The sequence below is a fragment of the Patella vulgata genome, chromosome 9 (genome assembly GCF_932274485.2).
Source record: "Patella vulgata chromosome 9, xgPatVulg1.2, whole genome shotgun sequence".
NCBI lineage: Eukaryota > Metazoa > Mollusca > Gastropoda > Patellidae > Patella > Patella vulgata.
The window spans coordinates 25,121,048-25,265,226 of NC_065887.2; the positions used below are offsets into that span (position 1 = coordinate 25,121,048).

Genomic DNA, 144,179 nt, shown 5'->3' on the forward strand with positions numbered 1-144,179 from the left:
AATTGTGGAGTGATTGAATATACTTATACGTAATTTATACAATTCCGAGGAAAGCGCAACTGTATGTCGATCGATCAATCAAAGATTAAAAAAGAATTAACTTGTAAAATTTCGTTTCCTCGACACGGCGTCTCCGTTGGCCACAATTAATCATTGCATTCGACTGAATGCATGCCTAACCTAACTTGTTACGAAGTGGTGCAAGCAGAAATGTATAATATGGGAAATTACATTACGAAATGTTATGTTCAAGATGTCAGTTTAACTTTATTGTTTATTACGAAATAGTACGGATATGATGCAGATTTAACATAATTTCTCACGAAATGGTGTTACAACATGTTGATATACTTCCAGTGTTACGACATGTTGTGGAAATAATTTCGGTCTCATTTAACTTGTTATGAAGATATGTGCACAGGTCGAATGTCTGCTTGCACCAATTTAAATAAACCTATAAGATAAATTGAAAATTTAGTGATGGAAGGACGGTTTCCTATTTTACACGGTCAGAGCCCAACTCCTAGAGCATCCTACCCCTATTAGAAATGTTCTGGTCGGCTAACTAGTGTATTTTCAAATGTTCTTTCTTCAAACATATATCTGAGTTCACTCAGTTTATTACTAATATTTTTTTACAAAGGAACATTGTCAAATTTTAAATTAGAGTCATTCTTACGTTAGTGTTTTTTGAGTGTAGCAGAACAGAGAACTAGTGTTTGTACGTTATGATTTGTGTTGTAAAAAGGTTTCAATCTTGTTTTGTTTGAAGACAGAAAAATACATTTAAATCTATTTTTGAGGTGTTCTATATTTATTCAAGGAAATTACTTGACTGTAAAGTTAAATAAAGTGACCTATATTACTAAGCCTCTGCTCAAATAGTAATGAATCTTTTTCTCGTCCGCTTATAAATACTATTTAAATCGTGAGTAACGATTTTGCTTTCAAAGTTGATAAATATAAATCCAATCAAATAGGTTTATGATTACTTCCCGATATGACATAATAACTACGATTTTAAAATTATTTTCTTAAACATGCATTATCATATTCAACAAGAAAATAAATTTAACTAATTTTTATCTTCAAAACAATAGATAGCTTTAGGACAACTTCGTCGGTTATCTCCCAAAACTTAGACACCCAAATCCCAGACTGTAAAGTAGGGCATTATTTACCACAACACCCATAGCTATCATTTGGAACAGTTCTAATTAGCGCACCACACTCGGTGAATTATATTTACTTAAACGCAATATAAATGGAAATGTATCGCAATGTTTCATACATAGTTAAACCCAACACTGACCTTTCCGAACAAACAAATCTATAAATTGGCATCAAACAGCGTTGCGTGTTGAGCCCAACACTGTTTAAAATTTGCAAGTGTATGTCGATGATACATCGGCTCCTTGATATTTCTTCTACATGAAAATCAAAGCTACTAGGCAGTTAACCTTGTGGGATCCAGACTTGAAAGATTCTAGTTGCGAATTATGTACAATTCACACGATGGAAATACGTCCTGAGATTGTACACATTTATGGCAAAGTTTGGGGACTTCGGACTACTTACACACCCCGTATCTCTCTTGTTTTAATCGGTGGTGTTTTCGCCACAGAGTTCCACAACTTATTGAACTTCGGAAAAAGAACCCCAAAATCCCCTCCCCCATCAAAAAATATCCTCTCACAGCCCTTATCTTTCTGTGTGGTACCACAATCCGCAATTTGTTTAAAAATCGGTTTTGATTGTGTAGCTGACAAACACACTGACGACGAATTATACTTAAAAAAGAGGGAAACAAAATATGCTTAAAGCTTCATGCGGATGTCAAGATGAATGCAAGGGTGTTAACTGCGTGAGTTTAATAACAAGAGAACAATGGGGCTGGGTGACAAATGGTTGGATCATAAGGGCTGTCATTGATACAAGTGACATAGTTTCGATTACCCGCTTGTGCGTGACAAGGCGAGGGTCCTCCGGTTTCCTTTCATTGCTAAAGATCCCTAAACGCAAGCGAATTATTGAAATAGAATTGCAACATAATGTTGGCCCCGAAATGACCAAGTTGGTGTTAAGTGGACGTTAAACCCTATCCCCCCCCTCTCTCTCTCCCGTTTGTTCTCTTTCGGGTGTTCTGGTTAAATAAGCACTTCGTAACTTTTAGCAACACGTTGGCCCAATAACCTTGTCGTTGGTCATCAAAGTTAAGTAGGATTTTCTGGCGTGGTTCTCCCTTTTCAGTAGTGAGACGAAAATCCTGGGTCAAGTCTATTTGCGTGCACATAAAAGAATCATTTACAGTTGGAATTCTAAATAAGAGTAGGCCATAGTGCCGCTGTCTGAGCAAAGTTTCCCCCATACCGTATGGCGTTTGCCTGTCTTCATTAGCCCAGTCGGTGTAGAATAGTAGGACGTTAAACCCCATTTCGTTTCATTTTTGCAGTCTGTAGGACATAATCTACATATCCGGGACAAATTCTTCAAATTTTTTTCTTTCAAAATACTAGTAACCATTTCAAATATGATTGACACCCCAGCATTTTTTATTGTTTAATAATGCTATGGTATACCGTGTTTTTACGCACAGACTTCTCTCATGCTTATATATGACGCCCTTGTACTTTTGTTTACATACTAAAATAAGTATAAAACCGACTCTTTACTCATACTCTCTTAAATCGTCCACAGATCAAGTAGGATTTTAATATTACGTAAAGAAGGATTGTCAGTACTCAAGACACTAGGTCTTATAAAAGAATTCACTGAGAGAACAAATCAAGGGAAATGCAAGTGTAAGCCTATATTCTCATAAATACGAAATTATAGTACCATTGGTATTCATTTATTCGGTGCAGAAAAGGAAGGCGTTAAACCCCATTTCAGTGTTTTTCATTTGCTTTTTGTTTTATTTTGTTTTTGTTTTTATATACTGTGGATATCGCCCTTCAATCTCACATTTACATTTTTAAATTAAATAAAGAGTCTATTAGCTACATGGACGCTACTTATTTGTGCACATGGCGTTGGAAACACGATCTTTAAAACCATATTAGCTGCTGAAAGCCGGCATCACATTCTGGGAATTGCAGTGAATTACTGGAACAAGACCGCGGAACAACTGTTGCTCAATTACCAATCTTGTAAACCCTCTCTCTACTTGTTGCTCGCTAAATTCAATAAGGTACGGCTTTATTGATATTATGTGTTGTTGACAAGACCACGTGTGTCGACACGAAAGTCGGCCGTTAAAGCAAGGATCGATACCCAGTTGTGATTGAAACGATCAGCGCCTGTGAGGAGCTGAGAGGATATAGGATACCGTAATAGTGAAAACCTCTTGCCAACATGCTCATCGTTTAGATAGAGCGAGACAGGGTAAGCTACTTGTCTTGGCAATTTATTTTAAAAACTATTCTTTCAGATTAGATAGCTGAAATAAATTAATAGCACTTGAAAACACACTTCACCATCTTTGACTATTGTGTCGTAATTGTTTTGACACTGGGATATTACTACCAACGAACTTTAAACGGTAAGTAAAATATTGTTTCGAAATCTTACACGCATTCGCCTGATACAAAGAAGCCGTAAAGTGTAAAAAATCAAACAAAGTCATTAATTATTGTTTCCCAAGAAAGAAAAAAATATTAACAAATTCATTTTTGTTACGTGACAATTATTTTGTTATAGTGAATATTCCTTGTCGGTACTAATTCCACGTGGCACACCATTTGTTTTTAGTTGACTAACAAATTGTTTTACTTTTATGGAACCCTACACGAATTATTGAAATGATATTAAACCATATTATGTTAAATCCGAGTTGATATCAAACCTTATTTCTCTCTATCTTACAACTTTTTTGTGTATGTTATTGAATTAAGAATATTTAAGAATGGCTCATTGCATATGGATGTGAAAACGTTAACATTTTTGTTAACATGATTACAAATGAAATTAAATTGACAAAATTGACAAACAATGTCCTATTTTTCTGACCCGACTGGGCTAATCAAGACTGACAGACGCCATACAGTTTGCTATGTGGGAAATTTGGCCCGGGCCACGGGACGTACACGGGACATAGGTTTTTCGTCCCGCCCGAACGACTAGACACTGACCTTACCAGGCCCTTCGCCCAGCACCACTGGTAAGATGAGACCACGCTGAAAAATCCCGGCAAACTTTCTCGGCAAACACCGGGATCGAAAGCCGGTTAATGAGCCACCGGCGCCTTACTCATGATGGGTATCATGGCGTGATTACCCATTCTAGAAAACAAATACCATTCATCGGTTAATGAATTCGTGTTTTGGTTATTTAAACAAATACCATTTATCGGTTAATGAATTCGTGTTTTGGTTATTTAAACAAATACCATTCATCGGTTAATGAAATCGTGTTTTGGTTATTTAAACCACGGTTTTTCGTCTATCTAGAAGTCTAGAACGCCTGATACCACATATTATTGGTGACAGATTTTTACCACTGTATTTTGATTTTAGTTCACATGTGAACTTCTTAGTTCACATGTGAACATCCTTCTCGTCATCACTATTTCCTTAATTTGTGGTAAAGAGACGTTTTGTTTACAACAGTAAATTGACAGCTCCAACTTCTACGTTGAAGAAATAAGTGACACAGGCTCTTTCTCTAACCTAGAATGAAAGAATAAAATGGTGTTTACCGTCCTACTTATCGGCACCAACCGTGGCTAATGAAGACGGACACACACCGTACAGTGTGTTCTTTTACGTGTACGCGAATGTGTACGCGGGAACTCAGTTTTTCGACGATCCGAAAAACTAGACACGTTTCATTGCTCGGTCCTCTGTCCTGCATCACTGACAAGTGGAAATAACTCTGGAAAATTTCGGCGAACTTTATCGGCCAGCACCAAATTCTATTTTGAAGAAATAAGTGAGTAAGACGCTGATTGGCTAGCCTGGAGGTCTAGGGTCCCCTCCTGGTGTTGGCCGAGAAAATTCCTCTAGATTTTCCAGAGCGGTTTCACCTTGTCAGTAATGTAAGTGGTGCAAAGACTGACAGCCTGACAAGGAAGCTTTCTGGTCGTTCGAACAGGACGAAAAACCGAGGTCCCGTGTACACATTGGCGTGCACGTAAAAGAACCTTGACATTTGGAATTCGATATAAGAGTAGGCTACAGTGCCGCTGTCCGGGCAGAATTTCCCTCATAGCACAGTGCATGGCGTATGCCCGTTTTCATTAGCCCAGTCGGCGCAGAAAAGTACGACGTTAAACCCAATATTTTCATTCTGCTAACTTAGATTTTGTAACTTACAAATGTAAACCACAAACCTTTCAATTAACTAAATCTTGATCACTCATTATCATTATTGACAAACTATATTCCTTATTTCTAACATGGGTTACATTAATAGCATAGGTGAATTATTAATTATGACTAGACTCTTTTTTTACAATTGAGACGTTATCTCTTATCAGAACCATTTTATCCTGATCCTAGAGCTATATCTGTGAACATTTTACTTAGATTAAAGGCTTGAGAACGAAATGTATATTACACATCTTTCCAGTATCAATCTAGCAAAAAAGGTTTATACCATATAATGTTACACACATCTTGCATGAATGGCGAACGAGTTCAATAAACTATAAATAGTTAATATTCTAGAAAAAACAAATTCGATCAAATTAATATTTTTTTCTTTAGTTTAGAATCGTTTCTGATTAACTGAATAATAAAAAGCAAAACTAAGTTCGGCATTCGGTCTACAGTTTAGTTTAATAACATGTTGTATGTTGCTTTTTACATTCCGAAGATCTCGGGTAAGTTAAAATTCCTGTGCAATTCGTTACTTCATGGTAATAAATGGTTAGGTTGGATTTACATAGCTCAATGAATGGTACAAGAGGTTATATACCCCGGGGAAAGAATCACCGGTATCAAGCAGATTGTACAATATGTGCTCTGTTTATATTATTATATCTGAAATTTATGCTCTCATCGGGGCCTTGGTGTAGTTTTTGGGTCAAAAACGATCAAATGTTAATTGTTTTCCCCGGTGAATCATAAAGTAGCTTCGAATCAATTAGATCTGAGAAGTCAGACGCCCGCCCCGACTTCATGTAGCAGATATCTATAGTCCATGAGCAATTGCTGGCATAGTGATAGCAAGGTACACCATGAGTCGATTTCTATTCACGTAAATAAGAAGATGTGGTTATAACATAGACGTTACTCCTGAACATATCCTAATAGAATGTAACTGGAGCAGAGCTTGCAATCTGGACCGGTCAGCACTGGAAAGAGGTTAGAATGGATGACATTTCCATGTGACAAGGCGACGCAATAGTTTCCATCTAATCGGATCAGTCTGGATCTAGATATCTAATTTGTTATTCGGGATCCCTTTCATATTGCCCCTTTGGTCTGGGAGTGTCTACTTATTGATTGGCTTTTTCTGGCAAGTTTCCTTGCGACGGCTTTTCTGCGATATGACCTATGGTGGAAGTTGACGTAAACCCTATTATTATAGTAATAATAGCAGTGGTATTAACAAAGGTAATCGTGGTAACATTAATAGCAACCACGGTGGCTCAGTGATTAAGATGTTGGCTTGTTAAACTGGAGATCCCGTTTTCGATCCCTGCGTTGGCCGAGAAGGTTCATGAAGATTGTCTTGGTGCAGCACCGTCTGGTGTCCTTTTATGTGCCAACGTTCGCTTTAATACAGAGGGAGAAACCACAAAATAGGTCAGTTTGGGACTAACTTATGGTTCAATTTTATATAATTCGCTTGAGTTTAGGGTCGACAACAATTGGTGGAAACCAGGTAACCCGGAAAAACCCCAAGAGGTTGGCAGGCGACCATACCCATTGTCACCTACAAGGTGAGAATCAAACACGCCACTTGACTCATTGGCAGGTCTTATGATCTGCCGCGTCGGTTTAATATGTTGTTACTGTATTGTAAAGCAAACGTTAGGAACATTAAAAAAAACCCAAAAAACAGAAAGTGCTCAAACAAGGCCAGGTGCTTTTAATTTTCAAACTTAAATCGTATTAAGAACAACACTAAAGCGATGGTAGATATGCAGATAAGAGCAAACCGACTGTTTTATTATCCTCGTTACACCTTAATAATAAAAGGAATAATTGACAGTCAATGAAAATGATGGACAGGTGTTTGGATCATAGTTGATATTGGACTTGATATAAGGTAATTCTCTCTTTCGTTACCCAAATACCATATGGGGGTCCAGAGTACAAAGTATGTCCCTTAACTGTTTACAACTGGCTGACTGGTTCGTGTTTAATGTTTCCGAACATAACCAGTAGTGGACGTCACTGACCTTGTTTGGCGACGTTATTTTTTGAGGAGGTCTATATTTACGACTTTGAGTGAATATTCCTCAATTAATTATGAATGGAGTTTAATTAAAGTACTGTAAGTGTATGTAATAAAAACTGTCTTAATTAAAGTACATACCACCTTGATATGCTCATTTTAGGTGCTCTTTAAGAATAGTTTCTTCTATTTTTTCTTTCTCTCCCATTCCCATGTCGATGTTGGTTAACTTTGCAAGAATATGAAAATGAATGGCAATAAAACTATTGTTATCTGTAAATGTCAACAGAAAAAAGACATTTGTATATATATTTCTCTTAAATACAATTGTTGCCCTGCTTGTATTTAAGTAGCTGATGGTAAGTTAACTTAAGGATATACAAAATTGTAGATTTTGAAAATTATTAATCAATTATATTGCAATTTTGTGAAAAAAATGACAAGAATTATAAAATTGTTAAATTGTAAGCATTATTCCTAATTTCTAATTATAGTCCTCTAATGTCCTCCTTACCGATGGCCGATCAAGGCCCCTGGACCCATTGTTCAATCGTCTTTTAGTTTTCTGTCTATTGCGGACTTTTAGAGCACTAGTTTACGCTTCAAGGCAAACTAGTTTCAATACTTTGCTTATAATGAACAGCGTGTGGTAAGAACTTCTTCCAATTCTAAATAATACAATTAAAATTGACAGTAGGTAATACGTGTGTGTTTAAGCTTGGTCGCTACAAGATTTCTAAGAGTTCAACTGAGTAGGTCATTATCAATTGTTTGTTAGAACAGATGGACCATAATGAGAGTTAAAATTATATATCAATTCTATAACAAACTTGTGTGAATATACTATTTATGATTTCCAGGTTGAGAAATACGGAATATGTCAATCATAAAATATATAGGTTTAAAGATAATATGGCGCAAATGTTTGGTCTTACTTCTGAACAACCTGGTGGAGATGACTGTTTGGCGAGGACGTTATCGGCTGTTGTTAAGCTTCGGACAAATGAAATGTTTTTATACGATAAAATACAAGGTAATTGGTTAATTGTTAGCCACAGGTGTGTCCATTTTAACAGCTGATTTTCATTTCCTTGCGATACCATTTCCTTATTTCATTGTGGTAAATAAATAGAACGCAAAGAGATACGAACTAAGACTTATTCCGCCCACATATTTAATGATGCAGTTCGTCAATTTATATCGTTTATTTCTCTTCCTCTTTTCCGCGTAGCAATTTTTGTTGACTTATAGGTCAAGAATCGAAGAAAAGTATTTGAACGTATATTTCCTGTCAGGTTTCGGTGAATATTTAAGTTTTTAATGCTGAAATATCAGTTAGTAAAGAAACAATTTTTTTTGGGAAATCACGTATGAAAATAATATGAATATTCTTACCAGACACAGAAAAAAAATCGGGATGCACCCCCTCCATCACCCTTTAATAGTTATGGGCTCTTTGGGTTTATAAAGATTAAGATCATCATGGAATTATCACTGAATCCAATGGGGAGAGAAATAAGGTCCTAGTCACTTTTCTAACATAAACTCACCACAATCTACAATGTCAATAATTGGTAGAGGAGGAACATAGGCGTTATTGGTTCTCTTGTTAGGAATACGGTCTTAATATTGATAAGAATAGAGATAATGAAGTGAACGAACCCAGCTGAATGATTTAAAAAATTGCTTGATTACTTTCTTTATGACATTAGTCGAGACGCATAATTAATGTACATGTCTTACAACAAGTAAGTCTTGCCATATTGTTGGTTTCAGGTTCATTTACACGACCAGCCTCATTAGTCCAGTCGTAAGAGAACTGTGCGACGTTAAAGCACATTTCATTTGTATGGTGCTTTGGTCATATAGTTTGCAACCTCGTCATCTTAAGGAACCGTGACTAGATCGCGAGTTAGGTATAGCTATAAATATTTGTTGACCGTTTCATTAAATGTTCCCCTAACATAATGATGCAGATAATGGAAATAAACATAGTACCCAGTAAAGCTACACCTCTGTGTACACATTCGTTTCATTATTTTCTAGAAGACAAAAGATATTGAAAAACTTGTCATGGTCACATTCAATCATCATTACTATGCGAATGATCCCCAAATGTATTGGTTTTGTTTATTACATCATTATTTCTGGAACACATAGTAGAGCTCATTACAGTAATAACTAGTCGTGAAGTAATTTTAAGCACCAAAACTTGACATTTTATTTAGGAAAAGAAACATTTTACTATATTTAGTATATACATGTAGATTAGTTTCCTTTTAGCACCAGCTTTCGGATTTGATTAGAAATGAATAATTGTTAATCTATGTTTTTGATTTTACAGTTTAATTAGGTGGATGCGGTGTGGGGGTTAATGTAGGTAGTTGGCCTTGTCAAGGGGGCAAAATTCACTATGTCCAACTGATTTGTTGCTAAATTCCAAATGGCGGAGCTAAGATTTTCAAGAAGGGGGTGCTTCTCCGTCAGAAAGTTTTTAAAAATTCTCATCTAACTACGCGATGTCCTAGATAAAGAACACAATACAGAGAAATTATTTGCACCGTGGCTTCGATCAGAAAGGGGAAAATTGGCTAGCGTCGAAAAAACAGTACACAAGTGGACGTAACATTCTGTGTATGCCATTCTCAAAGAAGATGTAACTTTATCCTTTTAGTCAAACTCGACCATATTATGTTACTTAATTATATTATGATTTTATAGAGGCATAATACCGAATATCATACTAAAAACGTTAAATCCACATGCACATGAAAATTCTTCAAATACTTGGAGGAATTTGGTCGATAATTTCTGATTGATACCAGCCATAACATAAAAATTTATTACTGTCACATTTCACGCATAAGGAGTCAATACCATTGATAATATCCTAAGAAGGTTATTATTCGACGTAGTCATATAGAGAGGTAAGGCTATAACCGCAACCGTAGGACAACATCTCAATCGTGTTGATATCGGCAATCAAACTATTGTAAAAGGGATCGACAAATCATTAGTAGCTGTTGATAATAAAAGTGTTTATAAAGCTCACACCACCTGTGTCCTAATTTATAGAAAATATTATCTATATAGAACTTGGGTTATACACACACACACAGCTAGATTTTATAATTATTATCACCATATGGTATTTTCTTACACTTATTATTTATATACTGATACATTAAAATGTAGTATAATAAGTGATGTTTTTTATAATGAAAAGATCAAATGTTTATTTCTGTAAAAAATCAAAGTTTCTAATTCTATAAGTTGAATTGGTACAATTGTATTGAACACGAATTGAATACACTGTTTACATGCAATAATCAGGGTGGTTCATAATTCACAATTTTCATATAATATTATTGAATATAAAATTGGGAATATATTAGTTTATTTCCCAACAACATTAATTAATCCACGAAACCGTGTTTGATAAATCGAAGATTTCGGCGCAACTTGAAATACAAGCTCTTCGTGAACTACAATGCCGTGTTAGATAAATTATGATTTGAGATATTTCATGACGAAGATGGACAGTTCCAAACTAGCATAAACTAGCATTTAAAAACAAAAGTCAATATATAGCAGTGCTCATTAATTATTTTATATTTAAAGTTCTACAGTTTTTATCCATTCTTGATACATTTTGAGTATGAAGAAACCCTTAAATAAGGCACCTGCCTATCAGGCCACACAATCAGGCTTTTTCGGGCACCACCGCTCTGGTGTCTGTCTTTTTTTCTGGCACTGATTTGCCTTTTTCTATGCCCAAAACACAGTTCAAAATGTCAGGTCCGATATGTCAAATATGTAATCTATCCGAATCAAACACGTGGTGTAATAGTATGAATACCTTTGTGAAAGAGTTTAATTTACCTTTAACTGTACGGACATCCATAACTACCAAAATTATGCGCATGTATTATTCTATAAAATAATAATAATAGAATTTGTCGGGTACATTATGCCGTAATATATGTTAGCGCACTAACTGTCGATGTCCTATGGGAAATACCCAACATTTTCAACGTTATTGCTTTGAAATTACAGAAAGCTAGACTATTCTTTGACAAGTCTTTCTAGCTATATTAACCCAAGTTCGCTTAATACTAGCGATGTCATTGGTGGTCATATTCTCGTATCCATTGACATTTAAGAAAGTAAGATCCGAAGAGCAAAAAACGGTCAGGGCCGAACAGTAAATGCGGCCTTGATACCATGTGTAATAAATGTTGCTTCCAAGATTTACTATAATATCGTGAAATGACATTATACCCTCTAGTAGTGACTGCTTTATAAAGTTCTTTCTCTCTGTCATGTACATGGTAGCCCAGATGATTAATGTGTGTTTTGACAGTCTTATTCATCTACGTATTTGTTATTGTCAAATAACTTACATACCTTCGCGGTGAAAAATCAAACTATGTGACATGGAGTGATCTCTTGCAACCACAACATTAAGCTTATATTCAATACAAAGATAGAAAAAAAGAAACCGTAGTTGCACTCTTTTGTCAGCTGATGACACATTTCTAGATGTTACTGCCTATCACCAAAATAAAATATGTGTAAATGTAACCTTAATTTTGAGAAAAATATTAAATATACCGAATTTCTTCAGCTAAGTAAACTTCTTACATGAACAAAAATCTGTGTCATCTAGGTAACAAATATGATATAAACGGTTGAGCAAGCTGCACCTATTATTCATTATTCCAATTACTAGACCTTTAGGCATGTCTTAAGAATTATGAGGGAGAATCTTAAAGAAATATGACTTTTCATTTGTGTATTAACTCGGTAGTTAACGAATGACAAACCATTAGAAATTTGCATTAGGTGTACGCCGTCTATTTATAAATGGTATCAGGTGTTCTAACAAGTCCAAACAGAGTAAAGATTAATGTAGTTCCATGGGTTTGAAATCAGAGACATTATTAAGCTGGGTATTCTAGGAAGAATCGGACTTGTAGACTGAAAGTAAACAGGAAATGAAATAATTGAATAAAGTTTGAAGGCATGTGGAATCTTTAAGGATGACTTGACGTGTGATATAATTAGTGTTATTTTATTTTGTTAAAGCTAGCCAGTCTTCCTTCTCATCTCTATATGTTTACCAATGTTATAAACACAATTAGTGTAATTTCCTCATTTATTAGCATCTGAATTATCGCATTAACATAATGTGGACGGTCGGATGAACATATGATAGACAGACGAGTGCCGATATTATACGTCCACAATAAATGTGAATATGTCAAAACAACATCTGTTTTTCAAAACTATTAGATATTGTTATATCTTAATATGTACGTATTTGGAATTATATCCAAATGGTTGGACCCAGCCTATTACGACAGGAAATTTGTCTTTGCGAACGAAAGGATCATTTTGCTGGGTTCGGAAACAAAGCGTCCGTGGGAGTCCAGTCGGCATCGACGGCTCTATTCAGTGGCTTAACAAACGGGTGGACAGTGACGTGGTCTCAAAGGATACGTTATAAAGGACACCCGAGGGTCTTGACTTCATTACTAATCTCCCTAGAAGTCACTTTTTACAAACCATTAAAAATAGCTATGCCTTTCGACGATACAACTAATTAAGCTAAGATGACAAAGTGGCTATGTTTTCGGATTATCTCTGAACATGTTGACATGTGTAATCCTGATGATGATGAGTATTAAAGCTGTACACTAGATAAACAGCTTAATAACTTAGAAGAATAATCAGGGCATTTCTTAAAAGAATCTAAAGCACTGACTGGATACGAGATTTTGGTTAATTTCAGCAAACCATTGTGGAGTTTTGGGTTGCGCACTACCTGTGCTTTGTACGTGTGATGTTTATCTAATTATGCGACTTGGGACATTTGCCCTACAACTAACAGTACTAAAAATGACAATCTGTGAACAGCACTTTTAAGGATTTGACTATATGGATAGATTGGAACCTTGCTTATCTAAGACCATTTTAATATCTAAAGTCATGTGAAATAAGCATTGGTCTCTAATATTAAAATCCAGATTAGATATTTTGCCCTGGGATGTTCTTCGTACTATTAGCTTTTCCAGTTAGTTGTTTTCACTACTCACCAGAAGTCTTTGAGATAACCCAGACCACTAACTTCATTTAATTTTCAAAACTATAAAGTGTTAGAACTTATTTTTTTAAAATTTAATCTATTACAGTATTTACGAATTTTCTGTTGGATTATTTAAGATTGCAAAACCTTTATTTAAATTTTATTGTATTTAAAGAACATTACTTTTGGTATTTGGTTTACGACGATTATGCTTGTATTTAAAGAATATAAGAACTTTATTTTTTGCATTTAATTAATTAAGGATTATAAGAATGGAATCCTGAAAATCCCCAGGATAACAAAACTTGAGGCGCTGCAGTTCATCATTCTGACAACTCATTAGTCCTTAGTTGACGTAATTGTGATGTTAGGTTTAAATCTCAAATATTAAAGGGGATAAACAGAAGCGGCAATTTGATTAAGTTTCATATGTTCAAGAAATCTAGACAGAGCAAGCTAAAATTGGTCTTAGTTTAAAGATGGATTATGTAAGAGCTAAATCTGCCCGTTGCCGTTTATTTTCGGGCTTCAAATATATGTTTTTATTTATACATTCATTAACATGACGAGTCAATCATCAACTCCCTGGGCCATCGGATGACCCCGATTTTAAGTAGATTTAGATAATAGATAAAACAGATAGTTTCGATTGTCAAGTACCGTTGCTACTATAATAAACAATATAGCCTACGCAACATTTTGTCTAAACTTCAAACACGCTTACCTCGCACAGAATCAAGTAACTTGTCTGAAATTTTCAATATGTTCATTTTCAGTAATCTATTTTTGAACCAGTATAATGTAATCTTTAAAGGTGAAATCTGAATTAAAGGCTCTTAAAACTCTTTATGTTAGTATCCAGCAGTCTATCTGAAGGACACTTGATTTGAGAATAGAGAAATACAGGTCTATGTCCGTTGTCGGATAGAGTGGGGTGAGTTTCTTGTCTAGCAGAGAGAGAGAGAGAGAGAGAGACAGAGAGAGCGACAGAGAGAGAGACAGAGAGAATTTAACGTCCACTCGACACAAACCATGTCATTTCGGGACCAACACATGCGTGTAGTGTCTTTAGCAGTGTGAGGACAGGCGACCCTACTCCTTGCCACGTACAAGCGGGGAATCGAAACCACGTCACTTGACTCAATCGCCCCGTTTACACTTGGCCGCGGTACCAGGCCGCGATAAATTTCAAGAAATTGACCCGTTTACAATACTCTAAAATAACCGGTCTCGGAACGGTGCCAGGTACGCCAAGTGTGGAACTCGTCACAGAAAAGTTAATTTCAGTCCCTATGCAAATTACCCAGATGAAAACAATTATGACGGTTGATTTAGTTTGTGCAGCCATTTTGACAGAACTGATGACAAAACTGTCGAAGTTTGCGGGGAAAAATGTCAAAGTCCATTTGGCGCATGCGCAGTAATCCGTACAGAGAACCGTTCTCAGACGAGATAGCGTTTATACTACGAATATTTAACTGTGCCGTTCCTGGCACCGTGCCGAGACCACCTCACTTCAGTGGGCCATATTGGCACGGTACTCAGTACGGTACGCTTAATGTTTGACCCGTTTACAACACAAAAAAATTAACCGTGCCGTGGCTGGCACGCTTAAAATTTGTAATGTAAACGGGGTAAATGACAGACCTTATGATGCAACGCGCAAGCGTTAACCATTCGCCCCCCCCCCCCTTATCTAGCAGTAAATGCGTCGATACCTTAAGCGATCGCAAGTGACAACTTACCGCTGTGCTTTAGTTCTTGTTGTTTTCCATTAAGTAATAGAACTGTGCAGGTTGTGGATGCGTTCTGCTCTATGGGGAACATTTTGCCCGGACAGCCAGGCAACGACCTGCTCTTACTTCGAATTCTAATTGTCAAGGGTTCTTTAATGTGTACGTCAATGTATACAAGGGACCTCGATTTATGAACCCTCCCGATCAACTAGGCATCCATCATTGATAAATTGGAGGCGAGAGCTCAAAAAGTGACATTGTGGCGACCATTATTCAAACGATTTAATACTTTGAGCTGAACCTTTAAGACACGGTAAACGCGGCCATTTGCAAACTCAAGCGAAGTCTGTGTTTTGGAGAACCAATTAAACTACAGGAGATCTTTATAAAGAACTAATAACCATCGGTAATCTATTTTATTAAGCATGTAATTCTGTTTTTCAGATAGAAGTAATAAGCCTATGGATATCTGTGTCAAAAATCTAGATTACGTGATATCATCATATTATACACTTGAACGGCATCATTTATATTAACAGTAACTTTAATCATAATTCATCAATAAACAAGATTAATGAATGGACGGAGGACAACTATAAACTAACAGATATAAGAGAACAGAACTTAACTCGGTGTTATGTGAACTTTCAGGAATAATCGTGTAAATTTGGGGTTTGAAAATAACTCTGAAATATGAATTTGGGTAATCTCAACCTTAACTTATCTCAGGGTGGCATTCTGGGTTTCAAGCTACCTGGACATTTTGAACCTTCCGAGGAAACAAACGGTGAGTACAACTTGTTTTGTAGACTAATATCCGGCTCGCATGTACCCTTATACATGTTATGCAAATTTACATAGGTGTATTAATTATGTGCGGGTCACTATTTTCAGATTTAAAGAGGTTGTTTAGATTGTTTTGAATATCTTTATCGGAATTCAGAATATTTATATTGGAAGGGGTTATGACAGAAATGGAAAATGATGAAATGGGGTTTAACGTCCTACTTGTCTTCAGCGACTGGGCAAATGAAGGCAGGCATGTGCTATGTAGTGTGCTGTGATGGCATTTATGCCCGGACAAGGTGTTGCGGCCTAATCTTATTTCGAATTCCAACCGTAAATGGTTCTTTTACGTACACGCCAATATGTACACTGGACCTCGTTTTCTTGTTCCATCCGAACGACTATACGAGCCACGCCTTGACTGAAATATTTTGATCGTATATTTAGGGTTTCCTGGCAATGCTTAAGATTGAATTTGATATACAGTGAACCGTCAGAACAGAAGACATGGTTCATATTTTTAGATTAAAGGGACAATAACACTCTTGCCGGCTTGACAGCTCCAGAAAATAAAAAAAAATAGCCTTATTCTAAGTACTAGATGTGTTATTGTCTTACCTGTTGTGTAAATTATCCATTAAATCCTATTTTACTAGTCCAGAGGGTTCAAAAATATTTTAAAATCCAATTCACATTTGAAAAGCTTTACGTCAGGCTTTTCAAATCATTTAGTTGAATTTTTCCAATTTTTTAAATTAGGTGTGTTAAGATGAAATTTGTATCATCAATTAATTGGAATATTGTAAAATAGTACAATTTGTTGACCAGAGTAAAGATTGGGACATATTATTCAGTTACAACAAGAGTGGTATTGAGCCTTTAAGCTTGCACGACATTCTCCCCAATAAGAATTCATGTTCATATAATATGTTGTCCAATTAAAAATTGTGAGAAATACAATCATCATAGATATATAACTTATCACCAAGACGTCTAGTTCATTATAGCATAAATGCCTCCATAAGATTAAATTCCAAATTATCCTCCGTCAGCGTTAATTGTTTAGGCTGGGGCGGGGGAGGGGGGGCGAGACAACCAAAAAGCAAACAACGTGATAAGCACAGAACATATCTACAATTTATAAAATACGGTAATAATAGGTGGTCCGTCGGCCATATTATCTTTACCATTGTTGACAGACTATCGACAAATACTAAACAATAATGAGACATAGAGATCTAATTAGCTACGTCTGCCATCTTAGACACAAGACTGCTTCATTAAACAAGTACGATTTACTGAGTTTGATGCCATAAGAAACGAATGCTGGACACAGTGACGGATTTACCCATCATAGGCTTGGCAGGCTGAAGACTGGGGTTTAAAGATCTTGAGGGCCTTCGAACAAGGTGTAAAATATTTTTGACACTGTCATAAATAGGCCAGTAGCTGACACCAAATAATGTTATCAGAAAAAAAACATTTTGCTCCAGGGCCAGGAAATGTAAAAGATCTTTGCGTTGACTAATATGTATTCTGAATAAAAATATCGATAGTTCTGAGGTTCTAACACAGCAGTATTTTTGTTTTGAGCTCACAGTTGGCGGATTATTTTACCGTGGAAGCTTACTCTTTAAACCATATTTGGACATAGGTACTGGTCACGTGTCTTAATTAGCCAATCGTTGATATGTAAACAAACGATAACAAGGGAGTTCAATTAGTCTGAAGAGTAAAATATGAACGAAACTAGTCACAATTTATCTCTTATAAATGCATAGAACTATAATATAATATGTATGCTGGTGGTTTAGCTGATGTGGCCAAATTTTTTAACTCGTGAGATCTGTCGTAGGCCTATGTTATATTTACTTGTGATCAGTAGCGGATCCATGTGGGGTACCTAGCCCCATCCCATCACCAATAACAGCATAAAATTCACAAATTATTGTGTTTCAACGAAATAAGTAAATTTGAAATTTTTGCTGCTTGAGGTGATGTAAGATGCCCCACACCTGACAAAATATTATGTGCTCACCACTCAGGCAGTATGATGTCTAGCCCCACCCCCACATCAAAAACCGTATGAAATTCACTTATTATTGTGTTTCTGCGAAACATGTAAATTTGATTTTTTTGTTGCTTGGGGTGACGTGGGGATCCCCCACCCTACCCCCAACAAAATATTCTGCATCCCGCCACTCAGGCAGTAAGGTGCTGCCTTACTAACCAGGAGATCCGTTGGTATTCAAAATAATAAGGGTAGGTCGTAGGCAAAAGGCAAAAATTAATCAGTCACTTCTCTGCTTCGCCTTCTTTATTTCTTGCGAATAGCTTTGATATGCGTTAACAGCACAAAGGACAGAAATGAACAAGGCGAAATTAAGAAGTTTCTTGAATCGTACCAATTATTCAATGCCTTTGCGCTGAACCTCATAGGGAAGTGAACCCACAATAGAACGCAGCTTCTCGGCTTAGCATGTGAAGTTCAGAAGGAACTAAGAGTACCTATCGGCTTCCATACGTATGCCTGTCTTCATCAGCCTGGTTAGTACAGAAATCAGGAGCCATGATGGTTCAATTAGGAAGATGCTGGTCCACTAACCGGGAGGTCGTGGGTAATTAGATCCTACCTAATGTTGGCCAAGCAAATACCCCAGGATTTTCTAGCATTTGTTCTTGTTGTCACTGGTACAAGACAGGAACCGTGTATTTTTCGGACAGGCCTGAAAACTAGGGAAATCCCCCCCCCCCTCCTGATAATTTGGCCGCAAGTACCCTTTTCTCCAGGTTTACTGACCAGTCGAATATTTTATTCCATCTCATTGGCTAATTAAATGAAATGGGGTTTAACGTCCTTCTGTTCTGCTCCGAACTGGGCTAATGAAGACGGGCATACGCCATACAGTGTGTTATGAGGGAAATTTGGCCCGGACAGCGGCACAACGGCCTACTCTTATACCGAATTCCAACTGTCATGGGATCTTTACGTGCACACCAATGTGTACACGAGACCTCGGTTTTTGGTCCCATCTGAACGACTAGACAGCTTTCTTTGTCAGACCCACCAACCGGCATCATTAACAAGGGGGGAACCACGCGGGAAAATATAGATATACTTTCTGGGTCAATGCAGGGATCGAACACCCGACCTCCAGGCTAGCAATTAAGCGTCTTACTCACTTAGCCACCGTGACCCCCCCCCTCCCCGGTTAATTAAAACACGACGGGATAGAGTTTTATAACATTCTATTGCAGGGGCTAAAGCTCTACAATGAATGGTTTCATGCGTATCAAAGTGAAACTCATCTAAGAACTTTTGATCCTCAATACATAGTTCAATTTTTATCTCATGAATCGGACAAAAATTGTCGCCTCTGGGAGGTCCACAAAGTTCATTCATATTTCACATTTTGCGTAAAAGGCATTTGGCATAACTCTAGAACGGAAGGTCCGATGCGCACCAAACGTGAACTCACTCAACACTCGTTTTAAGTTTCATGGAAATCGGATAAAAAGTGTTACAACCTTGGTATTACATATTTTTACACTATTTGCGTACAGAAGAACGGCCATTTGATGGGAAGTTTCGGTCCGATTTTCAGGAAATTCGGACGCAACCATAATTATGGTGTAACGCTGATATATTTGAACGATTTTACAAATAAGATAAAAATTGCTACCTTTTTGAGGATCCACAAGTTACAAACGAGATTTTTCGTACAATCACAGTTCATAATCCAGAAAATTGGAAATAAATTGTGCCCCTCTAGATGGTCCAGAACAAGGTGACCTTCGGTTGCCCGGATATCCGAACTCTAGTCGGAACTATCTTCATGCGAATGACATTTAGTTCAACCTCTGGCACGGTCGGGATAGATCAAGGATGGCTGAAAAGGATGATACGTGTGTAGATTTATCTAAAAAATATAAAATTGCCGATTGCCAATGCGTTATTTACACCATGGACCGTATTTCAGGGTCCATGGTAACACCCGGAAGTTAGAGAACGGGAGTTAGGGTATAGATATTAACAACTTTGATTTTTAATCGAGTTTTCTTGATGAATTTGATAGATTAAGATCTTCTTATTTGAATATATATAGGCCCACGAGAAAAAAAAAACTTTGTGAAATGATCCATGTTTACGAAAATGTTTTAAAAGCATTTCTTCATCCCCATCGTTTAAAATATAGTTTTAGAAATGAGTAAATAGCAGAAAATATAGCAGGCAAAACAACTGACATGGGCGCCGCCATATTGAATAGCCAATGTTCCGGGCCATTTGTGTTCGGGTGCTGGTTCAGACTGTAGTCGCAACCACAGTTTACATCCGAAAGTCGCCCTGCGTATTATACTATTCAAAAAAAGTAGGGGATATTTGATTTTGGGGGCATAATACTAAAATATGCAAATGACTACGAAAAAAGTCACTATAGAACAAACAGAAGAAACATTTCCAGTTACATGTGACGCCCAAACGCACCAATAGCTACCGCATGGAATGCAGGTGATGCTTGGGATCATCATGGGGGTCCAACCCAAAATTTGCACGACTCTGACTTTGAATGTTACAGTCATTGTGGCATTGAATTCCAGGGTGGAAACATCAGTTTAATTGTTTTAGTGACCAGAAAACAAATTTTGATATGCGTCGGCTTACCCAAAATGAAAGGTTACGTGCCCTTGGCATGCTACAGATCGGCACAACACAGGCGGTTGTGGCGCGGACGATGAATGTTTCTCAGTCTGTCATAAGCAGACTATGGTCCAGATACCCTGATACACAATCTGTACAGGACAGACCACGCTCAGGTCGACCAAGGGCGACAACTCAAGCCCAGGATCGATTTATCCGTACCTTGGCCTTGAGAAATCGTGTCATCACAGCAAATCAGATCAGCGTTCGTCTTAAAACAGACACTGGTGTGAGAGTGAGTGGCCAGACGATTCGGAATCGACTGCATAGGGGTCATCTTCGCGCCCGACGTCCTCGCGTGATCCCTTGTTTGAGAGATCATCACATTCAGGCAAGACGTCGTTGGTGTAGGGATCGTCAACACTGGGATAATCGACGCTGGAGCAATGTGATGTTTTCAGATGAGTCAAGGTTCACTGTTGATTTTTGGACAGACGTAGGAGGGTGTGGCGTCGTCGAAACGAGCGCTTCCAAGACGTTAACGTCATCAGACATGATCGATTTGGGGGTGGTTCTGTTATGGTGTGGGGAGGCATCACTGTTGCTGGAAGAACGGCTTTACATGTTGTTGCAGGGCGTGTTACAGGCCAGTACTACCGGGACAACATCTTGGCAGTCCATGTTGTGCCGTTCGCGCGACGTCATGGCCGCCGTTTCATCTTCCAGGATGACAACGCAAGATGTCACAGGGCCAGGATCGTTACAGGTTACCTCCAACAACAGAACATCACCACATTACCTTGGCCAGCACTGAGTCCCGACCTCTCCCCCATCGAGCATGTCTGGGACATGCTTGGACAGAGGTTACGTCAACGTCAACAACGTCCTGCCAATGTCCAAGAACTTGCTGCTGCGTTGCAACAGGAATGGGACAATCTGGACCAAAATGACCTTAGACGTCTCATTAGGAGTATGCCACGTCGGATCAATGCTTGTTTGGCAAACAGAGGAGGATTTAACCGTTACTGACTTGGTTGTGATGCTGTGGTAACTTTGCTGTTTGACCCCGGGTATCATTTTACCCTTATAATGGTCAGTCTGTGCCTTACTTAGTCTAACGATCATTTGGAATAAATCGATGAATGTGAACTTCATTTCATTTTGTCATTTGTTTCTTCGTCAGTTTCATTAGGTGACTTTAATAACACTTAAAAATTAAATATCCCCTACTTTTTTTGAATAGTATATATGCTTTTACATTATTTGTGTAAAGGGGAGCGGCCATTTGAACTTTGAATTTGTGTTTAGGCGTAATGGTGTAATTGTGATATATTTGAACGATTTTTGCAATCAATAAAAGTATGACCTCTAGAGGCCCCACAAGCTAAAAATGTGAGTTTTCGTACAATCAGTGGCTATAATCCAAGAAGTTACGATTATAAACATACGTGTTAAGTTTCGTCAAAATCATATAAAATTTGTGACCTCTAGAAAGTCCACAACCATGGTAATATTATGTATAATTATATTTGTCCATTTGAGCATCACAGGAAATCACCATCGACTGCACTGCGTTATAATAATAAAAACTTTATTTAATGACGCAAAGTACGTTTTTTGGATTCCGTTTTGCATTTTGGAAGGAAAAGAGATTTACTGGTCTGTGAACGGAGCAAGATATCAGTTTTGGAAACAAGAGATTTTTCAATAAAATAGGAGTTTAGATAAAGTGGAGTATTAAATGTAAGAATTTTGAATGATAAGACAATTTTATTATAAAGAATCCTCTGTGTAAGGGTAAGTCAACTGAGTTTAGTAAATAAAGAGGTGGACGGAGTTTCAATTTGTGCATCAAGAATAATTCTTGCTGACCTCTTTTGAAATTTTAAAAGAATGTATAATCTACTTTTGGTAGCATTCCCCCAAATGATAGAGCATTAATCAAATATTGGTAGTATTTAACTATTATAAATCAAAATTCTTGTCTCGTAAGGTAAATTTTATCTTATTTAGGAGAAATACTTTTGATGCAGTTTTTTTTAGACATATCTGCACTTCCCAATTAATGTCTTGGTCAATTTGAATTCCAAGTAATTTTGCGATAGTAACCGTCTCAATTTTCTCACCATGGAGTGATAAAGTTAGGTTTTTCTGATTTCTTTTGTGCTTTAATGAAATCAGCATTGATTTTGTTTTCCAAGGATTGGTACCATCCCATTGTTTTCACACCATTTAGCAACCAAATAGAGATCATTTTGGAGATTATTGGCGATGGATAAAATATTTTGTGTGAACAATGCAGGGTACTGTCATCAACAAACAAATCTATCTGACTTGATTCAATATTGAGTGGGAGATCATCTATAAAAATAAGGAATGGGAGAGGACCCAGGATCGACCCTTGTGGAACCCCTCATTTGACTGTAGTAATTGAGGCGGTAATTGATCCTAAACAGACATTTTGCTTCCGTGAGTCAAGATATGATTCAATCAAAATTTATGAATTGTTATCAAATCGATAAAGATGTAGTTTTTCGACAATAAGCTTGTGATCAATGAGATCAAATGCTTTGTTAAAATCAAGATACACTATACCACTCATCGCACCATTATCGATAGCACCAAGACAATTATCTGTCATTCGGATCAGTGCAGTAGCACATGAATGATTAGATCTAAATCCAGATCGAATGTTTCCAAATAGGATTGAATTTGAGTGTTCAAGTGCCTTTCGAATATTTTTGAATTTGTGGCGAGAATTGAGATTGGCCTATAATTGTTCTGATCATCTTTTATATATAGCTCCCTTCTTATGTATATGAATAATTTTAGAAAGTATAAGGGCACTGGGGAACATGTTTTGATAAATACAAAGGTTAATGATACATGTCAAACTGCTACAAATTGTATGCGCAGACAATTTTGAAATTTTGGGTCCAATACCATCACCCCAATGGCTTTTTTACTATTTAAACTCAATAAATGTTTTAATACCTCTGTGGTAGTAATACAATTAATAGAAAAGTTGCTATTTTTTAGGAATCTTATCATTTACGTAATCTGATATCTTTTGTTTGCACTCTTGAGAAAGCGGGGGTTTAATGTCATCAGTTAAATTAGTGAAGTAATCATTCATCACATTAGATATAGCATAGATCATTAACTGTTGTTTTACCATATTTAATACTATTGGGATAAGGGCAATTATTTTTTTTCTCTGTATGTCACGAAAATATCTCCATATGTTTTTAAACAGCTCTTCATTTTCGACAGAGTCCTTGATAAAGTTTCTTTTGGCATTAGTAATGAGATTTTTGGTTTTATTTCTCCATATTCTTGGAGGCTTTAAAGAAGTCCCTAAACTTTCGGGCTTTATTGATTTCCTCATTAAACTACTTCGGTTGATAGTATCTTTTCACTCTTTTTCGCTTTTGCGGAGCATGGCAGTCTATAACACCTATAAAAATGTTATACCAAGTATCAAGGACAGCATTTTGGGTCATCAATTGACTCGACTAGTTCAAATGGAATTTTAGCGAGATCATTAATAAAATTAGAATCATCAAAATTTTTGGAATTTCTGTTGCGTTTTGTGATTTTTCTCTTGCAGTTTCCAATGACAAAAATAATCGGAAAATGGTCACTAATACCATATGTAGGAACTTTAATTTCAACAATATTATCGGTGTGTTTGTGTATAGATGGTCAATGACAGTAGAAGAATTTTTAAAACAGCGTGTAGGGGGTAGTAATTAATTGATGTAATCCCTGCATATTGATTATATTTTCCCATCGTTTTGGAACTAGTTGAATAATCTATATTAAAATCTCCTATTACATAAATAGATAGACCAGTATTTATGGAATTTAAACTAGTTTCAAAATCATCAAACCGAACTGCACACAAAGAAGGTGGTCTATATTATAGTATATACAAGACATTATAAAAATGACTTTCCATATTCTGGATGGAGTTCAATCCAAATAGATTCGATATTTTGATGTTCATAATCATAATAAGTGGTAAGAGATTTAAAAAAAAAAAAAAAATTTCATTGCTGAGTTATTTTACTAGCCAGAAATCGTTTAGAAAGCGTATCCGACGATCTAGACCACCCCCCCTCCCGGAGTTTAAAGGGCCTAGGCGGCCCCTGGACCCTCGCCTAAAGTCCTAGGACGGCATCCTCCTCCCCTAATCAAGAATTGCTTCTACCGGCCCTGCTTAAAAAAAAACCTTTGACAAAATTTGAAATAAGATTAGGCCATAGCGCTGCTGTTCAGCAAAAAGACCCCATAGCATACTATAATCTTGCGTATACCTGTCTTCATTACCACAGATGGTGCAGAAAATGAGGATGTTAAACCACATTTCATAACTGGGAGGCATGGTGGCTCACAAACCTTGAGATCCCTTGTTCGATTCGACATTGTTCACCGCTTGTCAGTGGTGTAGGACAAAGGGCCTGGCAATTGATAACATATAGCTGTGGGAGGAAACCTGAGGACCCCGGGGTAAAATACACGAGGTTGGAATCGAAACCACGCCACTTGACTCAATGGCAGACCTTATGATACAACACGCACGTGCTAAACATTCAGGCATCAACACCCCTCAATTGCAAGAAAGAAAAGGTCTAAATGTACTCTAGATTTAGTCAGGTTGGTGGAACTGCTTATTTGGCTGTTTGGGGGGGGGGGGGGACTAACCCACAAATTCTATGGAATAGAGTGGCAAGTTCAGTTCATTTCTCTTAAATAGTCCAATCTATTTTTTACACATTGCTGAAGAGAGGGCGGTTATTAATATAAAAGTTGAAGATAATAGACAGTATTTATATAGACATACATTTATTTTGTAGAAAAATGTGAAGATAAAAACACAAATTAAAACCATATAATGAAAATATCATCACTGTCAGTATAATATCACAGTCTTAAGTAGAATTTATTCCCCATCCATAACAAATTGGCATTAATTGTTGATGGATTTAGTTCCTCAAAAAAAGTGATGTGTCAGTATTGTTTGTATCATTAGATGAGGTTGGTAATTTATCCATTATATTTTCTGCTGGTAAAATATGGTGAATGAAATAACTGGATGTTCTGTAACTGTCAGTTCAGAAATAAATGAAGGTGGATGTATTAATGAATAAAGAAATGAAATGTATTGTCCATAATCAAGGCCTAGGTGGGTTATATCAGGAAAAACACAAATTTATTTACAGTCTTTGGTTAGCTGTGCAATGTGAGAAATTTGCCTGCCAAGTTGTTAATCTGCTTCCTCTTATAGATATCTAACTCCCTCGAAATATCAAATGTGCATTGTGAATTTACACGCAGGAACTCATTTATCAAAAGACAATAAAAATAAACAGATTTAGTCATTAACCAACTAACAGCTTCCCTTTGCAAATCGCTTCTGATCTTCTAACTGTAATCATTTCATGAAACACTGATCCTACTAATCAAAACCTATTTTTGTATCTTTTCTGTTATGAAATTGGGTGAAACACTTTATCTCTGATATTATTTTCAAATTCGTTGTACCATGGAGTATGGACCTTATAATATGGTCGTAGATCTCCATCATCCGATATCATAGCCATAACCTTTTCATTTCCGTCTTTCAGCCACTCTGCAGAAATGGTCCTAAATTGAATATATTCAAGACTTGCGAACCCTCAACTTAATTAATTCCATGTGAATAATAGCCTATATTTCTTGGGTTTTTTTGTACTAGGTTCTGACATGTCTAGTAATAGTAGTATTATGAAGTGCCTCATTGGCTGAATCACGTCAAATGACCATTTTAGTCAACAAGGAACCTCTCAAAACACTCCATTTTGTTTGATTGGCCGGAGATATGGAGCGCGAAATTTAAAAGCCGATTTTATCAAAACTGCAGGATATTTCTCTAATGAGAATGCTATAATTAACACATTCTTGCACTAAAATGTTTAATTTCTTTTTGGTGGAGCAAAGGTGGCAACATATTCGATGTCAGATACTGGCCTAAAAACGTTCTTACTCGTACTGTAACACTCGCCACCATCCCCGGCTTTGACCAAGTGGGTTTACAGTACACTTTCATTATCCTGTGGCGATTGGGAAGACATCGTGAGTAAACTAGCCTAGGGCCTTTCTTCATCTAAATACGGCACTGGTTGGACCTGGACACTGATGCCACGTATGTCCACTTACAGCTTAACTGAATAGGGATCAATTCAATAACTCTGGTAGAAAAGGGAAACGATAGCCTCGCGTAAATACGCCCACACACTAAACGCACCTTAACGGAAAGGAAAACTTGGATGTTGACCAAATTTGAAAATGATCTTTTATGCTTCCAGGAAATCTAATTTCTGTCGTGTTCCGGACTCATAATATATCACTCGAACAGAGAATCCTAGAATGCCCTATTAACGGAAAGGAAAACTTGGATGTTGACCAAATTTGAAAATGATCTTTTATGCTTCCAGGAAATCTAATTTCTGTCGTGTTCCGGACCCATAATATTTCACTTGAACAGAGAATCCTAGAATGCCCCCAAGTCAACAAGATTCATACTCTTCTGGGTGGTAATAGAGTTCGTCCTCTTATGACCCCAATGCTTCTAACCAAATTTGAACAAAATCTATAAAAGCTATAGCCGCTATCGCGTTAACAAGGTTTTTGATCAAGAAGAGATAAATCCGGAACAAGAATGTTGCAGAGCATTGTTTATCCAAAGCCTTTGTACTCCAATGGCTCCAATTGTTAAACATTGTAGCCTCTAACAGAACGACGGGATCGCTGAATATCGAAATGGTTAGTTGTTATAACCCCAATGCTTTACACCAAATGTGAAGAAAACCTGTTAAAAACTATAACTTCTATCTCGTTAAGGTTTTCGGGGAGGTAATTCCGGGACATAACATCACGGAGCGCCGAATATCGATAGTGTTTGTCCTCTCATGACCCCAATGCTTCACAACTATAGCCTCTATCACAATTTTTCGGCAAATGGGGAATAACTGGATAATGATCGTCCTCTACTTACCCCAATGTTACACACCAATATTTAAAACAATCAGTTAAAAACTGTAGCCTCTATATAACAGGGATTTTGGAAAAGGGGGGATAACTTAGGGAGGAAAAGTCGCGGCGTGCTGAAAAGCGATATGGCTCGAATGCTTCCCACAAAATGGGTTAAAAAATTATAGTATCTATTGAGTTAACGGGCTAATTGTTGACTGATGGGCGGACATTATTGACGGCATAATATGCCCACACTTTAATGTGGTATATAAAAATCCATAATTATTAATGTGGACACATATATATTTACCTTTGCACAAAAATTATGAACCGACGACATTCTAGATTGCACGAAACTTGAAACAGTTAATTGGTGAAATCCGAGGTTATCCCATGTCCAATAGCAACATCTTCAATACTGCAACTCCACAATCTATTGCATCGTTTAAAGTACAGAAAACGTTTTCCACGAGTCCGGATATAGTTTCTCATTTCTTCTTGAGAAGTTCAAATAACTAATAATTATTATCGGAGGGCCAAAATCTGCAATTGTCATAAAAACCCGAATAAGTTCATTAACATACATTTCACATACTTCAGGAAACTCTTAAACACGTTCGCTAACTCCTCGACTCTATGCCACCCAGGGCGCCCTTTGGTCTAAGGGAATGCATTTCAGTTGGATTAAGGGTTAAACTATAATCCCGTAATCGTTATCGGATACCTAGATGTTAGAAGGGCGACGAGAAATGGCAAACGGCATTTTTCCAATCAGATGAACTTGAATTTGACACCAGCTTTATTTTACTATTCAATGAAAACTCATTTCAGTCGCATTAACGGTTAAATCAGAATCCAGTAATCAGCATGGTGTGCTATATACAAAAGTTGAAAAGGAGCTGAGATATACTGATTACAAACCAGTCGAACCTATCCTTATAATTATGCTGGTTCTACTAATCGCCAAAAGGACGTTTTTTTCTGTTAATAGCGCCCACAGTATTTGAAAAGGTGACCGACAATGAAAGATGTTTTATATATATGGATAATCTAAAACCCATATCCAATTAAATGATTTCGGAAACAATAGCAGAAATTTTGACAAGGAGGAGGGGGCTAATAATGGATCAACTATTTATCAGAAACATTGAATAATTAGATCAATTCTTTTATATAGAATTCTGTGCTGCATTGTCATAAAACACCATCTCTTTTATTTCTAATATTTATAAATGTTGATATCCCAGAAATATTCACTTGGTCTACTCTCTACAGCTAAAACCCAGTCGAATGCGTTGGATTTACGTAGCCGTGAAATAGCCTTCTGGGTTGAACGAGCTCCATTTATGCCCCCAGTCGAATAGGCCCGACCCGAAGTTACACGTTTAATGATTCATAATATTATGCTACATAATAGCTTCATTTGATAAAAGATCATAGTTTAGACTGTGAGTGTGACTATAAGTTAAAAATTTGTATATGTAGTTTCTTAATCCTGTTGGGATGGAGTGGATGAGAATTGATGTACCGTACCCGTTATGTTATAAATGCTGTGCTATGGAATATAAACAAACACATTATCGCTTTTATTCACTTTTTTAAGGATCAAGAACATTGAACCAATAATATGGACACGTAATTGTGTCAAATTATTTGTCACATGCATTAATATTCTTTTTACTATGGCAGCTATACTTCTTTTTGAAGGTAAACGCAGTTTTGATTAAACACAGCGATATTTAATTCATTTCACATTTTTAATTACGGACACACCGTTGTGAAAATAATATTTGTTGAACACAAACGTGTCGGTGGTCTTATAAGACCGGAACTTAGTTACGTCATATTTATCTTGTTCACAGCTTGACATTGACATGTATGAATCAGATGATGTTTAGAACAGTTCATATTTGTGGTGTATTTATATAGTAAGAACAACTACAAATATAATTTGTATGATTAGATCACACCCAGATCTCACAGGGTTTAGGTTGGTACATGTGGGTTAAATGTGAAAATTTAATGGCCCGAAAATTGTCAGCTCAAATGATCTTTGGGGTTACTTAAAGGGGTTACGTCACTCAGATAAAGAAATCTGGCCTTTTTTGTTTTTAAGAAAAATAAGATGTATTAGTGATCTAATAAGCACGAGAACTCCATTACGACCGGTTCATAAATACGGTTATCCACTTCTTAGCTGTCAGCTTCGAAACATTGTCATCAATCACATAAAAGTTAAAGATACATTATGGGAGGTAAGATAAAGAACTGGCAGTTCTCACTATGATAGTTAAAAACTAGATAATGTAAAGGCGATTTGCTGAAAAATTTCAGTCAAATTGATCCACTATGAACCGAGAATTAAGGATTGCAATTTCGGCCTAGCCTCGATCATCATTACTAAAGTCTGCACGATAAAAAAAAACCAAAGTCATCATCATCTATTTCATGATTAAATTATGAATGGAAGTCTAGCAGCAAATAGAATCATAATCTGGTAAATATCGCAGGCTAACGATGCCATCGAGAGTTTATTATGGTCTGGATAAGTTAATTAATGTCTATCTAATAATTTAGATAACATTTCAGGCCTAAAGAAAGACCTGCAATTGGCAGATTTAGCTCTTGCATAATGTATGTTTAAGTAAGATAAATGAATTAAACATTTTAATTGAATAAAGTAAATCTTTTAAAACTCGGACTTCATTTCGAAACTTCGATTTATCAGTACTGTTGAAATAGTCGAGAGGTAATAATTTCCAGTCATTAGTTCTACGTCTTCATGTATATTGAACGGGATCAGGATACCGATAGTGGCTGCTAAACTGGGATTGTGCGGAATCTAAAAGGGTGGGGAGGGGCTCGAATATATCTGACTGTATCCTGCAGATATTGGATGAAAGATATATTATTGTAGAATACAGTATCGAAAATTCAATTGTTCCAACCAGTATTCCGCATGGAGATCGTAGTGAACATCAATGAACGGTTTGGTTTTATTCGTTAGGGTAGACTGTGTTGTCCCACTGATCTTCTTTGGGGCCACCTCGTGGGACGCTAAACTGTCTTGTACTACTGATCGTTCTTAAGCCGATTTCAATGAGCGTTAAACAGTTTTGTCCCTCCGATGTACCGTACGACGACCTCGTGGAGTGCTAAACGATGTTGATCCTGATGAACAGGATATTAAGCGACCAGGAATATTTCCTGTAAAGCTTGTAGTGGACGCCATCAAAGCCATTGGCAGCTATTTAATTTTGTAGGCTATACTAAGCACGAGATAGACACCAAGAAAATATTCATATTGACCATTGTTGTTAGATCCTTTTATAAAATTAAATGCCGGACAGTCCGTTCAAGTTGAAGAATCCACTGTCTCTTGTCTGGAAGACGAACTATTGATGAACTTTATCATACCAAGCCTGTTCAATATAAATCACTCAAATGGCCAGTGGATGGTGTTTAATGATAGTAGATTGGAGTGATTTATCGGTAGCTTGATAGCACAAAAGATTGTTAATAAGAGGACACACTTTTGTTTAATTAAAGAAACGCGAAGTACGGTCAGGTAATCTCCCAAGACTCGTATAATAGTGGACAACAGCATATTAATGTTGCTTGACATTTGGTCTTTCGTAGCTAAGCTCTACTGACAAGACAATCAACCCAAAATGCCACAAGGTCCCATTAAGGACTTTGATCTTAAATTTAGGATGAAATAATTTGCAGTATAATTCAATGACACACGAATCCATCAATATTGTTAATTCCAAGGTCACTATCTTAAATTTGTCCATTAAAGGTCGTTGGCACGTCAGTAAACATTTGGATAAACGACTAATTATATACTGGATCTAATATAGTTGTCATTGTAATGTCAAACAACATCCATTATTTATTTTATTTATTGCGATAATTTATTTAAGGTATCAATATCCCAGGAAAAAAGTTCATTTGGTTATCAGAATACAATCTCACATCATTTTGTATGTTGTGAGTATTTGGGATACATATACACTACTAAAAGATCATGAAGCCTTCAAGATTTAAACTGTGCTGTAGAATTCCAGCCCCCCCCCCCCCCTACCCCCAAAAAATAAAATTAAAAAAAGAAGACAAAAACAAGTTATACACATTCGTCAAATTTTTGACCTTAAATAAAAAAGGGGGGGGGGGCGTATGGTCGTTAGGATGGGACGAGAAACCGAGGCCCAGTGTTGGCGTGCACGTAAAAGAACCCTTGAGAGTTGGAATTTGAAATTAGATTGCATTCGTAACACATTGTATGACGCATGCTGCCAACATTATCCCAGTCGGAGCAGAACAGTAGGACGTTAAAGGCTCAATACCACTCTTGTTGTAACTGAATAATATGTCCCAATCTTTATTCTGGTCAACAAATTGTACTATTTTACAATATTCCAATTAATTGATGATACGAATTTCATCTTAACACACCTTATTTGAAGATTTTGAAAAATTCAACATAATGGTTTTAAACGTCTAACGTAAACCTTTTCAAATGAAACTTCGATTTAAAATATTTTCGAACCCTCTGTACAAGTAAAATAGGATGTAATGGATAATTTACACAACAGGTAGGACACTTAAACATCTAGTACTTAGATAAGAGATATTATTTATTTTCTGGAGCTTTCAAGCCAGCAAGAGTGTTATTGTCCCTTTAAACCCCGTTTCATTTCACTCTGTAACCATTCAGCAAAATGTGATTGTTTCAAATGATATGTAATTTTGTTTTAAAAAGTATCTGGCAAATTTGAAAAGTTAATTCTTGAGTAATTCCACTATTTTTGATTATTTTGAAACTACAGTTTTCATAAATATTAGTTGTATTAATTTATTGAATGTTATGCTTTGTCAACATATAATTTATCTGTATATAGCATTTAACGGCACTTGCTCAATCTTAAAGTCACACGGCTTTTCACGGATTGCTTAGAAGTTTTTGCATATCTTCCTGTTGTGGCCCTGGCTCGCTAACCAGTGGCCCCAGTAGGCTGAGAAAGTTCATCGGGATTTTCCGTTATGATTTCCCCTTGTCAGTGTTCATTTCGGCGGGCCTGGCAAAGGACGCTGTCTAGTCGTTCGGGTAGGTAAAATCCTGAGGTTCTATGTACACATTGTCGTGCACCATGTTGGAGGTCGACATTAGAGTAGGTCGTTTCGCCGCTTCCCTTACAGAATTTCCCTCATAGCACATTGCACGACGGTTGCTCGTCTTCAATAGCCCAGTCGATTCAGGACAATAGGACGTAAAGCCCAATTTCATACCTTCATTTCATTTCTCCCTGTCAGATTACAATTTAATAATACAATAATTGACATATTTAAAAGGACAATACTTGTTTTATTTCCAATAATGCAATTCAACGGTGCATACCAACCTTTGTTAATCAGTAAAAACATTCCAGAAAAACACCATTCACATTAACTTGAATGTCAAGTAAGCATTCTATCAAGTACTAAAAAAGTTTCAAGGATTTAAAAGTATTTACTTAATTAAAACTCATTGAGTTGTGATAAATATTTAATCGTATCCTGTTTTAATCTTGGTTAATAAATATTGGACCTTCAATGGGAATTAAGTACTGACGAATATAAGGTTCCTGGTAGAGTATGCTTTATCTTATATCAAATTAGTATTTGAGTATACGATAAATAATTAATCTTGTCATGTTTAAATCTCATTTAATAATTACTAAATAATTACTAGGTTTTCAATTAGCAATAATTACTGACGGATACAATGCTCCAGCTAGGCCATGCATACTTTTTCTCTAATATTTTATACCCAGTTCTCATTATTAACTATTATTAACAATTTCTACTGAACTTTCGGCGTTTTGTATCCCCGTGCAAAAACAATATCAAATGTTAGATATATTAAATTTTTAGCTTTGTGAATTATGTGAGGTGGTATCAAGTGTTCCAGTAAGAGTGCACACACTGATATTTCAATTACATTATACATGTAATTTCAAGTAAATGGTGTCGTCAATTGACTGCCTTCATTTTGTAGCAGTAATATTAGATTGAGGTCAATATTCTTGGCTTGAGTGAATTGTCAATAAAATATTTGCTGTGACACATCGTATCCACTTCCGGATAGTGATCTCTGGAACGTGTCGTATTCCCTAATGGATATTGGGATAATGTAATAGGTCGAACTACTTATTATGCAAAGCCTCTTGGTGGCTAAAACGGTTCAGTGGTTTAGAGACGTACATGATGAGATTAAGAGGATGAAAGGTTAGCGAATAAATACATGCTGACTAGCTGTGAATTCAATTAAGGTTGCATAAATAAGCCATAGAATGGCGAATTTTGGTTATATTACGCGACGATACGTCAAGAATTAGTAGAGTTTTCGAAAACTGTTCGCCTAAGATAATCTGGGTTTTGGTTAGTCATTTAGTAAACATGCCCTACAATATGTATGATACCCGTCATTTCTCAGTAAATGTTGGCGATAGTTTGGACTACTACAAACATAATATGCTACATAAATTATTAGATACTATATGGAAAGAATTATCCGTGTCATTGTCCTAGAACCGCGAATCCATGTACAAAAAATAAATTGCCTCATCCCGTTGTTTACGCAGTGAAACCGAATTCCAGAGGCCCTACCAAGAAATAACGATTTTCTAGTAAATGAACTCAAAATTTATCTTTATTATGACAACTGTCAAATTTTTAATGTCGTGATAATGACGTGTCACGCGACACTTTATGTGTTTATATAATTATGAGTAGTTTTTCATGGTTATATAATTGATATTTTATGCATTATTTTGTTTTAACAAAATACATTAAAATGTTATTGTTACCTAAAATATAATCAATTGAAAATGTAGTGGTAATGTTTCGCAGGCAAATAGACTGTACCAAAAGAAAAACAAACACACTCCTTACAATTACGACGTTAATTAAAGCTAAAATTCCACATCGACGCCAAGGATCGACGTCTTGTAATGTGATGTCGCGCGTAGAATGCAAGTGAACTTGTAAAGGTCAGTCATCTTATACCGAGTTAGAAGGCTTCCGCATTACCTACGTGAAGCAGATTGAGAAATTGTATCCTTTTTCGCAGGAAAACCAAGTCTACATAATGGAAGTGGGGAGAGGCAAATTGGATCCAAGTTCAATCTGCTAAAAAGGGTTAGGGTTAGACTTAGTATTCCCCAAAATACTCATTCATATAAAGCGGCCATTGTGGTCTCCGGAAATTCCCGAACCTCCCCATCCGGCCTACAATTAGCATCTCACATGGAAGTGGGGGAGTTCTCTCGATTGTCAAGTTATGTGGGGTGTCTGTTTGAACGAGGTAACATTACCTCCCTTGTTTTGAAGGCAACCATGACACTATGGCACGATCCAAGTAAACGTTTTACCTTCAACAAGAAAATGATAATTTTGGAAATTTCTCAACTGACAATAAAATAGTGAATTATGGGTTTTTATTATTTAGTAAAGTAGGACTGTGTACAGATGCCATCTATTTTAAGGTTTTATATTAACATATGACTTTAAAAAATGAAATGTAATTATCGATTTAAGTATATCACTAGGAGTATACTTCTGTCTGGACCGTCATACATTTTTAACGGATTTCTTAGATTATGAACTATTTCATTCTGGTTTTTATAAACTTACAGTTGTGTTAAAGTGAGACTAAGAGTAGAACCGTCATGATAGAAAATGTATTCCAATGATGATCGCCATTTATGAAAACATTAAATGTTCTCCAGTGGCTGATTGATATTATTGTTATTTGATAATATTGGGTAGTATTGGGTTGTATTTGATAGTATATAGTATTGTGTAAATCGTCCCGCCGGAAGACGGACGTACAGCACAGGTCAACATATGTCTGCATATAAAATGAAGATAGCTACCCAAAGCGTGGAAATACGTCGATAGAGTAGCCGTGGTACGGAACGGAAGTTCGCGGAACACTATAAATCGACCCCATTGCTTCACACCAAATTTGAACAGATGCGGTAAAAACTATGGCCTCCATATCGCGTACACGAGGTAAATTTTTAAAATGAATTAAAATGGGGTTTAGAAGGCTTGTTTTCTGCATACAATGTGTATGCTAAGGGGGATATTTTAACCGCACAGGGGCGTTTTCGACAGTTTCTTCTTCGAATTCCAAATATCAAAGTGTTCTTTTACCAAACTATATTCAGCCTTTAGGGATAAGTTCGTAAACAATTTTCAGAAAATTTGGATCGCGATTATTATTTGCAGTACAGGACCCAAAACGTAAATATTAGCTAAAAATGAATAGTCTTATTACACGATTAACTTATTACAACCAAGCTGATGGGCATTTTTATGTTCAATATTCTTTGGTTGGAATTGTACAATGGACTTTATATAATCTCTTCTGTGTGCAGATTTTGTAGTTGAACGGACAAGTAGCAGCTAACGGTAACTATAATATTTTCAAATAAAAATTGCTAAAATTCAAAGACGCCAGATTGTATGTAATTTTTTATGTGGAACTCCACCCGACCCACCTCTCCCCGACCGACTACCTACACCCCCCTCCCCCAATCATTTGAAATTAGTGTCGGGGGTCCCACGCAACATTTCTGGGCTCAATACGAATCTCCAAACAGGAAATGTTAATATTAATGGGATGGATTTTGTTACTATCATTGTCTGTCTTGTGATCCTATCGATGGAAAACGGAAACCGCAAGCATCAGAGAGAGAGAAGTCATTTACAAGCACATTGTGAGCTAAGAGTGCAAACAATAAATAAGAATAATTGTGTCGTTCTCTCATCCTGCAAAGAGACTAGTAGCAGCTGCTCCCAATCCTCGTCCACGATGCTACCGGTACTGAAAATTGTAAATTTGATAGATTTGTATCTGATAAAACAGATTCCTTCGTGTTCGATGCCATTAATTGTCAGCAATGTTAGGATAATGAGAAGAATTAAAAAGACAACAATACATGTCGATTTTTGGACATTCAGGCAAACTTTTACACAGTGGAGCATCATAATACCACCTCAGTACAAGTTTTATCACCCACAGACCCCCGTCCACCTTTTTATGTACAGTGCCATATTTACAACCTTCGTAGTTCGTGATATCCGTTCGTAATCAAAATAATGTTTAGATTTTAAGGGCGTCATCCAAGATTTCACAGGGAACTCGTTGAAAAAGGTCCGCTTTAAATATAGGTCTACAAATTAAACGCCAAAATGTGAACCGACAGTTATCGCTTAATGCTAATGGGGTTGCGTTCATTGTAACTTACTCTATGCAAATAATATGAAAAATGGTGTTTCTACAACAAGGATAACGATATGACAAGGATAAGGTTTCTATAAATCTTCAACACCGAATTTACCCGTTTGATTAATAGAAATATATCTAGACCGGTTCCTTTAATATGACTGCACCAATATTACCATGAAATTCAATTATCTTTTAAAAACATCTTCTCGTCTATCAGTGTTTATTTGTATAGAAAAGATCTAGATTCCTTTTACAACTGAAGAGGAAGTTGATTAAGAAAGATTATGATCACGCATATCTTTATGGCAGAAAAATCAATCCGGGAACTATTACCGGTGGTCATCCATCACGGTATCCGGCACAGGAGACACTGACAGATCGTCTCCAAGATTGGCTGACCTGTCTACGAAAAGCATATATAGAATTAAAGATGACTGCCAAGTATTCTAATACGCTGAATTTCGGCCTACATTTTCAAGGAAGGTATGGTTCAACGTCATTTTGAAGCTAGCATACGGTTCAATTTTATTTTAATAATTCGCTTCGCGCATAGGGTGTTTAGTAGAGGGAGGAAACCATACGACCATAAAACCTATGAGGTTTGTCACGTACAATCTGGGACTCGAAACAACGCAAGTGAACCCAAGGACAGACCTTATGATCTAAAGTGCACGCATTTGACCATTCAGCCACCTAACCCCAATTGAAAGAGATCAACAACCAATGTTATATACGAGGGTGTAAAATGGATGATGCTAGAATATGCTACCGTTGATGATAGCGCAATACTACATTTTATTTTCAACACATGCTTTACAAGCGTGATTAATATCAATACCTGTATCACAATGACCAAACGTCTGGCCATCTGGATCGTTTCATTGTGATCTTATTAAGTTTCTAAGAAACGATTGACACCCCTTTCCACCGATTAATGAAATAAAGTGCGTCTGGCTTGGAAAGACTTTAAAAAGTTTCACGAAGCTTTTTCCTGTAGGAGTTTCATTTTCAGTGTTTTACGTCGTTAGAGCGAAATGAATGTAGTGTTTTATATCTTTTAAAAGTTGTGTCTTTCATGGTCTTAGACAGCTTTTATTTCTTTTAGTGCTTTTGTAGGCATCTAATATCTATAAGTTATTTGATAAAAAAGACAGTTCGTTAATTTGTCGACATTCTATTCACTTTTATTACTGGCACTCACCGGTTTAATTTTTATATAGGGATAATCAGCAACATCGTGTATTGTGTTACAGAAAGTGCGTCATTTCCGGTTTGTTTATAGTCATTCTCTTTCCTTTCTTCGTCTTGAATGTCCATTATTTATTTCTCTAGAATCATAGACAATAGCCTGATTTAAATGCCGTTCTTTTGTGAATGTTCATGTTATCATTGATCAGTCGTATATACTAAATGTTGAATACGTATATTAATTCAGAAACAGTTTAGGTTCCTGTATGTTTTCGAATAATGCCCATTGTTCATGATTGTAAACAAACGTTATTTTTGGTAGCCGATGTTGATGAGGTTGACGATATATCGGGGCCTACTTCCATAAATGATTGTCCTGTTTACCTCCTGGTCCTTAAATTCGAACACTCTTCTACGATTCTAGACCAAAATATTAATGAAAATCGCTATGCAAAAGGGGAGAATTGGAAAATTAATATAAAAAACGAACTATCATGCGTTCAGGCGAAATAATTGCTAATGTTAGTCCCGACAGTAAAATATTCACACACATCAGTTTTGCACTTTTTTTTTCTTTTTTTTTTACATAGTTTTAAATATTTTGTTTTAAATTGTTGATAACATTCTATTTCGTAGCTTTATATCTAAATTTTACGTGATGGTTTTTTTGGAAATCTTTATTCGGAACTATTGAATTCGTCATATCAAGCTCTAAAAATGTATATTGGCTAGCTCATAATAAAATACATCTAAACAGGTTATTACCGTCAATATATAGCTAACATAGAGAATTGGTAGACGGTATATTATTATTTTATGAAAAGATTGTGAATGTTTAATCAAGATTATTGGGTTATGAATTTTGAAAACTATTCACTCCTTGGCATCTATTTTTCTATCATTATCTAGCCATTTCCGCCATCATCCGCCATCAAGAAATCCAGAACGTCAAGACTGTTAAGCGTCAATGTTTTCTCTAAATAAAGGCTTTGATAATGTTTATTTGAATAATATCATGTGGCTAGTATACGTCTGGATAATCGGTTAATTACAAGCTGGCAGTAGTATTGTGCGTCAGGTAATTTCAACGTTTAGTGTCTTATCTTGAAGGCTATTCCATCAGACGTTCTCTATTAAAGCAAAGATCCTTTGTAAACGATTTATATTAACGGAGAATATGTTCTTTGTTGGTCAAATCTAATGGGTTAATCATCAGTTTAGTGTGTTATTATATTCCTAGATTACGTATGTAAACATTGTTAACGTTCTTCTTAATATGCATTTCATTTTCTTCTTATCTTTAAAACCCATGCCATGTTTCTTTATTATACCATATGAAATTTGCCTAAAATTACATTTTGCAGTCGCTTGACGACATTATAGTACTGGGCCATATTTACATCATATATTCAGACATTAAAGGAGCTAACCCCCTAACTCAATATTTTCCATAAAATTCGAAATTAAAAACACGAATTAAAATTACATATTGATCCATTTCAATCTTGTCGTGACAATATGGGATCCAAATATCCAATATTAAAGACATAATCAACATTTCGAAATAGTACATGGATCGCGAATTCTGTGGTTTCGCGTGCCAATTGTAATGAAAAGAAAACATATCCAACAAGACAATGCAGAAGTAATTAGTAATTCTGATTCACAAACAACAAAATAACAATAACAAAATAGGTGTGGAATGCACTAAGTAGCCGTAAAAGACTGTCATTCGGTTTGGACTATTCACTTATTTCACCGAATATAATTGATTTGAAATTACAATAAACATTTTAAAAATTGAGTGTAAATCACTTTATATGCATTGTGCATTCATATTACATTAACATGTACTTTTCGATCCATTTTCGGCTATTTTATGTTTCCAAAGAATAGAGCCATACGCCTTTTAAAGATATGGTTCTTTACAGTTGATTGGGTCGAATCACAAAAATATCTTTACATAAAAATATATCATCTCTAAAAGACCACGAAGAATGAAATGATAGAAACAAGATGTTAATTAATCCAACTGCCAATGCGTATATGTGACCTAGGTATTTGGTTTCGTCCGAATGACCAAATCTCTTTCCTGACAGAGGTTAACGGTGGAAAACCAGAAGAACTTTCTTGATCAACACCGAGGTGCAACCCGGAATTCCTGGTCTGAGCCAGCCCCATACTATAAATTCATATGCTCCGAGTAAGATTCTCGGTTCAAGTCGAAGCATAAATCCCTATTCCATCAGGACAGTGATTACGCGTGTGGCGCTGACATTCGTCTGTCACCTGAGAACCTGGCTTGAAAAGTACCATTCCATTGTGGTAACTGCACAACCCTGTGGCGGATCCAGGTGGAGGCAGTACCCCCCTCCCCTCTCCTGAATTACAGTGTCAAAAGTGCACAAGTGCGCTTATTATTCTGCTTGTTGTTGGTGGCAGTATAGTAAGGTTGTAACTGATGAAACTGAATGTTGTATTCGGGACGAAATACGAGCCACAAATCACCATTGACACACCGATTTTCACAATTTTCATAGAGATTCCCCTCTAACCACACACCCCACGTCCACCACTAGCACAACCGCAAATCTCTGAACATTATTTGATGATTTCGGGGAATTCGAATTTCTGATTTTTAACTACAATATTTTGAAAGCTGTATCTATGAAAGGCATATCAGTCAAAAAAATGGTTGTCAACATTCAGCATCCTCTGCAGACGAAATAAACTGGATATGATCAAAAGCCAACGCCACCCGCAATCTTAGCTAAACTCTTTTAACGGATTTTCAATTTAATTCAAGCGTGGAGATTATGATTTTGTTTTCTTGATTAAACGTTAAATAATTAATCGGAGTACATTTTAGCATGGATTAAGCTGTGGAAAGAATTACTGTCTTTATTAAATGCCAAATAATCGATTTGGACACATTTTAGCGTGGTTTAAGCCGTGGACAATAAGGTATTTTCCGGAAATGTATAACGCATATGAATTTAAGTATTGATTCTTGACAAAAAAATTAAACATTCTACATATTGAACAAATATATTTTACTTCAGTTACTGAACAGGAAAAACATTTGAAATAAAAGATACGAATAGTCTTTCAAGTGATGAACAAATCAGAAATGCTAATATCCAACTTTGATTAGTTCTGATACAATATTTATCATTCAATATGGCATCAGTATAGAAGGGAAACCCCTATGGGCATGTTCCCTCCTTCAAACCTATCGTCAATAGAAATTCAATCAGAATACATCGGTGGTCACATACGGCACCATAAACTTATCTCCTCGTTTGCCTTTCACTAAGTTTACTTCACAAATACTACACCGTGTAATTGAATCAAATAACCATAGGCTTGCCTTTCTTTATTACATGTTCATTTACCACTTCCATCAGACGTTCTCTATTAAAGCAAAGATCCTTTGTAAACGATTTATATTAACGGAGAATATGTTCTTTGTTGGTCAAATCTAATGGGTTAATCATCAGTTTAGTGTGTTATTATATTCCTAGATTACGTATGTAAACATTGTTAACGTTCTTCTTAATATGCATTTCATTTTCTTCTTATCTTTAAAACCCATGCCATGTTTCTTTATTATACCATATGAAATTTGCCTAAAATTACATTTTGCAGTCGCTTGACGACATTATAGTACTGGGCCATATTTACATCATATATTCAGACATTAAAGGAGCTAACCCCCTAACTCAATATTTTCCATAAAATTCGAAATTAAAAACACGAATTAAAATTACATATTGATCCATTTCAATCTTGTCGTGACAATATGGGATCCAAATATCCAATATTAAAGACATAATCAACATTTCGAAATAGTACATGGATCGCGAATTCTGTGGTTTCGCGTGCCAATTGTAATGAAAAGAAAACATATCCAACAAGACAATGCAGAAGTAATTAGTAATTCTGATTCACAAACAACAAAATAACAATAACAAAATAGGTGTGGAATGCACTAAGTAGCCGTAAAAGACTGTCATTCGGTTTGGACTATTCACTTATTTCACCGAATATAATTGATTTGAAATTACAATAAACATTTTAAAAATTGAGTGTAAATCACTTTATATGCATTGTGCATTCATATTACATTAACATGTACTTTTCGATCCATTTTCGGCTATTTTATGTTTCCAAAGAATAGAGCCATACGCCTTTTAAAGATATGGTTCTTTACAGTTGATTGGGTCGAATCACAAAAATATCTTTACATAAAAATATATCATCTCTAAAAGACCACGAAGAATGAAATGATAGAAACAAGATGTTAATTAATCCAACTGCCAATGCGTATATGTGACCTAGGTATTTGGTTTCGTCCGAATGACCAAATCTCTTTCCTGACAGAGGTTAACGGTGGAAAACCAGAAGAACTTTCTTGATCAACACCGAGGTGCAACCCGGAATTCCTGGTCTGAGCCAGCCCCATACTATAAATTCATATGCTCCGAGTAAGATTCTCGGTTCAAGTCGAAGCATAAATCCCTATTCCATCAGGACAGTGATTACGCGTGTGGCGCTGACATTCGTCTGTCACCTGAGAACCTGGCTTGAAAAGTACCATTCCATTGTGGTAACTGCACAACCCTGTGGCGGATCCAGGTGGAGGCAGTACCCCCCTCCCCTCTCCTGAATTACAGTGTCAAAAGTGCACAAGTGCGCTTATTATTCTGCTTGTTGTTGGTGGCAGTATAGTAAGGTTGTAACTGATGAAACTGAATGTTGTATTCGGGACGAAATACGAGCCACAAATCACCATTGACACACCGATTTTCACAATTTTCATAGAGATTCCCCTCTAACCACACACCCCACGTCCACCACTAGCACAACCGCAAATCTCTGAACATTATTTGATGATTTCGGGGAATTCGAATTTCTGATTTTTAACTACAATATTTTGAAAGCTGTATCTATGAAAGGCATATCAGTCAAAAAAATGGTTGTCAACATTCAGCATCCTCTGCAGACGAAATAAACTGGATATGATCAAAAGCCAACGCCACCCGCAATCTTAGCTAAACTCTTTTAACGGATTTTCAATTTAATTCAAGCGTGGAGATTATGATTTTGTTTTCTTGATTAAACGTTAAATAATTAATCGGAGTACATTTTAGCATGGATTAAGCTGTGGAAAGAATTACTGTCTTTATTAAATGCCAAATAATCGATTTGGACACATTTTAGCGTGGTTTAAGCCGTGGACAATAAGGTATTTTCCGGAAATGTATAACGCATATGAATTTAAGTATTGATTCTTGACAAAAAAATTAAACATTCTACATATTGAACAAATATATTTTACTTCAGTTACTGAACAGGAAAAACATTTGAAATAAAAGATACGAATAGTCTTTCAAGTGATGAACAAATCAGAAATGCTAATATCCAACTTTGATTAGTTCTGATACAATATTTATCATTCAATATGGCATCAGTATAGAAGGGAAACCCCTATGGGCATGTTCCCTCCTTCAAACCTATCGTCAATAGAAATTCAATCAGAATACATCGGTGGTCACATACGGTATCCATAAACTTATCTCCTCGTTTGCCTTTCACTAAGTTTACTTCACAAATACTACACCGTGTAATTGAATCAAATAACCATAGGCTTGCCTTTCTTTATTACATGTTCATTTACCACTTGAAGAATCGGTCTCGTTTTGTCGACTCATCAATAGACATGATTGTCGATATACTGTTACCCCTGCTAACATCAATGATTTACTTGTCATTCGCCAACAGACGATCACCTTTAAGACTCGTTCAAACCGAGTGTTCAAACACTAGACGACGATATCACAGGATTTGATTGTCTGATAATTCATTCTGTGCTTCAGCACAGATTTAAAAAATAAATGTTTTTTTCAAAGGATTTTCTAATAAACCAATCTACGTACAAACGTAAGATACACTTGAGCAATTTTAACAATTTATTTGTAATCGACCTTCACTTCTTATTATCAATTTTCTCTTAAGAGGGTCTTGAAAGTACCAAAGGATAATCATGAAGACGAAACATTGATGGATGTATTCTACGATAATTGTACAAAAATTTATTTAAAACCACAAACGTGGGAGTAAATTGTATTCGCCGATAAAGCTGTTATAGGAATTATTTTTCTAGGTAATTTCACAGCGCTAAAATCAACATACCCGTAAATTATATCTCATTTTTGTAAGAAGAGATACATTGAAGTTGTTTTCGTGGAATTATATTACGACATTTCCTTAATATCAGTGAGAGATCGACAGTATAGGTTTTATGATATCTAAAATAAGATTGATTCACATAACATATATTAGCAATAAAGTTCTATTAATGTCTCGTGAAAAATTAAAATAAATATCACATACATGTGCGTAGGCATACATGTTGTTATTATTTGACTTTAGAATGCAAAATTATGACAAACAAGGTCGGGTATGCGTTATTCAATGTGCCACGAGTGAAATTTTGCCCGGACCACGACGCTGCTGCCTACTCTTATTTCGAATCTGGAGGACTTGTTTACGTGGATTCAAAGTGTACGGAGGATCTCATTTTGTTCCCATCCGAAAAACAAGATGAAATTCCTTGCCAGATTCTAAATTACGCCGGAAAAACCCGAAGAACTTTCTTGAGCAACATTGTGATCGAACCCGGGACCACTTGGTTAAAGAGCATGCGTCTTATACACCGAACCACCACCGGCTCCCAAAAAGTGCTATGAAGAAGAATGTAATATGTAATACAACAATGCAATTATAATAGTGAAACAGAAAACAATGCTGCCATGTAAGTATATTCTGCCCCGTGTACTAATAGTTAATCTGGGCGCTATTTTGTTTCACCTAGTGAGAACGATATTAACAGGGAGAAGAATGTCCCTCTCTCTGTAACCACAAGACATCATATGACATTACAGCTTTAAAGGAACATTTTATGGAAGATTTTTAAAGGAGCATTTTATGGAAGATTTTTAAAGGAGCATTTTATGGAAGATTTTTAAAGATGGAAGATTTTTAAAGGAGCATTTTATGGAAGATTTTTAAAGGAGCATTTTATGGACGATTTTAGGAATTGTGTGTAGATAGCAACAATTCTGGCGTAGAAAATTTGGAACGGCACGAGTTCTTTTGTTTGAAACTAATTTGACTGTCAGTACCATCTGGTCTTTAGATATACCATCACAATTTAACCTTTCTGGCTGGCAATAAAGGACGTTTCCTAATTAAAGGAATTTCTTTTACAATCGCCACTGTGATTGTGTTATAATCGATTGAAGAACTGTCATAAACTCAGTTGACCTTGACAATCAGAGATTTGATGTTCAGATATAGTGATTAAAGTTAGTTTCCACCAATTATCAAACTATTGATCCAATAAGGTAGAAGTCGATTTCTGAAAACCACGCCCAAATTATTTAGAGGTAGAAATTGATTTCTGAAATACAATTCCAAACTATTTATGGGGTTAGGTAAAAAGTTGGTTTTTGAAAATTTATTCCGAACTATTTATCCGGATAGTTGGTTTGAATTTAGTTTCCACCAATTATCAAACTATTGGTCCGGAAAGGTAGAAGTAGGTTTATGAAAACTTATTCCAAACTTTTTAGCCGGTTGGTTAGTTAGTTTGAATTTAGTTTCCACCAATTATCCAACTATTGGTCCGGAAAGGTAGAAGTAGGCTTCTGAAAGCCACGCCCAAACTATTTAGCCGGTTAGGTAGAAGTGGATTTCTGAAACAACTCCAAACTATTTATCCGCTTAGATAGAAGTGGGTTTCTTAAAACCTAACCCAAGCTATTTATCCGGCTAGGTAGAGTAGATTTCTTAAAACATAATGCAAAGTATATATTTAGCCGGTTAGGTAGACGTAGATTGCTGAAATCCAAGTTCAAACTATGTATAAAAAAACCCTCATCATTTGGCCTTTGGGTGCCTACTAAGCACATCTGGTTTTAAACGTCTGGAAACTATTTAATATTTAGTATAATAAATAAAGCTGCAGCGCCACTGCACAGACTGTTAACACAGACAGGGTATTTGTGTCTGACAAATTAGGCAACATCAACTTAATTACTTGTTCTTCGGGAACACCTGCTAAAATTTTGGTTCTTATTTCGTCGGGAATATGACAAATTCAAAACACCAAAAATGTACCTGGTTACGCTGTTTGAAAATTTATAGTCCCAAATTTGAATGTTTTGGAATTTTAAATAAAAAATCTTTCATTTACGTGGCTATTTATTTATCAAGTTTCTGACGAATTGAAAATTGAATAGGTTTAACCTTACATGTGCTTTTTTTAATAATTGTGTTTATTATTGGTTAGACTTATTGCCATAAATAAGACGAGAATGTTTCGTGATGAAGTAAACAGTTTAAGCTAACACTGTAGATCCCAATAATTCAATTAAGCACGACTGCACACGCTTATTCAAAATATTAAACTTTCTGCCCGAATAGTTAGCTAACCTTATACGTCTTTCTTAAACGAGGGTTGGCAAAAATGGCACTGAAGTTTTTTGATTAATCGAGATAGATCTTTTCACTTGATTTGACTCTCTATGATAAGTTTATTTCATTTTAGTTTAACCCGAAGAATCATATCTTCTGGTTGCGCCATTTAAGCAAGATGGCCGATTCCATTTGGCCATGCTTATAACCAGTTCCATAAACCTCTACTAATTAATCTAAATTTCCCCCAATAATTGCATGTTATATATATAATTTTATGTTGAGACATATAGTCTATCCATATAAAGCCCTATAAGTATTTATTGTAATTATATGCTTATCGTTTATAATATAATCATACGTTTTCTCCAGACCCGTAACTAGGGGGATGCGAGGGGCCCCTGCAAAACGTTTCGCCCCCGCCCCCTGTGAAAAAAATTGTTGACCATAAAACCCCCTAGATATACAATTTTACAGCATTGGTTAACAAACAGCTTTATTTTTTTTAGATGGAATAGCATTCACTTGATAACGTCATTAATTTAAGTCACGTGTAGAACAAATTTGCAATGGTATGGAGTAAGATTGCAATCATTGTGACGACATAACTGCGTTTTCTTCTAGCAGTTGACAAGACATATTTTGGTTACCTCTGTATAGTGGCAGATATAAGATTAAAGTATCTACTGTACCATATTGAATGTCAGGCTTTTCTTCTAATGAAATAAAGCCCTTCTTACATCAACGAACAAGAAAAATAAGGCAGAAAATATAGGAAAAGATCATTGAATTACCAATCGGATCAGTGTTATGGTAAAACGTGTTCCCGACAAAATATATTCAACTAAATTATATTAACCGCAATATAGGAGAATCTATTGATAATACTTGCAGACTACCTCTCTTATTAAATCTTTTTGTTCTGTCTTCACGACTTGATAGCGCCAGAAAAGTTTTATAAAATCTTTACATCTGGATTTCAATAAAAGAGTACCATAAACTTTGTGAACTAAGTATGGTTTGCTACGTGTACGCCGTCCGTCGGTAGTTAAAATAAAAAGCTGTGAATGGAACATATTTTTTGGGAAGTATGTCTCTGTTGGATCTTTTAACTATATATATGCTATGTTCAGTAATTATTACTTGTACGACCATATTTCAGTTTGGACATATTATGTTGTCACAAAGTCCGTCGGTCCGTCTGTCTGTACGTCTGTCAATAATTGGCGTGTCCGTTCTATAATTGCCTCCACTTTTCCGTTAACGCTGTGGATGCGCTAGAGGCTACGGATTTTAATGGATATGAAGCACTGACTGCCGAGAGCACACACCCAATTGATGTTCAGATACAATGCTAGGTACCAAATTTGAAAAAGAATATACGTTAAAAACGGTAGCCTCTATCGCACTCAAAACTTTTTCGGTAAGGTGCCGGGGTACTCCTGAACACAAAACAGAAGATATGCGGAACGCTGAATATTGATGGTGTTCGTCGTGTCAGGACCCAATTGACTTACAAAAAAATAATCGCAGCCTGCATCGCTTTCACAGAGCATTCATGAAAGAGTGTGGGTGTAACAACGGAACGGAACGTCGTGGCCTCAATGCTTCACACCTAATCCGTCAAAAACCGTAGCTTCTATCACCTTCACAAACCAGTTGTTGACGGACCGACGATGTATGTACGGACGGACATTGACGACAACATAATACAATTTATTTATTTACATAAAAGGTCAATCGAACACATGTATTCTGGAAGTTGTGTTTAAGTAAGGATTACACAGAGAGAGGGAAATGGGGTTTAACGTCCACTCGTCACAAACTAGGTCATTTCGGGACTAAACTAAAATATGGTTCAATTTCAATAAATCGATTGCGCGTAGAGGTCCTCAGCAATCGGAGGAAACCGGAGGACCCGGAGAAAACTCACGAGGTTTTACAGCCGACCTTACTGCTTGTCACGTACAATCAGAGAATCGAAACCTTGACTCAATGACAGACCTTGTGGTTACACGCGCACGCATTAAATTACTAGACTACCCAATGACCCTAATGATTACAGAGAAGACCACTTAATCCAGGATAACTCCACACTCCATTATCAACTCTTTTGCTACCACAAAGAAGGTCTCATTTTTATCTGTAATGGATGATCAGAATGGGGTCTGTTGATAATTGGATATGGACAAATCCATCTATAACGACCATTTTAAGTGAATTGAGTATTTACAAGAGGACAGTATCCCCCTCATTTGGTACATATCGTGCAGTCTGGAGGCACCACCATTCCTCTACTACCCGGACAAGGGTTTAGAGAAGTAGCCACAATAAAAACTTGTTAATTACGTCACGGGAATGGCACACGTATCTATTTATTAAGATTATTATAGTATCTATAGTTGTTATTATTTTTGTATGTTTCTATTCTATGTATTGTAGATGAAGATATAGAAAGGGACTGTGATAAGGGGAGTTGTGAGGATGGTGCGGAATGTACTATATGGGAAAGTAAATGGCAGTGTATGTGTGTTAGTACGCTAACTAAACCAAATATAAATGGAACTTGTGGAGCATCAAAACTAGGTTAGTTATTATTTTTATAAAGATCTATAACAGATCCAATAGCCACCTTGTACATTTAAGAAATTGTCCATAACTGCAGTGTATAAAGTTTCGCTAAATCCTTCTACTAATTTCCAGTACGACTTCATGTAAGTTATCAAAATAAGATATTATTCATAGTATAGAAATTCGAAAATTAAACAACGCAGACGAATATACGCTCCTCGGCAGCTTTGTGTAGTGAACTAAGTACGTGACAACATATGGTTTTAGGTATTTACAAAGGTTCTGTGACAGCGGCAGTATATTCCGCGAAACAGTGACCCACATGTATGGCTCTAGATAGGGTTCCTACCAATTCCAGCTATATCAAAAAATAGGAATTGTAATAGGACAGAACAAATGGGGTTTAACATCCAACTATTCTAATGAAGACGGGCATGCGTCATACAGTTTATGGGGGGGGGGGGATTTTGGCCGCACAGCGGCACTACTCAAATTTCGAATTCCAACTGTCAAGTGAACTTTTACATGCACATCAATGTGTACATGGGACCTCGGTTTTTCGTCCCATCCGAGGCCCCATCTCCACCACTGAACTTTCTCGGCCAACACAGGGATAGAACACGGGACCTTCAGGTTAGCGAGCCAACGTCTAATCCACTGAGACACCCGAACAGAACAAAATATATAACCACGTGTAATTTCGGGATATCTATAAAACAGAATAGAATTTCTTCAATTTTTGTGTGTTATTACCTTTAAAAAAAAAAAATACAACGTGTTTAGCTTTGTTTTTCGCTTTCATTCCTGGGATAAAATATAAAGTGTATCCAATATTATTTGATATTTAAACGATCAATCCGGAGAAATCGTCTCCAATTATTTCTACTGATCTGTTCCGTCTTGTACCAAATTGATAAAGACAGTAAACGATATAAAAGCCTATAGCCAATATTTGAACTTCGATATGTAATTTCTTAATAATAATGAATCCTCTTCGCCTTCTTCAAATCTAAATTGGATATCTTATAAAATATGTATTACTTTTGTCACTTCTTGTTATATTGAGATGTAGTACAAGATCACTTATCATCATGTTGCACAGTATTGGGTTTTATGGAATTATATTATTGTAATATATTCACGAATGAGAGTAACATGTTTAAGGCGATATTTTAAAGGTATGTCAATGTGTATCTGAACGATTCATCAATACCCTAAATTGTAACCCAAATAAAAAAAAATTAATGTAGTATCTATTTTAAATTTAAGAAACTTCAAAGAGAAAAGTTTGATTTTTCAAATTCTGTCTATATTCAGCCTAATTAAGACTGCTTCATATTCCATATTCAGGTATGTTACGTGTAGGTTCGTCTATGGTTTTCCGAATAAAATTATTACAGTATCGTACAACTGGACGGTCTCTCGAAAATTCAGTTGCTTAATAGAATAACGTATAAATCTGGGGTTAAGCATAGTTGAAACCGTTTCAATATCAGATAATGCATAACATATTTAAAGAAAATCTGTAACGAATGGGCCCGTTTTTTTAAAAAAAAAATAAAACTGGTTTTAAAAACCAATTCAAAACATATTTCAACACTCAATTGGGGGCTTATTTACGCAAACCGTATGATTAAATATGTACAACCTCCAATCTTGAACTATTGTAAAGTGATTTAACCTTTTAAACAGTTGAAATTGTCTGAAGACATGCAATTGATCTTTCTTTATAACGTACATAATTTTATCTTTACTTTGAATAAATATAGATTACCACGAGAAAATTATATACACGTTTATTTCACAGTTTTTTTCAAACCAGCTGTAGGTGGCTGTATCGTTTTAAGGCTATGTTCAGTTGTTATTAAGAATAAATAAAGGCATTAGAAACTCTTCAAACAAGTTCTAATCGTAGTTATTGTGATTTTAAACTTTAACAATACAGTTTTACCCTATGAGACCAATTGAAATATAGGGTAATTTTCATTTCCCCGCAGCTACGTATTCAAAGCAGACAGTCTTTTGTCGTATGGCTGAGTGCCAGTGTTAGTGTTAATAATGTGTCCGTGTATAAATCCACAAAACGTGCTCATGGTCAATACCCTGATCCGTAATGAAACGCTGGTTTTAAGTAAACCAATCCAAATTTGTCTCTCTTTTTCAGTTTTATTTTGTTTTATGTTGTGACTATTTTGGCCCACATCACAAGCAGACTAGCAGTAACTTTATGAATAGTGATCGCAAATCTAGCCAATAGAGGGTGATATGACTGAGTCGTGCTTATTGTGTAAATCAAGAATAACTTTTTGTATACATTTTAGTGGGACATTTGAAAGAAGATGTCTTTTTCTTTCAATTTTGGAACCATAAAATATAGAACATTTTTGGAATCATAAAACATAGAACATTTATTATGTACACTTTCATTTTGAATAAATTCCATTAAAGGTACGTATTGGTTGGTATCGGCATTTATTTCCCCTGAATCCATACTAATGTTGTATAAGTAATATATTGTTTTTTTAATATATTGATCAGTTTAACAAAATGACGTAGAAGGAATGCAGTAAGTGTGAAATAATGTAGGACGTGTAAAAATATAGCAAAGTGCGTCATGAAAAATTGACACCGATAACGAACGTAGGCTTTAAGTGTATTAAATGAAATTTGAGGATTAGCTTAAAAGAAAATTTTAGGGGTATTAAATGTTCTATCAGACATTGATTTTTTCTTATGGGTATTGATATGCTGGAATAGTAGAAGAAAATTGAATTAGGAATGGCTTTATGCTCATATGTTATACGAAACGATGCACTTGTTATGAGAAATCTCGGAGGATTACTTTTAATCCAACTTCTGAGATACGGGGGTATTCGTTTCAGACCAAATTAATTATTCATACATGCGTATTGATATTAACCAAGTATATATGTCTGACAGAAGTGATTTTATGTGTAAAAAAGGCACAGTGGGTGTCTTGAATCTTAAAGGGCGCGTTCTTATTACGACACATAATATTTTCAAGATTACAACAGGAGACTGCTAAGCAACAGCTGTCTAGTCTTCTGAATGGTGTAAAGTCATTACGAAACCAACACATGTAATGGTAATGTGAAGACTGGAGGATTCGGTGGTTTGGACACTGGACTAACAATCAGAATAGTCCAGGTTCGAATCCTGGCGTGGGCAGAGAAGCCCCCTTAAGATTTTTCAAGCTTGGTACTCGCTTGTCAGCGGTGGCGTCTTCGGGGATGACAAGAAAAGTGCATCTGATCGGTTTGCATGAGACGAATTTCCCACGTAAATGACAAGTGATAAATAGAATGCTCTACAAAGAGTAGTGTTTATATTTGATAGGATTACTTCACATTTTGAAGAATCACTAAGCGGCAATTGCAGCACACTTGTACTGATACTTTAACTTCTTAATGCACTCAGAAGACAGCTTTAAAAAGGAGGCTCAACCTGAAAATATAATAAAGATACGAATTAAACTAGTATTCTCAATATAATACTCAATGTATTTAAAAAAAAACATATATTATTTTAAAAATCGAGCATGTTGGTATGACAATAATATATGTTTTTTTTTACATGTAATTATTTTAACCAAGTTCTATTTTTGAAATTACTAAGCGAAACACAAATACATTTGAAACTGTCCTTTTTTCGACAGTCGATAAATAATCGCTGATATGCTTTACTGTCCATTTAATCTGTTCATTCGCGTTCTAAAACTGGAGATATCTTTCCATTAGATAGTTTTCAAGACTTGTCTTTTTTTACATCAACTTAGTTCATTTCTTTTATTCACATTCATGGGGAATACATTTCTTTTAAATCAAAATTGGATTGTTATCTTTTAATTAAAAGAAAATGGAAAAGCTGAAATACAGTTAATCTCAGTATTTCCTTGTAGGTGGTAGAATAAAGGGGATAGTAGCTTCTGCATAATCCGTCTCATTCTCTTTAGATAACCCTTTCATCCTTATTTTGATCTCTAAATGGAATGTGTTTAAACCATTTCAAGAATATCTTATCATCAAACGAACTATTTAGTATTTTTAACGAGATACTGTAACTAGTATAAATTAAGTAAATGCGTCACGTACAATTACCTTAAATCATAATGTCAAATGTATATTTTCTATAACCAGTTAGAAAACGTTTAAACGCTTATCAGAGCTTCTACGCCCTTCATTGATACTCCCGGGTACATTGCAGGGAACGCAAATTTGGCTGAATCACAAACAACACTGAGCGACAAGAGCGCGAAGAATTTATTTCCGGCCAAATCACAAGAGAGTTGTGCCAGAAGCGGTGATTATTAATCATTATCGATCACACTAAAGAAGTATCAGAAAGATATGATTCCATTTATTGTTGGATTATAGCATTCCTTGATTTCTTTTCCCATCATATCTTTGATTATCGTCTCTCTTGACAGTTATTACTGCAGTATTGAATTCTCTGATTCCCCCTCAAAAATCTTGACATTGTAAATTGATTTTAAAGATTTTAGAGAATATAAAACACCCTCTATATGTATAATCCCCATTTCTTAAAAGATAATCTCTTATCAAGCTGAAAAGTAAGAAGTATTCTTTAATAAACTAGAAAAAAACCCAGATCGTTCGTGCAAGGCTTAAAGATACAATAATTTGACGTCCGAAGTTGTAATTATAGTATATATATTGCCAAAAAAAAACCCAATAGGAGGAGGGGGTGGGGTGGCCGAATGGCTAGCACGTGCGCGTTGTATCATAAGGTCTTCCATTGAGCCAACTGGCGTGGTTTCGATTCCCCGGGTGTACGTGACAAGGAGTAGGGTCGCCTGTCCAACCTCTTGCGTTTTCTCCGGGTCCTCCGGTTCCCCCCCACTGCTACAGACCCCTACGCGCAAGCGAATTATTGAAATAAAATTGAACCATATGTTAGTCCCGAAATGACCTAGTTTGTGTCGAGTGGACGTTAAACCCCATCCTCTCTCTCTCTCCCTCTCCCTCTCTCTCTCTCTCTCTTTCTCAACAATAAACTCCACATATCGCAAATATAAAATGTACGTACTAGTTTCAGTTTTAAAGTAAGATCTCTTTAAAATGTCGCTGTAATATATAAAAATGTTATGCACATATACTGGAGTAAATTACATATTGGAATCTTAATAAAACTTTTAAAAAATATAAAATCCTGCTATTCTGGTAATCAATTTTTCTTGTGACAGATATCAGCATTTTGTTAAACATTTAATTCAAAATGTAACGTATTACATTCTACATTTTCATTATGTGAATTTTAATCCCAACATTGGTTGCTTTTTCTGCATCTAGAAGCTTTAGGTATACAAGTTTTTATAGTAATGTTTGGGGTTGTCGTTGTTAATGATATATTTAATGGACATTCTCTAATCTTAATACATAACTATCCAAACTCTCCGGAAAAACATTTGTTACTACTTTAGATATTTAATATTGTAGATTTAACTTGAAAGAGGATGAATGAACAGACCCTGACGTTACCTAGTAACGTGTTAGTAATGTTTTTACTAAGCTAGCAACGTCCGCTCTGTAATAATTCACTTGTTTTATTATGCTCAGATTATTGTATTTCAGATTATCGCTAAACGGAACACTTGGAATTAAAGTTAGAGTTAGCTGTAAATTAAATATATTCAAAGCACAAGTGGGCTGCTCATATGTAATTAGCAATTTTCATAAATTAAGTACGTAGAGGGTGAATTAGTTAAATTTTGCGGTTTTTCTATTGAAACAATAACCCAATTGTGAATTAGCCTTGATTTTATTTTATCTGGGACATACGAAATGATGACATAAAGTTATTGTGGGATCGATCAAAAATCTCCAAATGACGTTCCGTGTATACTTTTAAATCAGTCTCCAGAAACAAAGAATACATTAATTAAAGGAAATTGGAATGAAACGAGACCTAAATCTGATAACAGTGATACATAATCCAGTAGTGTGATCGTGAATCTGTAATTTGATTTATGTATATCATCTGTCGGTAGTCAGTATAGCTAACTCCTATACTTTCTAAGACATTCACTTTATTCAAAACATTTACAAATTCTAGTCAGGGACAAAGACGGTAAACGTTTTGGTAGAAGTTTTCTAAAAATAAAGAATAAAGAATAAGGGCTAAAGCCTTGCGTATATAGGTTCTGAAATTCATTAGTATCAACGTCTGCGATTTGACAGGGAAAATGTAGTTCGGATGATACGGGAATCTTAAAGAAGGAAATCGTTGATTTGTCAGTCAGGTTTTCCATCAACCTATTTTTGTTGCAGCAGACAGCTGTCAGATTTCTGCTTACAAATTTGTGATGTTCGTTAGAAGGCACTGCCTCATTTATTTGTAGACCTGACCTAACTGTACTCGTATACATAACGAAATGAAATGAAATGGGGTTTAACGTCGTACTGTTCTGCTTCGACTAGGCTAATGAATACAGTGTGCTATGAGAGAAATTTGCCCGTACCCATGTGCTACGGCCTACTCTTATACCGAATTCCAACTGTCAAAGATCTTTTACGTGCACTGAGTCACCGTGGCTCCCACATACATAACAAAATGTCATGGACATTCAAACACACTGGCATCAACCAAAGACCAATGAAGTATCGCGTCTGCTGTAATCAAATAGTAAGTGCGGGGGGGGGGGCTGCACCACACATAATTTACACAAAACAAATCTACGGAAAAGACACAATACGCAGAAATCACAAACAAACGAACATATCAAATTAAGTGAATGGGTCCGGGGGCTAACCGTAAGCGTCCATTGCGTTGTACAGTCCCGGGCCTGTAGTGATATACAGACTTTACTCAAAATTGAAAACAATCAGGAATATAACCCAGAGAAAACCATTGTGTAATACCAGCATGAGTAATGATCTGCTGTATGACACATGAAATATGAATGTAAGCATATTGAAGTAAAAATTACCTATACAAGTAACAGGTAGTCTAAAACTAAATGTTCTATGTTAAGGCGTAATGAAATTGGGTTTAATCATTCCTTAATTATTGTCTAATAGTCAACTATCTGATCACTTGAACAAAAAACACATAACAATTAACTAATAAGACAATAAATTGTTAATGTCGATAAAAAAAGAAAACTTCCTAGATTTATTGTCTCCGACATCAATGATATTCCGTACGCATCTCTTAGTTACATCATAGCCCTCCGTGGTTAGCAATTACTAGCCAGCGTTTTCCATACAGCTGCTAGTCAGAGCCGAACTGGATTTAATAAATCGCGTAATCATTTGACCTTTACGAGAATGACTTCCTACTAAATACTCCCTGACTGGCCTTAAGAGAGATTTTAAGTGGAACAAATTGTGTCGAGCAACCTATTTAATGAAACTTCTGGCCAATGATTGAATGAACATAAACCATTGCCAGGAATCTACAATCACGTTTTGAGAAATCTATATTAAAATGGTCAGTGTGCGCGTGCGTATCCGTAGAGTCAATTTTATCTAAATGTAGTTAACATATATTGGAGCCCGGGAGACAGGAAAAAAAGAGAAAAGAAAATAGAGAAATGAACTACATACATGAAATTAAATGAAGGGGTGGGACGATTTACCCAATACTACCGAATACCACCAAATACTTTCTCAATACGGTGAAAAACTAACAGAATACTTTAATTGTATAAAGTAACTGAGTTAATTCGTTGAAAACTTGTAAATATGATGGCCTATGTGTCGCTGTTCCAGTTACCTCCCTTGATCACCCAATACTAATAACTCATACTATCAGAAATCAAATCATTGCAGTAAAATAATGTGCCAATATTACCCAATTATTTGAACAACAACACGTTTATTTGTGGAAAATAAATTATTTATTCAATGTTTAGCCATTTCATTTATTAATCATACTATAAAGAGATATTTCAAATGTTTGCACTAATTATAGGAATTAACTCATTGATATTATAGTAATTGCAGAATTCTGTCAGTTTTGGATAATAATAAGGCAGTATATGGTTGAATTTTGTAGTATTTGGATAGAATTGGGAGATATTTGGATAGAATTGGGAGATATTTGGATAGAATTGGGAGATATTTAATATCTCCCAATTCTATGTAAATTTTGGTCATATTTGGTTAGACTTTCAGACGCTTGAGCTACCGTGTACTGATATTTTAAATCGATTTTTCCAGTTTATCGTAAACATTTTGCTAATTCCTCGAAATAATTCAGTTTTTGTTTATATAATTGAAGTATTACGTTTGTTTTTCAGAATACTAGGGTAGTATGTGATGTATTTGGTAGTATTTAATTAATATTGGGTGATATTGGGTAGTATTGGGTAAATCGTCCTGCCGGAATAAGTGGTGTTTTTTCTGCACAGATTGGGCAAAGCAAGACGGGCATACGCCATATCGTGTACTATTGTTGTCTAATCTTTCTAGCTGTCAGGGATTTTTGCCCGGACAGTGGCGCTACGGCTTACTCTTATATCGAATTCTAAATGCGAAGGGATCTTTTACATGCACGTCAATATGTTCAAGGGCCTCGGTTTTTCGTCCCATCCGAACTGTCGTTTTTCCAGCTGTCCTTGTCGGGCCCTCCGTCCTGTGCCACTGACAAGGGCCGCCAACACCGGGATCGAACCCAGGACGACTGTCAGGGTAGCGCATCACCAACTAATCACCAAGCCGCCGTGGCCTCAGAGAATTACATAAATGCAGCGAAAACAGTTGTGCGTTTTCATATATAATCAAATTCTTACTTGACGGGTTATTTATGGTCACCACAATTCAGAAACCTATTTGAAGTTATTGGTTGCGGTCTTCTGAAACAACCTTGTCCGTATCCCGTCGGGTCATATGACACGGTTACTTATGGACGGATCGACACTGCAAAACTAGCTATTACGAAAATATCATATATATGTTATTTTGTCTCGAATACAAAAGGACACATTAACGTCGTGCATATTACTTTGGATAAGGTTATAAGCCGAATTACAATGAATGAAAGTTTCCGTAAATAGCGATGGATTTGTGTTACAGGAGCTAAATCGCTAACATTTGGGACCTAGAAATTGACACAAGTGGGTGGAACTCATGTAATACTGTAATATGAATGTAAGATCACAAGCACCAATGTTAATTTAAATTGACAAATAATTTGTGTTTTCAATGTTGAATATTTTGGATGATATTGAGTTAGAGACTTAGCTACTTTAATCTTTGAAATCCAAATATAGAATGGCTCCTGTTATATCTGAGCTGTATTTGTCGAGATATGGAATGCACGCAATTGTACAACGTGATTCCATATTTGGCTGTTCATCGTCGTAATATCTTTCCTGGTCGCGAAAGAAAGTCAGTTACGTCACCATCCAGCAAAGAATAGTATCTCCCTGGAGTATAAAGAATACAACTGAATACTCCCAGATAATGCTTAATGAGTTAAATAAACAACATTAGGGTGTTGTATGTGTTAAAAACATGTTTTTATGGATGTTATTAACACTTCTTATTCTAAGCTAATAGGCTTATAATTGTTCTCAAATACCAGACGAATAGATTCAGTAACACTTTTAGAAATACATGTAAAATGTTTCTTCACTAAAGTGTTATTTTGCTTATATAAACACAAAACAATGTTTCTAATGATTTAATATCTTCTAAAAATATCCTTTATGGAAAATATAGCAACTTTAGCAGGAAAATATACGACCAATTACATTTGTGATCACTCAACTATAAATATGGTTGGCTGGGTTATTAACTTCGTTTGTTTTAGCCAACAACCGTTAAAGAATCGACAAATTCTACTATATCGATCAAAATATCGAGATAGCTTAGAGTTGTTGTGTAGCTGTTTAATTTTGTAAACATCACATGATAAGAATTTAAAAGCATATGTAACACCAGCTTCTACTTGAAGTCCATTTTTGACATACGTGTATAATATTTAAAAATGTTTATTTTTCAGTTGATCTGTCTACCAATCATATACCCGATGGAACAATACATCATGAAATATTGAAGAAAATAGTTCATCATTCCAGTAAAAATTTGTCTTCAAATGAGGTAGGAAATGTTCTTTCTAGATAAAGTGTGAATCAGTTTAGTTTGCAGTATAGCTTAAAGCAAGAGTTAAAAGATAATATAATCCCGATGTTCTTATTGTATGTGCCTTTTAAATGTATAAAAAATGCCAGTTTGACAATTACAGTTGAAGTAAGCTCTATCACCAAGTCAGTATTAAACGACTCCGAAGTTGGTGGCATATACGACAAACGAATCTCACCATTGTGTACGAAATTTATTCATTACAAAATTAGTAATGCACCAACATAAACAATATGCAGGCTGCTACGTCGGAACTTAAATTCTGTTCATGGTTCAATTTCATTTCAATAGGGTTCTTTAGCAGTGGGGGACACCGGGGTACCTGGAGAAAACCCACGATGTTGGACAGGTAACTCTAGTCCTTGTCATGCACAAGCAGGGAATGGAAACCACGCCACTCTATGACAGACTATATGATCTAACGCGCACGCCTTAGATCATTGAGCACCCCCCCCCCCCATCAAACACACACACACACACACCCAAGCCCCCAAAAGAGATAAAGCAAAATCTACGGCTAAAATTTTATTCTTATACCATATAAGATAAAAATATGTTTTGATTCGTCTAAAGGGCCCCCCTTTCATATCTATCACTAATGAACGTTTAAACAGAAATACCATATTATTTGGTGAGATTAATAATATCGGGCGGAGTGCTCCACTTTCCAGTAATCAGGCGTAAAGCATGACTTCCGGAAACCTTTCTTACAATCAGCTTCGTTCCCGTGAATCGCATCATGTAATCCGGTCGCGTTTGTTACGTCTAAACCACATAAAGACACTATTTGATATGCCACTGATAAGAAATATACGGCATAGTTGAACTTAAAGACAACGAAGAGCTTAATAACACTGTCCGTGGTGTAATCCCGTTAATAACACTGCCTGGGGCGTAATCCAGTTAGGGTCACCGAATAGGTTAATAAAACTTTCCGAGGCGTAATCCCGAGCAACAGGATTCATATCCAAAAATACATGGGGTTTTCCGAATCTCATATTCAGAAGTTTTCTATATTATATTATACATGTCTTGTAATACGTTTCACGTCTTCTCTTTTTCAGTCAATGTCCCGATTACATGACCGCCCTATAAATTATAGTTCCGAATGGATGTTACTACAGATTGTCTTACCAATAACTGTATTTTTATTCCTCTGTTTTCTTGTTACTGTTGTGTGTTTAAAGAGATACAAAACAATGCGCCTTCGATCAAAACGCGGCTCTGACGGTGTCGTCAAAAACAATGACAATGTTCAATTACTGGAACGAATGAACAATATTCAGAAAAATCCAACATATTTTAGTGCTTCGCAAAATGGTGAAAATGGGCGAAACTTAAACATCAATGAACTGCCAATTGATACCTTGAAACTTTTAGTTGTTGTTGGAGAGGGAGCATTCGGTCAAGTTTTCAGAGGCAAGCGTTTTAGTTTTATTTTTATTTTGAACTATTTATAGAATATTTGATATTTTGATATTTCGTATCCCAAAATATAGATATCTAGTAGAAAGTATAAATGGACTTACTCAGACGAAATAACCCCTTAACCTAATTACAAAGATGGGAGAATCTGAGGTACAGTTCAGAAACGTGACCCGGATTATAATCTTTGATAGATTATTTTGCTACTTGGGACTTTGTATATAGATTTTGCTAGATATACAATTAGTCGATAGTACACGTTTTAATTGCGTTTTGTCTGTATGTGGATTGGTTTAGAAATCAGGTTCCGTATTGTTCCAACTTCTTAAATTCGTAGATTTGTATTTATACTATTCAATAAGAAGTTGATATATATTTTACCCTAGTTTAATGCCCAGGTGTATGTATAGGTTATAAATCTTATAGAAATCTTTACCTTAAATTGTTTTGTGGACTAAAATCAATTCTGATGTGTTAGAAAAAGGCCAGATCTCTAAAATATATCTCAAAAGTTTAAAAAAATGTACAATTTGAAGACTTGTTCGTGTTTATTCAATCACCCAATATAATAACACCTTCGTGTAGAATGGGCTGGCTTGTACACAAAATATAGTCTAATTTTAATTACATTTTTATTATTTAAAAAGCAATTGCACATTTTAAGGGGGGGGGGGTAAAAATCTTCTTTAATAAAGGGGGCCATCTGTAACCAAACGTGTAATAGAATTCCCGCGAAATTCTATCAATGGTCCTACGATAACCGCACGTCTAAAGACAGGTACATAAGTGAGACTATCATTGCTACAACACGAAAAAAAATGCCGACTCCCTTATAGTGCGGGCAAATAACATAATATTCAATTGTTAATAAAATTCATCAAATGTTAAATTTTTATAGGTGAATTAACCGATGATGATGGTGTTACACTACAGAATGTAGCAGTTAAAGTATTAAAAGACGGTGTTTCACATGAAATACGTGAAGATTTTGAACGTGAAGTAGAAATAATGGGTGCTTTTGATCACGATAATATTTTACGTCTAATTGGCGTAGTTACAGAAAGTAAGTTATTCTCACCTAGTGCTTCATTGTATTACGTAATTTAGATTAGCTTCTACCCTGGAACTTTTTGCAAATGTTTTGTCTCCACCACAGGCATTACTAAAAAAAACCATTGTATTTATATTAACTTTCATTACAATGTATTAAAACCACTTTCTGATAAGATTTCCATATATTGTGATTTTGGTGTGCTGAGGATGTCAGCTGAATTTTGATGATGTTTTTGCCAATTTAGATGCATAATGTATTTTAGACAGTTTTTATTACGTTGGATTAAAGTGAATATAAATACTACAATTTAAATGACTGTTTTGTGTGCGTCTTGTAATTAACATGATGGGTATATTAGCTTATATTAAAGCAATTTACATCTACGTGCGCAATTTATACCTTCAGCTGCAGGGCAATGTAGTTTTTGCAGGTGTTGCAATGCAAAAAAAAAGTTAATTACATGTAGTATAGTCCATGTATTAAACAAAACTGTCAATAGAGATTATTTGACGGCTGTTATTCAAAGTTTCGGTCAAATTAAGGGGCAAATCTCAATCTCAGTTCATAATCACGGTTGTTCAAAAGTCCCGGGTACAGTCCCGATGTTGGCCGAGGAAGTTCCTGGGGGTTTCAAAATCAGATTTCCCCTAGTTAGTAATGCATGGCGGGCCTGGCAATGAAAATCGTCTAACCGTATGGGTTGGACAAAAACCGAGGTCAATCCATGTACGTGTTGAAGTGCACGTAAAAGAACCCCTAACATATGGATTTCGCTCATAACGCACTTCATGGCGTATGTACGTCTTCATTAGCCGGATTGGTACAGAAAAGTAGGATGATAAACCCTATTTAATTTCTTATCCAACCAGACGAACATGAGGCGTATCGTACACAAATAAACACCGTCGCGAGTAGAGCCAGTGTGTTCCGAGTAAATTCACTTTAGTGCAGACTTTCTGTGCAAACTATTTGCTGTCTAGAAATTGACAGAAATGAAATGAAATGAAGTTTAACGTCCTACTATTCTACACCGACTGGGATAATGAAGACGGGCATACGCAATACAGTATGCTATGATGGAAATTTTGCCCAGGCAACTTCGCTACGGCCTATCCTATTTCAAATTCCAACTTTAAAGGGTTCTTTTACGTGCCAAATTAACAGCTAATTAAGAAACTTGAACCAGTTTTCTAATATCGTAAAAGACTGCATCTCATTTAACAATTAAACTGATCAATTTTAACTCACACGAATTGTCATTAACTCTTGGTGTCTACATCATACGACAATTTATCAGAAACATAGCCTGAGAATTCAGTCTGCGATTAGCATAATCGCCAACCTCTGTACTGTAACCTAATTACTATGTCTGATAACACCAATAACTAAATCACTAGAAAAGAGACAGCCTTAACCAAATAGATCATCTTTATAAAGCCCTACTAGTTCTCCATACTCTTAAATTATTATCATTTACGTCATACGTATTGGTTGAAGTAATATACATGATAAATAATGTTGACTACAGTGGTAAAAAAACCTATGCCATCTTATTACATGAGCAACGACCATTTGTTTGTACGGCATAGAGTAAAACAATTTTTTTTGCAGACATTTACGCGTATATTAAACTGTTCTTTTTACGTGCACAATCACCCATAATTAAAGTCAGAAACACATTTGACTAATTTCATATCTATAGGCAACGGTTACGATAGTTGTATGGATTGACCGATCCGCCAAAATCGGTAATATTCTTATACAACTGTATTATCTTTTGTTACGTATTACATAATACCCAAAACTGAACAAAGTGGATGGGACCTTTTAATCCCGACTTCTTTGTTACTTGTATAATTATGTATCATGAATGGAAGTTATGTGACAGAAAAGTTCATCTAATGCCAGAAAATAAAATTAAAGCCTAATGCAGACGATACTTTTGTCGTCCAATTTCAAATCAGCTGCTTTGAGTCAGTTTGAGTTTTGCCAGACAGGGTGCATGTGGTGACAAAACAAAGATCTTTTTTAAAGCGAATGGTCGGTTTGCTTTATGGAGGAAATTGTCAGACTTCGTTGTTTTCTGCATGAATTCTATATGCGTACATCATTCACTTGAGCATCTAGTAATTATGTAATTCATTACCAACTCCACGGAATGTTATAGTAATCGCTGTAAAGCCATATTTCTAACAACCCAAACGGTGTCCAATTTCTCCAGAATCCACATAAAATTTAATGGTACAGTACAAACCGGGCTAGAGTGCCATTTGAGCTCTTATAACAAGCGCGTTGAATTGCTCCAGGGATCTTCGCTAGACAGACTGAAAAGTTAAAAAGGTTCTGAACCACTTAAAGATGAAAACGTCAGCCCTCATATCAAATCTTTCACAACTGGCTGTGTAATTACATTATTTTCTATCGATTTTAACGAAAAAAATTGTAATGTCTACAGCCTTCGTATTTTGTATTAACAATCTGCTCAGGATGTACCATTTTTGCACTATTCCAGATGTCGGTGATACGCCGTATATGGTTTTTGAATATATGGTACATGGTGATCTAGCTGAATTATTACGTAAAACAGATAGAGCTTTACAAAATCACGAAAACAGTGTCGTTCTACAAAAGGTAATGTAAAATTGAATAGTAGTATAATAGGAGTTAACGGTTGCTTCCACCTAGAGTAATATTATTAATGAAGACAGTCCTTTTGTATCGAAATCTCATATGTCGTCAACTGTAGTGGTTTATTGTAAATGATCCACAATATTCTGTTAAAAAGGGCAGAATTCTGATATCTCAGATTGTCTTTTCTTTCTTGTTTACAAATTAAACCTGTGAGTGTGCTACGGTGCAGGGTTTTCTAACCAGGCCATAACGTAATGAAATTCCGAGAGACAAACTTGCTGCTGGTAAGCAAACCCACGTTCATATTTTGTCTTTAAATACCGAAAGGATAGTACTCGTATATAATCATAATTATGTACGTTATATTGATTACTACAGTAGATTATACGGCGTGAAAAATGTAATTAGTGAAAATAAATCTTATATACAGTTAAACCTCGATATGTCGAACCCCAGCAGGACATACTCAATAGAAAAAAAAACATATTATCAGAATTTTGCTACAACCTTTGTCTCTGCTTCGACTACAGGGATTATTGGTATATACAAAACATTGTATATTATTGTGCATATGACAGCTTACTGTCTTCCTGGTCATCATGGTATTTCGTGTGTACCGCTCAAATATTTGCCACACCTGTCCCGTCTTTTATGGTACATGTTTGGTCTAGAATGGAAGAATGAGGTTTCAATCAGCACTTTCTATCAGGATATGGTGAATATTCATTTGGATGGAATGATCGAGACTCCTATGGTGGTGTATCAGGTGTATAGATAGAAACATTTTAGTTATTTGTTTTCTGACATCGATTCAGTAATAACAATATAAATCCCGTTGTCACGAGAGTCTGTCAGAAAATACAATTTAAACTTGAACAAGATGGAAGTCAGCTTAGATGTATTCAATAATCACAACTTAGAGCTGGCATATTGGCAATAGAAGACAGCCACCTTTCTGTGTAGGATAAAGCACGAGACTGGGGTTATGCTGGGGAAAGAAAGACTGAAGAAAATAACCCGTGAAAAAGAAAACCCGAGGCCTGCAGGCTTTTTTCTGAAATCTTTCTTCCCCAGCATAACCGAAGTCGAGGACTTTATCTTGCTTATAAACTGTCTATGTGTGCATGTACGTAAAATGAGAATATCCCAGAATTCCAGTAAGAAAAACCTTATATCATATTCCCCTTTATATATTCAAAGCCCCCCCCCCCGACATTCAGACGCTATGCGCCAGGAGACTAATAATTATTTCTTCATTGAAATTTAACAAAATTAATCTGGTTTGAAAAATAATCTTCAGCTAAAAATAAAATCCATATATTTTAAATGTCATCATGACTTCATGGGTAGAACGGAGCTATCCTTTAATCTGCAAATAGCCAGTGTGAGAGCGTAAAAGATGACAGTAATCCAAAATATTTGGTTTATTTATTGTCGTCTGAAAGGCTGTATTTGCCTTTTAGTCCCTGATGTTAGAAGTTTAATAAACAGTGTAGAACAACGTCAACTTCTTTATTCTCCGAAACTATATATACATAGTTCTTGAGATAATGCAAATTTTTATACAAAGGTTCGAACTTTAAGGAGCTAAATCGCTAATATTTTGGACCTAGAAATTGGCACAAATGGGTCGCAACACATATAATAATGTAATATGAATTTATATAATCTGTTTTACATTCAATCGTGTCCGTTTTACTGTGAATTGTCACCAGTTATGTTCGGCGAAATACGCCAGAAGTCTCAACCGCAAGTCAGTTTCTAGCGTCTGGTTATTCCAGTCAACACCGATATTATTTATTGCGCATGCTCTCCAAATAAGAATATGATATCACCGTTTGACATGACTTGTGGAATATGTCGAGCCTCATTCGTTGAGCACCTTGTTACAAATGGCGCTGAAACGCATTATGGTACACGATTCGTGTACCAATAATAAAATGTTTATTTTGTCTTAAATATTGGATATCAGAAGCCAATCTTTTCCAGGTAAGATCACAACATCAATGCTGATTTAAATTGCAAAAAAATTCGTGTTTTCAATGTCGAAGATTTTTGATGATATTGAGTTACGGACTTAGCTACTTTAAATAACATCTGCGAACAATTAAGTAATTAATAAGTAATAGTGACAATAAGAATAGTGGTGTATATTAAGTGTATAACAAAGGGTTTAACTTTTTGATGTAATGATTTTAATGAATCGGCATTATTTGTGTAATATAACAGTATTTTTACAATTAAAAAGACTTCGAAATTCGAATGTATTTGGACGATTTAGGCGCCAATCTGGCAATAATCTCTCTCTTTCAGAAGAAAGATATTACACGAACACAGTACAGGCGACAAAACGTCACAGCTGTTTACAAGACATTATAGGGCATTATGACTGCACCAATTTGATCTTTCGTTAATTTGGTGTGGCCTAAATGTTTGAATTAAATTAAGTGTCAGTGTGAATAAAAATTTGTTATCTACGTGAACTCGCTACAGGACAAATCCTATCAAATTCCATAAAAAGCTGAGCAAAGGCACTCCGTGCACACTACCAACCACTAGGTAAATTTTGAAAATTGAAATAATATAGCGGCTTTTACTAATGTCAAGGATCAATGAAAATAAATCCAGTTTATCAGCTTAATAAGTGAAGAACGAAGAAACAACATTATATTTGGATTATATTGAGTAAGGTGTCAACAAGTACACACAAAACAAGATCTTGAGTGGGGTTAAAAATATGCAATTCAAAATTTTTGGTCAATTTTAAAGCGAAAAAACTGTATTGTAACCGTACTTGTTTGACAAGGTGTCCTTCTTGTCCAATCTTAATATTGATCCCACGCATGTCCCTGCGGACAAAATTGTCAATTCCTATAATGACTTATACGTCTTGTTCCAAATTAGATAAAGATAATGACCACAGAATATGTGTGAATATTGACCCAAAATACAATTTTATCTAATAAATAAGCCCAATAGGTCATTAAAAACATAGCTTTAGTAATTATTAACTAAGATGATCAATATATTTCTTTCTTTTTATTATGTCGTTTTGTTATTATCGTCACATGTTTAGTGCTCATTAGTTTGTGAAGTCTTTGATGTCCATTTATTTGAACAATAATTTTCTAGGGTTTATTCCAGTCTCTTATGGAAATAGCCCACCATTAATTTTCATCATCTCGATACCATCTACGATTTGTTCATGTATAGCAACTCTCAAGTTACTTATTTCAAGTTTGTGTATCTCAAAATTATAATGGCCAAGCACGTATAAACCTTGGAGTAAAGCCGTGGAATATTGTAAGATTGGAAGAAATTTATTGGATAAATAATTATCACATGTTTATGTGTACCCCCTGTAAACTCGAGAATGCATACATAAACAGAACACTCTTGTTGACAAAACTGCGTTGTGCAATCCATATGGTGGGAACAGTGCTATTTATGAATTAACTGGGTTAACTAGGATCTGGAAGAGTTGTAATATTACCGGCGTTTTGGTTGAAGTGGGGGATAAGCCAACGAAACGGTCTGTTACGGCGACTTCTTGGCGTGCTATGCACGGAACTGTGGCTAAACCACTAGAAACGTCAACGCTAATTGGTTAATCAATGTCTGACGTCATAGGGTCAAACGCCGCTCGTACGACCCCTGACACGACCTTCGAGTACATTTTGTCAGATCTTCATGTAGTGTAGGCCATCGAAAGTTAAAAAAAAACAACCCGAAACGAAATATAGATCTGTATTTGAATCAGATAGACTGGAAACTTGCCCTTCCTGTCTTGGGTTATATTTGTCACTTAAGCTGTTACAAAACTACAGAAATAATTCAATAAAAAAAGTTAACGCCTTAAACAGTGGCCATACTTGTTTTCAATTTGTAGAACAAACATGACTACTGATCACGGCGTACAAAAAAGAGGCAGGCCACGCCCACATCCAGTATATGCCTTGTCAAGCACCAGTGTCCACATCCGGCTAGCTATTCAACTATCAATTACCTACTGACTGATTGACGTTTTTTCGCTATCAGCTTACTGAAAATATTATTGCTACACAATTATGTCTGATCAGGTACATATTATTTTACTAATTAGACGAAATAAGTCAAGCACGATGTACTTTTGCTCTAAAAATATGAGAAAAACTGCCTTATACCCCAAACAATAACAAATCTACCAACGCCAGTTTGTGTCGATTGGACTTTCTCTCTGTTTGCCACTTGTTCCCACAGTGAATACACCTGAAGAGGTAATGGTGACTGTGCCTCTGAATTTCTGGGTTTATATCCTAAGCTTTGTTAGCGTAGATTTAATGAGGGTGCATACGTAAAGTAGTTAATAAGTTTCTAATGGACAAGATTATAACCCAGAAAAAGACATGCTAACAACCGCAGTTTTCTTGCACATCATTTTTATACTATATTTTTTTATTTATACGGAATGCCTACAAATTAAGGCATCATTCGTACATTACAGAAATGAAATGAAATGGGGTTTAACGTCCTACGGTTCTGCTCCGACTGAGCAAATGAAGACGAGCATACGTCATACAGTGTGCTATGAGGAAAATTTTGCCCAGACAGCTGCACTACAGCCTACTCTTATATCGAATTCCAACTATTAAGGGTTCTTTTACGTAGACGTCAATATATACCGGGGATCTCGGTTTTAGTCCCGTCCGAACGACTATACGTCGTCTCTTCTCCCCCCAACCCCCAACCCCGACTTCCAAAACAGAAATACTCGTAATACAATCTCTGCAAATTAAACATCACTCAACGTATTAACAAATCCGAAAATGTATGTCGTGAAGCACATAAAATGCGCAAAACAACATGTTGGTGAAATACTCTCAACACGTATTAAAATTCTATTTTAACAAGATATTATACTACTGAAAGAAATTAGCTGTATCGAATAGAAAGTCTTAATTTTTTTTAGGACGCCAACAAAAGCGGCTTAGTTCTATACCGAGGCGGCTTGGGGTTAATTTTGTAAATTTCGATTTCCACTACTGACTATTGACTTATTCTTCTTAAATGACGTTAAAGATTAACTGAAGCACTAGTGGCATTTAAGAAACTAATCGACCAGTCTTTAATAAGTGTATTTCTGGTTGCTGGCGTCGGATCTTTGGCGTGGCTTAATCGGATGATGATCAGTAAAATGCTTAGTAACAGACTTGGGTCTGGGTCGATTCTAATGTTGATTGAATGTCTTATAAGCTATTAAACTTGTTTCTGTAAACCTTTTTTGTAGTTTCCACCTGTTTTATATTATACAATAATGGGATTCGGATTTCGTAGAAGGAACCATCAGTTTTAAATCATTCGCACCGTTAAAGAAAAAAAGGCGGTTATGTTAAAGTCATTTGAAAGTTTAAATTTGGTTAATCTTGAGCTAAACTAGGTTAGGTTTGAAAAGGAACAGAATAAATAATTATAATTAATTACAAATAATGTTTTGATCTATGCCAGCTGCGTTCAACTTTCTCTCTATAAAAGTACTGTTTTTTGAATTTGGCCTCTTTGGAACCTGTCTGTATATTTTGTTTGCAATTGCAATAAATCCGAATTTTAAGTAATAGAACATTGGAACCTCTCGATCAATTTGAGTAGAGTGTGTATTTATTCTTGAACTGCACTTAGTTAATATTTTAGTATTACAAGGTTTTTTTCTGAATTTGGCCTCTTTGGAACCTGTCTGTATATTTTGTTTGCAATAAATCCGAATTTTAAGTAATGGAACATTGGAACCTCTCGATCAATTTGAGTAGAGGGTGTATTTATTCTTGAACTGCACTTAGTTAATATTTTAATATTACAAGGGTTTCTTTTTTTTTTTTTTTTTACAATGCGCGTTTTTCAGAAGTTATTTTTTACTACTCAAGGTGTCTGGGCGTTCGGATGGGACCGAAAACAAAGATCCCCTTTACACGATGACGTGTACGTAAAAGAACCCTTGACAATTGGAATTCAAAATAAGAGTAGGCCGTAGTATCACTGTCCGGACAAACTGTTCCTCATAGCACACGGCAGGCATATACCCATCTTCATTATCCCGGTTGGTGCAGAAAAACAGGACGCTAAACCTCATTTTAGTTCATATTCTATATGCAGCGATATCTGTTTTGTAAATTTTTCCTCCAGGAACTGGGACCTAAGCTATATTCATGTTGCTGTTGTTCTTGCTCTTCTTCAGGCCGACGCCAAGTACCTACTGAATAATAGTCAGGGCCACAGCAAAAAGACGGCTCTTTTGCGTGTCCATAATGACGCCACGCGCTCTCTCGATAGACAGCATGATCTAATCCTTATCCTACTGGACACATTGACCACAACGTCCTCATAGACAGGCTGTGTTCATGGTTTGTGATCGAAGGCACAGCCCTAGATTGGCTTGAATCATATCTGCGGGTAGAACGCAGAGGATTGCGATAGGTTCGGTGGTTTCGGAGAAACACCCTCTTACCTATGGAATACCGCATGGCTCCACTCGAAGAGATCATTACCCGCCATGGCCTGAACTCCGCCATCTACGCAGGTGACACCAAACTGGACATTGCGTGTGAATCCCGGACTGATTACACCGTTGTTGGTCGTATTGAGGCTTGTGTGGAAATCCGTCATTGGATGGGTGCGAATATGCTCGCATTGAACGATGGAAAGAAGGAAGTTCTGTAGCTTTCATCCCGTTTTAAAGATGTTGCTGTCCGGTCTGTCATGAACGATGTACGGATTTGGGAGGTATACGTCTCTGCTACGGATTTGGTGCGGAATCGTGGGGGTGTTGATGGATTCGAAAGGAACCATGGACACCCATATCACTAATCTGTGCAGGGTTGCGTCGTTTGCCCTATGGCGTATTGGCAAACTTTGAAGGCTCCATGATCAGAGCACGGCTGAGGAGCTTGTCCACGCATTTGTGAGTTCACGGTTGAACTAATGCAATAGCTCACTATTTGGTTCATATCGTTACCAATTCCGTATATTGCAGCACATTCAGAATGCTGCTACTCGCTTAATAGTCAAACGCAGGTTGGAGCGTCATGCAGGTATGAGGCCTATATTAATGGAACTCTACTGGCTACCAATTGAAGCTCGGGTCCAGTTTAAGGCCATCTGTATAATTTTCAAGTTGATTCGTCATACAACATCTGCGCAAATCTATTTCACTGAACTAAATTCTGTTACTACACTGGTGAGAATTTTTGAATCAACCACATCGAACCAAACCCCCAAGAGCTTGTGGTGATCGCGCGTTCCATGTTTTTGCACCAACCCTATAATATGAAATTCTTTGTCTGGTTACATGAGGTCTATTACGAATTTGATATCTTTTAAATGATCTTTAAAAACATACTTTTTCGAAAATGTTATTCAACATAATGCGCTTTGAGATTTTTAAATGTAAATCGCGCTATATGAAAGATTAATTATTATTATAGTATACGTTCGTACTGGATTTGATCTTTTAGCATATTCTACATCCAGTTTGAATTACTGTCATGTACACTGCGACATAGCGAATTTTATATCTATAGCGATTTTAATGAATAATTTCCAGTAACTCCATTTGGTACCGGTTTCTTTGTGGTGTGACATTTTATCTTGTTAAAATCATGATCTAGACAGTCTATGAATCTTTAGAAAATGAAAAGGCACCATTTCAATTTATTTTCTTTCCAAAAAATCTCAAGTTTAGATCATTGATGAAAAATTTACAAGATTGTATTATTTTGATCAGTGACATAAAGTATTTGAAGAGGCGATAACATTTTTTTAATGAGATCTACAGTCTGTCAATCAAATTTAACACCATGGTATGTAATGATTATACACAAAGTCAGTTTCTGTCAATCAGTCCGCCGTATATAGGTTTCGAGTCGTCTTTCATTTGCCGTCAGCATTGATAAATGAAGTAAAATGGTAGCCACTGATCACCCAGACAAGACCTTTTATTGACGCTTCCTCTAACCAATTAAAGGGAAAACGAAACCCGACTTGGAATTAAGAAATTGAAATGATTTTTATAGACAGGTCAATATCCCGATTCTAGCTTTATTTGTATAATTATTCAAGACTAGTTTTCTTTTAAAGTTTCTTCTTGGGGCTATCTTCAAATTTATACTCCCACACTTCACACTATTGACGTCACACTCATCTGTCCTACATAGCTGATAAACAGCTAAAACACCCTACCCACAAGAGTGTTTCTGGGATTTTGAAAAATATAGGTGGGATTGTTTATAAGGAATTAGAATTCTGTCGAAATTTAGAATTATCGATCACAAATGGCAAACGGATATGTGACATACAGTGCAGAGTTGAACTTTGAACTCTACATGTAGATGGATTTAACTCTACATGTAGATGGATTTTTTTGTGTGAACTATTACTATTCACGTGACTAGCTTATAATTAACTCTCAAGACACGGTCGAAATTTAATCATTTAATTTAAAAATGGTGAATCGAGGCTTAGTCTCGCTTACGATAACAAGTACCGTTGATAAGATTAATAAACAATCTATGCCACATCTTGTCAAAACTTCAAATAGTGATAACTTTCGATCAGAATAAAGAAATTTGAATGACATTGTCAATATTTTCATTTTGCAATGTATATTTTTGAACTATTATGGTAAGAACGGCCAGCTCTTTATCTAAATCTTACATAATCAGGGACGGACCCCCCCCCCTCTGGATCCGGCCCTGATAATGTATCTTTAAGTTGTAAATGAAATGAAAATGAAATGAAATGGGGTTAACGTCCTACTGTTCTGCTCCTAAACTGGGCTAATGAAGACGGGTTGTGATTGTACATAATTGAGGCATACAGAAGAATAGTATTTTGCGATAACGCTATTTTCTTAATTATATTTTGCAGTATGGATTTTAATTTTGATGGTAGAGATTGGTTTTAAACTTGGTGGTCAAGATTAACTATAAACTTGGTGGTCGAGATTGATTATAAACTCGATGGTCAAGATTGATTTTAAACTTGGTGGTCGAGATTGAGTTTAAATTCGATGGTCGAGATTGACCCCGCATGTGTGTTTATTTAAAAAAAACCCCATTGTTCTCTGATTAGATAAAAAAAGATCTAAAGATCTTCAATTGTCCTAGACTACATTGGATGGGTGAGCGGGAGCGGGCAGATATTAACGTCTTGACAATTTTAACCTTTCGTGTATAACAGTGGTAGTAAATGTGTTGAAGTCCATTAGCATCTGCTCCAGAAATCCAAGTCTAAACTATCGCTTGACGTGTTGGTTTGAGTCCAAACGATCGGTCCAGAAGTCTGCTTCCAAATCGATCAACAAGCAGAATATACATGTTCGCATTATAGTATATAAAGTTATTCATTCTTTTATTATTTGATGATCGAAATCGTCGTAATATATGTTCATAGGTTTATACATATTGGAAAGGGTTATCAAAACCAGAAATATATAGCCTTAGATATGGAGGGGGGGGGGGGGGTCAATAACTTCATAAGTGACGCCATTACCCTGGCCCGATTAAGATGGAACCATTATCATTGGGTTCGTGTTTTGTGGGTATTTTCGGACTACTACTACGTGGGTTTTGAAGTGGGCTTCCCTCCTAAGTCATGCCACAAACATGTGCAATGACTCTCACCAAGGCATTCGTATTGTAAATGTACCTGCCTTTTATTTTCAGACTGATCTGATAGACATAGCAACCCAAGTCTCAAATGGTATGGCATATCTGACGTCACAGCATTTTGTTCATCGTGATTTAGCTACGAGGAATTGCTTAGTAGGAGAAGGTCTTGTGGTAAAAATATCGGATTTTGGCATGTCGCGTGATATTTACACTTGTGATTATTATAAGGTAAGCACTTATCTGTTTGAGCTGATCGGTATGGTTTGTAAACAAAACAACACAGAACAGAATAAATCGATTCGGATTAATAAGATTACTGATTTTCAAATATAAAGCTCTCTACTTAGTCCCTATAATTCGATGTCCGAGTACATCGTTTTAAGGTTTATTCGGATAAAATCGAGGCGATGAGTATGGATATAAACGTTTCTCGTAGTTTCACGGTCATTAAAGACACCATAATATGATGTCATTTTGGGAAATTTTTACAAATAGCAGAGATTGTTAGATGCAATTTCAGTCGCTTCCAATTAATATTCTTAAAGCTCGATAGCTGGCGATTAATTCGGCATTTACATTGATTACTTAAATGACACGTAGTTGACAGTGTGGCCTGTCTAAACTATGGTTTCCAGCTCAGTTGCTGCAGACAATTAGCATGCTAAACTTCATTTCATTGGTCATGTAGTCTGCGATTGATACGCTCACTTTTGTCAAAGTATTAGACTCTTTAACTGTATTACTATGTAGCAGTTATTAGCACACTTTCCGAGGTGTATCGGTGAAGATCAGGACAGTTTTGGTCGAGGGACCCAGCCGAGGCGCAGTCAGGACAGTTTTGTTCGAGGGCCCAGCCGAGGCGGCCCCCGACCAAAACTGTTCTGATCTTCACCGATACACCGAGGAAAGGTGCCAATAACTCACTTACATCACATTTATATCGAGTATTGTGAAGCGAAATGTGAAAAATAGTATTTACTAGCAGGATACCCGGCTTCGCTCGGGGGTCATAACTCCGAAACCGGAAGTGGTAGACTAACGCCACCTGGCCTATGTTACTCCCCGGTCCGAGCTACCCCTATACCCCAAATTTCAGACTCGGGGCAGACCTATTGTAACCGCCAACCCCGAAGAGACAGACAGACAGACAGACAAACGACAGTCACAAATATATATATAGATAGATAGTCGTGTCAAGCGAAATATGACAAATACTTTCTGCTCTTTCATTTATCCCTTTCTGTGCCTCACGTTACATTTCGTGGTAAAATGATTTCGCAGTGAAGAAACGACCCGAGTAGTATTTACACTTACACACTGCCACTGGACCCCTTTGTTCTGACTCGGGTGTTCAAGTTACTGATCAACCTGTAATGTGTTGTTTTAGCACGTGCACAGGTGATCATTTGAGGAAAAGTAGGTGTTCATATAAATGAACACCCCAACATACTAACCCGGTGATTGTTATAACAGACCATGCATTTTCGTGCGTGCACTGTATTATAAATAACAAGAAACACCGTGTTAGTTAAAATATAAATACATGCAGTTAAAACAATTATTAAATAAATATTTTTTCAATGTAGATTGTGAAATAGTATCATTAGCTAGAAAACGCATCCAATAGTAAGGAACAAATACACAAAACCTAGCGAACTGGGATAAATTTCTGTTTGGCCATGTTTTAGATAATTTGTAATCTTGTAAAATACCTTTCCTACATCATCGCACATGCTATTTTTTTCGTACATGGTTATTTTGTTCTGTGGCTGACAAATCGTGAATGTAAAACGTATTCCAGTCAATGCAGCATACCCCATTCACACCAAATAATTATTATATTATTCATTGGCCTGTTGTGGATTTTAAAGATAGGTTGCCAGATTACGAAACATACGCCCACAGCAGCTATGTCGTCCGGGCAGTCAATAAGGGTGTCGCATATTATTTCTTTTGTGGGGAAGTAGAGAGAAATGGAGTTTAACGTCCACTCGACACAAAAGAGGTAATTCGGGACTAACATGGTTCAATTTTATTTCAATAATTCGTTTGGGCGTAAAGGTCTTTAAGAGTGGGAAGAAACCGGAGGACCCCGAGAAAACCCACGAGATTGGACAAGCTACCCTACACCTTGTCACGTACTACCGGGGAATCGAAACCACGCCAGTTGACTCAATGACAGACGTTATGATACAACGCGCACGCGCTAACCATTCGGTCATCGAACCCCCCTTGCCGGTAAGGAAAACATTTACAACACATAAGTACGAATAACAACCCATTAAGTAATAGTCATAATTGTTTGGCGTCTAATTCTGCCCTATACTGACGTTGAGTACTCAATCGGCGCCGAATTTTATTCGGCCGAATGGGTGGACACACTAGCCGAATGCTTCGCCCGATTCACCGGTCGATTGCATCACCTTTCACGTCACATGATTAAACATGGCGGCGTCTATGTCTTCAAACTGTCACGTGACTTCTCGATATGAGTGGTGATTGGCTAATGAATTCTACATTCGGCCGAATGCTTCGGCGAAGCGGACACACCAGCCGAATAAATATTCCGCCGAATACATCAAACCTGTTTGATTCGGGCGAATCATTCGGCCGAATGACAGTGGACACACTAGGCGAATTTCGACGCCGATTGATTCGGCCGAACGATTCGGTCGAATCATTCGGCTAGTGTGTCCACCGCTTAACTTGAACCCCTCTGTCTCAGTCGATAACCCTTACGTGCGTCTTGCTGCATTACCCTGAGCGTAAAACAGTCACGTGTTTTTTTTTAGACTGCACTCCGTATTGAAAGACGAAGTTGTTTTGACGAAGTCAGTGAACATAGGGCCAACCACATCGTCAAAACAACTTATCCCTTGCGTAGAGGACTGCAATTATATTAAACGTAATGTAAAGGACACTGCACAACGTGGGTCAATCCTGGTGAAGTGTGCATCGGCGGATGGTTCGTCCGTTGAAATTTATTTGTAATAAAACTTATGACTTTCTAGGCGTTTGTTTTCATCCTGCTTATTTTCAATGCTTGTATAAAAGTGTTCGTTTGTCGAAAATGAACAGTACTCTTTCTGGAAAGCGTACTGTTCATTTCTGATACACGGATACTTTTATGCCTGTGTTTCAAATAAACAGGAAAGTTTTATCAAAGGTTGCCACTGACAACGAGGTAGAAGCGGGATGTAAGACTCGGGAAGACGCATCGACTTGTGCACATAGTGAGATTTTCTTCGGTTTTTCTCCGTGACTAAAATCGCCATTATTACCGTAAATGCGTCTCTTCTAATGATGTTATTCTTCCTTAAAAGAAAACTCGACCTGGGGCAAATGAGTCATGTCGTCGTGATATATAAATATTAGCCTGATTTAATTTTAGATCAACTTTGTATTTCCTTGTTAACATAACACGCACTAAAAAAAGGAAAAATTACAGCTTTGTTCATTGAGAGGAACTATATCCTGAAATGGCCAATTAATACGTCTGATTTAAGAGTAAAAAAAATAAGGCTCAATTTAAATCTTATTTATGAGTAACAAATCCGTTCTTAGATTATGTTATTATACAGTCCCATGTGTTGACTGATAGCGTCATGTATAATCTCGCCCTTTTAATAAAATCAATATGACAGCAAAACAAAATAACAAGGTTTTATCATGGTTGTACTCTTTTTGTCTGCGGTCGTCGCCTATAAAAGTCGGCAACTAAATGTCTTCTTCCAAGCTACATAGTTTCAGACTTTATAAGGGTTTAAACAAGGTCAATCAAAGTGGCGTTGGTTTGTTTATGTAGCTCGTAGACGATTTGGTCTACAAGGCCCAAATATTCGGTCAAAACGGAAAACAAGTTTTTAATAAAGTGAATTTTGACCATTGTGGTTTACGGCTGTTTTGACCATATCCGGTTTATGTCGTCTGCAGTCGAAGTCAAACGTTCCAAAATTTTTAATTCGTGATATTATGAACGGAACGGAACCGATTTTGGGGTGATATTCCTTTTATGGGTTCAACTTGCCGGATATTGAAGTTTGCAAGGGATTCAAAGTACCTCAAATGACGATGAGAGTTTTTCAGGGGAGTCCTCTCTTGAAAATGGTCATCTAAATTATCAATTTATCAATATAGGCAATATCTGTTGGTATTTTACATGTTCTATTTTAAATATTTCGTCCATGGCCCTCTTGAAGGGGAAGCGTTTTCAATTATCTACCGTTATAGCATTTTCTCGGAATGACCCTCTAGCATTTAAAGGACAATATTGGTGCCAGTCATTATCACATATGTGATAGAGCTGGTTAAACACATTCGAAATATAATTTTAACACAGAGATCATTGCTACGGTAGCTGAGTAATACAAGTTTCCTGAATCGGAAGTGACGAACGCCAAAGGAAAACACGAGTCATCTCTCTATATAACTGACTGATGTGACGAGTGATAACAGATACACGGTCGAATTTCTGCTCTCTAAAAATTCCTTCGAAGACCAAAGGTGTTATATGGGACTGTAAGAGGATACCTGACAATTCAATAAAGTAATTGAATGATACACGGTCGAATTTCTGCTCTCTAATAATTCCTTCGAAGACCAAAAGTTGTTATATGGGACTGTAAGAGGATACCTGACAATTCAATAAAGTAACTGAATGTCATTAGATAAGAGAACACGAGAAAAATAGAAATAGTCCGTACATTCCCTTGTTTATATTCATTCTATACCCGTATATCCGTATTACTCAGCTATCGTGGCAATGATCTCTGTGTTAAAATTATATTTGGCATGTGTTTAACCAGCTCTGTCACATATTTGATAATGACTGGCACCAATATTGTCCTTTAAGGAATTGTCTAGCTATATATTACAATTTGTTCCCTATCAATTCACGGGTCAGGATGAAATACTTAATTATAATTCATAATCATACATGATAATTATCTCTGGGATATTATAACCCCATTGTGAATAAGACAGGATTACAAGAAATACTTTTCAATTGATTATTTGATTTAGGTTGGTGGATCTAGAATGTTGCCGGTAAGATGGATGTCTCCAGAAAGTGTCAAATATGGTAAATTTACCATAGAATCCGATGTATGGGCGTATGGTGTTGTTTTATGGGAAATATTTAGCTCCGGTCGACAGCCGTATTACGGACATTCCAATGAAGAGGTGATTTCTCAATTTCAATCCTTATTACGAAAAGAGATTTATAAAGAATATTGGTATACTCGTATATTGTATTAAAATAATTGTATTAATCGGCGACAAAATCGTTATAAATAAATGAAATGAAATGAAATGGGGTTTAACGTCCTACTGTTCTGCTCCAAACTGGGCTAATGAAGACGGGCATACGCCATACAGTGTGCTATGAGGGAAATTTTGCCCGGACAGCGGCACTACGGCCTACTCTTATATCGAATTCCAACTGTCAAGGGATCTTTTACGTGCACGCCAATGTGTACACGGGACCTCGGTTTTTCGTCCCATCCGAACGGCTAGACAGTTGTTCTTGTCAGACCCTCCGTCCTGCATCACTGACAAGTGAGAACCACGCCGGAAAATCTGGATGAACTTTCTCGGCCAATGCAGGGATCGAACACCCGACCTCCAGGCTAGCGAGCCAGCGTCTTACCTACTTAGCCACGTGATCCCCTCGTTATAAATAAGAATTGTACTGCAAAGAGTTTTTGTAGTAAATGGATATTTTGAAGAATGATGCGCATTGCGCGTTTCTGGGTCATAAATATTTTGCATTAGTAATTGATATGATTTCATTATTTTTCAGGTCATACAATTTCTGGACACTGGCATTCTTCTTCAGCGACCAAACGATTGCCCTTCCACAATATACCATGTTATGTTAGGATGCTGGAAGCAAGATCCAAAAGAGAGAATGCCATTTTATAAAATCCATAACTATCTCTCCGAATATAGTAAACACGTAACCAGAAACATGCACGTCCCTATTCAAGATATCGACGTCGAGGCTTCACACGAAATTCTGACGTAGAACGCAATATAACTAGAATCGTAGTTTTATTGGTGTACCACTGATGGCTTCCTCATCATTTGGTTACGTAGCACATTTAATGGCACCTGTACATTCCGCATTTCAAATACAGCAATCGTTTTAAACATTGTTTTAATATATTATGTAACGACTTGTATATGTAAGTCTTATAGTGTATTAAGAAAATAAACTTCCGTGAATTTTAAATATTTAATATATTATTTACTTCTAATAATCGACCAAAATGTTTTAGGTCGTCATATGACTTGCGTTTTAATTACAATTATAATCCTGCATCGAGCTTGGAAAATTAGAAAGTGATTTTATTTTTGTCATTCTCTGCTTCTGAAGTTCAAATAAGTTCCTGCTAACTTTAAAAATTAGAAAATGGCATTGACATAATTGAAATTTTGATTTTTGTAGGCTGTCGTGAACGAGGCAGTGAATGCTTAATATTTGATTAATTTACTCAACTTTCTTGATTAAGATAGCCACCATTTTTTACCATGCTTTTGTATTCTAAGTAGTCTGTAGTATTTCTACAAATAAAGTGTAAAGCCTCCGTGGGCGCACTAACTTCGACATAGTGGCCATTGTTTACCTGATAATTCAAGAGTGGTTACAAAGTGATTGCGGGGTATTGTGAAATGGTGTGACGGTGAGATTATAGCCAAAGAAATGAAGTAGTGACTGTTGGATAATAGGAAACCCATAGGGTATACCTGACTTTAAGACAATGATAATAAGAGCCGGTTGACTGTCATAAGTAATAGTAAACTGACTGTATGGAAATGATTATTTTATATGTAATAGTAAACTGACTGTGTGGAAATGATTATTTCATAAGTATTAGTAAACTGACTGTGGAAATGATTATTTTATACGTATAATAACTAGTAAATTGACTGTGTGAAAGTGACTATAGTAAACTGATTGTGTGGAAAAGAGTACGGCATAAGGAATAGTAAACTGACGGTGTGGGAACAAACATATTTCCTGAAGAATAATAAACTTTAAAGGGGAATATTTTCTAAGAAATAGTAAACTAGCTGTGCGGAAATGGACATAATTAATCTGTTTAGATAAAGTGCTGAGCGAAAATGAAACTCCGCCAAAATGGTGTATTGACTGGGCCAAGAGAAAACTATATTATATATACATTATGACACAGAAAGAGTATTGTTAGTTGCAAAATAGTTTTAACGTGCATTATTAGTTTCAAAGAGCATTATTTGTTTCATAGAGTATTATTGTTTCAAAGAGCATTATTAGTTTCAAAGATTAGAGAATATCCCGCTCCATATCAATCACATCATATCTGTGATTATATAAGAATTGTTCTGCAAGATACTGGCCCAAATACTGCCAAATTCGTCGATTCATCGTTATAACACCTTTCTTATGGGCTAGTGATTTTAACATGTTTTGGGCATTAATAAAGGTAATAATAAAGGGCCATATGGAAATGCAGGTATTTTGAATAGTAATTTCGAAAGCATATCTTTAACGTTCATATCTCAAGAACTAATTTTCAAATCTTTGTGGGGAAGATCATTATGGAAAAAGGGCATAACACTGTCGTAATATTTATACATTTTAAAGCCTTCAAAGTGCACTTTTAACGGGATTGTTATGGAATTATTTTATACGTGATGGGTTGGATTTATTGGAATTAGTTTTGCAGCTAACATGGCTGACATGGCTGCTGATGGGCATTTAACTACGGGCTCTTGTAACATGGAAAATCTCTTTCGAAAAGAATATTCAGCTGAGGATAAGTTTTATGCTTAAAGTGTATTACATTCATATCCAATAAGCGAAATAATCAAATTTAGGGGAGAATGACTGGTCTGAAACTAATTCTCTTATAGAAATATTAATTAAGTGAGAAAGTGGATTTTATATTTGTCCATTTTTCTTTAATTTTATCCAATATCAATTCCGTTCAGTCATCAACTTGTATTTGATTGTTCTCTGTGCCCACCTTTTTCTGCCTAAAGGTAAACAATTTTCGCCACCCACCATGGCCTTATTTCGTTGCCGGGTCGTATTTTTGTTGTGGAACCATTTTCTTTTTAGAAAGTACAATAATCCTAGAGATTTTCCATGGAACAAGCGGTTGTGCCCTAAAGGGGGTTCGTGTTTTCGAAGGTGATAGATCAAGGGTTCCCAACCTAGTGTATATTTACCCCCAGGATGTATACATATTTTTTTTCAAATTATAATTTTGAGGTTGAGAAGAAACTAAGTGAAATAACAATGCCATGTGCCATTACGTGTATTACAATTATTGTTATTATAACTTAAACTATAAGTTAAAACAAATCCTTTGTCGGTCGCTTTAATATGGTAGAAGTGAAAACGCATATTACTGAAAAAAAAGAGGAGTGGGTGGGTGGGGTACATTTACTTTCGAAACATTGTCAGGGGTAACGTGATGAAACAAGGTTGGAAACCCCAATACTAGATCTTCAACAAGCTTGTGTTAATTGTTCTAATCAGTGAAAGTGTATAATACATAATATTATTTATATTATTATGTATACAGAAATGATTTGTTTGTATATATTGATTATTAATTAATATATTGTATATAACAAGAGGAAAATGTATATGTCATTATTTTATTATAGTATGTTATGTCAAACGAGTCTTATATCAGCTATATTTTGTAGATTGTTTTGTTGAATGGTCAGCGCCCTGACCCGATAAATATTGTCTGCTATCAACTCAAAAGATAAAAAATGTCAAGGAATCATTAAAAACTATTATTAGTAGATGTAACAAACGGATAACCCGAACTTCTTTGCGAATATTTTATGCGTGGTTGCCTAGATTCCACATAATGGAATGTAACTGTTCACACACTTCTGTGTATATATTATGGCAAAACGGTGTTGCCTCATCTGCTAGATTCCACATAATATACATTTATAGGGTAGTTGTTGTTAATTATTATAAATTTTGGTAAATAGAGAAACCCAATCTTACTAGAAAAATTATTCCCGAAAGGGCGAAAATATAAGGTTTCACTAACTGGTAATCGCGTCGACTTGTTGTCTGGTGGAGTGATGTAGGGAGACTTAATAAACGGCGGAAAAAGAAATTGGTAGAGGAGTATTCAAGAATTTGCTTATAGGCTTCAATATTTATAGTAAATGGATAGCAAGTAACAACAAATACAAGCTCTATAAATGTACCCTCTCTGAATTAAGTCACTTGACAAACACGGCTGCTTAATATAGTTTCTTGTCGGCTTTGGGTAGTTTTTTGCTATATGGTCTGCAAACATTTAACCTAATTTACCTATATAAATTAGTTTGGTTTAACCCCCTGGGCAAATAAGGGACAAAAAAATATGTGTTGGTCTAATGACACAAATCTGAATATGGATATTTGTAACATGGACGAGGAATCTTCCTTTGTTCTTTTCGTTGAATAAGCAAATTGTTTTCCCTCTTTGCTGGTTTACACTAGTTTTAGTAGAAATCATATAGAAAAGTGGGGTGGGTTTTCTGTGCAATAACAATAAGCATGTTGAGCAGGTGTCAATGTTACAAGTCATTTATAGTACGCTTCATTCGTTAACAGGTTTAAAACCTCAGCCTACGGCCTCTGGTTAAACCTGTTAACCCATGAAAGCAGTGCTATAAATATAACGTAACAACTGGTGTATACATGATTCCAGTATCTTTGAAATGATTTAAATATATATATTAAAGGGGGTTTTAAATATCTATAATAGCCTTCGACATCAATAATATTATCTTTAGCTATACTAGCGCAAACACTAACTCGTTCAAACGACATACTAACTGGTTCAAACGGATTAAGATTTTCGTTTTGTTTGGCACTTTTGGGGCTTCGTAATATTTAAGAATTAATAATACCCATCCCATGTCTAAGACACGGTATCATTTTAGAAATTTAAAGCGGCATTAATGAAGATAAGATAAAGAGCTGACAGTTCTCGCTATAATAGTTAAACAATATATAATGTAAAGAGAATGTGCTGAAATTTTCTGTCAAATTACTTGACCTTGAGCCGTGAAAACCCCTTTCAATAACTCTGTAGCCTCGATTATCATTGTTACCGTTTCGATTATCCATTTTACGGTTAATTATGAACAGCCATTGAACCGCAGATCGGATTCAAATCTGTTTAAAATCAGATCCGTCAGATGGTATTGAGAGTTGACTAATTTGATATATTAAAAGGAAACCATGATTCGCGTGAATTTGAATATAATATTTTCCCTATGAATGCAAACAACAACTGGCCTGAAATTTGTTACATAACAAATCTGGGTCTAAGAATTGGACGTGTGCCCACCCATTCCTCTACTCGTTTTGTATTTTGTATGACATGCAGCCTCACTCAACAGCGGCCTCGCTTCGTACACTCTATCATTTAGCCTCGATCTAAACTTCCGGGAGTATGACGTCAACGTAGCGGTTAATCTCCGCTTACGACGCCTTTTAAAAATTTAATCAATCAATGCAATCCTGTTTAAATCAAAGCCGAATCCCCCCCCCCTCCCGGGTTCTACCGAGTTGATTTTGTGCTTGCTGTGTAAATAAAGATCTAATTTATAATTTCTATGAAATCTGAAGAAATAATAAAGACTTGCAATAATCAGATTTAGCTCTTGCATAATGTAGGCTATGTTTAAGGTGCTTAAGAATGAAAAGAAACGGGACTTAGCCTCCTGTATCTCCATCGACTAAACCATTCATTTACACATTGAATATACGAGAATTAAAATCATCATTTTGTTACTACAAATAGTTCTTCGTGTTGCTTTTGTTTGCCCACATTACATGTGTAAGTATACTGGCGTCACTTTACCTACTGACAGCGACGGCTAAAAGTCGGTTATGGGTCGATTACGAATATGCCATATTGGAACTGTCAATTTGCTCACATTTTAAACCAAAACGCGGAAAAGGAAAAACAGTTTAGGAAGTGAGCTCTTTTCTACATGCCGTTCGAACGACTATATGTATTCAAAAAAAGGGGTAGAATGCGCATGTCCTAAACTAGCTGAAGTCAGGCATCTGTAAGCTGACCAACCCAGAAACGTCACGATATGTCAGTTTTGTAAATTTGTAAATAACCTCTCTCACTATCAATGTGAAATGCTTTAATAATAAATGGAATTTGACATAATTCTATGTATGGTGATGTAAATGAAAACCATGCATATCGATATCTTATTCCAATAAACGGGTCAGTAGATACAAAGATATTATGGCGGGGTTCAAATACATGGTACCAAACAAAGACTCGAGAATAGAACACTACATCAAATTAGTTAGGCAAATCGAAAATCTAAAACTCGACTACAGTACAAAAATCAGCTGCTCGGAACATTTATCCTGTTATCTGTAGCAATGGGATAAAAAAAAAGATGAAACTGAACTATTCCTTTAAATTATAAGGAATTGTGGGTGATATTTGTTATTTTGGTTGTTTGGATTCAGGGATCATAATTTTGTATTGGAAAATATCAAGTACCATAACAAGCCAACGTCATATTCACTGAGCCACCGTGGCTCCCCGCGTCTAAATAGAAAAGATATGAAACCTTAGAAACGCAATAAGAGGGATAAACTTGTCTGATGTATACACTATTATAAATATGATGTGAAACTTTTATAATATATATTATAGCATAATTAAATACTGTCAAGCAGCAAGGGATCACGGTGGCTAAGTGGGTAAGACGCTGGCTCGCCAGCCTGGAAGTCGGGTGTTCGATCCCTGCATTGGCCGAGAAAGTTCATCCAGGCGTGATTCCCCCTTGTCAGTGATCCAGGACGGAGGGTCTGACAAGGACAGCTGTCTAGTCGTTCGGATGGGACGAAAAACCGAGGTCCCGTGTACACATTGGCGTGCACGTAAAAGATCCCTTGACAGTTGGAATAAGAGTAGACCGTAGTGCCGATGTCCGGGTAAAATTTCCCTCATAGCTTGGCTATACAGATCAAGAGCAATGCTTCTGTGCGCTCGAAACCAGTCAATCACAGAGTGAGAGAAATTGTCAGTGGATATGAGAAATGTTTGACTTAATACAAAGTCATCAGTCATCAGCTGTCAGATATTAGGCTGATTTTCCTTTTCTTGGGTTTAGTCTGCTGAAAGGGAAATTGGAACACGGTCGGTTAAGAACATCCACACTATGTCTAATGTCGTTACCTTAAACTAAAAACATTAATAACGGATATAGTCTATGAGTATTTGATTTCCTTCAACCATATATAGAACGCGTGTATTGGAATGACCTCCTTTTATTTTGTAATAGATGAAAGACCCACTTCGCGCCCTGATCAAGAAATTAAGGAGAATACTGCTTGGTTAATCAGCCAGAGAGGTCGAGCGAAAGAGAACGAAGTTAAGGTATTTCTAGCTGAAAATCAAAATTTCGTGGATTCTATTGGTCCAAAAAAGATGTCGAATGAGTATAACAGTATAAAGTTCATGGGGCGATTCACTGCGGATGAATATTTCATTGACTTAACATTGGCACAAATTATACACATCAAAACTTTATTCCTGCAGCCAATTTCGTGAAATCATACTTGTGTGACATCAACAATGAAATTCAACAGCTAACATATGAAGAGCCCCGGGAAAGAACGATCTATGTCACTTTTTCAACGAACCCCAGTTAATAGCGCCATCTAGTAGCAAATTGTATAAGCTTTCTGTGGAACAATCAATTTCGAACCAAGGCCCTTCTGAAATGACCTCCCGGACAAATACAAGTCCATCCTACCCTTTATTTGACCTTAATTTGGCTGAAAAGTGGAAGTCGGTTGTTGTATTGGTAATTATGATTCGTATTCAACATCATTTTGAAGTTGTAATTAAACCCACTCGTTGTTCTTTTCGCGTCAAGCATTCTCATCCAAAAGTCTGTTTTGCCTTTTATGCGAAAAGAGAAAAATGTGACTTAGATCGTTCTTCCCCTGGACTCTTCATATTGAAACAGATCAAATAGAACGAATGATTATATTATCTGAAAGGTAATAAGTATTTAGAATTTATTAGACTGTTATTAAGCATCGATCTCGCTTACATTTGTCACAAGGGCATAGTTCCTCATTGTCTGGAGTAGTAGGGCTTAAATCAGTTTTCAAAACCTCAAATTCTCCTCATAAACAACATATCAGCCCATTAATCATCGCCACACTTTATAATTATCTATTGTTGGTGATTGTTTTCATTGGTCTACTGGGTTGGTTCACTGACAGACTAATCAAATTAGTCGACACAGCCTCTGTTTTGTTTTCTGTCAGAACATTAAACCGGTGCATCCTTTCCATTTATTAGACTCAAAACTTGCATCGACTAAAAATGAGCTCGTCGGAAATATATAGTTCATTTCAATTCGAGTGACATTAACAGAGAAACTCCGAGATTCTTTACATTTTTTTTAAGATGTGGACACTTATTAATGAATGTTTTTTCATAGCAAAAGAATACGATTGATTGAGATTGGTACATTAATCAAAATGGTATTCTTTAAATTTTATTAATGCATGCTTTTGAACCATCGTGGAAATATTTAAAGACAATCTATATTAATTTACGCCTGCACTTTATTAGTTATTGGTGGTTCGGAAAAAAGATAAAATGGTACAAAAATAATCAAACATTCCCTGAACAATTGTTATTCGCAAACTAGATCCTAAAGTAAATTGATTTATATGGAAAATCAGTAATTCATTGGCGAACAATAAAGAAACATATAAGAAAAACGGTGCCTGCGAAACACTTAATACGTTTTTGCCGGTGTTTGTAATCTGGTGATAAAAGCAATAATTCATTGATACCAATTTATTACAGGCGGTTTTAAGTCAGGGAGAAACGGTTAGTCCAGAAACATAATTTGAAAGATGCCCTCCGCCATGATTAATAACCAACATATTTTCTGATCTACAGCTTTCATGTTAATTACGGCGACTGGTCATTATGACTAGAAATCATAAAGAAGTTAATGAAGTGTTAATGCTTAAATGCCGTTCGTTCGTATTGAGTTTATTGGTCGGATAGACACAGGCCTTACTGTGCTTATCTGATGCTCCTGTCATCGCAAGTCGCATCCTCGGCATAGTTCTGATCATAAGTAATATATTTTTTAAATCATCGATGGAATTTATCGATGAAATTATTATTAATGTATTTTTGTTAAACCATGGAGATAACCATGGTGAAACAAGTACAAGCGTACTATTGACCATTGTCGCTGTCTTGGAATGGTGGCAACTATTGTGATGATCACAGTAATAATGATAATATTAAAACAGTACTAGCTCAACAAGTTCATACTTGTATTAATACTGGCTTGTGGTTAACGTCGGCTTCCGAATTCTGAATAAAATTAAAATCTATATGGTTTGTATTAGATTGCACGTAAAGAGTACATTTCATTTAGAAACAAGCAATGTCTACTTTATATGAGAAAGTAATAATTTCTTTATCATCTTCGACCACCGTGAAATATTAGACAACCTCAACACTTAAAGAGTGATTAGTTCGGATTTAAAAACGTCTGACCGATAAGAGCCGGGCGGTGGACCATAGATTTATATTTTCAGACTTTGTCCACGTTATTTTGTTGTTGCCCATTGGTGAATATTCTTCAAATACATACACAATCGATATATTATACACTGGCGGTTATAGCCAAAATGCACGAAGAGAAAAGAAATCTAAATAAAACATAAGACGTTTATAAATACAATTTTGATTAAAAAAAAGATACACTATTTAAAGTTTAGGAACACGTGTCCCATACTGATTAGCAAAACACTGTGGCACGGTTTGTATAGTGGTGCTTTATTGATCGAGGAAAGTAAGGTAATGGGCGATGGCCTTTACAGTGTTATAAGTAAAGAGGGGAGATGATCCTGTTGATTAATCAATCTGCATGCTGTATTGATCAGAGGAGAAATATTTCTCATCGTTTGTTATATAAAAGTCGACATCTTCGCACGCTTCAGTCGTTATTGATGAGGTTGGTTCTGTTTAAACTCTTCTTGGTCTGTTTCTTTAATATGATAAAAGTTCCAGTAATTCAACGTGGTAGAATTACATACATATATGTATAAGACATTGCTCCATAGTGGAAGCTACTTTATGTGGGATGTATTGCTTTACATGTATTTATTATCAGTTTGAACTAATTAGTGGGGTGAACGCTGTGTGGTGAATACTAAAAAAACCCAAAACAATAGGGGTTTAGGTAAACAGAAGTTAACAAACCAAATACGTGCTGGTGGAGATGCGTAAATCGAAAAGTCGGAGGGTGAGGGCGCGAGAAGACGAAACCTTCAAAGTCGAGAAATCGGACAGTTGCTCACTCTTGTAGGCTCGCCCTAGACTTCTTAACGATAAAATGGCCGCAAGATTTCCATAATGTTTTAATCTAACAAATCAGATAGACAGTTTGGGTTATATTTATCTATAAAACACGTTCAGTAATGCTCTGGTTGTATCGGTGGACTCCAGATCGACCTCCCAATAAAACTCGTGGTACGGAAAATTCCATCAAGCGTTTTGAAGGCCTTCATTATCCAGACATTTTATTTCCTATATAATCAAGACCAAAGCCAAGATAGAGATCCAGGCGGAACGCGCTTTTCTTAAAACGTAAACATGTTTATATAATATCATATAACTAATCGAATAAGCGGAACAAAATAGCGCCTAGGTTGAAAGATATATATATATTGCCCACCACAGAGAAACGATTCGTAAAGCAGTGACCTTCGCATAAATTTCAAATGAAATGGGGTTTAACGTCCTACTGTTCTGCTCCGACTGGGCAATAATGAAGACGGGCATACGCGATACATTGTGCTATGAGTGAACTTTTTCCTGTCAGGTGTTCTTTTACGTGTTCGCTAATGTGTACACGGGACGTTGGTTTTCGTCACATCTGAACGACTATACAGTGTCAATTGTCATGCTCTTTGTCTTGCACCACTGACAAGGTGGGGGGGGGGTGGACGCTGGAAAATCCGATGAACTTTCTCGGCCAACACCGGAATCGAACACGGGACCCCCGGGAGAGCGAGCCAACGTCTGACTCACTCACTGAGCTACCCCGGTCCCACAGTCTAGGTATTTATTAGACAAAACAACGTTATATGTGGACATATAAAAATCATCCATCCAGTCGATGTAAGTACGACAGGTGAAAAATGAAATTATGAATTGGTTGGCTTATATTAGTACATTAGAGGCGTATATATGAACTGGGAGAACTGGGATACAAGGTTACTTACATTTTTTTAAGAAGTTTCTGAATTGTATTTGTAACGAATAAAAAATTTAATGTTGCTACCACCCCATTACCCCCAGCCCCCCCCCCCCCGCAATAATTAGCAGAGGGTGAGGTGAGGTCAACGGCAGATTAGGTCGAAGGCCACTGCGGATCAGTTTATGTAATAAAAAAATGATTTGAGGGGAAATAACTCCAAATAAGCATGGCGGAAACAGCACGCTAACATTACTCATTTTACTGTTAGAAATCGTTCTATTAAGGTGTTCAAATATGAAAAAAGATAGGTTTGCGAAAATGTAGTTTAGCATGCACTCAAAGACTTACATTACTATGTCATTCGGGAGCCACGGTGGCTCAATTAGTAAAACGTTGGCTCACTATTCTGGAGGTCCCGTGTTCGATCCCTGCGTTGATCAAGAAAGATCATCGGTGCAGGAAAGGTCTGCTAATGGACAACGTGTACACATTGGCGTGCACGTAAAAGATCCCTTGTCAGTTGGATATTAAAGTAGGCCAGGTAAAAATTTCACTCCGAGAGAGAGAAATGGGGTTTAACGTCCACTCGACAGACTAGGTCATTTCGGGACGAACATATGGTTTAATTTTATTTCAATAATTCGCTTGCACGTTGGGGTCTTTAGCGGTGGGAGGAAACCGGAGAAAACCCACGAGGTTGGACAGGCAACCCTACTCCTTGTCACGTACAACCGTGGATTCGAAACCACGCCAGTTGACTCAATGACAGGCCTCGTGATAAAGCACGCGCGTGCTAACCATTCGGCCATCCAACTCCCCTTCACTCCTAGAAAATAGCGTGTGCCCGTCTTCATTAGCCCAGTAGGATGTTGCACTTACGACCGCTTCTTTTATTTCAATAATTCGCACAGAACTTTAGTTGTGAAACTTAGTACCAGTTTAGACTGACAAAAGTCAACTTACACTACCCTCAAAACGTAGTGAACCTGCGGCTCATATGTAGCCCATCAAAACAAAATGAAAATATAAAGGACTTTTAACGGAATTTTAAAAATTGGGACATTGTAACTTGCGGATAAATAGCCACTTTATAAGATGTTTATTAGTATTAACAGATCCCATTGTGTAAGACAGGCAAACCTAATCCTTAACACGTACAAACTGGCCTTTCACCGAACTAAATCATGTGAATTAACAAAAAAGTGTCAGTTCAGTACGGCCCCTATGAAATGGAAAAGTCACGTGGTGTGTTGGATAGGTAGTTCATAAATACAAAAACAATAGAAAACGGAAATGATTGACAATTATTCTCAATCCGATAAGATTTCCTGTTGGTGCCGAGTATTTGCGTTTGCCTTAGCTGTGGATAGAACTAGAAGCTGCAGGTGGCTATATTTTCTCCATTCCCCCCCTAAGAAAACCTTTCAAGAAAATGAAATTGGGCATTACACACGTAGTGTTTCAATATTAGGGACTTTTGGCAAGCGTAATTTCCTGGTCCGTATCCGTATGGATTTTGCGTGTGACGTCATCAACGTCATTTCTCATACGCGATACGGCAGCACGTATGGAACGGCTTTCATACGGAAATGGTCCGTATAACACTGACGTCTTTTTACTACTTTTAGACGCTGAAATGTTGCATCATAGCGTTTTTATGAATCTATGTGTATCCTAGAACACGAAGGTGTATATTTGACGTGATTTTAACAGTGATAACGACTGGAATTTAATCATTATTTTTGATGGGTTTTTCTCGGAATTTTCATATTTTTCCCGCCTGTCTGCATACTGGTTGATCTACGGGCTAAACTTTCTGAACTGATACATTAGTGAAACCAAAAACTGCTAAAATCTGCCAAAACTCTTAAAAACTACATTGACGCAACGTATCACGCATACGATACGGATGGGAAAAATCCGCTTGCTGAAAGTCTCTATTAAGAGAATTTCTGCCCGACAGCTTACCTGTATTGCTCACTCCAGCAGTCAACGGTTCTTTCAAGTGCAATTTGTAAATAATCCCTAACCCAAGTTTCAAATGTATGGTATTGCCCCCTACAAAAATGGCCCAAGTTTGATCTGCCCACCCTACTTGTACTTCGAGGTTCCAGCACACCACTGACCAAAACACGAAATGATTTTAAAGTAGCCAAGTCTCTAACTCAATATCATTCAAAATGTTACACGTTGAAAACACGAATTAATTGTTATTTCAAATCAACATTGACGTTATCTTACCGGGAAAAGGTAGACTTCTGATATCCAATATTTAAGAAATGAAATGGAGTTTAACGTCCTACTGTTCTGCTCCTAACCTGGGCTAATGAAGACGGGCATACGCCATACAGTGTGCTATGAGGGAAATTTTGCCCGGACAGCGGCACTACGGCCTACTCTTATATCGAATTCCAACTGCCAAGGGATCTTTTACGTGCACGCCAATGTGTACACGGGACCTCGGTTTTTCGTCCCATCCGAACGACTAGACAGCTTTCCTTGTCATCCCCTCCGTCCTGCATCACTGACAAGGGAGAACCACGCCGGAAAATATGGATGAACTTTCTCGGCCAATGCAGGGATCGAACACCCGACCTCAAGGCTAGAAAGATAGCGTCTTACCCACGTGATCCCCCAATATTTAAGACAAAATAAACGTTTTACCATTGGTACACGAATCGTGTACCATAGTGCGTTTCATTGTCATTTGTAACAAGCGACCAGAAATCGAGGCTAGACATATTCCACAACTCATGTTATACGGGGACGCCATAACTTATAACTCGAATAACCAGACGCTAGAAATTTCTGTTCAAAACGGAAACAATTGAATGTAAATCAGTTCATATACAATCAGATTACATTATATGCGTTGCGACCCATTTGTGTCAATTTCTAGGTCACTAATATTAGCGATTTAGCTCCTTAAATGTCTAATTTTATGCACCAACCCAGAATATGTTGAGAAACATACATGCATTGCAGTTTGAACTAGGCGAATTTTGGGAGAGCGGCATTTCAGCCCGTTTATTTAAAATGCACATAAATCTCCCCAAAAGGTGCAATCGGGTAAATTTGTCAATCTTAGGAAGGAGATTCAAGTTGAATGATGAAGGGATATCCCTATGAAAGGGAAAGATGTGCTAAATATGTCTAAACCTTATAAATCTGCATAATGTGCAATACTTTTCCCTTTTTCGTTCCATCTGCTGTTTTCAAAATAATAGAATGCAAAGTGATATGAATTTTCTGAATGTTATCATTGGACCCAATTTCACAAATAAAGAAAACATTAAATGCACACACGTTTTATTGAACATGGATACAAAAATGAAAAACAACCCATTAAATTAGGAATACAATCTTAGAAGTGTCCTTAGCTAAATGGGAGAACAGAACAATAAAACCATCCAAAAGACTCATCTTGTCCAGATTACACAAAAGCACATTCCTCTTTACCATCATCTTCCAAAAGTATTTAGTATGGCACTTTCTCTCGTTTTAAGTAAAAATTCACGGAATATATTTTAACATCATTCAGTATTACTGAAGAGTTCTGATGAGGTAAACTGGATTCATGGTTTATAACCCTGCAACCATTTTAAATGAAGCTTCTTAATGAACTTGTACTGGTAAAGTCTGAGGTATCGGCCTAATCAGTTTAATATCACGCAAGACACCAATCTTCCATCTTCAGTGATCAATTCATTGTTTAATGGGTTGAATTTAAAACGAGGGAAATGGCTTATTTGGATCTGAAAACAGAAAGAACATGTTTATAAATGAAACAAGTCTCGAGTTTAGTCAATTACACTGTTGCTGCATTCTGGAGTTAAAACAGCAATGAAGAGCTCCAATAAAATGGCAGTTCTCAGTTATATCCCATGAATATTCAATTCTAATTGGGCTTTGATAATAAAAAAAATACAGGATTTTTTCAGAAAGGGCTTAAATTTTTTTTAATCAAGTCACAAGTAGTCACCATTTTGATTTGGTTTTTGCCTTCTAATACCGAGTTGATTGTATGCACAGACCTGGAAACATTAATTTTACCCCGAGATCTGCACTATCTGCAGATCTTTTATAAATCTTGGCCGACTATAACGCATTGATTTCAGTTTTAAAGCATTTTAGATCTTATGTATTTGCACAAATTTTTTCTGTCATTTAAACCTTTCACCTATTTCACTATATTCAGCATTCTGTTAAGAGCAATAATTACTATGATTCATACCTAGCCCTCATCCTTCGCCTTTTACGCTTCAATCTCCTCATGCGTTTCTTCTTCCACTGAAAATAATGAAAGCCGAAAGGTCAATAAATTAAATCCATGTGCATGGCATATATATGTAAAAGTTTTATTAGGACCAAACTCGGCACGATATTCACGAGTTGCAATCACATTACAGCATGGAATATTTCCGGACACGTGACCATAAATAAAATAAAAAATTGTTCTTTTTTACTCAGATTTAGTCCAAACACGGAATTTCCACGTTGGTTTCAGAAAACACAAGTGGAACTTAAAATGAAATTAAATACTAACCTTTGCCCTCATTCTGTATTCTTTGTGCTGAAAATAATAAAGTAATAGGTTAGTTAAAGACTGTTATACTTTACATCGACAACAGCGGGGTGTCAGCATGAGATGGAGACAGATAAAATTTTCCTACATGCTTACCTTTGCAAAGTATGAAATCAAGAGGACGGAAGTTGTTTGAGTCACGTGATATTATAGGTCCACGAAATCCTCTTTACCCAAATTCTTTTCTTAATTTTTAGCGGCAGTAACAATAAAAGCCTATATATTAGCAAAGAAATTTTTTAGTTTTGTGAATGCACTAGATTTTTTTCATCCTTAATTATCTACCATGCTTTGTATCCAAAAATGTATAAATTTATACAACTATTTGATATTAGAGGCTAATCAAGATGGAAGCCATGGAAGGAATAGAAAGTGGAAAAGCGCCTGTGAAGCCAGATATTTCCGAAAAGCAGACGCTGTTAGCCGTTTTACAGTTTCTTAAGAAGCACAACTTAGCAGTGAGTAAATATTTCAACTTCAGCCCAATAATTAATCATGTTTTTCTTTTGTTTGTAATTATTTATGCCATAAATTGTGCAAAATTTTTGAACTGAAATAAACCTACAGACAGCTCAGTCAGTCATAGTTACTATACTTGTAACGTTAAACTGTGTCATGGCTCGAAATGTTCGCCTGTCTACTTGTCGCCGATAGGCGATTTTTTCGTCTGACAGGTAGCAAATAAAACTACATGTCGCTTGCGACAGGTGGAATAAATTTTACTTGATGTTCAGTAAATTGACCACAATACTCACGTCAACGTCACGTACATTTAATTATTCGTTTCTAAATGATTTTACTTGATGTTCAGTAAATTGACCACAATACTCACGTCCACGTCACGTACATTTAATTATTCGTTTCTAAATGCAAGAATTAAGCACGGAAATACCGCGAAAAGCCGTCATTTGCACTGTTTACAATTACATTTCGCTCTGTCGTAGGCGACAGTTACTCACACAGTTTGGAAGTAGACAATTTTATATTATGAATTTCACACCATCTACGCTTGTTTTGATCTGCTTGACACTAGTTTATAGCATTATGGAGTATTATATCTAAATAAATTAAAACGCACCCCCAAGTCACCTGAAATAATTCTACCTTAACGACACCACAGTAAATATAGTAGTGGTTGGAATGGAAATGCACACGGCTCGTTGCTTGGTGTATTTAATCATTTAAAAAGTTTTAAACAATTTCCATAAATAAAGGCTATGAATAATTTATAAGACAATTCGACAAAATCAAAAAATCAGGTCGGAAAAATATTTCATATATAAATATAATTTGTAGCGTAAAAATAGTGCGGATATGTGAGAAGGGAATTCCAGGTGGCGTTATCTGTCCTTCGCACACGGTACATGTAAATACGGTGCCATGCACAGGTGTGATTTGTGTTTTGATATTCAATTTATTACGGATATTTTAAAATCAGAATTCTACAACTCAACAGTGAAGTATTCGATTTAGTACGGAAGTGTGGTACCATGATACTTTGCGGAATTCACGTGGATACGGATGATAGAATTGTACGAATCTTCGAATTTCCGAGAAGCAGATTCGCCAACTTTCAAGAACTTTTAGGCATTCCGATGTCGAAGAAATAAAAAGGTTTCATATTACGATATTTATATAGAGCAATGTACGTCAAAGACCTAACCACGTATGTGTGTACCTACATTTATGGATATGTGTGATGTGATTATTCTTTGAGTTTGATAATTAAGAGTGACAGGTTATTTACTGAAGCGACAAGTAGCTTTTTTTAAACATTTCGAGGTCTGTGTGTGTTTAACGTTACAATTGATACAGTCTAAGAATCCTTACGCAAGTTCAAATAGGTTCAAACGCACAATTGTCAACACATATCATTACAGTTTGTATTGGAATAAGTAATTCTATGACAAATAGTGAAGACTGGACCACTAAAATAGTTACCGAACAGTTTTTCTTTGTGGTTATGCGTTCTACATTTGCATAGCGATGTTTCTTGTAATGACGTTTTACACAAGCCGCCATGACACCAGCCAGTTGAAATTTCGCGTAGCAGTTGGGTTTCATCAAATCATATAATTATGTGGTAAGGCTTCACCTTTATTTCAATAGGAATTGATTTATTATATGTTAAGCTAGATGCAGTACTGTTTTGGTTCAGTTTATATGTAAATTAAGGGAGCTATAGGCCAGTAATCTTTTTGTAGTGATTTCACTACAAAACTTGCGCAAAGGAACTCTGTAGGACGAGCCACTACTGTGGCTGGAGTAAGGTGGAAGACATCAGTAGTGGAACCATTTCTAAGTCAGTCAGTGTTTAAAAAAACAAAATTCACAAAATATTGACTGTAGTGTACGCTAATCTCGTTACCTTTGATATTGTTTTTTTTTATCTTCATCCCGAATGCAAATGGCTGTTATGCCCGGTATGCCTACTTAAAAATTGAGGCATAAAACACAACATGCAAAATGTTTTTTTTAGTTGGTCCCTACTCTGTTGTGTTGCTCATTATGCTCATGTATACTTACTTTTTCACAGTATGTAGTGTCAAAAAATGATTATATGCCAGAACATCCAGTTGAATAGGTCTACATGTACATCCAGGGAAATATGCAATTTCAACAGAGTCTTTTCTTCTGGAGAACAGCAAGCCCAATAATAGTATCATCAAGTAGCAGCCCCCCCCCTCCTCCAGTCACCTCATACATGTACTTAGTTAAATTATAGAATCATCTAATTTTAATAAAATATGACACAATTCTGTATCAAGCTTGATAAAGATTGGAGAGCCCTTGTTGAAACGTCGCTAAAATAAACCCTTCAAGTAACTTGTATTCCATAGAATTGTGTCATGTATTATTCTCATCCAGTTACTAAATGCCACTTAAACAATCTAAGTTTAAACTTTGTTTTATTTTCATTTATAATTTATAGGAAACTGAGTCTCAGTTAAAAAGAGAAGCCAAACTTACAGATGATGATGTTGCAACAGAAAATTCAGCGCCTTCTGAATCGGAGGTTTCTCATGCATTGGCAGCCTACAAAAGGTTAGGTTGTTTTATATCGAGCTCATGATCATTTAATAAATGAATGTCAAATTATGCCCATGAGCTATGAGTACCACACTATAAAGATGAGAAATGAAAAAAAATAACTGGTAATACAACTCTATATTTCAATAAATAGGGCTCAAGTTTGTTAAATATTTTAATTCACCGCCATTGCCAGAATATTTAAATTAATTGGAAAATGAAAAAAATATTGTATACCGGTACTTGTTATAATATTACTCTGAGATAAATTGTGTTATTACTTACAAACTTATTATTCGTCATCATGGGTGTTGTAACTTGTGTGTTTTTTTCTGCAGTGATGATGATCCAACATTATATGGAGATATTTACACAGATCTCAAGGCCTTTGTAGATTCAAGTTTAGACGTCCATAAGGTGAATATCTTTTAATGTGATATTTTCCACTCTTAAGATCTTCTTGCATAGAGTAAATACTAAAACCTCATTTGAATAAATTTATAACCAAGCAACACAATTCATTAACTCCTTGCCTTCCATTTCATATAATTTAAATGGAGTAATTGTGCTTCTTAATTACGCTTCTGTTTTCTTTTAATTATTTGTGTTTTCTTCCAGGTTGAATTAGCTATGGTATTATATCCAGTTTTTGTACATATGTATCTAGAACTTGTTTATAATGGACATGAATCAACAGGTAATTAAAGAAATTTATCTAAATATTTACTAGACCAAATGGCAGTGAAATTGGCTGACTGCCAAATATACTACTTGTCAGTCAATTTACATGCCATTAAATTTGGTATTCAGTGATTTTAACAATAAATCACAAAAATACAGTAGAATTATACTTGTCATATATTTTGAGATAAATGACTGGCAAAATATTGAGAAAGCTTTACTGAGAAATGGCTGATGGCTTATATTTATAATTTATACAATACATTGAAGCAGTCATGTTTTATTAATGATAATAAATTGTGATGTTGAGGAAAAATGTTCACTAAAGTCATCCAGAAAAATGGCTGCTGTTTGTAGATAGGTCTCCGTCATTTTGAACAAATAATTGATTAAAGCCGTAATCTATTCATATATTTTTATTTTTATGCAGCAAAATCATTCTTTGAGAAATTTTCTAAAGATCAAGAAGATTATCATCAAACCGACATCTCCAAGCTAGCTACAGTTACAAAACCCGAACATATGAAAGGGAATCAGTTAATGGAGAATTTCAAGTAGGTTTTTGTAAACATCTTTATTATTACATTAGCTCCGAATTCGAAAAAGGATGCACTATAAAATCTTATCATTAGCTTATCGATCTGTTAACAAATCTGCTTCTGGTTATTTAAAAATTTAGTATCACTGTATCATCCACTCATTATGGTCAGAAGGCAAATTGTTGGTGGGTGTATCTACCCATAAGTGGAAACCATTTGGATCCCAAACTTTTTGATGCAGTGTATCAACTGTGTGAAATACACATCCAGAAAATATCTGACAATGTGATTAAAAAAATGCTTATTTAGTCACAATCATTGACACTCCAAATTGAAAACACCTAGAGTATTCCCTAATGGATTGAATAGTTGCACAATACAATTATTATTATTATATACATGCAATTAATTCATTTTAATGTAAAAGTCAGTTTCAAATACAAACGACTGACATGTTGTTTTGCCAAAATGCACTTTCATTCACCAGACTTAACTAAATTCTAAAAAGAGTTTCTCGATTTGCAGGAAAATGATGAACATTTATGGCGCTGAGCGTAGGATGCCTTTGTAGCAACTTTCTATGAAACCAATTTGTCTCTGTTAGCAGTAGCACCAAATATGCCATCATTAATAGTGTCTTTTTTAATGTTTTTATCTTATTTAGTATATAATATATTTATTTTGAAAATTAAATTATAAAAACGTTTGTTTTTCTACTTGTTTTGTCATTATTTCTCTTCCACAGAGCAAGTAAATTTGTTATTAGAATGTCTCGTGATTCTTACACCCATTTAAAACGTCATTTACAAGATAAACAACTCAATCTTCTACTCAACATTATTCAAGAACATCTTTTTATTGATGGTTTGTACAACAAAATTATTTTTTTCCTTTTACATTTTTGTCAAATGCTATTTCGGTGTGCTATTTCTCCATGAATATTGCATTAGATTTGAATCATGGCCTAACTTATGAGACCGAAATTCTGATAATAATTAACAGATTTGTTGAAAATCATGATTATGGAAGTTAAGTTGATGTTAAATATAAATAAAAGCATAACTATATTATTGAAAGCCACAAAAGCATGTTAAATTTCACTGTTTTCATTTTAATGATCGACTGATGACATTTCATTTATTATTCTTCTGAATGCTATATAAAATGTGGGTATACTGTAGAACATTTGTTTTTAATATTTCTAGTACTAAGTATGGTGTCACAAAATAATAATATGAAATCTACGAGTAGTTTATAACTAATGTAATAGTAATTTTTATTAATATTGAAATGTTATGGATTTATCATCTATGTGTATTTATCAGTATTTGATGGTGTACCAAGAAATAAACAACAGATACAGTTAACTTGTGGTGGGATACTTGGTGAAGCACAGAGAGAAGGTAAAATATAAGTTAATAGTTACATGTATTATACTTTTGTATTTTATAGTAATGAGAAAGTAGAAATTACAGCTTTATCAACAAAGGCACTTCATGATTACATTGTTGTTGATTTCGTCCACTTTCCAAACCTTATTGACAGCATTTCTAACATAAATTAGTGTATATAAAAGAAATATGTTCATACAATGTCGGCTTCAACAGCTTTCAATGGATTTTTCATTGTTTACAAAACATTCCTTGGATCTCGAATAACCAGTCTTTTTGACAGCTGTCGATAACGAAAAAATGGCTCTATTCGTTTTCTTTGTTTTGTGGGACGAAGATCTCATATTATTTTTCATAAAATATACTGACAGGAGAGGCAAATAGATTTTATTTCAGACCAGTTTACATAACGACCTATGAAATGTTTTGATTTTCTGGAATTTTGGCACTATTATTGGTACCATGAAAAAAAACTCCCGTAATTTTATCAACCACTAGCTTAGCTATTTACATGCTAAAAATTATTTTATTCAGATCAGATCATTTTTAAGCTGATTTCAAAATTTAATATCTTTAAAACCGCAAGAGATATGTGCCCAAATTATGACTTGAATCGCAGCTTCAGATGTCTATTTAAAGATCGTACCAAATTTATGTGGAGCAGAGTTTGAAAAATAATATATAATTAATTGCGAAGTTATCATAGGTTAGACATGGCAACGACCTTAAATCAGTTTTGAATTTTAACATTGTTCTACCTTAATAACTCACTCAAAAATTACATAATCTGATTCATGAAAGTAACTCTTTAATACAATTTAATGTGTATTTGTGGACATATTTTAATGCAGCTAATAAGGCGAAGGTATTTTATGGCCTGTTGAAGGAACCAGATATAAATGTACCTTTAGAAGAAGAAGAAGATCCTGGTGAAGGAGATAGCTCAGATAAACCTAAGGTAACCCATCATATTTCAATAAACCTTGAAACCTTTCAATTAAATCTATTTTTAGTGAAGATTACTAGACATTGGAGAGAAATTATGGAGTAGGCCGATTTTTTTTTGTTAGTTCTGAATGATGTGAACTTTTCTAATTTTAATTTTAGAAAAAGAAATCAAAGAAAGATCCATTATTAATGAAGAAATCTAAAAATGACCCAAATGCACCAGTCATATCTAGGATTCCGCTTCCTGAAATGTAAGTACACTTCAAAGGAATTTGTTTAGTTTGAACTAGGTCATTTTATTTTATACATATTTTCTACAAAGTGAAACAGGTACGAATATTTTGATACTGATTCATATCTCATGGTTGAGATTGAGCTACAAAGTCTTGAACATGGAAGGTAGAAAAAATTTAAAACTCCACTAGGATTGTCCAGATGCCAATCAGAGAGAATCTATCTATTATGGAAGTGAAGAGACTATAATTTTTATAATGTTAATTATTCTTTTATTACAATTACAGTAAAGATATGGATAAAATAGAGAAAATAAATATGTTAAGAGAAAGTTCAAAGAAAGTGAAAGTAGATAAAGATCATCCACCTTCCATTTGTTTTTACACTTTCCTTAATTCAGCTCATGGGTAAGTTGATTATATTGAATAGTTTTATATTATTAACCACTAAAAAACATGATCAACAATATTCATTAAAATACTGTACTGAATGCCTTAATTGATGATGGTCTGTTTGCTAATCTGGAAAAGTTGTCTTCTAAACTGCCCCAAAGCTAGAGTTACTTCCCTTGGTGTGTCGTTTGTAAGGGGTGCTTGATTTTCGGTCCAGAACATTCAGAATTAACGGGATTGCTGTTGATTTACATTTTGACATGTAGTTCTGCCTGTCCCCATTATTCATGTCTGAGTGGAATCATGTTGTAATCAAATGCCTAGGTGTCTAGAATTATTCTAGTGTTAAGTAAATTGACATTATTTGTGGGATTGAGAGAGCTCAGTCCTGGAATGGTCGATCTAGTATCTCCTCCTACTCCAAAATATTCATGATTATTAGTACAGCAACCATTTAATAAAGCGGTTACACTCAAAACAAAATATAACTACATAAGTCTAGAGGCTAAATTTATCATCAAATTGACTTGAAATTTAAAAGATTTCTGATAATTACTTAGAGTTATTGCCCTTCCTTATTTTGAAAAATTTTGTGGACTCACCAGATTGACTTGGAATTATATACTGTGTTTATGTACATGTTATATTTTATATATAACTGTTTCTGCCAGCTGGTTAACATTTGTGTTTTACCTTTAAACCAAGCTTTGATTATCTAAAGAAATATGTAGATTTTTTTACTGAGTACAGAATGATTAGTGTTATTTATATTATATAGGGTAACGTGTATAGATATATCAGAAGACGCTAGTTTAATTAGTGCAGGCTTTGCTGATTCAGCAATACGTGTTCACAGTATAGTACCTGGTAAATTACGATCTGTTAAAACTGGTCTTGAATTAGAATTAATTGATAAAGATGCAGGTAAGTTAATTTACCTTTAAAAATTACAATTTATAAAGATTAGGCATAGAGCAGGCATTTAGAGAGTAGTTTTTATTAGTTTTCCTCTTTGAGTAAATTGGAATACTTGTATGCAAAAACGCAAAACTGACAGCAGGTTGAAAATTATGTTACAGCACAAGTTCCGAATTGACAATCAAGCACCCAACAGTTACTTCTCATTAATGACCTTAGCACAAATTGAAATGTTGTATGAAGCAGTTGAAGGTGTTTGCTATCTTAACGTCGTAAACACATGACCTGTTATTGTTTGTTACTCTTGAAGTTTACACAGTAAACATTTTGTTTGTTACTACTCATTAACATCATCAGGATAACTGTCACTCACTGTTTATAAACAAAACCATTAGCTACATGTAATGTTAAAATAACTTCTTATCATACTGTGTAAACTTTATAACTTTAGGTGAATACACTAAGAAAGCTCCTTCAATATACACTTCTTTGATTGTACTGAATGATGACTACCCTCATAATATCACAGCCGTCATAAAGAATCAGAGCTAGCACCTTATGAAATAACCCAGTTCAGTACTTTACTCCTGGCCCTTCATAACCACTTTTCTCATCTGCCTGGTCCATTTCACACTTTGGTCATTCAGTCTAAAATTCAACCATTCAGTCTAAAATTCAACAGATAACATAATTATATTACAACATGATTTATAGATGATGTCTTAGAAAGAATGATGGATGACAAAACTGGTGGGGAATTTAAACGTCTGTCTGGTCATAGTGGTCCAGTCTACTCAACATGTTTTAGTTCAGATCGAACCAGTATGATTTCTTCTTCAGAAGATGGAACTAGTGAGTTGTTTGCAATACTAGGTTTTGTAGTTTTATTTATGTAAGTTTTGTTGTTTGTTTTATTTACATCTAAAGATGAAACTGAATGTTTTGTAATGTGTAGCAAATGAAGTAGAACTAGTATTGTCTATACATGTACATATCTTGATGTCCGATTGGGCATATTCCTGGTCGGACAATTTTGGACGTTCGGAAAATAGCGTTGGACATGTCCGGAATATACAGGCGAAATCCCATCACTGATGTACATGTATATCTTGAATGAGAATACAAAGAATGAAAAGGCTTTGTAATATGATATAAATGAAATGAAATATTAACCCAACACCTGGTTAGTGAGCCTGCACCTTTCTCACGGAGATACTGTGGCTTCCTAATGTCATATAATTTGAATTCTTGGGTAGAAAAGCATTCCTATTTATATTACCGTAATATTGATATTTTATATTTGAAATATGAATTTGTTTGTTTCAGTTCGGTTATGGAGTTTACAAACATGGAGTAATTTGGTGTGTTTTAAGGGACATAATTATCCTGTCTGGGATGTTAAATTCAGGTATGAATCATAATAGATACATTCATGATTTACAGGCCACTGTTAAATGAAAAATCTCAAACCTATTTATTAAGATTACAATACCTGTTTAAACTTGGTATCAAAGACCAGTATTACAATGACATAACTACATTTTATTCCTCACTGGACCAAATACTCCAAGGGAGATAACCCTCTTTTAGCACATCAAGAAATTTACACTGATTTAATAGGTAGTATCTTTTGATAATTAACTGGACCTTTACCTATGTAAAATGAATTCTGAAGATATGAATTGAGTTTTATTGTAAAGTGTGACTTAAAAAATTACATGTACTACATATCAGGCAACTGTCTGTGATACATACCATTTGTTTAGGCGGACTTGTGTGTGCAAAGAGACGACGCGAATTTTGCCTGGACCCCGGCGCTTCACAAACTCTTCTTTTCATTTCTAAATTTCCTGGGTCTTATTAATGCATGCCAATGTGTATACATTCAGATATTTTCAATATCAGCCTTGCATCTGTAGCCCCTGACAAGTGACTACCTACTTAAAAAATCCAGGTTCTTCTTCTTTGTCTACGTGAAATAATCTAACAAGAAGAAATATAATTATGGTTTTTTTTCCAGTCCACATGGTCACTATTTTGCATCAGCTGGACATGACAGAACAGCTAGACTGTGGTCAACAGATCATTATCAACCAATGAGAATATTTGCTGGACATTTATCGGATGTTGATGTAAGTATAAATATAATAGTAGAAAAGGTTGTTAGCTGAAAAGCAAGTTCTCCTTGGTAAGTGGTTAAATTCCTATATATAATAACCATTAGAATAGATGAAGTTGTTATGTGTTGCACTCGTATAGCTAATTCTTTGCATACTCAAAAATAATCTGAACCTGACTGTTTTTGTACACTGACATTGAATGTTGTCATTATATTGTTGTCGCCCATCTCTGTCCATCCACAGGCCAGTCACAATTGCTTGTAGATGCTCTAAAAGTTAAATTTATTTTTCAACGATTTCAGATAATTACTGACCACTTTGAATTTTTTTGATCTTGAGATTTCTTTATACTCCCATGATAACTAAGAAAACTTTGAATTTTTTGGGTCTTGAGGCTTAAAGCTGCAATTTCATATTTTTAAGTTATATTTTTTAAAATTTATTAAAATAAAGCCTTAAATTAGATGGTATCTATAAACAGTCCTACCTTGTTACAGAATAATCCTATAATTCACTATTGCCAGTTGAGAAATTGGTAAAAATATCATTTTCAACTTTAAATTCAAACGTTTGAAGATAGCTATTACATGGGGGGAAAAGAAAAACAAGGGAGGTAATTGTGTTATTTTTTTTTCCGGGGTCAAAGGATTTTTAAGAGGGAGAATAATACCTATAATCGTATAATAGTGAGTTGACAACCTATTGAGCAAAAGACATAGAAATAATTATGTTTTTACTTTCTAAGAAAATATGAAATTATCGCTTTAAGTTATAGGATGACCGGAGCCACGGTGGCTAGTTGGTTAAGACGCTGGCTCGCTAGCCTGGAGGTCGGGTGTTCGATCCCTGCATTGGCCAAGAAAGTTCATCTGGATTTTCCGACGTGGTTTCCCCTTGTCAGTGGTGCAGAACGGAGGGCCTGACAAGGACAGCTGTCTAGTCCTTCGAATGAAACGAAAAACCGAGGTCCCGTGTATACATTGGAATGCACGTAAAAGATCCCTTGGCAGTTGGAATTCGATATAAGAGTAGGCGATAGTGCCGCTGCCCGGGCAAAATTTCCCTCATAGCACACTGTATGGCATATGCCTGTCTTCATTAGCCCAGTATAGGAGCAGAACAGTAGGACGTTAAACCCCATTTCATTTCATTTATAGGATGACTTGAAATTTATTCACATTGTATATTTTCATGAGATTTCTTTATACCCCCATGATAACTAAGAAAACTTAATTTTGGTATGCATTTATTTCATCCCCATTCTGATCACATTAATTTCATGATGTGTAAATTTCATGTATATACTATATAGAACTTCTGGCATTCTTAAATGTATAAACATTTACTTTTATTGTTTCATCCTAATTTGGACTATAGCTAATGGTTGTTTTATTGTTTCAGTGTCTACCGTTTCATCCTAATTTGGACCATAGCTAATGGTTGTTTTGTTGTTTCAGTGTCTACAGTTTCATCCTGATTCTAGCTATAGCTAATGGTTGTTGGATTGTTTCAGTGTCTACTGTTTCATCCTAAATCTAGCTATATCTAATTGTTTTAGTGTCTACAATTTCATCCTTATTCTGGCTATAGCTAATGGTTGTTGGATTGTTTTGAGTGTCTACATTTCATCCTTATTCTAGCTATAGCTAATGATTGTTTTATTGTTTCAGTGTCTACAGTTTCATCCTAATTCTAATTATATAGCCACTGGTTCTAGTGATAGAACAGTACGATTATGGGATGTATTAAATGGTGGCTGTGTTCGTATTTTTACTGGTCATAAGGTATGTAAAAGTGCAAAGTTACTAGTCTTTTAACTTTACAAAATTTCTTATTCGTGCTTAAATTTTATTTGTGGTGTAATTGCCCCTTTTTAGTTGTTCTGAATTGTCTGTCTTGTTATGAGAAGGATTCCTACCAAACTGTTGTACATGTATATAATTTGCATTAAATTTGTAAGCTTTAGACTAGACAGCTAGGATTGTATAACTGTTTTGAGGGCAGAAATGAAATTTATTATATGTCATCAAACCCTTGTAAATACTGTATAAAATAGTTTTTATAACCTAGAAATTATTTCTTTTAAAATTATTCTGTTAGTGTTAACCTTTATGATCAGCTCAGATGAATTAGCTGGTGGCTGGTTTATGTCTTGTTGCCTGTCAACCTGTCCTTAAAATTATTTCTTTTTTTGTTTTCTTCAGTCCCCTGTTCATTGTTTAGGAATTTCACCAGATGGAAAATATCTTGCTTCTTCTGGTACGTAAAATATGAAATTTGACAATGTTTTTATATGTTCATTTTAAATTAAAAAGTTTTATACATCTTTAAAAACTTTTTGGTTGCATATTGAAACTGGCTTTAATTGTTCTCCTTATTGTGGTCGCTAGTCTGCTATCGATAGAAGGAAGTAGGCTATTGGAATTTGTTCTTAATAGGTAAGATTTGTTATAAATTTGTCTTGATTTTTAAGTTCCTCAAATAAATCTACTTAAGATAAAGGGGGGTTGGATGGCCGAATGGTTAGCACGTGCGCGCTGCGCTGTATCATACGGTCTGTCATTGAGTCAAATGGCGGGGTTTTGATTCCCCGGTTGTACGTGACAAGGAGTCGGGTCGCCTGTCCAACCTTGTGGGTTTTCTCCAGGTCCTCCGGTTTCCTCCCACTGCTAAAGACCCCTACGCGCAAGCGAAATATTGAAATAAAATTGAACCATGTGTTAGTCCCGAAATGACCTAGTTTGTGTCGAGTGGACGTTAAACCCCATTTCTCTCTCTCTCACTAAAGATACATGAAAGGACAATATTGGTGTCAGTCATTATCACATATGTGATAGAACTAATTAAACACGTTCCAAATATGATTTTAACACAGAGATCATTGCTACGATAGCTGAGTAATACAGGTTTCCTGAATCGGAAGTGACGAATGCCAAAGGAAACATGAGTCATACCTCTATATAACTGACTGATGTGACGAGTGATAACAGATACACGGCCGAATTTCTGCTCACTAATAATTCCTTCCAAGACCAAAAGTTGTTGTGTGAGACTGTGAGAGGATATTCCGATTCAGGAAACCTGTATTACTCAGCTATCGTAGCATTGATCTCGGTGTTAAAATTATATTTGGAATGTGTTTAACCAGCTCTATCACATATGTGATAATGACTGGCACCAATATTGTCCTTTAATTATGAATTAGATAAGGAGGTGAGTTGACGCTGTAATAGTTCAAAAGTAGATAATGAAAAATGAATATATTTTAAATCTCAGTCAAATTACTTTATTGTGTGTGAAATTGAGTGAAGGTTTGACCAAATTGTAGTGTAGATTGTTATTGTAACAATGGTACTTGACAATAGAGACCAAGTCTCGATTATCTTTTTTTCATTAAACTTTTAAATGGCAGAAATTTAATCTACCTAATCAGATCCATCTTATTTCCCAGAGATTTGATTATGGGCTTGTCATGTTAATAAATGATTAAATAAAAATTCATATAATATTTGAAGCCAGAATAAAGACCGGCAGTAGGTTGATTTAGCTCTTACATAATGCATCTTTAAAATTTATATATTTTTTGTTGCCGGTTATAGAATAGAAAATGTGAATATATTTATATTTTCTAGGTGTAGATCAGATTATAAATCTCTGGGATATATCTACTGGTAGTCTAGTATCACAGATGAAAGGACATACAGATACAGTATATACCTTAGCTTTCAGTAGAGATGGTGGTGTCTTAGCATCAGGTCAGGCACTTGCATACAATTGTCTTAAATATTTAAGATGCAAATTAACTGATTGATATAACTAGATTTCTCTCAGACTGACAATGACTGGCAGAAATTAACCATTTGAAATGTGAATACAAGTTTATCAAGCAAGTTTAACATTGATGCCTTATTATTCTTTTTGAAATAATGAAGTCAACTGACCAACCCACGTTCAATTTGATAGCTTTATTGTGATGTGGGCTTCTTGGGTTCTCAAGTTTTTGTATTTTACAGTAAAAAACATTTCATATAATCTAAACTTACATTCAACCTATGTTATTTTATAGGTGGTTTAGATAATACTGTTAGAACCTGGGATATGAATAGAGTCATTGATGAAATGGATACAGATGTAGATGCCAGCATTCCAAGCACATTACAAGTGTAAGTTATTATTTTACACAATAAAATATTTTATTTCACAAGAACTGGGAGGCTGTCGACTTGTAAGGGAACTGTTCAAATCTTGGCATGAGTCGAGAAAAATCTGATTTTTCAAACCGGAATCGTACTTTCATGTCTGGCTGGGAGTTGCAGTGGAACTTGTTGTCGCATCCTTTGGATGGAACAAAAGCTGATCCGTTGAGTAAATATATAAAAAAATTGTAATGAAAAAGGGTCAATTGCCTTGAATTACTGTATTGGTGTGCACGCTTCTGTGGTTTAAATAAAACCAAAAAAACGTTCTACACTCGTATGCAGTATCAAATAGTATTTTATTTCTATTTTCAGGGTAGACAACTCTAACTTACTACTAGGGACATATTATACAAAAGCTAGTCCAGTTCTATCTCTGCAGTTCACTCGCAAAAATTTATTATTAGCTGGTGGTGCATTCGTAGCTTCATGAAAAAGGTTAATTCATTATTTAAAACAGACCATGTATTGTGCTGGTTAGAAATTGTGCTGGAAAATTGGATGTAAGGACTAGACTGAGACCAATTTAAAGGCAGTACTTTATGTACTCCGTGTACTGCGATTGAAGCACTGGAATTTTGTGCTTAGATCACCATTCTGTAATAACTAGGTAGCTAGGAACACTTACACATTTGGTACATGATCTATATTTGAAGGTTGGTACACATGCGACCACTTGATTGCAACATTGCCCAGGTGTTAAAAGAGAGAGAGAAATGATGTTTTAACGTCCACTCGACACAAACTAGGTCACTTCGGGACTAACAACACATGGTTCAATTCTATTTCAATAATTCGCTTGCACGTTCAGGTGTTAAAACAAGTTGAGAAACAAGAGGCTTATCTGTACGAGAAATATTGTTAAAGAAGATGTTTATCTGTAAGAGAATTAACACTACATGTATAAGCATTAAATGGTCAAGAGTGACTCATTGAAAATATCATAGTTCATGAAAAATCAACATGTCATCATCATGGTCTCCATCTTAATCAAATCATCACTTTGTTATCTCCATCTTCATCACCCAATTATCATGATTATTAAAGATTTGTTATAAATTTTGTATATTGTTAATAAAATGATTTTTAACTGTAATCGTTGAGAAAGCATATTATTGATGCCAGAAACCCCTGTAGAGAAACCATATCCATTATGGCATTATACTATTATTGATTTAATTGAGTGTATAAAACCTGACTGTCCTTTATAACATGTAATTGTATAAGGCCCGCGGTAGTAGAGCGTTCTGGCCTCTCAACTATAAGGTCCCAGACTTGAACCTTTGGGATATTTCAATCGTTTAATCTTGTGTATTTGTTATCAGCCATATTCCTGATGCAATGACCCGATCCTTCTCTAGCCATTGTTGTACTGAGATCGAAAACTGGGTATTCGACGAAGTGTGACTATTTTTATCATTCAATCAAATCTCTCCTGAGTACAGTAGAATCTATTCTGCAACCAATTGAGGGAATTTTCATGACTGACCGCTTAACAGGAGTGATCCCTTAATATAATCACAGTGTTTGGTAGTACTGATATCAAATAAAATTTTACGCTTGGATGCATCAGGAGCTAACATCGATACTGGCATCGGTAAATTTGGCCGTGGCTGAAACTCACTATTGGAACGAAAGTTCTTTGACTTAAATCTCTGATAAACGTGTATGTTAGTACCAACATTAATTACTGTTGTTAAGTATTTGATAATATTTATCCATTTTTGTGAAGAAATGAATTTATTTTGGAAGTCTATTTTATCTAGTTTGTTGAAACACAATACTACCATGACAATCCGTTTCTTTGATCTGGGACATTTCCTAAAACTTCGGGCAGTTGATTAAATGTATTAAAAGATGCTGAAAATCAATCTTGTTTGTCTGCTGTGTGGTCCAACGGATGAAAAAAAGATTTCACATGTGGCGATTACCCAATGATAACGTTTGTAGTGCTTTTGAATAGCCTCGTTTGTTACACAGTTAGTTTCGCAACGGAAAATTTTAAAGTTGTTTCTCGCACCAGCCGCGGTGGGCGAGCGGGTTGAAAGAAAAGCATTATGTAGAATTCATGGCATAAACATGATTTTAGAGCAATGCAATGTTCAAGAGTGTTATTGTCTATTTAAAAGTACACAGCGTGAAGTCCAAAGTTAAGTACAAAATATTTAAATGCTGCTGTGATATGGGATAGTCTTACAGTCGCTATTTAGTGACGCTGTGTCGCATGATGAGTGACACGGCGTAGTGTCATATTTTCTATTTGAAAGCCTGTGACCAGGATAGTCTTTAACATTAGTTATTCGTGACACAGGCCAGTGTCATATATGTAGCCTACAAATTCTCAACGAATATAGACGGTCATTCCACAAAACAAATCAAAACATAAAAGCTTATGAAATCGACAAAATTAATTTTGATCCAAACAAAGAGGTCTGGCCATTTTAACATTATAAATCAGCAGTAGGTACACACATATTCAATACAATAAAGTTGGACAATCGTGCTTTGAAATATGAATAGAGTGCCATTAAACTTAAATAGCCAAAAGTTTTAAGTATAAACCGTGAATGTTAACACCACCACCCCCCACCCCCGCCCGACCAAAAAACAAAAGAAAAACAAAAACATTCTTAAATTTATAAATATTTACAAGACTTAGATTATTATTGAAATGGTAAAGGTACTGAAAAAACAAATAAAACGCCCTATAAAAGACAGTTACACAGACATTTGAACTCGATAATAGCAGTACTAATATTTAAGTTGCTTAAAAGTAGCTTATATCGGTTTATGTCAACTCTTTAGTGTTTAGTTTTAAGTACATCCTTTGATATACTATGCGTTTGTGAGATAACAAAACTAAACGAGTGGATACAAAATCTAAACTAGATTTTCACGCTATGAGGAAAATATTGTATAGAAACTCGATTCATATGCTTTGTCAATTAATGTTTAGAATATGGAATGTTAATGACAAAATAATTAAAACGACGAGAAAACTTATTAAATCACAATTATTTCAATATCCCAAAGAATCAGCTGGACAATCCAGAAAGGTCATCCTTGTCTAGAATATTTAGAATCCTTGTTTAAAATGTTTGTTATGTGCATGAAATGTTGACATCAGAATGTAGACAACAATTATTGGTTTGAAATACTGCTTTCGTATTGACATGAAGAAGGGGACATTTAAGATACATTATCCAAGAGCTAAATCTGCCAGGTCTTTCTTTAGGTCTGAAATGTTATCTAAATTATTAATTAGACATTTATTAACTTATCCAGACCATAATCAACTCTCGATGCATCGCTAGTCTGCGATCTTTACTGGATTAGAACGTGGTCTGCTGCTTCTGATTAAATCAAAGTGGATAATCGAGACTGTGTTTATTATCGTATCAACTTCAGTAATGATGATCGAGACTGGGCCCAAAATTCAATCGCTAAATACTCGGTTCAGGGTGGATCAATTTGACTGAAATTTTCAGTAAATTTCCTTTACATTATCTAGTTGTTTTTTTTAAACTATTATAGCGAGAACAATCAGCCCTTTATCTAATCTCCCATAATGTATCTTTAAGATAGATACAGCATATCAGAACGTGAAATTTCAAATCTAATGGGTTAAACATGTAAAATATATACAAGACTTTTTTGTTAGGGTGGGGCGAGGGTGGTGGTGTGTTAAATTTTGATTTTAACTCACTTAAAAAGGATGGGAGATTCTAATTGTATTCCGGTTGGGGAAGTTCGGGAATGTCCGGAGTCCACAGTGGCCGCTTTATATAAATGAGTATTTTGGACAATACTAACCCTAACCCCTTTTAGAAGACTTAACTTGGATCCAATTCACCTTTTACCCCTCTTAAAAGGGTTAGGATCCCCCACTTCCTCGAGCACAGCTTTGTCAGTGATGTAGGGCGTAGGGTCTGGCAAAGGAAAACGTATAATCGTTTGGATGGGACAAAAACCTTAGGTCTCGTGTAGGCATTACTCATTGGCCTTTTAAAAAGAAACCCTGACAGTAGGAACTCGAAATAAGAGCAGACCGTAGCGCACGCTGTCCAGGCAACAGTTCCCTCATAGGGAACTGCATAACATATGTCCGTCTTCATTAGTCCAGTCGGAACAGAAAGTAGGTCGTTAAACCCCCATTACATTTAATTTCTAACAAAGCGCAAAAATACAGGCAAAATGTAATTTTAATAATTCGCCGTTATTAATTTATTTAGGCACAAAATAAATGGTTTATTTTTATATTATCCTTGCAAGTTGTACATCTAACTAATCGCTTCTAATTGATAAGTTTCAGAAGACATTAGTGTTTGTGGCCATTATCACGGCGCGCAATGTCACAACTATTTTCAACAAACAGAGTTAGTTATATGGGCGTGGATTAACACCTAGATTTTAAGTACACAATGAAGTCAAGTCACGATGTTTCAATACAAATGAGTTTAGTAACACACCAAATTTGTTTTTGGGTTTTGGCACACTGAAAAAAACTGGAATGTACGCCATCAATAGGCACAAGGGTTTGTTTCATGGCCATCTTGATTAAGTTAACGCCAATTCTGAACCTCCTCTAAATGTACATGTATAAGATTTACCAATATACACTGACGCGGTAACTTTTTAAAGGCCACAACAATACCAATGTATGAGAGAGAGAGAAATGGGGTTTAACGTCCACTCGACACAAACTAGGTCATTTCGGGACTAACATATGGTTTGATTTTATTTCAATAATTCGCTTGCGCGTAGGGGTCTTTAGCAGTGGGAGGAAACCGGAGGGCCCGGAGAAAACCCACGAGATTGGAAAGGCGACCCAACTCCTTGTCACGTACAACCGGGGATTCGAAACCACGCCAGTTGACTCAATGACAGGCCGTATGACACAGCACGCACGTGCTAACCATTCGGCCATCCAACCCCCCACCAATGTATGACCAACAACGTCTATATGGAGAAAACATATGACTTGCTGTTATATTATGACATATATGACTTCAGTATCCCATTGCACTAAATATCCCAATTAGATTTTTATTTTATCTATGGACTTGATGAACGGAGAAATGCAATCGATAAGTTCAACAATAAGCATTAAGATGTTTAAACTGCGCAACCTAACACTTACACATATTTAGAATACACGCTATGTGATTTTAATGAAACGAGTTAATTAAATTACATTCGACCGAAAGACAATTTTGTAGTTTAATGGTTGAGTGCGAGACATTAAACATGTATTATGCAAGAGCTAAATCTGCCTATTGCAGGTCTTTCTTTAGGCCTGAAAATGTTTTCTAAAGTATTAATTAGACATTAATTAACTGATCCAGGCCTTAATCAACTCTCGATGGCACCAGATTTCTCTGATATTAAATAGATTAGAATGGTTCAGCGATACTTTGATTTAATCAAATATGGAGGACCGAGACTTAGCTTCGAGCAACCAGTACGTTGGTTGAAATTATTGCACACGTCTGTCAAACCTTCAAAAGCTAATATCTTCGCTTGCAATAGAGTAATTTGAATGAATTTTTCAAATTATTCATTTTACATCATCTACTTTCGAACTATCATAGCAAGAATGGCTAGTTCTTACATAATGTATCTTTAAGTAATATATTGATATTGATATTGAGCTGCATGTGCGACACGCAATAGCGCCATACACGTGGGAGGGGTTCATTGTCAAATATGACACTTCAAGAAAGGGTTGATGAAAACTGCCGCTTGCTGATTTATCCTATCCATGTTTGCTTTCCTATCGGTTCTTGCATAAGATTTACTGTTTAGCGTATCTTTGCTTTAGTGTGTTACGTTTAATTTGATCGTGAGACGTGTTCGTCGACGTCAACGTCAACCGGCAACACTGCAATAATTGGCCGTCGCACTGCAAGAGGAGTGGGTCAGATTGCACCAAATCGTGATTGGACGGTTGATTAGGAGCATGCCACGACGAAATGCTGAATGTCTGAGGATTGGTGGAGCATTTACACATTATAAAGACAAAAATCAAAAACATTCATTTTCACTTTTGACGAATTGCTGAATGTCTGAGGATTGGTGGAGCAATTACTCATTATTAAGACAAAAATCAAAAACGTCCATTTTCACTTTTGACAGTGTATCTCCTTGCGAGTGAAATGGGGCCGTCAGATAAGCCGCCCAGATGAATTGTTTATGTTCATGTGTAGGCAATTGGCCTGTTATTAACATACACTGGTTACCTCTAATAAAAACAGCAGTGCATTTGCGTAATTTTGTATTGTTTGTGAATAGCCCCTACCTTTTTTGAAGAGTATATTACGCAATGTCTTGCACGAGATCATTAGAGAACTTAAAATACAGACCTACCCAGCACGTGCATTTTAATGAAATACGCCACGTGGGTCCAATATTTCAACTAGTATAAATAATGTATGCTTGGCACATTGCCCGTGCCATTATTTGAAATAATGGTACGCCAACATCAAAGGATGACGTCACATCTGGATTTTAACGGTTATGGATCAAAGGCTCAAAGTTTGTTAGTCACAGCGATTTCACTCATACCTACTGATCCTTCATTTGATTGATGATTCTAACGGGGTTTTACTTTCTGAATTATTGATAAGTTATATAGACTGTTCTCATGGCATTTAATACGGTAATTGAACGGGAATACACGGGTCACAATTCTATGAAAGACAATTACTGCTTATTACTTCATGCAAAGTAGAGGAGGCAAGTCAAAACGTCGCTCAGCATTAATTGTATTCCATAGAATTGTGACCTGTGTAAATTAATATAGAAAGGAAATATTAAAAGAAATGGGGTTTAAAACAGTCCTTCTGCCATATTGATACTATCATAATGGTATATGTTCCATAGTAACGCATGTAATTCCACGAAGAAACTTATTGCCCGGGAAGTAGCCTTTAGCCCCAACCTAAAGACTAGACACTCGTTATCCCTGACAAGTTGGAACTCGGCTTAAAAAGAACTATAGACAATCAAATGTCAATCGTCGATGAATTATTTATTTGTTTATCTGATATTATTGTTCTATATGGTCTGTAATCGATTATTTATATATGTTTACGAGATATAACTGTTTTATCCGTTCAGTAATCAATTCAATGTATTCATAGATGGATGGGTGGATGTTTCCGGGATGTTTTCAAAAGGTTTTTTTTTTTCAATTAAATAATATTTACAAACTTCAACATCAAATATGAAAGCTCTGTGTTCCAGCTTCTTGTTTGGAAATATTGACTCAATAATATTATTTAACACAATCTTTGTTTATGCAGAGTTGTTTTAAAATAAGTATAGAGGAGCAGAACATCTGCAATAAATATTTGCGAACACAGCTCAGTTCGATATTCGAATTACCCAGAAACAACGAACGCTAACCCTATTTAGACTTAAAATACGTCTAATTAGAATTCTACTTTATCGGTTACTCTTTTTAGGTTTAAAATGGCCATTCTGAGTTGACGAGGTTTAAAGTCTATTCATTTCTTTGCCATTACAGTCTTCAATATTGATCTTTAACGACCAAAACGTCTTTCGTGGGTGCACATAGAAACATGATAAATTCTTCACACATGGTTAAAATATGAGCCAGTCCCTAACATTGTATGTTTTGTCAATTGCTTTAGCCTTTGATGTTTTATTCCGGGATATTTAAGGCTACCCGTCATATAACAGATATTAACACTGGAAGCTGATGTCGGTCGGTGGATTATCTCAACACAATAATCCCTGTTGGTGAGAATCTAGTATGAATTATTATTTATTATTCTTTTATTTCTATTATTGAATATTACACTTGATACCACTTCTTTTATATTTGGAAAGTTAGTATAGCTAATACATTTTGATTTAGAACAACTTATATGGTAATTCTGCAATAAACCAAGTCAAATTTGTTCCAAAAATGATTAAATCCGAGAAATGTCTAATTAGGTTAATGTGCCTACAAAGCTTCCTTCTTAAAGATATCATGAACTTATTGTCTATATGGTCAAATCGAAAATAACTGTTTTACGGCCATATCGCACTTGACTTCGTGGAGCCTTGGGTGTTTTTCGAAGAGCGTCGCCCAGAGTAGCAGAACAACAAGAAGAAGGATGGCGGCTGTAGCCAAGTCCCGAGTCCAAGAATGGCATGTTATAGTCAGAAAAAGTGGTGTCAGCAGCTTTCCTAACATTTGTTTTTTACATTTGTAAGCTATTTATTAGATGTTCTGTCCAGCTAAAAATCGAGACTGTTGGGCCGACATTTTAATGACCATTTATGTGTTTTATTTTTATATTCGATCACCTTGGAAACATTATTCATTACCTGTTTATTGTTCATAGAAAAGCAGACACAATGAACAAGAGTAAAAGGAAAAGAGAATTGTTTATAGAAAACCAGATACAATAAACAAAAGAAAAATAAAACAATGTTTTTAGGTTTCTTTATTAGATATAATTAATTAGAATAAGATTACAAACTACAATGGCTTCAATAAGATTACAAGATAAAAATCTAAGACCGTCAATCGACGCGGGGTTGTCGAAGGAATAAGCATTCCAAGTTTCATGTCGATCGTATTTGAATTTGTGTTTTTAGGAGCGTCAACCTCAAGAAGCAGCAAGAAGACAAGATGAATCGCGCTTGGCACCCAGTTCCTTGTCCAAAAATCCTACACGATCCTGATGGAAAACGCAAATTTTCATAAATATTTGAATATCGTTATAAAGTAAATGATTTTTAACAAAATGTATAATCATTCATATATATTATTCTGCTCGAATTTACAGCAGTTATTACCTGCTTTTGATATCACTAATAGGATGACCCCAACAAATTCAAACGTAGCTTCCTTCGGAGAAAGCCAGAGAACATATGATGTTCTATTTCGGATATTTAAATAAAAAAATAAAAATAAATATCCGGGCATTCTTTTCAAGTTTTAAATTATGGCCTTTAACTTGGTTGTACAGGCTGCTCTATTTTATTTGAATGAAATGTGTATTTCATATATTTTAACATTTAAATTTGCATCTCTCAGTACCAGACCCTATACATGGCACCGGAAATCACCAAACCTCTGTACGCCACTGTTGGTCAGTCTGATAATATTTTATTAGATATAGCTGCGAGAACAACACATGGGTATAGGCAATTTTTCAGCGCATGTATTAGACATTTGTATTTTTGAAACAAATCAAAGACGTATTTCTATCTTTTTATTTCCTTAAAATAAGAACAGATATTTTGGACTCCTCAGCTTGCGTCTGTATTATTTTCTTTAACCTAAAATTTATATAAAGCTTTTGAAATACTGCATCTGAATAAGAATTTTACTTATTTCTGCACGTAAGGCATGGGCGTCGATACATATGGCGACATTTAAGGAGAGGTGCACCGTGGAGTTTTTAATTCAACAGTTGTTACGTGTTTTGAATTTTTTACTAATTAAGATTTTAACAATACTATTTCATCAAAGTCTAACGAAGCCCACGGTTTTTACTTTGATCCATTTACGCCTTCCTGTTATGTATTTCTGTTTTAGGGTTAAATTAAGTTTAAACCGTAGGTAACACTTGGGCAGGAAGTATTCAGAAAGGTATTTTGTTTATTATATTATTTATATTACAGCTGAAGGTAGGACGTACATATATTGTTTTATGCGATATATGTTTTACTTCATAAAATTATATTGTATGTTCCATTTTAGGAATTGGTAATAAAGCTGAATAAAGCATAAAAAATGGATTTAAAGACGATGATTGGATTCAATTTGCTGATAGTTATGGCAGTATATGTTGACGCTCAGTGTACTATGGATCGATCTTATATCGACGAAGATCTAGACAAAGATAAGTTCCAGGGAAAATGGTTTGTGACCTCTTGGTACTATCATGGAACTGGACAAGGGAAAGCGCCTATGTTGGAAAATGCACAGACCGTGTATACCCTAAGGAATGACGGCAACTGGAACATAACTTACGGTAAGCTCTCATCATTATAACAATTACTTTTTAAAACGTCATCAAACTTTATAGTAATTTGCGTGTAATTTTACAAAAGAAAATTGAATTAAACTGCTTAAATGGCATTTAGAATAAGAACTGGATACACGTACATTTAGACTAGAATTCTTGAGTCTTTATCAAGTAAAAGTACCAAAACCTCACAATTGAAACAACGTTCAATATAATAAACACTGATTGTAATCAATAGAATTGTTTCCTGTTTACAGTTATTGTTTACAATGGCATATTGTTGAGTGAATATCAAACTAAACATTATTTAGCGTAAACGTCATTCCATAAAAAATCAATATGTTTGAATAAAAACTATATATTTTAGCAAATTGCTGTCACATAAATTTATCTTGGTCGTTTCAATCAGTGGGAAAGAGTTTATCTAACGCCTGAGATTTTTTTCGTTTTCAATTAAATGTCATCAGTTAGTGGGAAATATCGAAGTCTTCTCTCTAAAATAGTTTATTTCGTGAAATAAATTAGTTAATTCCGGGTGGAAACCACATTCATCCCAGGCATATAACTGTCTGAAGTTCTGTAATAGTTTTTCGAAGACATACAAACCTCCGGTATACATTATGTGGTTGGCGATAGTAAGTCTGCAAATATCACATTATCCCAAAGTACCTGTATGTTTTTTTTATTTATATATATATATATCAAAGTTATCATTTAGGCTCTTCAATTAATTACGTAAACTCATTATTCCCCGTCTTCATCAGCCCAGTCGGAGTAGATGGGGACGTTAAACCCCACTTCATTTCATTTGTTAAGCACATTAAGCGAAAATCTGGAACTGTCACTTTGAACATTTGCCTTTCATACTTCTTGACGCACCTGTAAAAGAAAAAAAAATCACACAAAAAAACAGAACAAAAAAAAAAACAACAAACAAACAAAAGAGATACCGTTTTTGTTTTCCAATTTACTTGTAATAAGAAAATTTCGTGGAGATTATACATAGATTTTATGTCAAGAATAATAAGTTTATTTGCACGCGCGAAAACCCCCATGGCTATTAAAAAGTGCTATAAGTTATTCCAAACATATATAATTTCTCATTTGAATTGATTAAAACTACAAAAGTTAACGTGACATATATGGATCCTGATACAATTTAATTTAAGGAAATTTACTAATGAACATGGATTTAATGGTCATGAAAACCCCTTACTATACTTGTATTCAGATCAGGGCTGAATTAACCATTAAGGTATCATGGGAAATGAAGTACCACAGAATTTCTGCTTTGTTTCATGACGAATTCAAAATATTAAGAATTTTTAATTAGTTTTTCATTGATTTTGTCTTTTTTTTTACTTTTACCGTGTATAAAACCATTTGCTTGACTGATTGTTTATGATTTATTTTTGTTTACATTTTGAATTGATGCATCTCTTCCCCAAGCGAACACACTAAGTGTCCTTATCTTGAATATGTAGTCTTAAGTTACAAATCAACTGACAACTAAATTCATACAAATTCAACTAATTCATGGAAATGATTTACCAGTTCATTAAATTGAAAAAGGTTGGCCAGCGTATCAGTATGGATATACCGTATACCTGCCGAAATATGTACTCATTACCATTACTTCGAACAGATTTTACATAGTTGATAGTCTGTTAAATTATTTCCAACCATTAACGACCCATCCATTCCAGATAATGGAAGACCCCGGTGTTATTTGTATCAGTGTCATTGCTCACAGTGTGTAAAACTACACTTATAAATCCACTTCGTATAGATGTATATGTCATCCAGATAAACTGATAACAATAGAACATATAACATTAACTAAATGAAATAAAATATTACACAGAAGACTTTGTAAGGGTTTAAAAGGAAATACATGTATTAGAATCGATTTCATAAGTTTTAACAGCCCATGTGGAACAAATGCAATTAGTGCCATTTATCAGGATATCTATGTTTGCCGTAAATCAAGACCGGCAGCCACTTTTGATCCACTATTGTTAAAAAATAGTGCATGAACGAATATATATAGGTGGCGGCATGTACTTTGGTGGGGTATTATGGGAATGTCTACAGCCATAATTTGTTTTAAGCTTTTGATGAATGACATTATATAATATGATAACTTTGTTTAAACAACTCATTATATGAGACAACGCTTATAAACATTCGATAACGGCAATATAGAACTCTCGTAATAGATATAATCGCCGCGAAACATCGATGTGATGTACCCTGAATGTTTTGCCCGACAAAAAATCTTTGGTGTGTGCAGGCCTTAAATGTGTTTCCCACACGCCAGGATAGTAGTGGGTTATAGTCAAAATGACGATATTAAAGACACGGTTGATAATAGATCAGAGCTTGCGTGTCAATCATCAATCATGATCAGCCCCAGAATGCACATATTAACATCAATCTCGTGAAGTTTATAGTGTACGTACTGCAATTCCGTGTATTATTTTAAGGATGAAAAAATCCAATATTGAACAAATTAATCGTTATCTGTAAACTAAGGACCGTCTGCTAAATATTGACAATTAGACAGGCCTAAATTTAATAACACCAAAATATTAAAATCATAATAATGATAAGATTGGTCTAACAGATATCTATGTAAGACCGTGACTGTTTTGAATACACAGGAAGTGATCTCATAAATCTCGACTTCCAAAAGACTTCCTGTCTTCGACCACTATTAGGTTGCGTCTAGTTTTAAATTATTGTATATACCCGAAATATTAAGAATGTAGCAATTGTTCCGTAGAACTAAATTTTTCACAGGAGGTAAGAAAACACCCATTAATTAATAACTATGTCCTCCCCTTTTTTCATATTTATATTTCCTCTCAAATAAAAGTGATACCATCAAAGTCACATTTAAGCAGTACAATTAAAATACATCTTCTTTATAATGCTCAAAATTTGTCAACATTAGAAGTGATTTTTATGAATTCTGCTATAAATTGGAATATGCATTGGGAAATATGTTTGAATGAAAATAATAATTTCTCCATCTATAGTTAGTTGTCAATTGAGATAATGGTGTTGACTCGATCAATACCTAAAGTTGCGAATATAAACATAGGGTTTTCATCAATTTTGAAATAAGTGTTTCTAATCCAAATATTTTGTAGATTACATATTGAGTACATATACATAAAATATAATATCATATTTCCTACCATTAGTGTCTTTGCACCAGAGTGTTGGTGGAGTTTGAATTTTACAAAAATCAATTTTTATTTTTTCAGCTGTAGGTGTGTTAGATGGTCTTTGTTATAAGAACCCCGCAATGGCTACCATCGACAAAAACACCGACAGAAAAATCTGGGTTTTTGATTTTTTCCTCCACCAAATTCTTGCTACGGATTACGATAACTTTGCTGTACTCTACCAATGTAAGAACGGTATGGAGTTTTGTTCCAAAGCTAATACCCAGTTAGTGGTACTTGGCCGCAAACCACAAGCAAACCCTGGTTCAAAGGATGCTGTTGACAAAGCTGTTGAGAATGCTTGCATAGCAGTGTCAGATATGTTGGATGTGACCCAGAATCAAAGCTGTCTTTGCGACACTGACGTGATATCCGGTATTTTTGAAGCCTGTCAACTAGAATAATTGACTTAAAATTATGATTTACTTATATTCTCAATACGAAAAACCCTACTTTCGATTGCAAAATCAACGAAGAAAATAACAGGGTGAACATGGAAATAAGTTATAGGGTTATTGACCTTGTTTACTTCCTGCACTGGTTTGTTCTATGTATTGATTTTTAATTAAATATAACAAAGTGTATTTCTTGTTTTTAGAAAATTCGATATTTATAAATATTATGAACCACCCGTAATTACATTTTGTACCTGATTTAAATGACCTCATGCTCACCTGTCTCTCCGGTCATTTAGGTATATTTACAAAATATTAAAAGTCTGCCTAAATTTTGATTGTGTAAATTAAAGAGAGAGAGAGAAGGAAATGGGGTTTAACGTCCACTCGACACAAACTAGGTCATTTCGGGACTAACAAATGGTTTAATTTTATTTCAATAATTCGCTTGCGTGTACGTACGGGTCTTTAGCAGTGGGGGGAACCGGAGGACCCGGAGAAAACCCACGAGGTTGGACAGGCGACCCTACTCCTTGCCACGTACAACCGGGGATTCGAAACCACGCCAGTCGACTCAATGACAGACTTTATGATACAGCGCGCGCACGCTAACCATTCAGCCATCCACCCCCCCACCCCTGTAAATTAAAAGGGGACCTGTTTGGTGGCATATACATCGAATGTACATAAATTAAATATACTCTTCAAAAAAAGTAGGGGCTATTCAGAAACAATACAAAACTGCGGAAATGCACTGCTGTTTTTGTTAGAGGTAACCAGTGTATGTTAATAACAGATCAATTGCCTACACATGAACATAAACAGTTCATATGGGCGGCTTATCTGACGGCCCCATTTCACTCGCAAAGAGATACACCGTCAAAAGTAAAAATAGACGTTTTTGATTTTTGTCTTAATAATGAGTAATTTCTCCACCAATTCTCAGACATTCAGCAATTCGTCGTGGCATGCTCCTAATCAGCCGTCCAATCACGATTTGGGGCAGTGCCACGGTCAATTTTTGAAGTGTTGTCAGTTGACGTTAACGTCGACGAACACGTCTCCCGATCAAATTAAACGTAGCACACTAACGCAAAGATACGCTAAACAGTAAATCTTATGCAAGAACCGATACGAAAGCAAACATGGATAGATAAACCAGCACGCGGCAGTTTTCATCAACCCTCCCTTGAAGTGTCAAATTTGACAATGAACTTCTCCCACGTGTATGGGGGATCACGATGGCTAAGTGGGTAAGGCGTTGGCTCGCTAGCCTGGAGGTCGGAAGTTCGATCCCTGCATTGGCCGAGAAAGTTCAGCCAGAATTACCGGCGTGGTTCCCCCTTGTCAGTGATGCGGGACGGAGGGTCTGACAAGGACAGCTATCTAGTCGTTCGGAAGGGACGAAAAACCGAGGTCCCGTGTACACATTGGCGTGCACGTTAAAGATCCCTTGACAGTTGGAATTCGATATACGAGTAGGCCGTAGTGCCACTGTCCGGGCAAAATTTCCCTCATTGCACACTGTATGGCGCATGCCCGTCTTCATTAGCCCAGAACATTAGGACGTTAAACCCCATTTCATTTCATTTCATTTCCCACGTGTATGGCGCTATTGCGTGTTACATGTGTAGTTCGCAGTGGTTCTGTTGGGGCGATAAGTTTTTCATCTGTGAACATACTCTCAAAGCATGTCAAATGTCCATGACTATTTATCATATCGCAACCTGTATAGGTATTTGCATTTCAATATCCCCTAATTTTTTGAAGAGTATATTTCACGGTTATTGAATTTTACTGAAGGGGAGTGACTTTGATGTCATGTTTTCATACGGTTTCGTAAACGTTTTGAAACCTTGGGATTTGTCTAACGTCAACCCAGATCTCGAAGATTTAACGCCATTTATTCAACAATAAAAATACCCGAAACTGTACCTATATAATAAAAGAAGACTATATTATGACAGCGACTATTTATACATCATTGTTCGCTGAAATGACGGTCACCATGACACGGTAACAGCTATGTGAAGACTTCAATTAGATGGTATCACGTATTCTTGAAAGAGTAAATATACCCTTTCTTAGCCACGTCATCAATCACCTCTTGATAAGTACAGGAGTCTCTAATAGGTTTAACAAGTAGATGTATAAATGAACTTAACCACAGGATATATCTCTCTTCGGCTCTCGCAATCCCCAATTCCAATATTATCAAAGTTATTTTGTCAGTATTATATCATTGCCCATTTTACAGAGGTCGAACAGGATACATAATCTATTATACTTTTTCCTATGCTCCTAAAACACCCTATTAGATTTTATTACATACTTCGAGAGGGTATTTGTTGAGTAATAAAACCTTCTAGTAGTTTATCGAGGGCTGGCCGTCCTTACCGCACGGTACAAATATTATCACCACTAGAAGCAACAAATTCCAGAACAAGCCAGAAATCATACCAAAATGGCCGCTTTATACAAATGAGTATTTAGGGGAATACTAACCCGAACTCTAACCCTAACCCTTTTAAGAGGTAAAAACTAAATTAGACCCAAGTTCAGTCTTTTAAAAAGGGTTAGGGTTAGGGTTCGGGTTAGTTATCCCCAAAATGCTCATTTATATAAAGCGGCCATTTTGTACTCCGGAAGCACCCGAACCTCGATAAACTACTAGAAGGTTTTATTTGTACCGTGCGGTAAGAACGGCCAGCCCTCGATAAACTACTAGAAGGTTTTATTACTCAACAAATACCTTCTCGAAGTATGTAATAAAATCTAATCGGGTGCCTAAAAACATTCAAAGCAGCGCAATTTTCGTTTCCTCGATGGTTCGGTTCTCCTGTCCTCCAATATTCAATAGGTGACCAATCGAACCGATTTCCATTCCCCTTCTCTCGCAATATCAGTCACACCAACAAATTCTCTGGAATTAACGACTTCTAAATAAAATCTGACCAGATTGATTATTTTGAAATACAAAGTCAATTTAGTATAGCAATTAAATTCAGCGGTCAAAATTAATTTTGCTTTGATTTCATGGGCTGGTAATACCTCGTATCTCTTGTTTGCTATATTCTTAAAAAAAAAGAAAAGAAAAAATCATTATTTGGTTAAACCAGCTTTGATTTTGATCAAAATTAAATATTGCTATTTTAGTTTCATTATTTGACTTACTTTGTCGACATTGGGACATAAAATCGGTTATACCAGCAAGAAGCGGCGCATAAAATTGTTCTAAAATGCAAGAGAGAAAGATAGATGGAGAGAGAGAGGGCGAGAGAGGGGTTTAACGTCCACTTAACATAAACATGGTCATTTCGTGACGAAGAAGTGCAATACTTTTATTTCAATAATTTGCATGTGGGTCTTTAGCTGTGGTAAGAAATAAACGAGGATAGGCGAACTATCCTACTCCTTGTCACGTACACGTGTGGGATCGTAAACAAGCCACTTGACTCAATGACGTATCATATTTCCCAAAGCGCAACCGTTAGACCATTCCCAACCCCATCCCGATTAAGCATACACTATCTCGTATACAGTGCTTGTCATTACTTAAAAACTAAATTAAACGATAGTTTAATAATGTGTGTAGTCTTAACTGTAGTAGCTGTATGATACAAATCATTTGTTATCTTCAATTATTCAAGGGAGTTTACTAAATACAGATTGCCACCATCTTGTTCGCAGTGGAACATGGCAGCTGCCCACCACTTCCTGTCTGTACTTCTAATATACGCTTTAAAGCAGACGTTATATTTTACGTTGTAAGTATAGTCTGGTGGACAATCCTCTGAAATGATCAAACGTTTCCTAAAGAGGCATTCAAATTAATGAAGCTGTATTTCTCCGTTTTCATCCATATATGGTGTCTAATCTTAACAAGCTATATGATGAAGGTCATCCCTTGGATTCGAAAATATTATAAAAAGAATACAGCTTTAATACTTGCATAAAGCTAAAATGTTTTCAATTTCCACCACACTGTTTTACTGATAAACCATAGTAAGTTTTTACATTACCCTTGACTAAATAATCTCTCAGTTCAATCAATTGGAATACATTCGGATAATCTAGAGAAGATGAACGAAATGGAGATTTTAGAACTAAGATTGCACATAATTATCAACAGTGCAACATCCATGGTCCTTGATAACACGATAACTTTGATTCTAATTTGGAGAAAATAATGAAACCCAGAGTACAAGTTGATTATATCAATAATTTGACTAAGTTCGATGAAGAGAATTGTCTGCTTATTCTATGTAGCGATAAGCAATTTGATTTGTCAAGACTTTGGAACAAAACAATTTAAATGCTCTTAATTGAGGTAGAATGTTTAAACTTGTTGTAGATGTTCATTAGGTGAATGTTGTGACTGAGTTCAGTGATTAACTTTTCCGCTAAAGCTAAGCAGAGCTAATCAATTTCATTTGCCAATGATTTGGGACAAGATAACTTTGATTCTAACTTACAGAGAGTGGTAAATCTTAGCATAGAGTTTCACTACCAGGTACTTCAAAACCTTAACTTAAGTCGATCGTGAACATTTTCTGCTTAGACTAAGTTTACATTATCCGTTGGCTTGTTGTAAGTTATTGAATGATATACTCAAGCATGCGGCAATTGTTCCGTAGAACTAAAGCTTTCCGAAGCTCTTTTATTAATGGTAGGGTTAATGGTGTAAAGGGATGGAATGATGTGGAAAATCTGGAGAAAAATAATCTAATAAATATCTCAGAAATACTATTGAAGATTTCTCTATTATTATGAACTACTTCAAACATCACTGAAACAATGGCCCTGGTTCTATTGTTATGGTATTAGTTCCTGCAATGAACGAGCTATAGCATCTCAAATTTATTAGTGTTGGGTATCCAGCCAATATCAAGGTATCATTAACAGTAGAAACTTCAAACTCAGGGAGTAGCAGGAACCTGAGTGGGCATACGAATGTACAAAATCTGGTCTGTCCAAATTAATTATTGTCCGAGTAGAGGATCGTCCAAATTTGGTTCAAAGATTGTCCATTTTCTGTTTATTTTTTTATTGAAACAGATTTTCGAGGTCGGTATCAACTGTTACTTGGTCGCAAATCACAACCAAATATTGGTTCCAAAGAGTCTGTTGACAAAACTGTTGAGAATGCCTATCTGACATTTTGAGTATGACCCAGATCAAAGCTGTATTTGCGATACTAACGCGATATCAGGTATTTTGAAAGCCTGTCCTCTTGAATAACAATTAGTAAACCTACATTTAAAACCAATAATCCTTTTATCCTTATATAATGACATAAAAACAAGTAAGATTTATAGAAACAACGATCCCGTTCAAATAAAACAAAAGATGAAAAATGGGCTGTGCGTTTTTTTAAAGTGTATATTATATATTATATTAGTATAATTGATGTCAGATTTACGAGGTAACAGTTTTAAATGTTAATTTTCTTTTTGAATTTAATTTTGAGAATTATTTGGAATACCCAATACAACTAGATCATGTAAGAACAACCATATGCTAAGGGATTCTTTTGAAATGGAGAAAATTGCATACCAAAACCCCTTAATCTGATATACTACAAGCGTGAAACATAGATGCACTAAGAAACTAAAAGTAATACCTATATTGACCATTCAACCTGACCCCATAGATTGATAACACAAACCGTAATTGAGATAAATGATTGTTTCTGTTATTACCGACAAATGGAAGAATAATTGAATAATTTTTCTTATATGGTATCTACAATGCTTTCTTTCAGGCTTTTGTTATGGAATTTAATCCTTGATGTGGAAGTTTTCAAAATTGTGAAGAACGTGTTTATTGAACAATGGTTTTATGGTATAAACGCCATTAAAAGCAAGATCATTAGCTACTTTAATGTATATTATAATGAAAATCTTAAGAGAGTAGTTCATTAATTAACCCATTCAACCTACCATTATAAGCTTATATTAGAGTAATGGGCTTTATCGACTGTTAATAATGCTAGTATTATGAAGAAATAAAACATTACCATTAGCAATTAAACTTTCAAATATAATGGCAAAAACAAACAATAACACAACCAACCTATGATTTTTAAAAGTTAGAAAACTTTTTATTTTCATGTTGATATACAACAATATCCAAATTTAAATGTTATTTGATTAGATGTTAAAACCTTTTAGAATATGAAATGAAATTGAGTTTTATGGCATATCAGCTCCAATTGCGCTCCATTGCGTTAGACATATGGTGGTCGGAACGAGACAAGTTAAAGAGCATCACAAAAAATTATTTATATACATAAATAAAAACAAATAACAATACTTTGTGTATAAAAATAATTCAAATGAAAGAAAGCAGGTTGCAAATATACAGTTAAAACTTATAATAAAACTTTGAGCATCCTACAATAAAGCTCCAGTTGAGCAAATAAATGGTATTTTATAGTATGACTTTAACGGTTTGATGTGGTCACATTCTAGTTGAGGCCCTTGCTATATGATGAAAATATGTGTTAGAAAAGTATAACCGGTGCATTTCGTAAACGGTAACGTCAGATCCTATTTTAGGGATTTATTGACGAAGAACGGTTCCGGAAGATATGGATTTATAATGAGTTTCCATCCCCTGTGTTTCCAAAATAATTTCCAAATTTCCAAAACATGATTTCCTGCTCTTTGGGCAAATATTGATAGCATACTATGCACTAAGGGACCTTCTGAATTTAGCCATGACCAAAACAAATGAACATCCCTCCCTCCCCCAAAATGGAAAAAAACTTCAACTTCTGTAATCAAATAGAATTCATAGATTTATACTTATAATTGTATGTCAGTTGGCGTGTGGTGGTGCATTTTGGGGTTCGTCAACCTTTCAGACATTTGCATGCAAGATACTACATCATGATACTGGATACCAAATAAAGCGACGTGATCGATGATCACAGTGATTGCACACTCAAGTACACACTCCAGTTCACAAGGATACATACCATTTTTTCAAGCACGGATTTCAGAATTTCAAAACGCGGATTTGCCACTCTGGTATAGGCCCTGGTGACGTTGCAAGTCAGTTGTTTTTAATGACAAACAACTTGTCAGTTAAACATATATTATACAAGAGTTAAATTTGCCTACTAGGGGTCTTTCTTTAGGCCTGAAATGTTATCTACATTATTAATTAGACATTAATTAACTTATCCAGACCATAATGAACTCTCGATGCCATGGCTCGCCTGCGATATTTATTGGATTTGAATACATTTTGTGATGGATGATTTAACGTCAAAATGGATAATCGAGACTTTGTTTTTTATCGTACTGACTTTAGTAATGATAATTGAGACTATGTCTTAAATTCAATCGCTAATATCTAGGTTCAGAGTGGAACAAATTTGACAGAAATTTTCAGCGCGAACTGTCAATTTTTTTTTAATCTCCCATAATGCCCCTTTAAGTATTCAGCCCTCCTACTACTATAAGATAGCGGTTAACGCTCGCAGACAAGATTCGGTCCTAATTTTAGTCTCACGATATTATCCTCAGTTTCTGGATTGTTACTAATGCGAAAGGTCTCGGCTTACACTGAATTCCTGGGGCACACGGCAACACCATCCATTTAGAACACGTGCTCTCGTATTTGTTTATGGCCCACCCTAAGGCTCGATTTTTCGATATTCATCCATTGTATCTACTTAACTAGTATTTTTCTCACCAGTTTTGTTTCTCTTTTCAGATAGCCGTTAATTTCCAAACATCGATTTTGAAAAATAATTCATAGTGAAATTAACGCAACATCCGACCCAATTATCACGGATCAAGATATTTAGTTAATATTTTGTAAGATATATTTTGCCTATAGCGCTTATATTCAGTCCAATTCAGATAAAATTAAATTCGAAAACATAAAACAAAAAGAAAAACATCAATATATCCAAACTCCAAAAATTCATAGTTCCTTTAAGGGTTTTTTCTAACAGGTATTTCACAAATGGATAATTGTGTGTCTCCACATTTAAAATCCGATATCATGTGTCTCGGTTCTTTTAAAAAATCCAATACCGCGCAATCTTCTTCATTTTTGTTATTAGGTTCACCACCACCCCAATATTCAATAGCTGAACCATCTAGCCATTTCCAATCGTTTTCATGAACAGCATCAGTCGCACCAACAAACACTCGAGTATCTACGACTAGAGAAAGAACATATATTACGTTAATTCAAGTTCCAGAATCAAACATTTAAAAACAAAAACAAATCGAAACAAGCTTAACTTATGATAATATTAAGCTTGCTAAATACTAGAGTGGAGTAGAACTAACCCCTGACATAATCCAACATTATAATTTTTTATTCCCGCAAGATGCACTTTTGCTATCTGTGCGTTAAATATTACAAAATATAATTGGTATTTTTACCTTTGCGAGACACTAATTTGATTTTTCGGTGGTCGTAATTTTGAGAAAACGGTAATTTAGGGCCATTTGAAGATTTTATTTTTAAAAAAAAATAACGGCAAGAGGCAACGATACTAAAGTAAGTTTAGGCTATTTGAATTTTACAATCGTCTATTGATTTCACAAGGTCACCGTTACCTAAACTTCATGCTTCGTTTATAAACAAAATAAAGGGATTCTATTCACAACATTACATTGCAAGAAGCACGGAAACACTAGGCGAATGTTTGGAAAGGTCAAGATGGGTGATATATTAGTGGTTACAGATTCTGCTGGCTAGCCTCTGCTTACCTGTAGCTGTACCATATAAATCTTTCATCATTTTTAACTTCTCAAGAGAATTTCCCAGATACAGATAACCATTATCATTTTTACAGCGCCCCATAGAATCAGTCCACGTCATTCTATCTGTATCACCAATATAGGCTTTAAAACATACATTATATGTAGAATTGTAGATATAGTCGAAAGGACATTCCTCTGAAAAATAGCATCGTGTAATTCTGGTATTTAGAATGTGATGTTTAATAAAGTACAGTTATATAGACTATACTAACAGAACATAATTCTTTATGGGAAACAATCACTGGTTTTATTCGATAAGCATGAGTTTTCGACAAGTATTCTCTTATCGTTATCAAACATAATTATATTTAATAATCTTGAGTTCAAAATTTCAAAAATCATTTTCTTCAGTCGATCGAATATTGCCTATATCGAAAAGACGAATATGTTGCCATTTGTACTTTTCGATGATGTTGAATGAAGATTATGACGGTTTCTTCTTAATAAAATATTGGGGGTGTCTGAGTCAGAATATATAGAGAATCTCCTACTCGTCTTTTTTGATATAAAAAAAATATCAACAATATCGACTTGTGTTGATATTTTTTGATATAAAAAAAGACGAGTAGGAGATTTTATTTATCCCCCAATCCTTTCTTACATGCACAAATAAATAAATATAATTCTTTGCTATAGATTTCACTTTTACTGAACCCGATACCATTACGGCGTAGTGATACATAATGTTTTGACAGCAAATCAACTATTGCAAAGTCCTTTATATTGACCCAGTGTTTCCATCAAGGTCAATTAAATAAAAATAGTTCATTTTTAATAAAAAAAAGAAGTTACTTTTACTAAAAAATGAACTGTTTTTTGAAAATAAAAAAAGTAGTTCCTTTTTAACTGACCAATCAAATTCATGTAAAGCGATATCTCCTAAGAATGTATTATTGCGTGATAAACGGAGTTATTGTAATACAGACTTCAGTTCCGATATTATGAAATATGCAGAAGAAAATAGTTCGCGAATTCATGTCCCTGATCGTATCTTATTCACCCGTCAGTTATATCAGTGAAAACTGTATACACCAAACATACCCAATGTGCTTATTATTTATAAAACACTTGATATCACTTTCCATTTGGCTAACAGATCATATTGCAAGTAACCCTAGAATCACCAACTTATCGACTACTATTTGATGTACATTATAAATAAATATATACAATACATATTGCACATGTATTAGTTCATGTGTTAAAGGTAAGAAGCGGCATCTGCATATTTCACCACACCCAACACTTCTTGCGTGAGCTGTCTTTTCAGGCCCAACAATCGGTCTTCGATTGTGATGTACTTATGCCGTTCTCTGGGTGCTATGGTCTGCGCCATAGTTTGCAACGAATGGTGACATTCACCTTCTTGTAGTTTGGAAATCTCACCGTCAAATAGGGATGGGATTGGTTTAATTAGACGATTAAATTTGCAACGAAATCTTTCAATTATATAGGGGTGACAATGGTTTAATAGACAATTTAATTGCTTCCTTTAAATTTCCATTATGATATATTGAGTGAACACATTTCAAACTGTAGGCAACAAGCCAATCAATTCTACCAAATTCGCAAACATTCGTAACAATTTAGAAACAAAGTCTCTTAACACCATTTATTGGCTTGTTATAACAACAGACGTTCATTAAAGAAAACCGACGGATTTCACCCTACACCTTCTGCGAATACATCGATTCACTGATCTACTGAATTCCTTGGTTGGACCTGTAATGACCTATCTTAAATCGAAATAAAACATTCCCAACAGCCACGAAAGGTATTGTATGTTCAAGTCACTGCTAATCGAATCTTACTTTCTTACCGACCGCCGTAAATCGCCAAAGCTAAATGTAAAATATTTACCTGCTAGGCGCCAGTATGTAACCAGTCCTCCATTATTGACCCCTGACATTCCTGACCAAATCCATGATTTAAATAAGTAACAATCTTTTATATCTGGTTTATAAGAGAATGAAACACAGCCTGCTTTTCCCACGCATTTTTCACCACACTCTTTAACCGATACACCGTTAAAGGTAGTATCAGGATTGGATACTAGATAGCTGTTAAATTCAATCCTTTGAAAAACATAATCCGGACAAACTAGAATCGCTATACAAAAAAGGGTTTCCACAACAAAAAATATAAGCACAGTAATACAGATATTCATGCCGAACAGTTTCATTTCTTGACTTGTACACGCGACGAGATCATACTGGATGAATGTTCATTTCCGCCAATCGAATTTCAAAATATAGCAATCAATGCCAAGCATTTGTTTTGTATAGAACGATTGTTACAAACTGTTAAAATATAGATTCGATTCTTTAGAAGCACGCAATGCCAAGCTTGGATTTCTACGAAACAGTGGTTTCAGTATTTGTTTATTTAAGTTTAGTACACACGGGAAAATTCCAATCTTTCATTACAGAAATTGTAGTCTCATACATGTAATTTGTTTCCAGTCCCCGGTACTTGCACATAGATCAATCCTTTCCGAAGCAGACTTGACGGTCGATATTTAATTTTGATGGACTGAAATCCATATTGTTTCCACTCCTGTTTTGTCGCCATTTCCGAATTATGACCCCTTTATTTTGTGTTGGAGGGGATTCGTGTCTATAGTTCTCATGTGTGCAGAAAATTGGTAACTACAACATTGATGTTGGTTTAAGCATTAGAAATCATCATTAGGAGATTAATTAATTATTTAATACAGACGGGTAAATAATTTTGCTAAAACCAGTTCTAATCATTATCGAAGTGTATGGAATACCTTTAAATAATTAAATAAAAATACACCAATCAAAGTCCCAATATTCAAGACGAAAGGTGAAATATACAAGCACAAGTACTTTTTATTAAAAACATTTAGTATAATATTATTTAAATCGCTCAATTCTAACATGGCCACTTGCTTTCCATTAAATTTACGTCGTTCCCGTATGGGTCTTTGACAAAAAGGTAATCACAATTCGCTACTTATGAAAGGTGTTTTAAATTGAATGCGTAAACATACATTACAACAGTCTTTATATTAGTTTACCATCGTTAAACGATCTGGTTTTTTTTGTACCTTTAATATTATAAATTATTATACAATTAACCAGCGGCTGCCAGGCAGGATACGCCCACATTTTGCAAGAGATGGATAGAGACCAAGCTAAAAACAAACAGGATTTTTTGTACAGTCAGTGGCGATAATTGCCTGAAATCGGATAATAATTGTGACATCTAGAGGAACCTCAAGCTAAAATCACGATTTATGTACAATCAGGCGCCATAATTCAGGAAGTTACTATCCGGTATGCGCGAATATCGAAAGGAACCAAGATCTTCGGGTGGTAAACTTACATTTCAAGTTTCATCAAAATCAGAAGAAAATTGTGACCTCTAGAGGGTCCACAACCTTGATATACCATATTTGTGCGCTATTTGGGAACGAGGGGCAGCCATTTTGCCTGTCAGTTTTGGGCCGATTTTCGCGAAATTCGAACTCAACCATTCTGAGGGTGTAACGGTGATATACTAAAAGATTTTTTTTTTAAATCGGATAAAAATTATGACCTCTATAGGGTCCACAAGTTAAAACGTGATTTTACGTACATTCAGGGGCCATAATTCAGGAAGTTACGGTCCGATATGCGCGAATATCGAAAGGAGCCGAGATCTTTGGGTTATAAAGTTACATTTCAAGTTTCAACAAAATCGGATAAATATTGTGAGCTCTATAGGGTCCACAAGCTAAAAACGCGATTTTTCATACAATCAGGGGCCATAATCCATGAAGTTATGATCCGATACATGCCAATATCGAAAGGAACCGAAAACTTGAAATCAGATAAAAAATTGTGACCTGTAGAGTGTCCACAAACAATTGTGAACGGACGTCCGAAAGGGGCGACGACAATATACGTCCACATGAAAATGTGGGCGTGTTATGTATTCACATACATTTTATTATGTGTTGGCCTATTAAAGTGGTATGGCCTTATTAATACGAAATCGAGGTTGAGGAAAGATAACTCTCGAGTCAGGAGTTGTTTGTTTTTCTTGCTGTGTCGTTGAAGCGCTCGAATAAGATGTGATTGTGATTTTGCTGTAAATAACTTATGTCTTTGTGTGGTTCTCAGAATACAATTAATGGAGATGATTTTGTGTATTAACTTGTTTGTTCTACCACCATTGTGTTACACCCCCAAATACACAATATGGTGGAGATGCTAAAACTTGTTGCTGACTGCTGTTGAATGATAAATTTCTCAATGAAACCACGTGTTTTTTGGTGTTGCCATTTCCTACCTTTGAAGGCCAACAATCAAGTCATCCTGTTTATAACATTGTTGAGTACCTGCCTATCGTTTGCTTGATTCCCTACCTGTGTAAATATGTCGACCACATCGATGTACCACTATTCGTATATTAATGATTTTGAACAGACACCTGCCATGTATCCAACTTCACCAGTACCATCTCCGCTGACAACTGGGCCACCATTACTGACTCCTGTTCGCTCAACTCAACACATTGATAACCAAGTACCAATTCCCTCTAGCTTACCAACAAAACTTCATGACATCAGTATGGTTTCAACCTTTTCCGGTGAAGAAAACCCAACATATTTTTTAGAAGAGTTTGACTCGTTTTGTTTACTTCAAGGACTCACAGATCGACAGAAACTTGCTGCTTTCCATTTACAGCTGAGAGGTCCAGCCCGTATTTGGTATTTACATTTACCTCCTGCTTTTAAACTTTCTTGGCAGTCTTTTGAGAAGGTGTTTACTTCCAAATATACAGCCCAGGTCAATTTTGCCGATTCCATAGTTTTCCACCAGCCTTTTTATTTACTAGCCAACCAGTCAATAGATCAATACCAAAGTTTTTTGATTGAGAAGTCAGCCAATTTACACAAGAATGATCAAGAACTTATGTCAAAGTTTATATCGGGCTTACCTCCTAAATTAGCTTTTTTTGTAAGAGCCGGAACACCTACAACACTTGAACATGCCTACAATGCTGCTAAGATGGGTGAAGCCTATGGCTACCGGGACAGTTTTGCCAATTCTCAGCTGCCACCAGGCCATATTCAACCAAACGTCATACCGCCTCACATACCAATTCCTGATTTTTCTCAGCCACCTCCCACCAGTACCGGTAACAGTTATCAGTTTTTACAACAACAAATTAATGATTTGACAAATCTCATACAACGTTCTCAGCCATTTCAAGGCCCTCACCAAATCCAACACCCAACGCATTATACCAATGTACAGCAACCAACCAATACTTACCCACCATCATCTAAAGTTTGTTATACTTGTCATGGTGTTGGCCATTTTGCCCACAACTGTAACTGGACACATAATGGATCAATCCGCCCGGATCTTCGCTGTTCTACGTGTCAACAATTCGGTCATTCCGCTAATTGTTGTAAACTTCAAAAGCAGCCGGGAAACTTGTTCCGCTCAAGGGCTCTAGAGCACAACCCCTTGAGCTCTGCCAATCTACAGCTTCAAGCTCCAGTGCTCCCCAAGTAAACCATTTTAAATATCTACCACTGAAATTTAAAACTCTAGGCCTCCCAGTGACCATAGCTGGATTGTTGGACTCGGGCTGTTCTGTCAATATTATTTCTTCTCATCTATTCACCAAGTTACCAGTTACCAGTAAATCTACACTTACTACAACCGATACTCATCAACTTACATTAGCCAATGATCAACAGGTAAAAGTACTTGGAAGTACTTATTTAACATTTTCATCAAACTGTGGTTTTCACAGAAACATTTTATTTTATGTGTTAGAAACTTTGTCACAACCAATCATATTAGGTACTACATTTATGGTTTCGGCTAGAATTAAATTAGATTTTGGTGCTCTTTCCAGTCAATCCAACTCATATAAAGTGAAATGTGCCAAAACTCTTGTTTTACCAAGCAATACAGAAACTGTTATTTGGGGCAAAGTGCCACAACATTTGTCGTATGGTATTCAAGGCATGTGTACTCCTCATCAGCAATTGTCCCGAAAGAATGTTTTAGGATCTCGAAGTGTGTGCCTAGTGTCGTCAAATCGAACAGTTCCTCTCAAAGTACTCAACTTAACCAGTCACCCCATAACCCTTTTTAAAGGATGTGCATTAGCTGACTTTAACATATTCGATGACTCCTCCAAAGTCACACCTATTCTTTCTAGTACTGATACTGCTTCACCTCATGTTCATGAATCAACAAATAACACACCACCTTTTGTTAATAATATTAATGATTCACATCCCAATTTTTTTGACAGTCTCAACTTTTCCAATACCACAGTCAGCCCGGCTGAATTACCTGTCTTGATGGATTGTTTGTACTCATATCAAGATATTTTCATTACTTCAGAAAATTCTGATTTAGGACTTACCTCAATTGTTGAACATCAGATCCATTTGAACCCTGATGCAAAACCAAAACATCAGCGACCTTATCGCTTACCACCTGATAAGAAGGAAGTATTACGCCATCAATTAGCTGAGCTTGTCAAGCAGGGTATTATATGTCAAGTTAGTAATACCGATCATCTACCTATAACCAGTCCTATAGTATTGGTTTCGAAGCGAAATGTTGATAAATCTGAATACCCTATTGGTTCAAAAGAAGCTAGTTTATCACAATATCGTTTTTGTGTTGACTTTCGTTACCTCAACTCTCAGACACAAGATTTCAACTATACTATCCCAGATTTGCAAGAGCTAACAGAATCATTTACTACTACAACACCTAATTATATAACATCTATTGACCTAAGTAGTGGATTTTTTCAAATGCCATTGTCTGAAGAGTCCACTAATTATACAGCATTTTCAACTTGCTTTGGAACGTATAAATTTTTACGTCTTCCTATGGGCCTCAAAACCTCACCAAATTCTTTTCAGCTTATGATGGACAAAATTTTACACGGTTTGACATTTAATTCTGTGTTATGCTACCTTGATGATATCCTTATTTATAGCTCAACATTCGATCAACATATCAAGGATATAAAAGCTGTTTTTGATCGATTACGTACAGCTGGCTTAAGACTTAACCCGAAAAAATGTGCTTTTGCTCAACAAAAGTGTAAATATTTGGGACATGAAATATCTGCTGCCGGCATAAGCCCACCCAACGATCATGTGAAGATTATTCAAGATTATCCTACTCCTAAAACTCCCAAAGAGTTGCGCAGATTTCTCGGAATGTTAAATTGGTTTAGGAAATTCATTCCCAATTATAGTGCTCTTGCTACTCCTTTGCACAGTTTATTAAAGAAAAATGTGTCTTATAATTGGGACGAATCGCATCAATCAGCGATTGATAAATTAAAAGAGACATTGTTAAATTCCAAAGTATTAGCTTTTCCTCGCTATGACCTACCATTTTATTTAAGTGTCGACACTTCCAGTCTTGGTATCGGTTATATGCTATATCAAATCCATCCAGAGTCAGACTTTAAGGACAAGTTAGATGACAAACAACGAACACGAGTTATTAAATTTGGCTCGAAAAGCCTTTCGAAATGGCAGCAATCATATGGTCCTACTAAACTGGAACTTTTGGGCATGACCTCAAGCATTTTGGATTGTGCTCCCTATTTACGTGGTCGTCATTTCACAGTAGAATGTGATCATCAAGCATTACAGCCATTATTTCAAAAATCTCTCCGTGGTGCCATCTATGATCGGTGGTTAACCATTCTTCAGCAATTTAACTTTGATATTAAATATAAACCAGCAGCACAGATGACTGTTCCTGATGCTTTGTCCCGTTGTTTCGATAAAACTGTTAAACATTCCGATCATGTCAGTCCATCTGAAGATGACCCTTATTTTCCATATATTCCAGAAGCTGTTCCTAAAATAACTTTGCCCGGTGGTGTAGATTTTCCAAATTTGTTTTGTGCGGATTCAAATGCTGAATGTAATCGTGTTTTTGTGGATTATACTGATCAAGACCCATTATATGATGCTGACACAGAAGATTGTGATATTGATGAATTTTTAGTTAATAATGTGCCTTCCAATTATGAACAATGTGCTGCAGTACATAATTCATGTATTCCTTCAGACACTTGTGAAACTAGTGATAATCTAACTCATTTCATGCCGTCCACTACCGACTGTTGTGATATTAACTTTAGTGATTATATACCTGTCAGCTCAACTGATACCGCACCTATTGATTCTATATCAGTTGAGAGTATATTGTTAATGAAACATTTTAATTTTAGTCTTTCTGCTATGGCTGAATTACAATATAGTGATCCATTTTTAAAGCATATTATAAATTATCTTGTTAAAAATGTTTTGCCTGATTCTCAGTCTCAATCTAGACGATTAATTGTTGAAGCCAAAGATTATATGGTTTTTGAAAATGTTTTATTTCATTCTAGAACTGCAATATCTAAACGTTCCAAAACTTTAAATTGTTATCAACTTGTTGTGCCTTATGTCTTAGTTCAAGAACTTTTACTTTTATACCATGATTCTCCTTTAGGTGGTCATGGGGGGATACAGGATACTGTTGACCGCATTAAAGAGTCTTATTATTTTCCTAAAATGAGCACCCTTGTCTCTGACTATGTAAAGTCTTGTCATGCTTGTCAAAGTAGAAAGTTAACTAAAGCACATACCAAAACAGCCATTGTTGCATATCCTACACCACATGCTCCATTTGAAGTTTGGGAAGTAGATCTTTATGGGCCTTTACCTAAAACCCCTAAAGGAGATTGTTATGTATTCACCGCTGTTGATATGTTCAGTAAGTTTTTAGTTTGTTATCCAATTGCTAATACTGATTCCATAACTGTTAGTTCAGCACTCTTTAATTTATTTTCTAACTATGGTGTTTGCCATACGTTAATAAGTGATAAAGGTAGAGAATTTATTTCTAAATGTACATCTGAAGTTTGTAAACTTTTGTCAATACCTCAACAATTTACTCCTAGCTTTATGCATCACTGTTTAGGAGCTTGTGAACGCTTACACAGAACTTTGGCTGAGCGGTTAACTCCTTATGTGTCAAAAAGTCCTTGTTCCTGGATTGATATGTTACCTGCAGTTGTTTTTTCCATGAATAATTGTGTTAACTCATCTTTGGGGTTTTCACCTTTTGAAATCATTTATTCCATGCGTCCAAAATTTCCTTTAGCTAATTTTTCAGATAGTTCTCGAGAAACTATACCAAGTGATATTAAGACATTTATAAATAATCAATCTAAGAAACTCAACTTCATTCGCCAGCAAGTTGAAAATAATGCTATTAAAGCACATGCTAGAATGTGTGATAGAGTTAATGCTAAAATTAACCCTTTAAACATTGTTGTTGGTGATTATGTTTATTTAAATGTCTCTCCAAAAGGTCCTGGTCAGAAATTACAAAATAAATATTCAGGCCCTTATGTTATTTATACTATTTGTAGTGACCATATAGTCGATCTTAAAGATCCAACTTCTTCTAAACTTATTCATAATGTCCATTGTGATCGTCTTAAATTGGCTTATATCAGGTCACCTAACCCTTCTTCTTATTTTCCTGGGAGTGTTATCACAAACATTAAACAGACTGTACCAGAGCAGTCAGACTCTGATTTACCCAGTGAGAGTATTTTACAACCTAACCAAACTTTAAGTCAGCCCATTACTACAGATGGGTTACCTACACCTTGTAAAGACTCTCATAATATTCAACGTGACTCTTCAAGTCCCACTATGTGTAGATCACGAATCCCTGTTCCAATAAAAGACATTCAACCCTCCCAAAGTGGTGTTCGTAGAAGTGTGCGTTCCAGACGTAAACCTATTAGATTTCGTGATGCAGCAGTGGACTGTAGTAGTATTTCGCATAATAGTGACTCTGATGGTGGTTTTCATAAAATCCAACGTGTGTTAGGTCAACGCCTTAAAGGGGCGAAACCAGAATATCTTGTTCAAATTCGTGGTGAACCAGCAGATCAGGCTTTTTGGGTCTCCGGCTCTAAGTTAGACCATCGTGCCAAATTATCAATTCAAATGAAACCACCACCATTCATTTAGTGATAAACATGTGTATATTTACTCATATTGTTTTACTTCTGTATGTATATCATATGCACGACTTTTTTTTTATGCAGTGTTATGTTATATTTTTATATGTCTAATTTTTTTTTATATACGCTCACATGTTGTCTAGCAACCTATCTTCCTAGGATTATTTTCTATAGTTACCTATACATGTAGGCATATATATATATACTGTGCATGTAAGACAGTATTACTTATATCCCAGTTGGATATGCTTTCAGTCTATTTTATTTAATTTTTGTAAATGTTATTATTGCAATACATGTAGTAATGTTTATTGTCTTACATGGCATGTTATCTTATTCATCCATTTATCTCATTATACCTAACTTCATATGTCCATGTTCTTGTTGTTTTCCCACACAATATGTAACTCAGGTGTTAAAGAATATACATGTATATATTTTAATGTCCTTGCTATGAAGGATATTTTTCAGGGCATTGTTGCCAATATTGTCCACTTTTATTATCCTCTTTGTATTTTGTTTGAACTGTTTACATTTATCGGTCTTTCTTTTGTCAATTTTGTTATGTATAGTACTCCTGATTATGTTTCAAGATACTAATAGTCTCAACACAAATCTTTTATCATCGGATTTTAAACAAAATTATTTTGTTTTTTTTTGCCGGCGGGGATGTTATGTATTCACATACATTTTATTATGTGTTGGCCTATTAAAGTGGTATGGCCTTATTAATACGAAATCGAGGTTGAGGAAAGATAACTCTCGAGTCAGGAGTTGTTTGTTTTTCTTGCTGTGTCGTTGAAGCGCTCGAATAAGATGTGATTGTGATTTTGCTGTAAATAACTTATGTCTTTGTGTGGTTCTCAGAATACAATTAATGGAGATGATTTTGTGTATTAACTTGTTTGTTCTACCACCATTGTGTTACACCCCCAAATACACAATAGGGCGTATAAAAAGAAATTCGACCTATGGTTATTTAGATATTATTAATTAATTATTACCTTTGTTTCTCAGGAACTATGATGCTGAAGGGAAAATGCTACCAATAGACATTTTACAATAGGATAAAAACAAGATAATTGATTACGCTTGAGAACCGTTTGAAGAACACACTTCAGGCATGGGATTATTATTTGAATCACGTGATTTATAGATTCAACGTCATAGCTCCAGCCTTCACCCGTAAAAGGACATAACCTATCAATGAATGTATGTATAACATTTACAGCATATACTATAGCTGAAAGAGAGATTTATTTGAAAAAGTTCTTTATAGTACCCTTAGAAAAAAGAATACCGGTTAGAAAAAGTTACTAACGTAAGAAAGGTTGAAAAGTATCAAATTATTGAAAATGTATATGAAGCTTAAGTCGATTCTAATGTAGTTTTACACGCCCATATTTTTGTCCTTGTCCGTCCGCCCGATCACATTTGTTTGTGGACACTCTATAGAGATCACAATTTTTATCCGATTCTGACGAAACTTAAAATATAAGTGTATATCCGAAAAATCACAGGTGGATTCGAATTTGGCACACATCGGACAGTGACTTTCTGGATTATTGCCACAGATTATAATAATATCACCTACATGGCTTGTTGACACCCTAGAGGTCACAACTGTACTCCCACTCCCACACCTTACCCAAAAGCTGTAGGGTATAGTTTTTAACGGATTTTTGTTTCGAATTCGAAGTTAAGCATTGTGACAATGAGAGGATGATTCCTTCTCCGCTCATCTCTTGTAAAATCGGGGCCTATCTTGCACGACAACCGCTTATCAGAGCTTATTTTAGACAAAGATATGACGCCTGTTAAAAATCATCATTGATTGTAGTATTTTAGTTTCGTAGTTGAATCTCAACACCATATTATTATGATCGTGATCTTTGGATACAGATAATTTTTAATCGGATTTAGATTTTCTAACAATGACTTCAAGTGTCAATAATCCATGGAAGATGAGTGATAATACTCTCTATTTAGTAAAAATTATTAGAATGACACTGATTCACTCGCAACATTCACTGGTCGCCGATTGCGGTGTTGGCCGAAAAAGTTATACGGAATTTGCGAGCCCGGTTTCCTCTTGTAAGTGCTCACTCTGGGTTTCATTTTTTTTCCGCCAATTTTTCTTTTTAATTTATTAGCCCTATATTTTCTCCGCAAAAATAAAGAACAAATATCTATTAGATTAAGTAGATTCGGCTTGGATTAAAACAGGATTTCATTGATTGATTAAATTTTTAAATGGCGTCGTAAGCGGAGATTAACCGTTACGTCGACGTCATACTCCCGGAAATTTTAGATCGAGGCTAAATGATAGAGTGTACGAAGCGAGGCCGCTGTTGATCGAGGCGGCATGTCAGTCAATTTGATTAAAAG

The 144,179-nt window shown here is 35.6% G+C and overlaps 2 protein-coding genes and 3 long non-coding RNA genes across 7 annotated transcripts; 3 read left to right on the top strand and 2 right to left on the bottom strand.

Moving 5' to 3' along the window:
• The first annotated feature begins 3,342 nt into the window (after nucleotides 1-3,342).
• On the top strand, nucleotides 3,343-84,822 carry LOC126831519 (BDNF/NT-3 growth factors receptor). The gene is made up of 10 exons (XM_050562050.2): nucleotides 3,343-3,541; nucleotides 15,613-15,955; nucleotides 49,002-49,145; nucleotides 59,118-59,215; nucleotides 60,322-60,676; nucleotides 61,581-61,745; nucleotides 64,249-64,367; nucleotides 74,060-74,233; nucleotides 79,028-79,186; nucleotides 79,806-84,822. The coding sequence occupies exons 2-10, from the start codon at nucleotides 15,862-15,864 to the stop codon at nucleotides 80,028-80,030; spliced, it is 1,533 nt and encodes a 510-aa protein (XP_050418007.1). The 5' UTR covers nucleotides 3,343-3,541; nucleotides 15,613-15,861; the 3' UTR covers nucleotides 80,031-84,822.
• Nucleotides 84,823-93,593: 8,771 nt separating this feature from the next.
• On the bottom strand, nucleotides 93,594-95,065 carry LOC126831878 (uncharacterized). Its single transcript, XR_007684407.2, has 4 exons — nucleotides 94,983-95,065; nucleotides 94,848-94,874; nucleotides 94,536-94,591; nucleotides 93,594-94,056 (listed from the first exon to the last, which is right to left on the bottom strand). It is a non-coding gene; the product is annotated as an uncharacterized LOC126831878 (long non-coding RNA).
• A 142-nt stretch (nucleotides 95,066-95,207) lies between these two features.
• Nucleotides 95,208-110,431, top strand: LOC126831877 (transcription initiation factor TFIID subunit 5). Its single transcript, XM_050562526.2, has 19 exons — nucleotides 95,208-95,344; nucleotides 97,819-97,931; nucleotides 98,255-98,333; nucleotides 98,535-98,613; nucleotides 99,028-99,151; nucleotides 99,882-100,000; nucleotides 100,462-100,539; nucleotides 101,379-101,485; nucleotides 101,635-101,726; nucleotides 101,997-102,116; nucleotides 102,880-103,025; nucleotides 103,734-103,871; nucleotides 104,346-104,427; nucleotides 105,040-105,151; nucleotides 106,810-106,923; nucleotides 107,344-107,398; nucleotides 108,772-108,894; nucleotides 109,206-109,302; nucleotides 109,651-110,431. Exons 1-19 carry the CDS (start codon nucleotides 95,234-95,236, stop codon nucleotides 109,766-109,768), a joined length of 2,007 nt encoding a protein of 668 aa, XP_050418483.1. The 5' UTR covers nucleotides 95,208-95,233; the 3' UTR covers nucleotides 109,769-110,431.
• A 6,574-nt stretch (nucleotides 110,432-117,005) lies between these two features.
• LOC126831665 (uncharacterized) lies at nucleotides 117,006-123,144 on the top strand. Of its 3 annotated transcripts, none has more exons than XR_007684249.2 (3): nucleotides 117,006-117,099; nucleotides 119,060-119,333; nucleotides 122,600-123,144. It is a non-coding gene; the product is annotated as an uncharacterized LOC126831665 (long non-coding RNA). The 3 variants fall into 3 exon arrangements; XR_007684248.2 differs by having other exon boundaries at nucleotides 117,017-117,110; XR_007684247.1 differs by lacking the exon at nucleotides 117,006-117,099 and adding an exon at nucleotides 118,845-118,948.
• A 7,863-nt stretch (nucleotides 123,145-131,007) lies between these two features.
• Nucleotides 131,008-133,947, bottom strand: LOC126831941 (uncharacterized). Its single transcript, XR_007684440.2, has 3 exons — nucleotides 133,608-133,947; nucleotides 131,694-131,882; nucleotides 131,008-131,137 (listed from the first exon to the last, which is right to left on the bottom strand). It is a non-coding gene; the product is annotated as an uncharacterized LOC126831941 (long non-coding RNA).
• Between the last annotated feature and the right edge of the window lie 10,232 nt (nucleotides 133,948-144,179).

Bases quoted from the DNA above. Each gene is read 5' to 3' on its own strand.
- LOC126831519 (XM_050562050.2), top strand. From the start codon at position 15,862: ATGAATTTGGGTAATCTCAACCTTAACTTATCTCAGGGTGGCATTCTG. The intron at 60,677-61,580 runs GCAAGCGTTTTA...AAATTTTTATAG, and splicing joins ATTCGGTCAAGTTTTCAGAG to GTGAATTAACCGATGATGAT. The intron at 79,187-79,805 runs GTGATTTCTCAA...ATTATTTTTCAG, and splicing joins ACGGACATTCCAATGAAGAG to GTCATACAATTTCTGGACAC.
- LOC126831877 (XM_050562526.2), top strand. From the start codon at position 95,234: ATGGAAGCCATGGAAGGAATAGAAAGTGGAAAAGCGCCTGTGAAGCCA. The intron at 99,152-99,881 runs GTAGGTTTTTGT...TCTCTTCCACAG, and splicing joins CAGTTAATGGAGAATTTCAA to AGCAAGTAAATTTGTTATTA. The intron at 107,399-108,771 runs GTACGTAAAATA...TATATTTTCTAG, and splicing joins AAAATATCTTGCTTCTTCTG to GTGTAGATCAGATTATAAAT.